Source organism: Malaclemys terrapin, chromosome 11 (genome assembly GCF_027887155.1).
Source record: "Malaclemys terrapin pileata isolate rMalTer1 chromosome 11, rMalTer1.hap1, whole genome shotgun sequence".
In the NCBI taxonomy this organism is placed as follows: Eukaryota; Metazoa; Chordata; order Testudines; family Emydidae; genus Malaclemys; species Malaclemys terrapin.
The window spans coordinates 11,008,158-11,150,567 of record NC_071515.1 but is presented as its reverse complement, the minus strand read 5'-3'; the positions used below and the strand labels follow the sequence as shown (position 1 = coordinate 11,150,567).

Here is a 142,410-nt window from a genome sequence, read left to right as displayed (position 1 = left end):
CAATTCCTTTTACAAATTTCCTTGCTAATTGCAGGAAAACCAGAAGAATTACCTTTAGGCTGTTCTTATTTTGTTTTATAGTCAGGCTAGTGAATTACCCCACTCACTGGTCATTTATGAAATTTATGAGGTGGCGTGCCTCAGTTTCCCCTCTTGTACAACAGACCAGGTTTGCAATAGTTTTTTTGCTGTACCAAGCTTTACGTTTATTTTCAGGTAATAGCTGAGAGACAGCTTTAGATTTTGGCTTTGTATCTCCCCCTTAACACTTCCCCCCTGTTAGGGTTATCCTGTCCCCCTTATTTTCAGGCTTGACTTGTTTTTTCACCTCCCTCTTCTGGAGGGCCATAATCTGAGTCTTCTAGTAGCTTGTTTGCTGACCAGATGGATTTATTATTTCCAGATTTTTTGTGCTGCTACTTATGGGTAGTTTTCTTCTTCCCCCATCAGTTAGGTAATTTGGATTTACACAGAGGCTTTCTTGGCTTGCCTCTGGATCCAAAGCAATCAGCAGCTCAGAGACTGTCTTAAAAGGGACACATTTCACTTCCACCAGAGTTCTCATTACTTTTCACTTTCATCTCCTGCTTTAAAACACACAGAGATTTGAAAAAGAAAGCACAATTTATTGTGGCTTCTTTTGGAGCCCTAATAGGATTTTAATTAAGTACCATGTTTTGTTTGCATTTCTTTTACCTCTTTTCCAATATACACTGCACATGTCCTGGGAAATAGTTTAATTTCCATAACATTATATTAGTCATATTAATTTTACACAAGGTGTAACTGCCTTCCCATGCCCACAGAGTTTTCATGCACCCCCACCAAAGCGACAGTCCAATCCCCCAGAGTCCCCCCAAGGCTCAGTGTTCCCATCATTGCTCCTCTTTTCCTTTTCCTATGCATGCACAAAACTATTTTTGCCTAACATTTTTTGCACTGTGATTACTTTTTTTTTTTTACACAACTGTACCCCAATTACACTCCCATCTTGTACAACCAGAGACAGCCAGGGGCAGTCAAGTTAAGTTCCAGTAGAAACCCCTGACATTCCTTTAGTGATTTTGATCACATTACCCAATAGTTAAATAATTTGATTAGATTATTTCTCCTCCTGCTGCCTGCAGCAGTCCCCTATAGACCATTTTTGTGGGAAAAGGGCCCATTTTTTCTCAGAATAGCTGTAAAGGCTTCTGGGGACAGAAGCATCGTGGTGGTAGTAGCCACTCTTCCTGACCCCCAGTATAATTTAATTACCAAGCTTCCATCCAATGTGATTGCACAGAGTTGCACATACAGTTACATTTATATAACTGGGTTTTATTATTAAACCAAAAACTTGCTTCTTGTAACACCACAACTGTTACCTGTACCATTTTCACAACTCCCAAATGTTTACTTTCCTCCAAACCCTGATTTATTAATTTTTGCAAAAGGTATTTGTAACTTTTTACTTACTTACTTACTCCTACATTTAGTTTTTGAAATAAAAGGAAGTTCTTCTTCACGCAGTGCACAGTCAACTTGTGGAACTCCTTTCCGGAGGAGGTTGTGAAGGCTAGGACTATAACAAAGTTTAAAAGAGAGCTGGATAAATTCATGATGGTTAAGTCCATTAATGGCTATTAGCCAGGATGGGTAAGGAATGGTGTCCCTAGCCTCTGTCTGTCAGAGGATGGAGATGGATGGCAGGAGAGAGATCACTTGATCATTGCCTGTTAGGTTCACTCCCTCTGGGGCACCTGGCATTGGCCACTGTCGGTAGAGAGGATACTGGGCTAGATGGACCTTTGGTCTGACCCGGTACGGCCTTTCTTATGTTCTTAAGTAGCCATACCAACTGTAAGAGGCCAATCAATTGAGATGAGCTATCATCAGCAGGAGGGGAAAAAAAACCTTTGAAGTGATAATCGAGATGACAATGTCCTGTTGGAAGAGTTTTCTACCACCAGAGAGGAATTTTGGTGGATTGGGGTATATATTTGAACAGTACAATTCTTACTCGTTTATTATCTTGAGCTGATGATGTTTATTGCTGGGTTGTAGCCATGTCTAAAGCAAAGAAGTAAAAACTGAAGAAAATGTCCTCATAAATAGGAAAGGTTTTCACATGCTACACCACGGTAAGCGCTGTGGCGCTTCGTGGTCTTGAGATGCCCTGTTTGTGAGTTAACTGAGTGCTAATTGTTTGCAACTAAATGCCTTGTTTCTTTCTTTAAGGGGGGGAGAAACGAACCAAGAAACTACTGTGAGAGGAAGCCGGGCCCTTGTGCCTTGCAGAGTCGGTGGGGTGGGGGTGTGTCACATCCTTCATGGTGGGAATGCTGCATGGAGGAGAGGGGGCTCCTGCCCTTCAATGTCATGGGGGGAGGGCATTGTGTGTGGGAGGGAGGGGGCTCATGTACCTTAGGGAGACAGTGCTGGGAGGGGGAGTGGACCAAGCCCTGCGATGTCCCTAGGGGGTTCATGCCCCTCAGGGGAATGTTGGGGCGGGCACCTATGCTCTGCAGTGTTGGGATGGTCCATGCCTCTGAGCAGGGCCGGCTCTAGGTTTTTTGCTGCCCCAAGCAAAAAAATTTTTGGCTACCCACCCCCCCCATCCCTGAGCTTTCCCCCCGCCCACCAGTGACCCCTCCCCACACCCTCTGCCACCCCAGCAGTGGACTCCCCCCCAATATGTGGGATCCGATACCAGCACATGGGGGCCAAGCCCTGGCCCAGCCGTGACTCTGTCCCCATGCGGGTGGAGCTGCTGGGTGGCGCGCAGTGGAGTACTTCCAGGTGGCGGTGCGGCGCGGAGAACACGGCCCCCTCCCTGGGCTTTGTGGTGCTGCTGGTGGCCAAGGTGGATCAGTTTGTGCTCACCGCCCTCACCCCTGACATGTTGGCAGCCGAGGACCTGGAGAGCCCCCCGGACCTGCTGCTCTTCAGCCTCACCGCGCCCTGGCCCAGCCCCGGCGGGCGGGAAGGCGAGGATCTCCGGCTGCGGGGCTACCTGCTCAGCACCGACGAGCCCAGCCGGACGCTCACCTCTTCACACATTCCGGGAGGCCCTCTCGCCGCCGCCGCAGCCCGGGCTTGGCTCCAGGGGACCCCACTTCCCTCCCTCCCCGGCTCCTCACACACTCTCAGCAGGGCTGCCCAGAGAATTCAGGGGGCCTGGGGCAAAGCAATTTCGGGGGCCCCTTCCATAAAAAAAAAGTTGCAATATTATAGTAACATGTATTTGGAAATGTAAAAAATAACTAGTGAAATACATTCAAAAATTAATTTGTAATAATTTGAAAATACACTAAATACATTATTTAAAAACATGAAATGCTTTAATGGTATGTATACATTTGCAGTTACATAATGGGCTGTTGCTGGGTGATGGTGACGGTTGGTGCTAATGGGCGGTCGCTGCCTGGGGGTAGCGCTGCTGTTGCCCTGGGCTGGGTGGGGAGCTGGGCTCTGGGTTGGGGGGTACCTGGCTCACAGGGGCTGGGCTCAGGGCTGTGGGGACATGGGGTCGAGGGCTGGGCTTATCGATAGGCGTCAGGGCAGTGGGGGGGGATGGGAACGGGGGGTGCCCGGATCAGAGGGGCTGGGCTCGGCGATGGGCGTCAGGGCTGTGGGGTAGATGAGGTCGGGGGGTGCCCGGCTCAGAGGGTCTAGGCTCGGAGCTGGGGGTCAGGGCTGTGGGGGATGGGGTCGGGGGATGCCCGGCTCAGAGGGGCTGGGCTTGGCGATGGGGGTCAGGGCTGTGGGGGATGGGCTCAGGGGGTGCCCGGCTTAGAGGGGCTAGGCTCCGAGCTGGGGGTCAGGGCTGAGGGGGATGGGGTCAGGGGGGTGCCAGTCTCAGAGGGGCTAGGCTCCGAGCTGGGGGTCAGGGCTGTGGGGGATGGGTCGGGGGGTGCCCAGCTCAGAGGGGCTGGGCTCGGAGCTGGGGGTCAGGGCTGTGGGGGGATGGGGTCTGGGGGTGCCCTGGTTACAGGGGCTGGGCTTGGCGATGGGGGTCAGGGATGTGGGGGATGGGGAATGGGGTGCCCGGATCAGAGGGGCTGGGCTTGGAGCTGGGGGTCTGGGCTGTGGGGGATGGGGTCGGGGGGTGCCCGGCTCAGAGGGGCTGGGCTCGGAGCTGGGGGTCTGGGCTGTGGGGCATGGGGTCGGGGGTGCCCGGCTCACAGGGGCTGGGCTCGGTGCTGGGGCTCAGGGCTGTGGGGAATGGGGTCGGGGGGTGCCCAGCTCAGAGGGGCTGGGCTCGGAGCTGGGGGTCTGGGCTGTGGGGCATGGGGTCGGGGGTGCCCGGCTCACAGGGGCTGGGCTCGGTGCTGGGGCTCAGGGCTGTGGGGAATGGGGTCGGGGGGTGCCCAGCTCAGAGGGGCTGGGCTCGGAGCTGGGGGTCAGGGCTGTGGGGGGATGGGGTCTGGGGGTGCCCTGGTTACAGGGGCTGGGCTTGGCGATGGGGGTCAGGGATATGGGGGATGGGGAATGGGGTGCCCGGATCAGAGGGGCTGGGCTTGGAGCTGGGGGTCTGGGCTGTGGGGGATGGGGTCGGGGGGTGCCCGGCTCAGAGGGGCTGGGCTCGGAGCTGGGGGTCTGGGCTGTGGGGCATGGGGTCGGGGGTGCCCGGCTCACAGGGGCTGGGCTCGGTGCTGGGGCTCAGGGCTGTGGGGAATGGGGTCGGGGGGTGCCCGGCTCAGAGGGGCTGGGCTCGGCGCTGGGGGTCAGGGCTGTGGGGGATGGGGTCGGGGTGCCCGGCTCAGAGGGGCTGGCTCGGCGCTGGGGGTCAGGGCTATGGGGGATGGGGTCGGGGGGGGTGCCCTGGTTACAGGGGCTGGGCTTGGCGATGGGGGTCAGGGGTGTGGGGGATGGGGGCTGGGGGTGCCCGGATCAGAGGGGCTGGGCTCGGAGCTGGGGGTCTGGGCTGTGGGGGATGGGGTCGGAGGGTGCCCGGCTCAGAGGGGCTGGGCTCGGAGCTGGGGGTCTGGGCTGTGGGGCATGGGGTCGGGGGGGGCCCGGCTCAGAGGGGCTGGGCTCGGAGCTGGAGTCAGGGCTGCGGGGGATGGGGTCGGAGGGTGCCCGGCTCAGAGGGGCTGGGCTCGGAGCTGGGGGTCAGGGCTGTGGGGGATGGGGTCGGGGGTGCCCGGCTCACAGGGGCTGGGCTCGGTGCCTGGGCTCAGGGCTGTGGGGGATGGGGTCGGGGGGTGCAGGGGGAGGGGGGAAGACGGATGCGGGGGAGCCTTGGACATACTCGTGGGGGCCCCTGTGGGACCCGGGGAAATCACCCCACTTGCCCCCCCCCAGGCGGCCCTGACTCCGGGAGCCCCTCTCGCCGCCGCCGCCGCCCAGGCTCGGCTCCGGGGGACTCCGCTTCTCCCCCCCTGCTCCTCACACACTCTGGGGCCCGGGCTGCGGCGAGCGTGAGAGGGGCTCCCGGGGGTGGGGGGCGGGAAGTGGCGCCTGGGCTCAGGGCCGGCTTTAGAAAGAGCGGGGCCCGGTTCCTGGGGGCGGGACTTGCCGCAAGCCCCGCCCCCAGGAACCGAGCCACACTCCGGCCGGGGTCGCCGGGCTCGGGGCCGGGCCGGAGCCGCGCTGCGGGGGCCGGGCCAGGGGGGCCGGGCCGGAGCCGCGCCGCAGGGGCCGCGCCGCGGGGGCTGGGATGGAGCCGCGCTGCGGGGACCAGGCCCGAGCTGAGCTGGACCTGAGCCCTGCGTTGGGCGGGGGCAATAAGCGGCCCCCCCACGCGGCATGCCCGGCAGCAACGCCCCGCCCCCTTGGGCGGAGCCCTGCACAGGCAGCGCTCGGGGTGGGGACGGGGCACCGCTCCGCTCTCTCCCGCCCTCAGCAGCTGGGAGGCGGAAGCCGGGCGCGCAGCTGGAAATGGAGCCGTGAGTGTGGCCGCACCGCTCCAGGCTCTGATTGGCCGCCCACTCCTCAGTGCCCCCCCTTTCCCCTTGCCCGGCGCGAACGTGCCGCGCGGCTGTTCTCGGGCCTGGGGGGGCGGGGCGAGGCGAGCGGCTTTCTCGCCATGTGGGGCTCTGCCTGTAGTCAGCCCTGCGGGGGAAGGGGCGCTTTGGGGGAGCAGCCCCAGCGCGGGGCTCAGCAGCGCCTGACTCTGGCTGGGTTTGGGGGATGGCGCCACTCGGGGAGTCGGGGTAGGGGAGCTGCCTGGAGCTGCCTTCCCCATAGGACGTGGGGGAGCAATAGCGCCATCTTCCCCCTAGGAACTGAGTGGGGGGAAGGGACTGGAGCTGCCTTCCCTATAGGAATGGGGCTGGGCTGGGGATGACTAAAGCTGTCTTCCCCATAGGAACTGGGGTGGAGGCAAGAGCTGTCCTCCCCATAGGAACTGGGGGGACTGGAGCCACCTTTCCTGTAGGAACTGGGGGCAGGGAGAACTGGTGCTGCCTTCCCTGTAGGAACTGGCGGGGGTGTTGTGTGGGAGCCACCTTCCCCATAGGAACTCAGCTGGGGGGACTGGAGCCACCTTCCCCGTAGGAACTCAGCTGGGGGGATTGGAGCCACCTTCCCCATAGGAACTCAGCTGGGGGGACTGGAGCCACCTTCCCCATAGGAACTCAGCTGGGGGGACTGGAGCCACCTTCCCCATAGGAACTGAGGTGAGGGATTGGGGACAACGGCTGGAGCTGCCTTTCCCATAGGAACTGGTTGGGGGAAGGGACTGGAACCGCCTTCCCCATAGGAATTGGGAGGTCTGGGAGCTACATACACCTCCAAATGGCCCTGTACCCACAGGCCATGGCATAGATGCTGAACTGCCCTGGAGGAGGAGAGGGTGACTGTCTGGTTGATATGCGCATACTGGGCTCCTTCCTTGTTGGAGGGAGAGATGTTAGGTAGAAACGCTCTGGCGCCCTTCCTCGCTCATCCTGTCCGCTGGCTTATAATGTGGGTATTTTGAAAAGTGTATGCTGACATCTAGAATTGACAGGGCAGGCAGTATTGAAATGTGTTAGCTGGTCAAGCTGAAACTTTGGCTCTCCTCCTAAGCACCTTGTCTTCGCTTGGACCTTAGCCACATTTTTTAAAAGCACTTTGGTCCCATTTTCAGAAGCGACGGAGGTGCTTAAGAGCTTGTTTCATTGAAAGTCAATGGGCCTTAGGCTCTTAAGAGCCTGTCACTTTTGAAAATGGGACGTGGGCACCTAAGTCACTTAGGAAAATACAACTTCCCTGACTACACTCGAATTTAAAAATGTATTAGTTAAAACAGGCCCAGAGTATTACCCTGACTGCAGTGGGACTACTTATGGTATAAGGTACTATTCAATGTGAATGAAGGTATTACATTGACCCCTAAGTTGTACATTCTTTAGGGCAGGGGTCTTCTTTTCATTATATGCATTTGCACAGTGTCTGATACGATGTGACCCTGATCCTGACTGGCCTCTACAGGCTATTGTAATAAAAGTAATCATAAAAAGGAGAAATTACCCGGAATGAGAAGTTCCTCCCTTCAGATGTGTGGGGCTTGGCGGGTCTGATGTTAGGATATCATTAGATGTTACATCCCAGTAATAAAAAGTCTTGGATTAGGAATCGTTGTTCACGTGACCTGCCCCTCTTCAAGCAACATATGTATGTGTGTGATTTATTATTTATTTTAGTTATTAACGGGAACAAGGATCTTAACTTATTCCCAGAGAAACCCATCCTCTTTTTCCTGCATCCAGATTGCTTCAGCCCCAATTTATCTCTGGTATTGAATAATCTCATGCACATACTGGGACAATTTAATCCCAGGAGTATTTATTATTATTTACTATTTTTATTACAGTGGTGGCTTGGGGCCCAGCACTCCCTGGTGCTAGATGCTGTATGTACACACAGTAAAACACAGCCTATGCCATGAAGATCTTACAATCTAAATAAACTAGACAAAGGATAGAAAAAGTGTTCTCAGCTTTGGACAGATGGGAAACTAAGGCAGAGATTAAGGCCTTGTCTGTACTAGAAAAATTGCATTGGTTTGACTAAATTAAACTGGTGAAAATCCCTAATATAGAAGCACTTAAACTGGTTTTTCGTTGATTCCAAGGCCAAAAGGGGCCACCATGATCATCTAGTTTGACACAGGCTACCGCTAGAAAACCTTCCCTAAATAATTCTTAGAGCAGATCTTTTAGAAAAACATCCAATCTTGATATAAAAATTGCTAGGATGGAGAATCCACCACAACTCTTGATGTAAATTGTTCCAGTGGTTAATTACCCTCACTGTTAAAAATTGATGCTTTATTTACAGTCTGAATTTGTTTAGCTTCAGCTTCCAGACATTGGATTGTGTTATACCTTTCTCTGCTAGATTGAAGAACCCATTATCAAATATTTGTTCCCCATGTAGGTACTTTTAAACTGTGATTAAGTCACCCCGTAATCTTTGGTTTGTTAAACTAAAGAGATTGAGCTCCTTTAGTCTATCACTCTAAGATATGTTTTTCTAATCCTTTAATCAGTCTCATGGCTCTTCTCTGAACACTCCCTAATTATAGATTCATAGATTCTAGGACTGGAAGGGACCTCGAGAGGTCATCGAGTCCAGTCCCCTGCCCACATGGCAGGACCAAATACTGTCTAGACCATCCCTGATAGACATTTATCTAACCTACTCTTAAATATCTCCAGAGATGGAGATTCCACAACCTCCCTAGGCAATTTATTCCAGTGTTTAACCACCCTGACAGTTAGGAACTTTTTCCTAATGTCCAACCTAGACCTCCCTTGCTGCAGTTTAAACCCATTGCTTCTTGTTCTATACTTAGAGGCTAAGGTGAACAAGTTTTCTCCCTCCTCCGTATGACACCCTTTTAAATACCTGAAAACTGCTATCATGTCCCCTCTCAGTCTTCTCTTTTCCAAACTAAACAAACCCAATTCTTTCAGCCATCCTTCATAGGTCATGTTCTCAAGACCTTTAATCATTCTTGTTGCTCTTCTCTGGACCCTCTCCAATTTCTCCACATCTTTTTTGAAATGCGGTGCCCAGAACTGGACACAATACTCCAGCTGAGGCCTAACCAGAGCAGAGTAGAGCGGAAGAATGACTTCTCGTGTCTTGCTCACAACACACCTGTTAATACATCCCAGAATCACGTTTGCTTTTTTTGCAACAGCATCACACTGTTGACTCATATTTAGCTTGTGGTCCACTATAACCCCTAGATCCCTTTCTGCTGTACTCCTTCCTAGACAGTCTCTTCCCATTCTGTATGTGTGAAACTGATTTTTTCTTCCTAAGTGGAGCACTTTGCATTTGTCTTTGTTAAACTTCATCCTGTTTAACTCAGACCATTTCTCCTCATTTATTCTCCTCATTCTCATTTATCAACATCCTGGAATTGTGGACATCAGAACTGGACACAATATTCCAGTAACTGTTGCACCGGTCTGAAGATAGAAGTAAAACAGCTTCTTTACTCCAACTCGAGTCCCTTGATTATGTATCCCAGGATGGCACTAGCCCTTTTGGCCACAGCGTTGCACTGGGAACCCATATTCGGCTGATTATCCACCACAACTCACAAATTTTTTTCAGAGTCACTGCTTCCCAGGATAGAGTCCTCCATTGTGACCTACATTCTTTGTTCCTAGATGTATACATTTACCCATATTAAAACACATTGTTTACTTGCACCCAGTTTACCAAGTGATCCAGATCATGCCGTATCAGTGACCTGTCCTCTTGCTGTTCACCTCTTCCCCAATTTTTGAGTTGTGTGCAAACTTTATCAGGTGATGATTTTGTTTTCTTCCGTTGATAAAAAAGTTAACTAGCATAAGGCCAAGAACTGACCCCACTAAAAACAATCCTGCTTATTTTGGTTCCCTGTTTACAGTTAAATTTTGGGACCTATCAGCCAGTTTTTAATCCATTTAATGTATGCCATATTAATTTTATATCATTCTAGTTTTTTAATAAAATGTTGAGCAGTATCAAGTCAATTTAAGCATATGTCTTAGAAGTCTACTTTTAACCCTTGATAAAGGGCTTTCACCCTGGATTTTTCTAAAACAAAGTCAGTGGATTTATACAGAGTTGAGAAACTTTGGCAGCTAGAAACTGAACCAAATTCCTCAGCACCTACACTGTTGCTTGCTGCAGGCAAGGATTCACTCTGAGCTAACTCAATCAACTCACTTCCATACCCTTCAGTTGCAGCAAACTGCTTGCAAAAGCTAGCATGAGGTTTTACTTCTTCAGGAGCACTTTTAGGCAACAATCCATTTCCCCCAGAAATTTTGTCCTTTCCCTTTTCAGCTAGAGGTTGCTCTACAGAAACATCTTCCTGAGCATCTTTCTGGGTTTCAGTTGAGTTCAGAATGACTTCTGAGACAACTGACATATCCTCAATCAGTATAAGCTGAGAGGCACATTCTGTCTGCTCCTCAGACAGAAGATTGGAGACAAACTCTCCCCCAACAGATAAACTGCCATTCTTAAAAAAACCAACAAGGAGTCTGGTGGCACCTTAAAGACTAACAGATTTATTTGGGCATAAGCTTTCGTGGGTAAAAACCTCACTTCTTCGGATGTTTTTGTCGATACAGACTAACATGGCTACCCCCGATACTTGATGCCATTCTTAATTTGATTAATGGCAGGAAAATGCCAAACAGTCTAAAACCAATAAAACTGATAAACCCTGGGATGAAATGTAGCAAAAGCCATTCCTATCCGCTCCAGGTTTCTGTCGGGATATTCAGAGGACCAGAAAATGTAAGTGGGTGATTTAAATTGTCTGCAGTTAATTTAACTCCATAGTTAATCCATGGACCACAAATCTTCAATTACAGGAACAAACTCTTCCACTCAAGGGAGAAAAGTGAATGACGCGGGTGGAACTGAGACTGGATTGATTATAGCCTGATCAGGCGTATGTGTGACTTGGGTTTGAGGGCAACAGTCCTGAGGTTCGTTCTCATCATAAAAAATACCAGGCAGTTCGGCAAGATGATCTGTCCCCTGTGCAGGTCTAGAGTCGCCAAGGGTGCTGCAGAGCCGAGCAGAGCTGGATGCAGCAGCAGAGCTCAGAGGAGAGGGGCAGAGCAGAGGGCAGTTGCATGTCAGGACTGAGAGTTGTGTGTTCAAGCCCATCACCCTCCAGGTACATTGTTTGGACTGGACTAGCAGGGGCGTGGCACACCACGGAGGATGGGTGATGCCTTGACACAGAACTGTGTTGATGGTGCCCACTGGATGCTAGGGAGATGGTGGAATTTGTGGGCCCCTTCTGTTAGTGGGCATGCTGGCAGGGTAGGATTCAGTAGTATGGAAAACAGAAGTAGTATAACGACCCTACTGTCAATCAAACCGTAACACCTCCCTTTGGCCCCTTAAACACCACCCCTTGACTCCTTAAGCCCCGACCACCTGTCACCTGAAGTCCCACCCATGGGACTTCAGGTGACAGGTACTTTTGGGTTCAAGGTGGACACATGACCAGAAGCAAAGTGTGTCATGTGACCCCTCTAAGAACTCCTCCCACTTCCCTCTACCAATCAGGAGGGGTTTCAGCCACATAGGACTGCGCCGAGAGCAGATTTGACCAATCGGGGGTGTCCCGAGGCGGGGTGACCCATCCGGAAGTGGATAATGTGACCTCTTTAAGACCTCCTTCCACCGCCCTCTACCAATCGTGGTGGGTTTCGGTCGCATAGGACCGCCCCGAGAGCAGATTTGACCAATCGGGGATGTTCCAGGGCGGGGTGACCCGCCCAGAAGAGGGTCGTGTGACCCCTTTAAAAACTCCTCCCAGCGCCCTCTTCCGATCAGAGTGCAGCACCATCACCCCATAAGTCCCAGCGCCGGGGCAGAAGAGGCCATCCTTTACCAAGAACGCGTGCTTTAGAAATCGTGGAAACATGGACTCCTCACTCACCACCCCCGTGAGAACTTCGGACTTTGTTTTAGCCCCGAGGGCCTTTGACCATCCGTGGAGAAAGCGCTACATCAGCAACAATTCCCAGGAGGAGGAGGGAGTGACCGAGGGGAGCCGTTTGGCCCAGCCGTTGATGAATACGCCAGAACCCGAAACCCAACTGCTTGTGAGACACCCCGCTGAGCGTGGTGGCCTCTTGTCGTCCACCCCCATGGAGGAGGAAGGCGAACACAGCTCAGGGGAGTCACCGGAGGACAAGGTGAATGGAAAAGACGTCGCTCAGGTAAATGAATGATTAAGAAGTGACAGTTGATGATGGGGTGTAATGGGGTTGTGTAAATCTAAAAACAAGCAGTGGAGTGCTTACTTTCTTTTCTGAAAATCTCTCAACAGCTCGACGATGTCTTTCTAGAAGCCTTTGAGAACTTACACATCAGTAGCCCCGTGGGAGTAAATAGACATAAGCAAAAACAGCTGATGCATGATATGAGACACAAATATCAAGACGAAAATCTGGAAAAGGACAAAATGGAAGAATGAACCAGCTCAGACTTCCTTATGGAGTCCATTTTTACAGGCGGCTGTAAAAGGTTGTGTTAAACCAAGCGATTAATAAAACGTATTTATTGAAATGTGTCAATATGAATGTGTCCCCTTTCATATTTGTGTTAGTAAAAGACGGTACCAGTAAAAGTCATGTCTAGGCAGCTCTGTTAAAGAAAATATATTACACCCCCAGGGAAGTTGGGAGCTTGAGCGCTATTTCTGAGATGGCCGCTACTAAATCGTCAGAGGCCGAACATAGTCTAGCCCTCCTTTGCTGCGGGGACGATTTGCTAAGTAATTTTAAAAGGACCAGGTTTCTCTTTACACAGCTAGACATGTTTTCGGTCGGCAACCCCAGCTGTTACAAGCAGTTCTTTATACAGAGGTTGCCAACAACTGTAACACCACACAATATTCTCAAGCATAACAGACAGTGTTTGTTTGGAATTATCCAACACATTTTTTATAAAGTAACTTTTCCCACAGTTGCTAGGCCCCGCGAGAATTGCAGAAAAGGGGTGTTTCCACCTCGTATCCATTTTTAAAAGCCGTAGGGCAGGGTTTTAAACCCTTCTTCTAGGACCCTCTTGTTGTAAACGACTTTCAAGTGAGTTTAGGACCCTGCAGTGGTGAGCAGCAGCTGGGCGGGGGGGTTGGGAATCCCAGTGGGGCCTGATTCTGGCAGTTAGGTGCCTAAAGCAGCAGTTAGGCACTTAAGCCCTTTGGTGAATCTGGCCCCAAGAGGTACCCTGAGTGATCAGTTCTAGGAACATCTTTTCCTTCAGTAACTGTCTAACGATGAAGTACACATCGTAACCTTTGGAATTGTGCGCTAGGAACGTGTAGTCCCAGAACTCTTTGCCAATAAAGGTCTCAACAAACATAGAAAGACACTCGTAGCCCTTAAATTCCCAGGATTTTTCCGACTTTAGGAATATAACAAAAATGTAATTGGGCATGTGCAACCCAGACTCCTGCGTGCATTCAAAATCATAAAAAAATATACTTTTCTGATGATTTAGGCTTTCTAAGGCTGTCCATAAAACACAGGTGACTGTCTACATCACCAGCGATCAAACCCTGACACTGCTTACAGCGCCTCCCTTTACACCTGTGCCGCTTGTCCACATAAGACTGACACTTATCACACAAAGTTTTAGACAGGCATTCGACTTGTTTTTTTGACGCACAGTCGACGTGTCCATCTAAACACTCTTTGGATCGACAATACAGTCTACAGCTAGGACACCTCAGCTGCACGCCCATGCTGTCCAAGCACGTTACGCTCAAACAGAGGCAGCAATGATACCTGCAAGAGTGGTCGTGACTGTACGCCATGTGGCAAAACTCACAATAATTTTTCACACCGAAGAACTTTTTCATATCCAGAACCCCATAGTAATGCTCATCGTGCAACAGGATGAAAAAAGTCTTGGGGTACACTGGGCCCCCCGTTTTAAAAAAGCCCCATCTGCCTTTTGCCGTACACAGCACCACCTGTATATTGTCTCCTAAATGCTGTTCAAACGTTGCTACGTCACTGAGCAGAACCTTTTTTTGATCTGACCACCCCAGTTTCTCCTGCAACTTTCTCGCCCCCACTAACAATTCCGCGTCTGTAGGTTTACGATCGGACATAACGGCGAAGAGCCCACCCGCAACACACAGATTGGTACCGGTGTAAATCAGGTCTACTAAGCATTGTCTCTTTTTATGGAGGATTTGACTACCGCGGATAGAATTTAAACCTCTACGAGCGCCCCCACCCCTGTTTTTTACAACTGTCACAACGAGGCGCAACGTCCCATCGAGATGCAGCTCTCTATTGCTCTGTAGCAACTTTGAGGCCTGAGTTAAGAAATCCTCAGCAGACAGCTCATCCCTAGTTCTTCTGACTGAAAACTATGGGTTAGTTACATTTCGGCTCTCTAAACGTAACTGAACATAATCATCATTAACGTCATCTAGAACTAACTGTATTACCCTGTGTATGGCTTCAACAACCTGCTGAGCTGAATTTATTCACTCAGGATTGACAAAACAAAATTCCTCACAATACACCGACCCCCCAAATCTAGGTAATTCACGTTGCCAACGTCTCACTCTCTCCATATACACCTCTGCATTTTCAGGGTTACTTGGGGGTTCCTCTATGGGATCGTCAGCGGCATCTTCTACATCAGATGCTATTTGAGAGTCAGACTCCGAGGGGCCTCCGTGAGGGTCATCAGGAGGAGACGGGGACCTTCTAGAGAGCCCTCTGGGGAATTTTCTAAACCAGACTCTGCGTGAGAGTCGGGGTCCACCTCCCCATTTTCAGACAAGCCAGTTGGAGAGCCTCCAGTAGGGGGCATCTCTTTTTGCTTTTTTCCTCATTACCTATTTAGCCTTTTTAAAAAATTTTACTGTGACCCTGGCCTGGAACTTTTTGGCCGCCATTTGTTTGTCCACCAAGAGCTGTCCCCCCTTTTGTTTACACCTGAGCTGATGTGTACCCTTGAGGGTGCCCTTTTTACCCAGGCCCCTTTCCATGGCTAGTCACGCCTGCTCAGAGCCCCCTTTTGGAAAAATTAAAATATTTTTCAAAAAGTCACCTGCCAGAGCTTTTGCATTTTTGACGTGGTTTCCAGCTCTCCTTTCTTTTAGACCCCTGAGGATATAGCAGCCACTAGTATTCTGAACAAAGCCTCCTATTTTCCCCAAATCTTCATCAGTTTTCTGAATGAAGCATCATACTTTTCCCAAATACTAGAATATGGGGGAGCTGTGACGAGCTTATGGTGTTTGGAGAATGGTCTGTCAGTCCTTGTTTTTTTATTCACAACCCCTAGAGCGCGTGCTCCAGGTTTGTGAATGTGGGTATTTTTGCTCACGTTCACAACCCCTAGAGCGCGTGCTCCGGGTTTGTGAATGTGAGCGTTTTTGCTCAGTTTTCTCAGGGCTTGGTGTGGTGGTGGCCGCTGAGGAACGGGAGTTGTGTTTGCGTGATTGGTCTTTACCAGAATCTTTTGTTTTGTCCTTGGGTTTGACGTATATGAGGTTTGGACTGCCCTGATGCTTCATCTGCACTCTCGTGCTCAGGGCCGGCGCAACCCATTAGGCGACCTAGGTGGTCGCCTAGGGTGCTACAATTTGGGGGGCGGCGACCGCGGAGGTATTTCAGCAGCGGGACCTTCCGCCGCCTCTGTGGGGGGGCGGCATTTCGGGGCGGGACCTTCCGCCGCCTAGGGCAGCAGAAAAGCTGGCGGCACTCCTGCTTGTGCTGTTTTGTGTTAGCGTTGTTAAAGGTCTCAAAGTAGATTCCTGGTTCTTTGGCGGTTCTGGTGGAGGTGTCCCTGTAGCTTCGACTACAGCATTGTCAGGAAAGCTGCCCGTGCCTATGAGGGGGGAGAAAAGACATTTTACAAAACTGAACTTTACCATCTTTCTCACCCACACCTATGGATTTACTTAAAATACAAAACCTCATGAAACAAATAAGCAAAATATATTTACTGGGCTTCATCCATCCATCAGTCATTGATGCTGGTGAATTTTCCTTTTCAGCTGTCTCTTTCCTTTTTCTTCTGAGCTTCTTTACCCTCTCGTGTTTTGACCGTACTGTGAAGCAAACAACATTATAAAACACATGAAACTGTCTTGTAAACTTAAAAAAATAAAATATTCGTTAGGGTGTTTTTCTATTTGAAAAGTCACAGCTTTAAAACAAAATCATCCATTTCAGGCTGTACAACAAACACAGGTTTTGAGTTTATTTCTACCGCTTAAAAAACAAACCCACAAACATTTTTTAAATACATCTCATTTTGCAAAATAAAAACCAAACTGCTTTTAAAATCCATTGAAAATACTTTTCAATAAACCCACGTGCATTTAAAAGGCACATGGTTGTTCTGTCCTCCACCACCCCGCCCCCACCCCTGCCATGTGTGTTTGGACCTTCAGGTTAAAGAACAAGCAAACATGTTAAGTTCGGATTACCCCCAAATCCCTATACAACCTGTGTAATACCTGAAGGTGTTTTTTTTTTTTTTTTTAATTTAACAGTATTAAGCACATCTATAGTTAAAATGGTTTTTACCTTGGCCTGGTGGTGAAATGCAGCTTCAAGTTCCTGGTTCCATGCTAAACTGATCACACTGCAATAAAGCCAGGCACCATTATTTACTAAGACGGCATGGCCAAAGAATGGCATTATAGAATATCTATTTTCAGAGTTCAAATCAGGGCGCATACCTCCTCTTGCAGTCCAGCAGCAATTCAAGAGCGTTTCTGTTGAAAGAGACAGGCTCCAAGCTCCCTGAGGTTTTTACACCATCCTAACTCTTTTTTACAAAATAGTCAGCAGGTTGATTGGCTCACCCCTCCCTAGCATTCCCTTTTGTGGTCTGGTCTGGGGGAATACGTTGTCTGCACAACTGAGCTGCTTTTCTTTTCTTTTTTTTTCTTTTACTTCAAATACATTTTTCTGTAGGGCCTCTTACAGTACCCGTTCCAAGTGGGGGCCCTTTGCAGATCTCAATGAATGTCTTGGGGCTTGTTTTTTATCAAGGCCCCCCTGGCGATAAATGTTCTTGGGTTAGGCACAGACATTGCATAGCATAACCAATGGCAATAACAGTGTTTAATATTATTTCCAAGCACAGCTCAGCACACAGGCCCCCGAGTTTGCAGTTTATATCCACTGAAGTCCAAGTCACACAGTCATGGTGCCGTTGGGCTGGCGCATCTATGACACAGCCCTCACAATCTTCAAAAAGCTTTTCCCTAAGGCAGTGATTAAGGACAGCATAAACAGCAACGCGTACAATAGTCGGCAGGACTTTTTTTACGCTCACGACATGGCACTGGCTCAGTTAGTTCGATGCCAAGACTCCTCCTAAACTCATAGCCGTCATCCTCGGAGTCCTCTTCAACGATGTGTATCGGCGTTGAGCAGAACCAAGGTGGGCCCAGTTCATCTTTGCTGCTTGATGCAACGCTGTCCAGGGCCTCCTGCTCCTCTAGAAAGGCATCGTCGAGCTGTCGAGAGATTTTCAGAAAAGAAACAGTGTAAATTCCCACTGTGTTTTTTTAAATTTACACAAACCCCCGCCCCCCGCTTCCTAACCCCATTACACCCCATCATCAACCATCACTTCTTAATAATTCATTTACCTGAGCGACGTCTTTTCCATTCACCTTGTCCTCCGATGACTCCCCCGAGCTGTGTTCGCCTTCCTCCTCCAGGGGGATGGACGACAAGAGGCCACCACGCTCATCGGGGTGTCTCACAAGCAGTTGGGTTTCGGGTAATGGCGTATTCATCAACGGCTGGGCCAAACGGCTCCCCTCGGTCACTCCCTCCTCCTCCTGGGAATTGTTGCTGATGTAATGGCGTATCCATCAACGGCTGGGCCAAAGGGCCCTCCTCGGTCGCTCCCTCCTCTTCCTCGGAACTGTCGCTGATGTAGCGCTTTCTCCGCGGATGGTCAACGGCCCTCGGGGCGAAAACAAAGTCCGAAGTTCTCATGGGGGTGGTGAAGGAGTCCATGTTTCCACGATTTCTAAAGCACGCGTTCCTGGTAAAAGATGGCCTCTTCTGCCCCAGCACTGGGACTTATGGGGTGATGGTGGTGCACTCTGATTGGCAGAGGGCGCTGGGAGGAGTTTTTAGAGGGGTCACATGACCCTCTTCTGGGCAGGTCACCCCACCCTAGAACACCCCCGATTGGTCAAATCTGCTCTCGGGGCGGTCCTATATGAGCGAAACCCATTGCGATTGGTAGAGGGCGGTGGGAGGAGTTCTTAGAGAGGTCACATTATCCATTTCCGGACGGGTCACCCCGCCTCGGGACACCCCCAATCGGTCAAATCTGCTCTCGGGGCAATCCTATGTGGCTGAAACCCCTCCTGATTGGTAGAGGGAGGTGGGAGGAGTTCTTAGAGGGGTCACATGACACGCTTTGCTTCCGGTAATGTGTCCGCCTTGACACTGGAAGTAATACCCCCCATGTGTGGGTCTTCCGGTGACAAGTGGTCGGGGCTTAAGGGGTCAAGGGGCGGGGTTGACGGTAGGGCTTTATACTACTACCAAACACCCTTGGAGGCCCTTGCCTTCCAAAAGGGTGGCTTTGTAAATTTAGTATCAGGTGTTCTTGAACGAGGGTCCTTGGACATTTGAGACTTCACTGTGTTTTGAAGTTTGGAGAAGGTTTGCCTGAGGCACATTAAGAGCCGTTTGAGAACTGGAACTTTGTTCCTTGAAGGGGATGGTGTCCTAGCTCTGGAGGCCTTTTCTGGCTTTGGAGGAGAACCGTCAGGACTCCCAGTTGCTTTCTCCCCGGCTTGTGAAAGCCCTGTTGTACTTGTAGCAATGGAAACCATCTTTGGTTGCTTGGTGGGGGCGGTTTTCCCCATTCCATCCTGCGTCTTGCTCCTGTCTGCTGGAAGGAGCCACACCACTGGCAGCTTGTTGTGGTTGGATGACGCTGAGGAGTCTCCTGGAGTCCATCGTTGTGGAATTCCATGGGATCTTCTGGGCAAGTCAGCACCTGCAGAGCCAGCAGGTCTCTTCCGTCGAACCTTATCGCACTTGCAGACTCTGATTGGTGGCTGGTCCCTGGAGAGCTTTGAATTCACAGTTCCATCGAACCCGTGTGGAGCTGTGATGTCTCGAAGACCATGCAGCTCTGCAGATACTTGTGTTTCGTCCTGAGTTTTCTGACCCTTCTCCTTTCCTGGATGTGCCTTGCGGCACAGCTGGCAGACTGAGACCTGGCCCGCCAAGGGGTGGGAGCTGCTCAACATTTCCATCAGGTGCTTGATCTGCAGGTCGTGCGCAGCCTGCCCAGCAACAAGAGAGTCAAGAATGGATCTTGTCAGCTGCCCAGAGCCTGGTGCCTCTGGGGCAACCTGGTGGCTTTGGGTCTTGGGACGATCTGCCCTGCTCTCACCTGCCTGTGCCCCTGGCCTCAGGCAAGAGCCTTCTCCCGAGATAACCTTCCTCTCCAGGTGCAGCTCCAGCGTCTCTTCTGTCCCTTTGGTGCTGCTCATACCGGTAAGGGGCTTTCTCAACTCACTCCCATAAATGTGGAGTTTCGCTGCGAGCGACTTCTCTGTTCCTGCGGTTTCTGGAGGTGGCAATGTCAGATCCACCCCTGCTGGCAGAGTGCAGCGATCTGGGTTAGCCTGGTTTCCTTCCGCACTCTCACTCCTGCCCATCTCCATGGTGGTATCTTCCACTGGCGTTGGAGGACGTGTGGAACAAGAGGAGCCTGTGCTTTGCTTCCCTGTCTGCGATACGCTGCCATGGTCTGGGGTTTCTTTCCCTGTCGAAGCTGCTGCCCCAGGATGCTTCCAGGAGTAAGACCTGGCCATTTGCTGCCTTCTGTTGGTGGGTAGGGCATGTACGTCCTCCAGCCACCTCTGACAGGGGGCCCTTAGAGGAAACTGAATAGACCGAGCCTTCTTGGAACGCACCTGAAACGGTGACTGGTACGGAGTCACGATGCCCCCGCAGGTAGGGTGAGAGAGCTGGCCTCTCTCCTCTGGGGAAGGAGACATGAACCTCCTCAGGGAATCCTGGATCCTAATGGGCAGTCCCCATCTTTGCTGCACTTGCATCTTTCTAATGTGGAACTCCAGCTGCTTTTGAACGTCCCTCCCAAGGAAGAGCAGCTCCCCAAGGATGGGAACCACCTCAACCTCGGGCTTTGCCTTCAGGGAGGACAGCTTGGGAACCGGGGGTAGGAAAGTCCGCAGGGATTTCCACTGGGCATCCGGCAAACCCCACTCCTTCTGCAGCTTCTTCCGCTGCATGTGCCAGTCCAACTTCTCCCTGACCTCATGAAGCAGGAAATCGGTCTCCATCTCACTGAACTCCTCCCCAGCTCCCCTGGCTGGGACGGTGTGAGGCACCTTTGCCAGGGGCTCTGGGTCCAGGGTGAGCAGCCCCCACTGCACGACGAGATGCTTACGCCTTATGTGGAGTTCGATGGGGTGGGCAGGCTGTTGTCCCATCGTTGGCAATGCCGCTGTCCGGGGCTTGCCTGGCTCCCTAGGGGGGCGGAGTGGCCCAGGCAGGGCAGTCTCTCTCACGAGGGGAGAATCTCTGTGCGACTCTCCCACCATCTTAGGAAACGCCTTCATTTGGATCTCCAGGCATTTCTGAGCCACGTGCTCCTGCAGCTTGACCACCACCGTGGGCACAAGCCTGGCCAGGATGGCATTAGGGGATGCCATGATCCTGTGGGCCTTTTGGGGCAGGGATCCCGAGAGGCACACACATGGTTCCTGGATCTCCTGGGCATGCTGAGGGCCGGCATCGGATCTCAGGGGTGTTGGGACCTTTGCTGGAAATCCACATTTGGGCCGATCTGTGTGGATTTCCCATTGCTGCTTGGTGTCCCGCTCCCCCAGCAATGGCTCCCCCAGGATGGGGGTTTGTGGAGCTGGAGGCAGAGGAGCTGTGTGGGGTTTCTGGGGGGTGAGGGGTAAGCCCTGCTCGTGCTGGAGTCTCTTTGAGTGCACGTGACAGTCCAGCTCCTCCCGGACTTCATCGCTTAGGAAAAGGCCCCTGCTCATGTTGAACTTCACCCTGGGGTCTCTGTCCGGTGGGCGCAGAGTGGGGGCGTTAGGGATCACCTTGGCCAGTGACTCAGTGGATAGGGTAGATGCCCCCAGTTTGCTCTGAAGATGCTTCTGTCGGATGTTGAAGTCTGAGCCATGGGCTGACGTCTGGTCCAGACCCGTGGTCTGCTCTCGCCGGTCTTGTCTGCTGTGGGCAGGAGGCCTGGGGAGAGGCTGGGCTTGGATGGGATGAGTGGATCCTTCCCAGCCTGTGACAGGCATGATCTCCCTTGTGTGGCAGAGGGGCTCTGACCGAGTCACGGAGGCTTCTGCCAGGGAAAAGGAGCTGTGACTCCAGAGGGAAGAGGGGATGGATTCCATAGAGGAATAGGAGAACTGGCTGGCCGCAGATGTCGTCACACTTGGCCTGTGGGAGAGAGCAGACAGGGACAGATGGGACATGGCCCTGCTGAGCTAAGCCTTCCAACTGTAGTGCAATGGGGCAGTGCCTAGGCATGCCTGGCACACCACACTCTGACACAAGGACATCAACTGGCTGACGAAGGACTGAGAGGGGGAGCTGGCACTCAATTGATCTATAACGATAACCCCTTCGTCACACGCACATGTGCAGCACCTAGCACAATGGGGCCTTGATCATGATTGGGGACCTAGTGCTATTTTAATAGAAAGATTAGCTAACAAAAATTGGTTTGGGTGAGGAAGATGTGAGCATGTGTGTGTAACCCTTGCCAGAGCATGTTGTGAAGGCCAAGACCATAAACAGGGGTCAAAAAAGAACTTTACACCGGATTCCAGGCCAGGGACCCTTAACCCAGCAGTTCTGGGCTTTCCTCTCCCAGCTTTCCCTGCTACTTCCCTGGACTGCTTCCTGCCACTCCTGGTTCCCCTCCTTGCTCTGGGTGCACCAGCTCCAAACACGTCCCCCTCTGCCCAGGGAGGGGCTGCCCTTTCCCAGCAGCAGCCCCTGTCTGTTGCCAGCTTCCTGGCTTTATGGGCCCCGCCTATTCCTGCCCAGCTGAGCCTGCTTGCCATCAATTCCCTGCTCCTTGGCTCTTCCTCCAGGGGCACCCTGTGGAGTTAATGGGTCTGCCTGGCCACCTTAGCCCCTTCCAGTCCTGTGTGGGGTGGACACCCCGTCCCAGGGGGTCATCTGATTGTTTTTCTTTCAAACACAGCAGGGAGCAGGGGCAGGTTCTAGACAGTCGCCTGCTGGGAGATATTGCCGGACAGAAGGATTTGATCCTATTCACAACCCAGCTTGTGGTCTCTGCATTTAATTTCTGATAATCCCTCACCTCACTGTCACTGGTATCTCACCTTGGAAGCTAAAGCCTCTTAGTGGCTTTTTCCCTGTTATTTTAGGATCCTGGAGTGTCTGGTTTTCTCTGCTCCCTCCTCTCTCCATTCACTATCCGCTCCCACCCAGCCCCCAGTCTGGTGCCCCCCGTGCAGTTGCCTTACGGTATCAGAACTTCATGCAGGTGTCTGGCCACATACTCTATCCTCCTCTCAGCGATCCTGAGGGTGTGAGCCAAGGGGAGCTTCTCCAGGTGCATGCGGCAGCTGTGGAACAGAGAGAGTAGGTAGCTGAGTGCCGGCCCTGCCCTCAGGCCCTCTTTTACCCAGAGGGGCGGCACTGAAAGGCTCCCTGTCCCATTCTCCACTGAGGCAGCCTCCTCCTCTGCAATACCCAGGCCTTGGATGTTCTGGTTTTGGGTTATCTGGATTGTTAGGTGACCTCTGTCTAGTGTGGAGAAGGGGAGAGTGTATCCTGCTGGCAGCGTGTGTGTCATGTCCCTTCCACAGAAGCTATCAACATATAGGATAACAGCCTACTACATCTACCAACTAATGCAGCTGCCTCTTTAGCTCTAAGGGGTGCTTTCTGCTGCAGAGCTGAAGGTCCAGGGTTCAAATCCTACTGGGAACCCATGCTCGGGGACTGGAGGTGCAAGAGGGGCCATTACAGAAGTGCTGCCAGATCCCTGTCACCCTAATCATCGTACCAGAAAGGCCAGCCTTCCTCCTGATCTCTCCACCTCACCTCCCTGGTGTGCACGGGGCTGCTCCCATCAAACATGTTTTCCCCCTCTTGGGAGGGGAGGATGGTCCACTCCAGTCGACACAATCTACCGCCGCCCCCCCGTCCCCCGCAGGTTAAATGAGCCGCATGATGCTAGAGTAAGGGAATGACCCACTGTATGATGCATGGGGGTGGATTAGAGATGGCAGCTTCTGCTGGGTGGGAAAGAATTGCATGATTCTAAGGAGAATAGTTGCTTGCCTGGTCTATAGGTCGGGGCAGGGGAGGGATTACTAGGGCTACTGCCCCGGGGGGGGGGGGGGGGGGGATGAATTGCATGACACGAGAGGAGGGGACTGACCCACTGCAGATTTATGGAGCCGGGCATTGCTTACCATGCCTCTAGACGTGCACAAGCCTCCTCCAAATCCTTCTCACAGCGTCCAAAACCTGCCAGAAGTGAGACATAAAGGAGACGTTGAGCTGCTTGGGCACCCTCTGCTTCCTAGTGCCCCAGAGCCCCAGATTTCAGGGGCCCCAGCCAGTGCCTCTGCACGACTGTGGGCATGACTGTGCCTTCGCAGGAAGAGGGGAGGCAGGTCGGGGAATAGACCCTATTTCTCTGCTTTGCGTGGGGCCCGAGTTTGCCACCGCAGCTGTGGGGTCAGGGGCTGCTTACCTTTCGGTTTCTTCCTTTTGTCCCTGCGCCTCATCTTCCTCGGAGAAGCCTGCCACACACAGAGAAAGCAGCAGGGTTATAAGAGAACTCCTCAATAAAACGGGGATAACAATGAGCCAGAGGTGATTGCCATGTGGGGCCAGAGGGAAGTTTTTCCTTGTGGGAGAGTATTGCACTAGGAGGCATCATGGGTAGGCATTGTGCTTTTCTATGATGCAGCCAATATACGGCACACAGCACAACCCATAACAGGGCTCACTGGAATAATCCAGGGGTTGGAGAAACAGGGATGGCTGGTACCAGGAGCCTGCAGAGTTTAGAAGCATTGCAGGAGAGAATAGAAGTGCTGTTGCTGGGTCTGGTTCTCTCCCCCCCTCCCCCGCCAGTTATGAATTGCAAAACTGGTTTTTAGAATAAACCAAAAGCAAGTTTATTAACTACAAAAGGTAAATTTCAAGAGATTATAAGGGATAGCACACAGATCAAAGCAGATTCCTGAGCAAATCAAACAAAACACGCAACGTAAGCTTAATACACTAAATTAACTGGTTAATAGTAGCACATTCTCACCCTAAATGTTGTTTTGTGCAGGTTGCAAAGTTTCTTGATGGTAAACTGCACTGATTGCAGCTTAAATATCCAGGTATTCCTTTCACAGGCTAGATCTTTCCCCACTGGGCTCAGCCCCCCCCCCCTTCCTCCCCCTCAGTTTAGTTCCTTTGTTTCTCCAGGTGTTTTCAGCAGTCTTCCATTTTGGGCAGGGAGGAGGTGGAGAAGAACCTAGATTAACTCACTTCCAAGCCTTCAATAGGATTTGGATATGACAGGAATCCTTTGTCTCCCAGTTTGACCCCCACCCCCAACTCCCTCCTAGTGGAAAAATACCACCAGTCCAAAATGATGTCCAGTACCAGGTGACATGATCACATGACCCTGCAGTGTCAAAGCAGCATCCCAGGAAACTTCTCAGGAAGGAGGAAGTTTAGTATCTTCAAAGTCCTAATGGCCCATCCAGGCTGATTGCCTACTGTTTGGTGGGCATTCCCCTGGTGCAAGCACTTTTGTAATTGATACAGAGCCCGTATTCCTAACTTCAGATACAGAAATGATACATCCATACAAATAGGATAATCACATTCAGTAAATCAGAACCTTTCCAATGATATCTCACATGACCCATCTTGCATAAAACATACCTTAGTTATGCCATATTCATAGAACAATATTTCTATGAAGAATATAGGGCATAATGTCACAGCGGTGAAGAAGCATGTGGACAAGGGCGATCCAGTGGATATCGTGTACCTGAACTTTCAGAAAGCCTTTAAGAAGATCCCTCCCCAAAAGTGCTTAAGCAAAGTAAGTTGTCAGGGGATAAGAGGGAATGTCTTCTCATGGACCAGTAACTGGTTTTAAAGATGGGAAACAAAAGGTAGGAATAAATGGTGAGTTTTTGGAAAAGAGATAAATAGCAACATCTCCCAAGGATCTGTACTGGGACCAGAGTTGTTCAACATATTCATAAATGATCTAGAAAAGGGGGGAAACAGTGAAGTGGCGGGATTTGCAGACGATATGAAACTAAAGATCGTTCAGTCCAAAGCTGAATATGCCCTCCTTGTTCCTAGATGTAGAACTCTGTGTTGGGCTGTATGAAATCACATTTTGTTTGAATGGGCCCCATTTGCCAAACAAACTCTCCAGAACTCTCTGTATGACTGCCCTGTCCTCATCGTTATTTCCCATTCTACCAATCTTTGTGTCATCAGCACATTTTTATCAGCAGCAATTTTATATTTACGTCCAGGCTACACCTGACGGCAGGTTGCTGCTCTGGCATCTGGCAGGCGCTGATGTCGTCTCTAGGTCAGAATGGGGCTGCCCTCCTGCAATCTCCCTCTAGCCTGTGAGCTGTCAATGCTGTGCTTACATCAGGAGATAGGATGTGGCAACCGCCCAAGGGGGCTGAGCTGCTGAGCTCAGAACTAGGCAGGAGAGAGGGCATCAGATTTCCCAGGAAAACCCTGGGTCTTTTCAAAGCTTTATGACTCTCAAGCCCCTGGGCAAGGGACGTTTTTTCCCTACTTGTGAAGCAGAATCTCCCAGCCTGAAGTGATAATCTAGTGTTACAAGTGCAGAAAAACGTTCATGGTATCGCCTGCCCAAGCATTCCAAAACCATGCGCTGGGCCCCACCAAACTCATGAGATTGACTTCAAAATAACGATATCTTAAAAAAAATTCATCTGGGGAACTCTTCGTTTGCCTTCTGGTGTCTGAGCCGCTAGGGTGCACTCAATTTCCATTTTCCAGCTTCTCTTTGCAACCAATGTGCTAACAAATAAAATGAAATCAAATCAAATCAAACAAAAAGCCGAGATTCTCAGATAAATCACTTGACTCCAGCAGTGGGAGCTTTAAGAAAAGCACCCTATATCATGAGATAATAAAGAGCCCTACCTCTTATCTAACACTTTCAGTCAGTGGATCTCAAAGCACTTTACAAAGGAGGTCTGTAGCATTAGCCCCCTTTTAGAGATGGGAAACTGAGGCACAGAGAAGAACAGTGACTTACCCAAGGTCACCCAGCAAGACAGTAGCAGAGACAGGACTAGCACTTAAGTCTCCTGAGTTCCGTCTAGTGCTCTATCCACTAGGCCACAGTGCATTTGAAGTAAGGGGTCATAGTCAGTACATTCCTGTGGTGTGTGGTGGTTATTTTGGCTCTCCCAATGCCATAGTTGTTGAAGTGACACATTTTGACCTGTGACCTGTGCTGGCCCAGGGGCATCATTGTTAAAACGAGTTTCTCACAGCAGCTTCTTGTTAGGCCTGAACACAAGTTAACTGGACCAGGTCTCCAATGTCCCATTGGGAAAGTTTAAAAGCCACTGAAGGCCTTGCAGTGCACTGACATACTGGGATTTTCAGAAAGCCTTTGACAAGGTCCCTCCCCAAAGGCTCTTAAGCAAAGTAAGCTGTCATGGGATAAGAGGGAGGGTCCTCTCATGGATCAGTAACTGGTTAAAAGATAGAAAACAAAGCGTAGGAATAAATAATCCATTTCTCCGAATGGAGAGAGGTAAATAGTGGTGTCCCCCAGTGGTCTGTACTGGGACCAGTCCTATTCAACATATTCATCAATGATCTGGAAAAAGGGGTAAACAGCGAGGTGGCAAAATTTGCAGGCAATACAAAACTATTCAGAATAGTTAAGTCCAAAGCAGACTGTGAAGAGTTACAAAAGGATCTCAGAAAACTGGGTGACTGGGCAACAAAATGACAGATGAAATTCAAGGTTGATCAATGCAAAGTAATGCACATTGGAAAACATAATCCCAACTCTACAGATAAACTCATGGGGGCTAAATTAGCTGTTACCACTCAACAAGAGCTCTTGGAGGCATTGTGGATAGTTCTCTGAAAACATCCACTCAATCAGCAGTGGCAGTCAAAAACGGAAACAGAAAGTTGGGAATCATTAGGAAAAGGATAGATAACAAGACAGAAAATATCATATTGTCGCTATATAAATCCAGGGTACACCCAGATCTTGAATACTGCCTGCAGATGTGGTCTCCCCATCTCAGAAAAAGGCCAATTAAGTAAGAGAAAAAAAACCTTTTGAAGTGATAATCAAGATAGCCCATTTTTTTCTCTTACTTAATTGGCCTCTCAGAGTTGGTAAGACAACTCCCACCTGTCTCTGTATGTGTATATATATATCTCCTCAATATTATGTTCCATTCTCTGCATCCGAAGAAGTGGGCTGTAGCCCACAAAAGCTTATGCTCAAATAAATTTGTTAGTCTCTATGGTGCCACAAGTACTCCTGGTTTTTCTATCCTACTTGTTGCTTGGAGGTAATGAATTATTCATTTGATCTTATAATAAATATTTGAACTTGTAATATATCTGTAAATGCCAATTAGAGGCTGCTCTGCATTTTAATCGGAGCAAAACAAGTCTGTATTTGCATGCTCTTTTCAGACATTTTGTTCTTTGTGATTTTGCTGAATTTAAAGTGTTCATGAAAACTGGAGGATTCAAGAAGAAGCCTCTTCTTACTGGATCACTATATATGGAGTGATCCCAGCAGGGACAAAATGCCACAGGTATGTCTTATATTAGGTAGCAGCAAATGTTCTATCATGGCTAGCTGGGGTGGTCGGGGCAGTAAGGAACAACCAATGAATGGAGCCACGAGCTCGGTCTGTGGCCCTGTCTCTCTCTGTGGATGTGTCCTGCCAGCCCAAAGGGGCCTGGTCAGAACAGGGGGCCTCTGGCCACCCTCCCTCCCTTCCTTCCATGGGGCTGTGTCCAGGCAAGCTCTGCTGAGAGTGTAGAATGGCTGCTGAGGGGTTGGGGCAGGGGGTGTCCTCCTACCATCCTGCTTCTCCTGGAGAAACTGTGCTGGGTCGCCATGGCCATCCAGATGACCAGGACCAGAAGGACGCAGGTGTACAGCCCCCAGGGGCTGTCCCAGCAGGCCCAGAACCAGCTCTGCGTGATCCCCATCCTCGTGCTGGGGAGGACGGTCTGGACACTGGGCTCCCTGCTGGTGTTGCCACTGGATCTCTCCCGAGAGGCTGTTTGTTCCAGTGACGCATCATAAAGGGCCAGGACCAGGCGGGTCCTGACATCACAAAGGGACTGCACGCATCAGAGGTGAGCAAGATCCTCAGCTCCCTACAGCCCCTCCCCAGTGGTAGGGGGCTTATGTTTTTACCCTTTTACTTTCCTGGTTCTTCTCGCATGAACAGAGCAACAATACCCCAAGTTCAAAGGCGCAAACAATTTGATGTTTATTGGGGTAAACTTTTCACAAGCATCATTTTAGTTGCCGTTCTATTTTCAGGTACCATGGTAGCTGTTCCACAGGTGCTGGCCTCCTCGTTGAGCATTTTGCATTTTCGTACACATTTTCCACCCTGTCAGCCTTTTGAAGCCATCCCCCACCCACGTCATGCTAGCCACAAGACAAACACCACAGACAAACAACGCAAAACATAGATTCATAGCATTCTGGGTTATTCTTTCACTGGCACCAGCATGCTTGTAGAGTGTCCGAAAAACAAAAGAAACAATTTTTACCCCCTTTGGTGGGGACAGATTATTGCTTAATAATAATACCAATTCCTTTTACAAATGTCCTTGCTAATTGCAGGAAAACCAGAAGAATTACCTTTAGGCTGTTCTTATTTTGTTTTATAGTCAGGCTAGTGAATTACCCCACTCACTGGTCATTTATGAAATTTATGAGGTGGCGTGCCTCAGTTTCCCCTCTTGTACAACAGACCAGGTTTGCAATAGTTTTTTTGCTGTACCAAGCTTTACGTTTATTTTCAGGTAATAGCTGAGAGACAGCTTTAGATTTTGGCTTTGTATCTCCCCCCTCCCACACACACACACCCAGTTAGGGTTAACCTGTCCCCCTTATTTTCAGGCTTGACTTGTTTTTTCACCTCCCTCTTCTGGAGGGCCATAATCTGAGTCTTCTAGTAGCTTGTTTGCTGACCAGATGGATTTATTATTTCCAGATTTTTTGTGCTGCTACTTATGGGTAGTTTTCTTCTTCCCCCATCAGTTAGGTAATTTGCATTTACACAGAGGCTTTCTTGGCTTGCCTCTTGATCCAAAGCAATCAGCAGCTCAGAGACTGTCTTAAAAGGGACACATTTCACTTCCACCAGAGTTCTCATTACTTTTCACTTTCATCTCCTGCTTTAAAACACACAGAGATTTGAAAAAGAAAGCACAATTTATTGTGGCTTCTTTTGGAGCCCTAATAGGATTTTAATTAAGTACCATGTTTTGTTTGCATTTCTTTTACCTCTTTTCCAATATACACTGCACATGTCCTGGGAAATAGTTTAATTTCCATAACATTATATTAGTCATATTAATTTTACACAAGGTGTAACTGCCTTCCCGTGCCCACAGAGTTTTCATGCACCCCCACCAAAGCGACAGTCCAATCCCCCAGAGCCCCCCCAAGGCTCAGTGTTCCCATCATTGCTCCTCTTTTCCTTTTCCTATGCATGCACAAAACTATTTTTGCCTAACATTTTTTGCACTGTGATTACTTTTTTTTTTTACACAACTATACCCCAATTACACTCCCATCTTGTACAACCAGAGACAGCCAGGGGCAGTCAAGTTAAGTTCCAGTAGAAACCCCTGACATTCCTTTAGTGATTTTGATCACATTACCCAATAGTTAAATAATTTAATTAGATTATTTCTCCTCCTGCTGCCTGCAGCAGTCCCCTATAGACCATTTTTGTGGGAAAAGGGCCCATTTTTTCTCAGAATAGCTGTAAAGGCTTCTGGGGACAGAAGCATCGTGGTGGTAGTAGCCACTCTTCCTGACCCCCGGTATAATTTAATTACCAAGCTTCCATCCAATGTGATTGCACAGAGTTGCACATACAGTTACATTTATAGAACTGGGTTTTATTATTAAACCAAAAACTTGCTTCTTGTAACACCACAACTGTTACCTGTACCATTTTCACAACTCCCAAATGTTTACTTTCCTCCAAACCCTGATTTATTAATTTTTGCAAAAAGTATTTGTAACTTTTTACTTACTTTTTAAAATTACTTACTCCTACATTTAGTTTTTTAAGGTAGCGCACTTTGTTTTTAACAACTCAGCCACCAAGTACAATTATTGCCACACAGCCGCCTTAACCTGTGCTGTCTTTACCTTGAGACTGTTCAAAAGGCAGTAAAACATTTGTCTCCATGGTTGCCCATGGATCTGTTACTCCAAAAATTCCAGTGGACTACAGCAGACCTCCGTCGTACTTTGTCCCAAACAAAACAAACCACCAAAAACATTTCACATAAGTATCCAAAGTCCCCTCCACTAAAACTTCAGAAAAACAAAAGTGTTGAACGGCCGGGGGAGTGGAGGGGGAAGAGGTGGAAAGAAACCAATGAAGCCTGTCAGGTCAGTTTAAAGTACAGGCTCCCAGCAGCAAATTAAGTAAACTGAGAGAAAGAAGAAGGAAAAGAAGAAAAGGATATACTTAGTGCTGAACCAAGAGTAGACTCCCCGGGTTGGAACAGTTGGGAACCCTTCCCCCCGGTTCTCTGCCTGGCTCTGGGAGAAGACTGGGGGTCATTACCTGCTCCTGCAAACCCGGCCATTTTTCAGGTTGAAACCTTTTCTTTTTTCCTCCACTTCCCCAGGACCAAGTCCCAGCTCCTGTCTCTAAAGGTGGTCTGTTAACTCTGCTTCTGACTCTAAACCCTGATGGGCCAAATCATCTTTAACCACCCAAACTACTCTGCACCCCTTCATCAGCCCTGGCTGAAACAGCACCAACCTTGAAAGTTTACTGGCAGCTTCCCATAATGCTGCCCTTACTTCAAACCTCTCACAAGTGGACTGAAGTGCCTCCTTTCTCTGGGGGGCATCCAGTCCCCATGGGCAGGGACCTTCTTCCACTACCCATATACCAAAGGAGGGGGGGCTCCACAGCCACCCCCATCCCTCTGGGTCCCCTAACACTGCATCCATTTCCTTTTTAATCTCATCCCAGGCTGACCGCTGCTCCTGGTATGGGCCCTGGTTCTTCCTTATCCATTTATCCAAAAAATCCTTTTCCCTGGCTTGCCAAAACCCGCAACTACCATCACGAGAGTTCGCTATATCCCCTCCAAGCAGAGCTGCGTGGACTGTTGGGGGGGGCGGGGGGGATTTACAGGCTGCCACTCACCTATCCGATGCGATGCATCTGAGTCACGGCACCAAGATGTTAGGGGGCTTATTCCTTCACCCTCTCACTTCCCTGGTCCTTCTCGCATGAAGAGAGAGCAACAATACCCAAAATCCAAAGGTGCAAACAATTCGATGTTTATTGGGGTGAACTTCCAGCAAGCTCAAATCCAAGTTTCCTTCCTCAGTGTCCCCCTTCCCAGCTCTGACACCACAGAGCCATCCCTGTTCCCATTCACTGTTCCTATTCCCCCCTTAGTAAAACATGATTCCAATTCCCCCACCCTCATTCCCTGTTCCCATTCAACCCCCCTCACTTCCTGATTGACTGCAGACTATATAGTAAAACTTGAGTTGTGCTTAGCTATACCTTAACCAATCATGTTACTGAAATTTAACTAACCAATTCTAACATACTGTAACATGGTTTTTTAACCAATTATATCCCACCACCTTAACAAACCCAACAAAATTAATTATACAGCAGACAGAACCAATTACAGAACCAAACAGACCATGCAAATAAACATACAAAACAATACAGAAGCAAGAATTTTACACCCCAGCTATTGATAAGTGAGTTCTTGCCAGACAGGATGCTATTAAACTAAGTTTCCTTTTACATCTTCTAGGCTCTTCCCTTTCTCTGGAGGTGACAGGAATATCAGGACAGGTTTGGATTCCTAACAGCCAATAGCACCTTATTTCCATGGGACTAGTCTGGGATGTGAGGATGTGACCGTTCACTTCTCAGCTTAGGGCTGCCTCTGCTGCTTAGCCGAAGGCCTTACTTAGCCTAAGACCAGAGCCTCAGACTGTCCCTTACACCTAAAAAAAAGGAATTAAAATCACTTTTTTTCTACCTCGATAACTAGGTAAGTGATAAGAAAACACCTAAATTCTTAAAGTATAGGCCTTTGTAGACAGGCCTCAATATCTCTATCCTAACACCCAGCACCCCATGTAGGTACTTAGAGACTGTGACCAAGTCACCCCGTAACCTTCTCTTCATTAAGCGAAAGAGATTGAGCTCGGTGAGTCTCTCACTAAGAGGCAGGGTTTCTAACCTTTGAATCATTCTTGAGGCTTTTTTCTGACATCTCTTTCATTGAGAACATCCTTCTGGAATAACAAGGAGTCTGGTGGCACCTTAAAGACTAACAGATTTATTTGGGCATAAGCTTTCGTGGGTAAAAACCTCACTTCTTCGGATGCATAGAGTGAAAGTCACAGCTGCAGGCATTATATACTGACACATGGAGAGCAGGGAGTTACTTCGCAAGTGGAGAACCAGTGTTGACAGGGCCAATTCAATCAGGATGGATGTAGTCCACTCCCAATAATAGATGAGGAGGTGTCAATTCCAGGAGAGGAAAAGCTACTTTTGTAATGAGCCAGCCACTCCCAGTCCCTATTCAAGCCCAGATTAATGGTGTTAAATTTGCAAATGAATTTTAGTTCTGCTGTTTCTCTTTGAAGTCTGTTTCTCGTCCTCTAGTGCCCCTCCTCTACTTGCGCTACATTGATGACATCTTCATCATATGGACCCACGGAAAGGAGTTCCTTGAAGAATTCCACCTGGACTTCAACAATTTCCACCCCACCATCAACCTCAGCCTGGACCAGTCCACACAAGAAATCCACTTCCTGGACACTACAGTGCAAATAAGTGACTGTCACATAAACACCACCCTAAACCGGAAACCTACTGACCGCTATACGTACCTACATGCCTCCAGCTTCCATCCAAGACACACAACACGATCCATTGTCTACAGCCAAGCCCTAAGATATAACCGAATTTGCTCCAACCCCTCAGACAGAGACAAACACCTACAAGATCTTTATCAAGCATTCGTAAAACTACAATACCCACCTGGGGAAGTGAGGAAACAGATTGACAGAGCAAGACAGGTCCCCAGAAATCACCTACTACAGGACAGGCCCAACAAGGACAATAACAGAACACCACTGGCCATCACATACAGCCCCCAGCTAAAACCTCTCCCGCGCATTATCCACGATCTACAATCTATCCTGGAAAATGATCCCTCACTCTCACAGACCTTGGGAGGCAGGCCAGTCCTCGCTTACAGACAACCCCCGAACCTGAAGCAAATACTCACCAGCAACTACACACCACACCACAGAAACACCAACCCAGGAACCAATCCCTATAGCAAACCTCTTTGCCTACTCTGTCCCCATATCTACTCTGGCGACACCATCAGAGGGCCCAACCACATCAGCCACACCATCAAGGGCTCATTCACCTGCACATCCACTAATATTATATATGCCATCATGTGCCAGCAATGTCCCTCTGCCATTGGCCAAACCGGACAGTCCCTCCGCAAAAGAATAAATGGACACAAATCGGACATCAGGAATGGTAACATACATAAGCCAGTAAGTGAACACTTCAATCTCCCTGGTCATTCTATTACGGATTTAAAAGTCACTATCATTGAACAAAAAAACTTCAGAAACAGACTTCAAAGAGAAACAGCAGAACTAAAATTCATTTGCAAATTTAACACTTGTAGTGCCCATCTTTAAAAAAGAGAAGGAGGAGGATCCGGGGAACTACAGGTCAGTCAGCCTCACCTCAGTCCCTGGAAAAATCATGGAGCAGGTCCTCAAGGAATCAATTATGAAACACTTAGAGGAGAGGAAAGTGATCAGGAACAGTCAGCATGGATTCACCAAGGTCACCAAGTCATGCCTGACTAACCTAATTGCCTTCTATGAGGAGATAACTGGCTCTGTGGATTAGGGGAAAGCAGTGGATGTATTATTCCTTGACAGCAAGTTAAAGAAGTATGGTCTGGATGAATGGACTATAAGGTGGGTAGAAAGGTGGCTAGATCATCGGGCTCAACAGGTAGCAATCAATGGCTCCATATCTAGTTGGCAGCTGGTATCAAGCGGAGTGCCCCAAGGGTCGATCCTGGGGCCGGTTTTGTTCAATATCTTCATTAATGATCTGGAGGATGGCGTGGACTGCACTCTCAGCAATTTTGCAGATGACACTAAACTGGGAGGCGTGGTAGATGCGCTGGAGGGTAAGGATAGGGATACAGAGGGACTAGACAAATTAGAGGATTGGGCCAAAAGAAATCTGATGAGATTCAACAAGGACAAGTGCAGAGTCCTGCACTTAGGAAGGAAGAATCCCATGCACTGCTACAGACTAGGGACCGAGTGGCTAAGCAGCAGTTCTGCAAAAAAGGACCTGGGGGTTACAGTGGATGAGAAGCTGGATATGAGTCAACAGTGTGCCCTTGTTGCTAAGAAGGCTAGCGGCATTTTGGGCTGTATAAGTAGGAGCATTGCCAGCAGATTGAGAGACATGATCATTCCCCTCTATTCGGCATTGGTGAGGCCTCATCTGGAGTACTGTGTCCAGTTTTGGGCCCCACACTACAAGAAGGATTTGGAAAAATTGGAAAGAGTCCAGCGGAGGGAAACAAAAATGATTCGGGGGCTGGAGCACAAGATTTATGAGGAGAGTCTGAGGGAACTAGGATTATTTAGTCTGCAGAAGAGAAGAATGAGGGGAGATTTGATAGCTGCTTTCAACGACCTGAAAGGGGGTTCCAAAGAGGATGGATCTAGACTGTTCTCAGTGGTACCAGATAACAGAACAAGGAGTAATGGTCTCAAGTTGCAGTGGGGAAGGTTTAGGTTGGATATTAGGGAAAACTTTATCACTAGGAGGGTGGTGAAGCCCTGGAATGGGTTACCTAGGGAGGTGGTGGAATCTCCTTCCTTAGAGGTTTTTAAGGTCAGGCTTGACAAAGCCCTGGTTGGGATGATTTAGTCGGGGATTGGTCCTACTTTGAGCAGGGGGTTGGACTAGATGACCTCCTGAGGTCCCTTCCAACCCTGATATTCTATGATTCTATGATAGTTTGTTAAGATAGACACTAGAAAGCATTTTTCTCTTTATTTTCTCATAACCATTTCTGACTTTTATACCTCATTGCTTGTACTCACTTAATAGCTCTCTCTTTGTAGTTAATAATCTTGTTTTATTGTTTTATCTACACCAGTATGTTTAAGTTAAAGTGCCTGGGTAACTCTATTTAAGATCATAAGCTGGTGTCTATCATTCCCTTTAAGCAATAACAGACTTAATATATTTGGACTGTCTAGGAGAGGGTGGGCTGTACAGGACATACATTTCTGGGGGGAAATATGGGACTGGGAATGTGTTGGGGTCACCCTGAAATATAACCCAGGCTGGTGAGAGCCGGGGTGTGACTGGCAGTACGCAGTTACATACAGGCACATCTGGGAGTGACCTACATGCTGGCAAGCTGTTTTTGAGCAGCCCAGGTTGGGCATTACAACAGTCAGGCATTGCAAGGCACCCCAGGTTTCAGGGCAAGGGTGACACAGCCCCCCACTAGTCTAAACTGCACCCAGATATGTCACAGTGGGGATGGGTGGGAAATCCCTTCCTGACCCCTATTGGTGGCCAGCATAAACCCTGAAGCATGAGGTTTTAGGAACATAAGACAAAAACCAGAAGTGAGCCCCACGGTTGCTGAGCCCTGCCCCCCACCATGACAAACAATCTTGTCATACAATCACATTCTTAAATTTGTCCAGCTTGCTCTTAAAACTAAGTTATTTGCCCTGACAACGCCAATTGAGAGGCTGTTCTAGAACTTCACCTCTCTGATGGTTATGTCTATTTGTTCTTGTGCCAACATTGTCCTTTAGCTTAAATAACTCACTTTTCTCCCGAAAGTATTTATAGAGAGCAATGATATCCTCTCTCAGCCTTCTGTTCCCTAGACTAAGCAAGCCAAGCTCCTTCAGTCTCATAAGACAGGCCCTCCGTTCCCCTGCTGATCCTAGTAGCTCTTCTCTGCTGTCACTATCGCATCATCACTGCCACATTGTACAGTCCTTTCTTAATTGTCACACAGACATCCCATCACCCAAACAGAAGACTTTGAAGATGCTGAAATGTCAGACACACAGGATCCATCCAACATGTGACTTCACAAACAGAATCATCTGCTGTCAACTGACTACACAGACTGATAAAACTATTCACCCATGCAATATCATTGCCATGGAAAAACAGCATCAGCAGGTCACTCATTTCTGTTTTATAAGAGGTATGCAATGCTTTGGGGTTTTTTTTTTTTTTTTTTTACAATTGATCTTAAGTCCCATAGGGTCAGCAAATATTCTATATTGGATGACCAGCTGTCTACTGTGGAAGAAGAGTGGACTTTATTTTAGGATTCTATCACAGAGTTTGCTGGACAAAAACTGGGATTTAAGAGAATAAAAAAACAATGTTGGATTACAGATGATACCGTCAAATTACGGGAAAGAAAGAAAGAGGCCTGTTGGAATGATCATAAGCAATGGTGGAATAGTATGACTCAGTGCTTTGAGGAAGCCTCTGAAAGACATGACCAGAAATGTAAATTTGAGATTTTGAACATCCTAACTGGTGTCCATTCTCGCAGCTTCTGCCAGTGAAGGACAAAAATTTAGCTAAGGTGTAACAAGAGCCAATGGCTGGAAGTTGAGGCTAGATAAATTCAGAGAGGAAATAAAGGGTAAATTTCAAAGCGTGAGGGTAATTAACCATTGGCACAATTTATCAAGGGTTATGCTGGATTGTCCATCCCTGTCAAATTTTAAATCAGGATTAAGTGTTTTTCTACAAGCTCTGCTCTAGGAATGATTGTGGGGCAGGTCTCTGGCCTGTGCTGTGCAGAAGGTCCCTTTGGGCTTTGGAGACCGTGACTTATCATCCCCATGTAGAGGTGGAGATCCGAAATACAGAAAGAGTGACTTGCTCAGCATCATACATGGACTTGGGCTAATCAAAGCCTTGAACCCCCGTCTTAGGAAGCTAAGGCTAATGTTTGACCCACCAACCCATCCTCCCTTCCTGCTAAACAGTACCCTGAGATATGACTCATGCCTTTCTCTCAGGGTATGTCTACACTACAAAATTAGGTCGAATTTATAGAAGCCGGTTTTATAGAAATTGGTTGTATACAGCCGATTGTGTGTCCCCACATAAAATGCTCTAAGTGCATGAAGTCGGTGGACCGCGTCCACAGTACCAAGGCTAGCGTCGAGTTCCAGAGCGTTGCACTATGGGTAGCTATCCCACAGTTCCCACAGTCTCCGCCGCCCATTGGAATTCTGTGTTGAGATCCCAATGACTGAATGATGGAAAACAGTGTCGCGGGGGGTTCTGGGTACATGTCGTCAGGCACCTCCCTCTCCGTCAGAGCAACGGCAGACAATCGATTCGCGCCTTTTTACCTGGGTTACCTGTGCAGACAACATACCACGCCAAGCATGGAGCCCGCTCAGCTCAGCTCACCATCACCATATGTCCTCTGGGTGCCGGCAGACGTGGTACTTCATTGCTACACAGCAGCAGCTAATTGCCTTTTGGCAGTAGATGGTGCAGTATGACTGGTAGCCTTCATCGGCAATCTGGGTGCTGGCAGACGTGGGGCTGGCAGACGTTGTGCTGCATTGCACACAGCAGCAGCCCCTTGACTTTTGGTAGAAGATGGTATATTACGATTGATATCCGTCGTCGTGGTACTGCAGTGGCTGTCAATCATGGGCACCTGGGCAGTCTCGACGATGATGGCTATCAGTGGTAGTATGCTATTTTCTGCCAAGCGCCCAGTATTTTCTGCCAAGCACCCAGAAGATGACGAGGGCTATCAGTCATGCTGCACCGTCGTCTGCCAGCTTAAGATGTAAAAAATAGATTTGTTCTGTATTCATTTGCTTCCCCCTCCCCCCGTGAAATCAACGGCCTGCTAAACCCAGGGTTTTGAGTTCAATCTTGGGGGGGGGGCATTCTGTGTGACAATTGTTTGTGTTTCTCCCTGATGCACAGCCACCTTTATTGATTTTAATACAATCAATGTACACCACGTCGTCACTCGCCCCTCCCTCCCTCCTTCAGTCAGATACTAGTTTCGCGCCTTTTTTCAGACCAGACGCCATAGCACTGGGATCATGGAGCCCGCTCAGATCACCGCGGCAATTATGAGCACTATGAACACGACGCGCATTGTCCTGGAGTATACGCAGAGCCAGGACATGCCAAAGCAAAACCAGGACCAGCTGAGGAGGCGACTGCAGCGCAGCGACGAGAGTGATGACGAAATTGACATGGACATAGACCTCCCACAAAGTACAGGCCCCAGCAATGTGCAAATCATGGTGTTACTGGGGCAGGTTCATGCCGATTCTGGGCCCGGGAAACAAGCACAGACTGGTGGGACCGCATCGTGCTGCAGGTGTGGGATGATTCCCAGTGGCTGCGAAACTTTCGCATGCGTAAGGGCACTTTCATGGAACTTTGTGACTTGCTTTCCCCTGCCCTGAAGCGCCAGAATACCAGGATGAGAGCAGCCCTCACAGTTGAGAAGCGAGTGGCGATAGCCCTGTGGAAGCTTGCAACGCCAGACAGCTACCGGTCAGTCGGGAATCAATTTGGAGTGGGCAAATCTACTGTGGGGGCTGCTGTGATCCAAGTTGCCAGGGCAATGAAAGACCAGGTGAAATCAAGGGTAGTGACTCTGGGAAACGTGCAGGTGGATGGTTTTGCTGAAATGGGATTCCCAAACTGTGGTGGGGCGATAGACGGAACCCATATCCCTATCTTGGCACCGGAGCACCAAGCCACCGACTACATAAACCGCAAGGGGTACTTTTCAATGCTGCTGCAAGCCCCGGTGGATCACAAGGGACATTTCACCAACATCAACGTGGGATGGCCGGGAAAGGTACATGATGCTCGCGTCTTCAGGAACTCTGGTCTGTTTCGAAAGCTGGAGGAAGGGACTTTCTTCCCAGACCAGAAAATAACCGTTGGGGATGTTGAAATGCCTATGGTTATCCTTGGGGACCCAGCCTACCCCTTAATGCCAATGCCGGTTTGATGTGAGAGATCACTCACGCAGTGCCAGGCAACAGATTTCAGCTTGCAGGCAGCCATGGTAAGCCACAGTCTTTTGGCTTTTTTCACCTTCTTAACATGCGGGAATGGTTTCAAACTGTAGCGCCCTCATTTCCCATACCAAGCACCCGTTGGGTTGGCCATTTAAGATGGGTTTGCCATGTAAAAGGAGGGGCTGCGGTTCCCGGGTTAACATGCAGCACAAACCCAACTAACCCCCCTCCCCCCCAACACCCAATTCTCTGGGATGATCACTTCACCCCTCCCCCCACCGCGTGGCTAACAGCAGGGAACATTTCTGTTCAGCAGAGCAGGAATGGGCACCTCTGAATGTCCCCTTAATAAAATCACCCCATTTCAACCAGGTGACCGTGAATGATATCACTCTCCTGAGGATAACAAAGAGCGATAAGGAATGGATGTTGTCTGCATGCCAGCAAACACCGGGACCATACGCTGCCATGCTTTGTTATGCAATGATTCCAGACTACGTGCTACTGGCCTGGCATGGTAAAGTGTCCTACCATGGTGGACGGGATAAGGCAGCCCTCCCCAGAAACCTTTTGCAAAGGCTTTGGGAGTTCATGAAGGAGAGCTTTCTGGAGATGTCCCTGGAGGATTTCTGCTCCATCCCCATACACGTTAACAGACTTTTCCAGTAGCTGTACTGGCCGCGATTGCCAGGGCAAATTAATCATTAATCATTAAACACGCTTGCTTTTAAACCATGTGTAATATTTACAAAGGTACACTCACCAGAGGTCCCCGGTGTGCCCTCAGGGTCTGGGAGCACGCCTTGGGTGAGTTCGGGGGTTACTGGCTCCAGGTCCAGCGTGATAAATATATCCTGGCTGTTGGGGAAACTGGTTTCTCCGCTACCTTGCTGCTGTGAGCTATCCACATTATCTTCATCCTCCTCTTCCTCGTACCCAGAACACTCTTCCCTGTATGTTTCTCCAGTGAGGGAGTCATAGCACACGGTTGGGGTAGTGGTGGCTGCACCCCCTAGAATGGCATGCAGCTCCGCGTAGAAGCGGCATGTTTGCGGCTGTGCCACGGACCTTCCGTTTGCCTCTCTGGCTTTGTGGTAGGCTTGCCTTAGCTCCTTAATTTTCACGCGGCACTGCTGTGCGTCCCTGTTATGGCCTCTGTCCTTCATGGCCTTGGAAACCTTTTCTAATATTTTGCCATTTCTTTTACTGCTACGGAGTTCAGCTAGCACTGATTCATCTCCCCATATGGCGAGCAGATCCCGTACCTCCCGTTCGGTCCATGCTGGAGCTCTTTTGCGATCCTGGGACTCCATCACGGTTACCTGTGCTGATGAGCTCTGCGTGGTCACCTGTGCTCTCCACGCTGGGCAAACAGGAAGTAAAATTCAAACGTTCACGGGGCTTTTCCTGTCTACCTGGTCAGTGCATCTGAGTTGAGAGTGCTGTCCAGAGCGGTCACAATGAAGCACTGTGGGATAGCTCCCGGAGGCCAATAACGTCGAATTCCGTCCACACTACCCCAATTCTGACCCGCTAAGGCCGATTTTATCACTAATCCCCTCGTCGGAGGTGGAGTAAAGAAACCGGTTTAAAGGGCCCCTTAAGTCGAAAGAAAGGGCTTCGTCGTGTGAACGTGTCCAGACTTAATTCGATTTAACGCTGCTAAAGTCGACCTAAACTCGTAGTGTAGACCAGGCCTCAGAAAGTGCTCTGTCTCAGAAGAGAGGCAATCCACATGGAGATTATGACTGACTCACTTTAAGGCATAGGAAATTACTAATGTAAACTGTGCTTAAAGAAACCTGTCACCACCCATTTTGCATCTATCCCTATGGTTTAGTTTGTATTGCACAGCAGCGTGGATGTTCATTATAGTACGCCTAGGATTTGCTTCTTTGCCGATGCCACTCGCTATTATTTTGGCCGGCTTTGAGAAACGTGTGTGTCTTTGTGCCGAGGAGACGCTCATTTGGGGCAAAAGCTCACACTCTCATATTGGTCCAAAGCACACCCATGGGGCTTCCCAATGTTTAATTTGACATTAAAATGTTACTGGCCATATAGCCCTCTCCATTATTTGCTTCTTCGCTAGATGGATGAATTTCTCCATCGCAGCTTCCTGTGGAGAGAACCATTGCTGAGATAATGCCATGGGAAGTTTAATTATTATCTTTGTAGAGACCACAAAACCACACTATTTTCGATGGGGTTTTGTGTTGGCATAGCTGAAACCATAAAGAAATGTTCAGTCAAAAGCCACAGCTGTTCCCATTCTGTAGATTATAGGTGTTGGCATGTAACTGTAGGACCCTCAGCTAGAGTCAGCCAACTGTACAAACAAGATAGTACAGTTACAGGAAAATCTGGAAACACAAGAGGAATTCTACTGACTGGTGGAGAAGATGATGATTTGTTTCGTTCTGCGACTCCAGAGGTAATGTGTGTCCCCGGCCCTGCATTGAACAAGTGGAAGCCAGGAAATAACACTGCTTCTTCCACCTACAAGTTAGTCACTCTGAACTCTTCATAAGCCTTGGCTGTTTCTTTCACCAAGAAAAGAAGTGTGATTCACTGGGGGGGAGGGATAGCTCAGTGGTTTGATCATTGGCCTGCTAAACCCAGGGTGGTGAGTTCAATCCTTGAGGGGGCCACTTAGGGATCTGGGGCAAAATCAGTACTTGGTCCTCCTAGGTCCCTTCCAGTTCTAGGAGATGGGATATCTCCATTATTTATTTATTCAGACAGGTTAGGGTAACAGACACAGATTTCTGTTTTGTATGGTGGAGACCAGGGAAATTCAGGTACCTGAGAAATTCTGGTGTCTCCAAGGAAAGTACACACACGGCAGTCAGCACTGACTTCAGAAATGCAGCAGTGGAAATCTGGGCAGCTCCAGTGAAAGGAACAGGCCAGACTGAGTCACTTTGACTCACACTTGCTTTCAGTGAGGCTCATCAGGGGTAAGATGGTCTTTTCTGGGGTCTGGCTTGGGGAGTAAGGAAGTGACCCTTTTGGGAGCATATATCTAAAGCTAGCTTGTGGCTTGGGCACAGCCCCGAACAAGGGGTGGTGTATTCGCTGCACTGGCCCAGAAGCAGCCCCAGGAGGTGCTGCCACTCAGACACCCTGCCACAGGATACACTCACTGCTGGGGCACCTCCTTGTGGCCGCGTCTGGGGATTAGCTGCACTTAGGTCCGACGCCCCTTTCCTCACCTCGTGGTCTCTCTCTCTCTCTCTGGGACTCAGGGTACTCCTTCTTTGTGACTCAGCCCTCCAGCCAGGTCACTATGGTCATGCCCTTCTGGGGTAGCAAAGTCCCACTGGACGACTGTCCTAGGAAGTCTTCTGCCCCACTGACCAGACTGGGCCACTTCCCTCAGTGGCTGGTAGGGGAACCCAAGCCTTCCCCTCCACTCTGGGGGTCCAGCCCAGGGAACCTACAACCGGTAGCTGAGGTCTGCACAATCCCAAACCTTGCTACTGTTTCCCTGGGCTGCTCCTACTTCACCTCTGCCAGGCTCTTTCTTCACCCTCGTCTGGGTACACCCTTCCCTCAGGACTGGGACTCCAGAGCTGCTGGTCTCCCCCTGGTTTCCTCCTTTCCCTCGCCAAGGCTGGAGAGTAACGGCAGAGCTCCACACTGCAGCCTCTGTCTGCTGCAACCTGCCTGGCTTTAGCATACCCCACCCGTTCCTTCTCAGCTGGGCTCTACTCCCAGTCAGGGGTTGCTTATCCAGCCCAGTTCCCCTCAGGTGTAGCCTATCAAGTTAATTGGCCCCCTTTTCAGCCTCATTAACCCTTTCAAGGCTGGTCAGGGTTGAGCACCCTGTCACACACCCCTCCGAGTCACAATCCCTCCCTGCTTCCTCCTTATGCTGTTGTGGGATGGTACGTGGCTACTGGCCTACACCAGAATAAATTACACCTCCTGGGCACTCTCCTGCATTTCCTGCATTTCTGAATAAGCCCTTCAACATTATTATTATAATTAATTACTTGTATTACTGTAGGCGCCCTCGTAATAGACCGGGACAGCATTATGCTGGGTGCTATACAAACCCAGAACTAGAAGATGGCTCTTGCCGCAAGGAGCTTACAGTCTGGGGATATAGCTACACTTAAAATGCTGTTGCAGCTGCACCACTGTAATGCTTCAGTGTAGACACTACCTACACCGACTGCAGGGCTTCTCCATCAGCATAGGTAATCCACCTCCCCAAGAGGTGGTAGCTAGGTCTAGCTAGACCTAGCACAGTCTACACCGGCGGTTAGGTTGGCATTGTGACAGTACCACCAATAAGGCTTTATGGAAATATGCATATGAATGTATATATATAACATAACTAGAATGTGTTTTTTACTACATATGCCATGTAACATATCTCTGTAAAGGTTATGATCTACTGAATCTATTAATCCTATTTGTATGCATGTATCGTTGTTGTATTCAAAGTTATGAATATTGGCTGCATACTTGTTTGATTCTAAGTAGGCTGTAGTGAAGCATTTGGTCAGCTTCCTGAGAAAAGACTATTCTCAGTAAGTGCCCAATCAGAAAACACTTAAGCCAACAATGAACTTGGAGACACCAATACACATCTGGGCTTTCCCAGGAATGTGGCCGGGCTGGTAAGGAACTCAGTCGTGCATGGACATGTGACTTGCCCAGGTGACTCCAAAACTCCATCTTGGAGCTGGACTTTACATAGGAGAGGGGAGGGGGTCTCCACCCACAAGAGAAAGTCTATTTAAGCCCGTGGGAGACCCCTCCATTTTGTCTTCAGCTGGCTAAAGAGAGAGCCTCTCCACCCCCAAGGATACCTGAAAGAAACTGGAACAAAGAACAGTGACTGCAAGGGGTGTGAGTGATTGCTGGACCCAGACTAAAAGGAGGTTAGTCTGTAAAAGGGAGCATTCTGGAACTGGTGAGATTATCTGTATTCAGTTTGATTAGACATAGATTTGCATGTTTTATTTTATTTTGCTTGGTGACTTACTGTTACTACTTGGAACCACTTAAATCCTACTTTCTGTATTTAATAAAATCACTTTTTACTTATTAATTAACTCAGAGTATCTGTTAATACCTGGCTGGGGGGCGGGGGAACAGCTGTGCATATCTCTCTATCAGTGTTGTAGAGGGCGAATAAACTTATACAGGGTAAAACGGATTTATTTGGGTTAGACCCCACTGGGAGTTGGGCATCAGAGTGTTAAAGACAAGAACATTTCTGTTAGCTGCTTTCAGGTAAGCCTACAGCTGTTAGGGGACATGATTCAGACCTGGGTCTGGGTTTGCAGCAGGCTAGCAAGTCTGGCTCAAACCAGGCAGGGCACTGAAATCCTAAGCTGATGGGGCAGGAAGGCAGGGGCAGAAGTAGTCTTGGCACATCAGGTGGCAGCTTCCAAGGGGGGTTCTGTGATCCAACCCGTCACAGGCATAGCTATGTCTCTTGGGGTGTGGATGTAGCTGTACTGATGTAAGTTTCTTGTGTAGATCAGGCCTAGGTGTAGGATAAGAAACAACAGCTGGATAGAGAGAGATGGGGGAGTACAGGGTAACAATGAGACACCACTAGTTAGCATCACACCGTCCACGGGCTGTGCCTCGATCAGAAGGACTTGGGCCCCCGAACCTCTTAACGGTTTCACGCCCTCTTGAACTCTCTCTTCAAAGTTCTTTTCAACTTTCCCTTACGGTACTTGTTGACTATCGGTCTCGTGCCGGTATTTAGCCTTAGATGGAGTTTACCACCAGCTTTGGGCTGCATTCCCAAGCAACCCGACTCCAAGAAGACCCGGTCCCGGCACGCCGGGGGCCGCTACCGGCCTCACACCGTCCACGGGCTGTGCCTCGATCCGAAGGACTTGGGCCCCCGAACCTCTTAACGGTTTCACACCCTCTTGAACTCTAGTTAGCATGACAGGCAGTGGTCTCAGCCTAACTGTTGTCAAGTGTTTAATAGACATAATGGAAAAGGAGAATTTTAAGAAGGGCTGTGGAGTAGGACAAGAAGTTAATTTTGCACATGTTTAGAGGGAGAACCTCCCAAGCTTAAGGGCACTATGGGAGAAAGCACAAAGGGGCTTGTTTAAAAACTTAACAAGTGGGCAATTGTGACAGTCTGTACCCTTAAGTTTTACCAGCCTATTGTAAACTTTGTACAAAGTATGCCTTCTGAGGTATCATTTGAAAGCTCATAATTTGCTGAACATTATTGTCCTGGTAAATATGTATGGCAACATTGTATGTAAAGTTATAAAGATTCTACTATATGACTTTACTGAGACATGCTCCAAGTTTAGAAAAGCAGGCACAAACCAGTTCCTCAGAGACAAAAGGCAAACTGATGCCTCAGCCAGTTATCAGCATAATCAAATGGACTATCGCCTGGGTAAGTGTCCATTTTGTGGCAGGAAGAAGGGTGTGAGCAAGAAATGTACATCTCGGCAGTGGAACAGCTGGAGATTCCCATGCAAACAGGCTGGCTGCCACCAGAACCCCAACTGGAGATGATTCTCAGAGGAGGAAGAGGCATAAAAATGAGGAACAGAGGCCCCAAATCGCCTCCCTTTCTCTCTACCCATGACACCCATGACTAATGAACAAGAAAAGGAATGGAACATTGGATTGGGGGAGGGGTCCAACAATGCCAAAGAACTTGTGGTGAGAGACTTTTGTTTTGAATTCACTTTGCTTGTTAAGTTAGGTATTTGTTCGTGTTTTATCTTTTATTTATTTGTAACCAATTCTGATTTTTTATGTCTCATTACTTGTAATCACTTAAAATCTTTCTTTCTGTAGTTATTAACATTATTTTATCTAAACATGTGTGTGTTTCAAGTATGTGGGAAGCTCCATTTGAGATACCAAGGTATGTGCATATTGTTTTCTATTAATGAAATGATGGACTTTCTATGAGCTTGTTCAGGAAGCTACTGGGCAGTACAAGCAGCACATTTCTGAGGACAAATTTAGGACTGGGAATTTTCTGGTGTCACTCTGAAATATAATTCAGGAGTGGCTGGTTAAAAGCACTCCTATAACTCAGCTAGAATAATTTACATGCTAGAGGCTGGGTGTGAGAAGGCCAGGAGTGGTTGTTCTCACAGCAAAGCAGTATAAATGGCACCCCAGGTTGTAGAATTGAGGGGATATCGCTGTCCATCAGTCCAGATTGTACCCTGGGGAATGTCACAGCGATGAATATCATAGGATGAATGAAGGTAGGAGTTGACATTTGTGATGAATGAGAAATGATAGATAGGGTGAGGATAGTCCTTGAAAGTGAAGACAAGTAGCTTATGTTTGATAGGCAAGGAGGAGCTTGTTGAGGGGGACGGGGCACTTCCTTAAGAGTCTTCTACAGACAATCCCAAAGAAAACTATAGCAGCCTTAACCTGCATGCACTAGTTTCACACTAAAAATACATATGCTGTTAAAGATGACTGCAAAGGAGGTGGGAGGGGACCATGTTTTTTTTTTTTTAATGCAGTTGGGGGGTGAGGGGCTGCTTTTTTCTTGTTACTTTAGGAATATCAAATCATGACTTGCACATGCCCTTGCAGGGCCATAAGAACTGGGGTGTCAGCTCTTGCAGCCACTAATCGATTTACGTGGGTGTTGAATCAAGATCTTTCCTTCCAGCTGTGTTAGGTTGAGTTAAACAGTCTGAATAACAATCATTCCCCAACTTCGTTAACCAGGTTTCATTTGTATGGCAGCCGATACCTATCTAGGCACTTAGTCAGCCCTTATCACCGTAGTACCCGAGTCTAGAGCCCTGCAAGTCTGCCGATATCTGCATACCGTGTTTGCAGATTGTGGATTGGATGTGGATACAAATTTTGTATCCATGCAGGGCTCTACCTGAGCACTTCACAGTCATCAATAGATTTTATCCTCACAACACCCCTGTGAGGTAGGAAAGTATTATCCTCATTGCACAGATGGGGGAACTGAGAATGGAGAGGCTAAGGGGGGATACTTGCAAAGGCCTGAATCAGTTATGTATCCAACTCCCAGTAACTTTCAATGGGCATTCAGTGCCTAACTGTCCTCTGTGTCTTTGGAAATCTCTTCCAAGTAAGCACAAAGAAAGTATGTGGCTGACCCAAACACACATCTCCTGAGTCGCAGTCCTGTGCCGAGTCCACTAGACAACACTTCCTCCCATTTTTTGATTTCAGGATTTTGATAATCTTGTCACTTTCCCAGTTGTCCAAGTCTTCCGGGCCGGGAGAAACCTAAGGTCCCCATCCTCCAAGGGTTCACTACATGGACAGAGCAGTGTGATTGCATGGAGACCCAGTAGAGCCATGGGAGTTCTGCACTGCGGTCCACCTGAGCAGAGGTTATTGCAAGATGAGGCCCCAGGCATTGTAAATGCCAGAAGGGAATTCACTAAAAGAAATAGTTTAATGAGGTTATTAATAAATAACTACCTGGTTCAATTCCATTACACGCTCCTGGTATCCTCCTTCTTGGGGAAGAAGACAACCTGGGGAACTATAGACCAGTCAGCCTAATTTCAATACCTGGAAAGATACTTGAACCATCAATATTAAATGGTCAATTTGTAAGCACCTAAATGATCAGGGGGTGGGGGGAGGGATAGCTCAAGAGGTTTGAGCATTGGCCTGCTAAACCCAGGGTTCTGAGTTCAATCCTTGAGGGGGCCACTTAAGAATCTGGGGCAAAATCAGTACTTGGTCCTGCTAGTGAAGGCAGGGGCTGGACTCAATGACCTTTCAAGGTCCCTTCCAGTTCTAGGAGATGGGATATCTCCATTAATTTATTTAAATTTTTTTTTTAATCATAGGGTTCTAAGGAATAGCCAGCATGGATTTTTCAAGAACAAACCATGCCAACCAACCTAATTTCCTTCTTTGACAGGGTTACAAGCCTAGCAGATAGGAAGGAAGCAGTAGATTTGATATATGGTTATTTTAGTAAGGCTTCTGAGACAGTCCCATGTGACATTCTCATAAGCAAACTAGGGAAATGTGGTGTAGATGAAATAATATAACATGGGTGCACAGCTGATTGAAAGACTGAACTCAGAGAGTAGTTCTTAAGGGTTCACTGTGAAACCAGAGCATAGCTAGTGGGATCCCACAGGGGTCACTCCTGGGTCCAGTATTAGTCAATATTTTCATTACTGACTTGGATAATGGAGTGGAAAGCATGCTTATAAAATCTGAGAATGACACCAAGCTGAGAGGGACAGAAGCACTTTGGAGGACAGGATTAGAATTCAAAATGACCCTGACAAATTAAAGAATTAGTCTGACCAGTCAGACCAATCAGCTTAATTTTGTTACCGGGAAAGATAATGGAGCAAATAATCAAAAAATCAATTTGTAAGCACCTAGAAGATAGGTGATAAATAACAGTCAACATGGATTAGTCAAAGAACAAATCATGTTAAACCAACTTAATATCCTTCTTTGACAGGATAACAAGCCTTGTAATATAACTCGACTTTAGCCTAAGGCTTTTGATACCATCTCACATGACTTGCTCATAAACAAACTAGGGAACTATCGCTTAGATGAACCTACTATAAGGTGGGTGCATAACTGGTTGGAAAATCATACTCAAAGAGCCATTATCAACGCTTCACAGTCAAGCTGGAAGGGGATATTAAGTGGGGTCCCACAGGAATCTGTCCAGGGTCCAGGTCTACTCAATATCTTCATAAATGATTTGTATAATGGCATGGAGAATACACTTATAAATCTGCAGATGATACCACGCTGGGAGGGGTTGCAAGCACTTTAGAAGACAGGATTAGAATTCAAAATGATCTTGACAAACTGGTAAAATGGTCTGAAATAAATGCAATGAAATTCAGTAAGGACAAATGCAAAGTACTACACTTAGGAAGGAATAATCAGTTGCACAAATGCATAGTGGGAAATAACCGCCTAGGCAGGAGTACTGCAGAAATGGATCTGGCTGTTAGCATGAATCACAAACTAGACATGAGTCACACGGCCCTTCCTGTTTTAATTTCAAACTTACTTCTCCGGGGAAGCTCAGCTCAGATGCAGCATCTAGTTTGTCAATGAAATTCCTGGGCTTTATCCCCATTTATGCTATGACCCCTTCACACTGCTCTGGCAGTATATTGGGGACTTTAAGTGGGAGTAAATTACACCTGCACCCACTTCAAAGCATTGTACCACCACCAAAATGGTGTAAAGGGGGTTTAGTGTAAAGGAAAATTAAACCTCTTTTGTTTTTTTTGTCCTGTTTTGTATGTCATTTGGTCATTAAGACAAAGAGATCGAGGTGGCCAAGATCAGTGTCAGAATGCAATGTATACTTAAAGACACATTTCAGAGTGGTAGCCGTGTTAGTCTGTATCAGCAAAAACAACGAGGAGTCCTTGTGGCACCTTAGAGACTAAATTTATTTGGGCATAAGCTTTTGTGGTCTAAAACCCACTTCATCAGATGCATGGAGTGGAAAATACATTAGGCAAGTATATATACACAGTACATGAAAAGATGGGAGTTGCCTTACCAAGTTGGGGGTCAGTGCTAACGAGACAATTCAATTAAAGTGGTATGCCAACATTTTTATGGCTGACTTAGAACAATGCTTCCTCAGTTCTCGTCCCCTAACGCCCCTACTCTACTTGCACTACATTGATGACATCTTCATCATCTGGACCCATGGAAAAGAAGCCCTTGAGGAATTCCACCAGGATTTCAACAATTTCCACCACACCATCAACCTCAGCCTGCACCAGTCCACACAAGAGATCCACTTCCTGGACACTACAGTGCAAATAAGCGATGGTCACATAAACACCACCCAATACCGGAAACCTACTGACCGCTATACTTACCTACATGCCTCCAGCTTTCATCCAGACCACATTACATGATCCGTTGTCTACAGCCAAGCTCTAAGATACAACTGCATTTGCGCCAATCCCTCAGACAGAGACAAACACCTACAGAAACTCTATCAAGCATTCTTAAAACTACAATACCTACCTGCTGAAGTGAAGAAACAGATTGACAGAGCCAGAAGGGTACCCAGAAGTCACCTACTACAGGACAGGCCCAACAAAGAAAGTAACAGAACGTCACTAGCCGTCACCTTCAGCCCCCAACTAAAACCTCTCCAGCGCATCAACAAGGATCTGCAACCTATCCTGAAGGATGATCCCTCACTCTCACAGACCTTGGGAGACAGTCCAGTCCTCGCTTACAGACAGCCCCCCAACTTGAAGCAAATACTCACCAGCAACTACACACCACACAACAAAAAACACGAACCCAGGAACATATCACTGCAACAAACCCTGTTGCCAACTTTGTCCGCATATCTATTCAAGGGACACCATCATAGGACCTAACCACATCAGCCACACCATCAGGGGCTCGTTCACCTGCACATCTACCAATGTGATATATGCCATCATGTGCCAGCAATGCCCCTCTGCCATGTACATTGGCCAAACCGCAGAGTCTCTACACAAAAGAATAAATGGACACAAATCAGATGTCAAGAATTATAACATTCAAAAACCAGTAGGAGAGCAAGTCAATCTCCCTGGACACTCAATAACAGACTTAAAAGTGGCAATTCTTCAACAAAAAAACTTAAAAAAACAGACTCCAATGAAAAACTGCAGAACTGGAATTAATTTGCAAACTGGACACTATCAAATTAGGCCTGAATAAAGACTGGGAGTGGATGGGTCACTACAAAAACCAATTTCCCCCTACTGTTACTCACACCTTCTTGTCAACTGTTTGAAAAGGGCCATCCTGATTACATTGTCCTCGTTACCACTATAAAAGTGATTTTTCCTCCCTTGGTATCCTAACTGTTGAGAATAGCCCACTTCCACTTTAATTGAATTGTCTTGTTAGCACTGACCCCCCCACTTGGTCAGGCAGCTCCCATCTTTTCATGTACTGTGTATATATTCTGCCTACTGTATTTTCCACTCCATGCATCTGATGAAGTGGGTTTTAGCCCATGAAAGCTTATGCCCAAATAAATTTTTTAGTCTCTAAGGTGCCACAAGTACTCCTCGTTGTTTTTTTTAAAGACCCATGTATACTTAAAGACACAGCAGCTCATTTCTACAAAAGCAAGAAATATGTTTCAAATGCGAGGAGTACAGTTTGTTACACGTATTTAATTGCTGATAGGAAGATGGAACAAGCAAGCTGGATTTCTAGTAACACCATGAAAGCACCAAAGAAATATTCACATTTCCACAGGTAAGTGAGGCACTCGGAGCCCTTTATCCAATAGATTCCTCATGGGAAGTTAGGGTGCACTGAAACACTTCTTCAAAAGCATCCAGAAAAGGCTCAGTGATTTCATCAACTGTGACATGTCTCTGGAGTTCTTCGCTCAGGGAGGTGACACCCATCCCTTCGAGTCCACAAGGAACAATGTGATCAAACCACGTAAGATCTGTGCAGCAGTTCAGCGCCAGCCCATGAGAGGTTATATGCCTTCCACAATGGACACCTGAAAAGCAAAACATACATGTCACCTCGTTCAGTGCTATGTACCACACACCACCCCTCCCCCAAAGTCATCTTAAATGTCAGATTCCAAGGCCAGAAGGGACCATCGTGATCATCTAGCCGATCTGTATAACACAAGCTACAGAACTTCCCCCAAATAACCCCTAGATCAGATCTTTCAGAAAAACATCCAATCCTGATTTAAAAATTACCAGTGATGGGCAATCCGCTATAGCCCTTGGCAAGTTGTTCCAATGGTTAAATATCCCCTTCACACTAAGACTCCTATCCACCTTACCACATAAGTTGCCCAGCTGATGAGGCACCAATGCTGTAGTGCTTATCAGCAGCGAGGGCGCTGAGACCATAGCCTATCACGTTCACCAATACGGTCTCAATGTTTCCTTGTACTCCCCCACCATCTGTTATCTCATCTTACACTTCAACTGTAAGTTCTTTGGGGGCAGAGACCTGCCTGTCTGCACTGTATTTGTGACTGGGGTTCCCAGGCTCTATTAGAATGCAAATCTAGCCCAGGGCACTGGGTTCATTGTTATTGAAGAGGCATGCAGGCATGGTGTGCAGTCCCTCATGAAGAAGTGAAATTCTTGTAAATATCTGCTTGTTAACCGGGCAAATCCTGCCTATTAGCAGGATTGGCTCTGGTAGCGAATGAGGACAAAGGACAGCATGATGTGCATGTTCACAGTCATACATAGTAGATCCCTGATTTTCCCGCTTTGCACTGCACAACAGGAGAGCTGGGATTCTACACTACTGTACTGTGACCATTGTTTTTAGAGAATCATAGAGCTTTTCAGTAGCAGAAAATTTCCAGGAATTATTAAGGCCCACATCCTGAAAGATTTACACATGTGCACAATTTTAGTCAGAGGAGTAATCCAATGAGATTACACACATGAGTAATGGTACACACGTGCAGAAATCTTTCCAGGACTGAGGCATAAAAATGTAGTTCCTAGTGATTTATAAGTAAGCCCTAAGATTATTAGAATTGAGATTAGCGTGCGGGGGGGATCTCTATTATTTCAGTATGTGGACTGCTTTTAGCCACACTCCATGTATAATCAGGTCACACTCTACCTGCTATTTTCCATGGATCTTTCACACAGCAGCACATGAAAGGAGAAGCAGTTTAATAAAGGCTACGCTACGGCCTTGTCTCTGCTAGAAAAGGATCTGCCAGTGTAACTATACCAGCAAACCATCTTAGTGGAGGTGCTGTTTGTACCAGGAAGAGTGCATTTGCTGGTATAACTTATATCAGTTCCCTAAATGAAATAAACGATATCAGCAAAAGCATGGTTTTGCTTGTATAACTGCATCTACACTTGTGCTTTTGCCAACACCATCAGGTCAGTTATGGGGTGTGATTTTTTCCACGCTTGATAACATAGCTACACTGGCAAAAATTTTAAGGGTAGACCGGGTCTACGCTAGGAGCTATACTGTCAAAAACCTCTAGTGTGGACATATTTATATTGGTATAGAAGTGCTTATTGGATTTCCCTGACCGGGATGAACGATACCAGTATAAACACCATTATAACTGTGTCCATACTACCGCTTTACTGGCATATCTACGTTAGTAAAAATCACACCCCAACCAACACAACAATGCCAGTAAGACTCATTAGAGCAGACCAGGCGAAGCAGAAAAGCATGGCCTTGATCCTGCACTGAAAACCCCATGGGTGGATCCCTACATCCGTGCTGAGCCCCACTGGAGTCTGTGCGGTTCATTGCAGCATCAGGGCTTGTGATCATAAAACCACAAACACTGGTGGGGCACTTGGGCAGGTGGAAAACCTGAAACTACTCTTAACTCACTCAAAGCCGCTCAGCCCCATCTCCTGCCAACTTCCCAGGAGCTCCCCAAGTCTCCACTTGTCTAGAGTTACCATATTTTGAGCCTCCAAAAGGAGGACACTCCACCGGTCCCCGGCCCCGCCCACGCCCCAACTCCGCCCCTTCCCCAAAGTCCCCGCCCCAACTCCGTCCCTGCTCTGGCTCTCAGAGCTCCCTCCTGCGCTCGAAGGGCTAGTGAGCGTTTGCCCGGTGCCATCGCCCTGGCACCTGGGCCAGCTGGGCTGTGACAAGTGCGAACCCAGCCAGGGACTGGCGTGAAGCCCCGTGTTTCGAGCCAGGGGAAGGGGGGACCATGGCAGTGGGAGTTCCTGCATTGTGAGGCCAGCAGGGCCCCCGCCATCACAACCTGCAGCCGCTCCTCCCCTCTAGGCAAAAGACAACACAAAGGAAAGGCAACCACTCCCCCCCGCTAGACTTCAGGCTGGGGAGGAGGGTGCCAATGGAGAGGGCACACAGGAGCGAAAAGAGAGGGGTGGGGCACAAGTGCCAAAAAAGGAAAGCCGGCTCCCCCAGCTACACTAGGGCGGGGGGGGACTACAACAACAGTAAAAGGGGGGGTGAACAGTGCAAAAGGGGGGGGGAACAAAACGGGGGCACAAGCGCGCGCGGGGGGGCGAAGGGGGGGGTGCACCGGAGCAGCGGCTCGGAAACAGAATGGAATGTCCAGCCAGCTGCAGCCCAAGGACAAGGAGGGGTAGGAGGAAAAACTCCAGCCAGCCGCAGCCCAAGGACAGGGCCGGGAACACAGCCAGCAGGCTAGGAACCGAGGGGGGGGGGAATGGGCACCAAACAAAATAAACCGAAGGGGCTCAAAAGGAGGGGGGTAGGGTAGGGCCAACTAATACAAAGGGGGCTACAGGGAGGGGACCCCACCAGCGAAACGTAGTTGGGGGGCAGGAGAAGTCCAGGGCGAAGGAAAAGGTGCACCCACAGCGTTCGCGAAGCGCAGGCTCCGCCGTTCACTGCTGCAAGTAAACAGTCCCGGACGATGGAAATGGCGGGGGGAGCAAACAGCCCTGCCGAGGGGCGAAAAGCAGGTCCAGGTGGCACGCGGGGCGGTGGAGGGGTTGTCGGCAGCTGTCGGCGGTGGGGGTGGTGGTAGAGGGGGAGTAGATGAACGAAGGGGGGGGCACCGCACCCCCCCCCGCACCCCCTTCAACAGTCCGCTACGGGGGACGGGACAGCAGGATCCCAAGTCGACCTCGGAGCTTCCTGGCAAGCGACGGCTTCCAGTCCGAGGAATTACAAACGAGAGGCTCAGTACCGTCCACACTCCTAACGCGACTGGGGGCACCACCACCCCAGGAGCAAAGATGGCAAAGTCACTCAAAACACAGTCCTCAAACAACCCCCTCCACAATCTCTCGAACCACGGACGCAGTCTCTTCGCACTCCGCGACGGAGGCAGCGGCTCCCACACAGGAACATCAGCAGCAGCGAGCGGCAGTCAGCCGGCCGGGCAACCGGCCAGGCAGGCAAGCAAGCAGGCAGGTGGGCCCCCAGATGGTATCGGTGTTGGCGTTGGGGGGCCGATGCTTCTCCCTCCGGAGGCGAGGGCGAGGGGGGGGGCAGGCCGGCAAGGCCCCCCCCTCCACACTCCTCACTCACGCACGCAGCAGCAGCAGCGGCAGCAAAAGCAGCAACAGCAGCAGCAGGAAGGGGCCAGGGAGAACGGAGGGAGAAGGGAGCACAGAAAACTCCAGCCGGCTCCCGACGGCCCCTGAGGGAGAGGAGCCTGAATTGGCACCCAAGTGGGCGGAGCCACCGCCACCTGTTCCCGCCCCCCGGAAGTCAAGGGGCGGGACAGGAAGTATAAGAGCCAGGCCCCAGCCCTCAGTTAGAGCCCAGCAGCCGGAGAGGCCAGACGTGCCGGTGCGAGCTCCGGCTAGACCAAGGCTTCCCAGAGCCAGGTACCCGGACACGGACGGACCGAGCTGCCCCAGAGCCAGATACCCGGACACCGACCGACCGGACCTCCCCAGAGCCAGGTACCCCGACGCGGATTGGCCAAGCCTTCCCCAAGCAAGGTACCCCGAGGTAGACTGGCCACCCTTGCCCCGAGCACGGTACCCCGAGGAGGGGCCTGAGCGCCCCCCTGACCGGAGACCGGAGGAGCAACCCGACCCGGACGACCCTCTGCGAAGTGAGGAACCCATGGTGTGGGACCCCGCTGCCGAGCCCAGCGGGGAGCAGGTACAAATGGAGGAGGAAATGGAAATCAGCCCGGGGGTAGCTGACCCCAGTCTAGCTACAACAGAGAGCGAACCCATGTTGGTGTGTTGCGGTCAGGACCCCACCAACACAGCGGCAGACTGACTGCCGCTCTTAGGGCCCCGGGCTGGGACACAGTGGAGTGGGTGGGCCTGTGTCCCCCCTGCCACCCCACTTAACGGGTGGCAGTCTCCCCCTCCAGCCAGCGCTCTGGCACCGCCACTGAGCTATTGCTTGCTGCCCTGAACGAGTGCTTGTTGCCCCACCCTGACTGAGGGTCTGGGGCGTCCCGAGTTTGTCCGTGCTCAGCTCCTGATACCCAGACCTGAACCCGAACCCCTGAACTATTGTTTGTTGCCCCGCCCTGACTGAGGGCCTGGGGCTACTAACCCTGCCTGGGCTCAGCCTGAAGGAAGGTCCTGAGCCCCTGGACTATTGTGTGCTGCCCCGCCCTGACTGAGGGCCGGGCCTGAACCCCTGACTTTACGGCTCAGCCTGAAGGAAGGTCCGGAGCCCCCTGGACTATTGTTTGTTGCCCCGCCCTGATTGAGGGCCGGGCCTGAACCCCTGACTTTACTGCTCAGCCTGAAGGAAGGTTCTGAGCGCCCTGGACTATTGGGGGTTGCCCTCCCCTGAATAAGGGCCTGGGACGTCGTGAGTTTGTCAGGGCTCAGCTCCGGATCCACGGAGCTGAGCGCCCGAACTATTGTTTATTGCCCCGCCCTGAGCTAGCGCGGGGGCTTGACTGACTTTGTAATCCCCAGCTCCGGCAGTGAGGACCGGAGCCCGGGCCTGAGTTACTGCCGGACCCTGACGGAGAGCAGGAGCTCATTGCAGAGGCCGTGTACCTTTGGCCTAGTCCCTGCCAGAGGGGCGGAACCCTGAGACCGATCCAGGCCGTGTAGTGAGGCGGCCTGGCCCCCGACGGCCCCTGAGAGGGCCCGACCCCCGCACCGGACGTTTACAGAGCCTAAATACCTTTGAGAATCTCTCATTTTATGTCTCTCTCGCTCTGGCATGAAAAGTGCCATCCTAACAGAATCCAGGAGGGAATCCAGCTGTCTGATCAGGGGTTACTTGTGCCCTACCTCTCTCTTACACTCAATTCTTTAGTTCAGCTGTAAAAATTGTGGCAGATAGGGAATAACTCCAGAGTTGATAAGGCTGCATGGTAAGGTTATATTTCATTAACCCAGCAGGGACTTCCGGAGATCACTGAGATCCCTAGAAAGACTTGCCCCCTCTGGGAGTCTCTTCCGCTGATCCCTCTCTGGGACCCTGTTCTAGGATCTCACACAGGGCCCTTGTCCCTGAAGTGGAGAATGAAAGGAAGTGGGTTCTGTTCCAGGCCTCCATTCATCTGTAGACGAGCTCCATACGCACAGACCCCAGAGGACACAATCAGGGGAGTCGCCCACTAACTTCAGTGAGCTTGGATCAGGCCCAGATATAGGCCCTGTCATAACTATAAAGGGAAGGGTAATAGCTGTCCTGTGTACAGTACTATAAATCCCTCCTGGCCAGAGACTCCAAAATCCTTTTCCCTGTAAAGGGTTAAGAAGCTCAGGTAACCTGGCTGGCATCTGACCTAAAGGACCAATAAGGGGACAAGATACTTTCAAATCTTGGGGGGGGGAAGGCTTTTGTTTGTGTTCTTTGTTTGGGAGTGTGTTCGTTCTCGGGGACTGAGAGGGACCAGACATCAATCCAGGTTCTCCACATCTTTCTAAGCAAGTCTCTCCTATTTCAAACTTGTAAGTAAATAGCCAGGCAAGGCGTGTTAGTTTTCCTTTGTTTTCTCAACTTGTAAATGTACCTTTTACTAGAGTGTTTCTCTTTGTTTGCTGTACTTTGAACCTGAGACTAGAGGGGAGTCCTCTGAGCTCTTTAAGTTTGATTACCCTGTAAGGTTGATTTCCATACTGATTTTACAGAGATGATTTTTACCTTTTTCTTTAATTAAAAACCTTCTTTTTAAGAACCTGATTGATTTTTTCCTTGTTTTAGATCCAAAGGGGTTTTGGATCTTGATTCACCAGGAGTTGGTGGGAGGAAGGAGGGGAATGGTTAATTTCCCCTTGTTTTAAATCCAAGGGGTTGGATTTGTTTTCACCAGGGATTTGGTGAAGGTTTTTCAAGGTTTCCCAGGGAGGGAATCCATTGAAAATGGTGGCAGCCGAACCAGAGCTAAGCTGGTAATTAAGCTTAGAAGTTTTTATGCAGGCCCCTACATTTGTACCCTAAAGTTCAAAGTGGGGATCTCAGTCCTGACATGGTGGCAGCGGTGGGATCATTTTAAACCCAAAAGCCAGTGAGATTTTTTTTTCCTTCTAGCTGCTTGGAAAGCCGAGCTGGAAGTAGATAGATGCATATCTTATCTCTCCTTGCCTGAAGGCAGAGGTGTTAAGTTTTTTTTTACAGGTCCTTTGTTAAGAGAAGGGTTCAATTAGCAAATGACTGGTAAAAGGTATTTACAAGCTGAATTGTTTTTTTTTTCTTTTTACATCCTCGGGAGTAGCTAGTTAGAAAGTTACTGTTAACTCTGCAGCAGCCAGAGCTGAGAGCTTCCCAGTTTGTCAACTGCAAAGGGGGTTACCCAGCACAAGAAAACAGGAAAATGACTACCAAAGAAGTAGCTAACAAAATAGAACTGGCCAAACTAGAAGCAGAAGAAAATGAAAGAAAACATCAGAGACTGCTTCAATTAACAAAACTCGAGACAGAGCAGAGAGAAAGAGAAGAAAAAGCCAAAGAGGAGGCCCACAAGAGAGAGATGGAGCTGAAAGAAAAAGAGATGGAGGAGAGAGAAAAAGAAAGGAAGCATGAACTGGAAGTAGCAAAGGCTAAGCAGGATGCACCAGCCAATGCTAACAACCCCCCTCCAGGTACCACTTCCCATCCCAGAAGATTCCCCACCTACAAGGCAGGCGATGATACTGAGGCCTTCTTAGAAAATTTTGAAAGGGCCTGCCTTGGATACAGCATCGCTATAGACCAGTACATGGTAGAGCTGAGGCCGCAGCTCAGTGGACCCTTAGCAGAGGTGGCGGCTGAAATGCCTAAGGAACACATGAACAGTTATGAACTTTTTAAAAACAAGGCCAGACTCAGAATGGGGCTAACACCCGAGCATGCCCGTCGGCGGTTCAGAGCCCTAAAGTGGAAACCGGATGTGTCATTTACCCGTCATGCCTACCACATTGACAAAAATTGTGATGCCTGGGTATCAGGAGCAAATGTTAAATCTCTGGAAGATCTGCTTTCCCTAGTAAAAATGGAGCAGTTTTTAGAGGGTGTTCCTGAGGAAATAGAAAGGTACATCCTAGATAGGAAGCCCAAAACTGTAACTGAGGCGGGGGAGATTGGAGCCCAATGGGTGGAGGTGGCAGAAAAGAAAAAAACTAGTAGCAGTTGGAGCGAATATCAGAAGGGGCAAGCCGAAACAAAACCTTACCACCGGGGACAACCCAAGGCCCCACCCACATCTCAAGGGAAACCCCAGACGCCTTCTCACCCCACCACACCAGTCTCCACCAACCAACATCGCCCCGGTGATACCTTAGCAGGGCGATGTTTTAAATGTAATGAACTGGGACATATAAAGGCTCACTGCCCCAAGAACCCTAACCGATTACAGTTCATTACACCCCAATCACACCAAAGATCCCCAAACCCAGATGCCTCTCTCATACCCTCGGAGCGAAGGGAAACCTTGAGAGTGGGCGGAAAGAAGGTTACCGCCTGGAGGGACACTGGGGCTCAAGTGTCAACTATCCACCAATCCCTAGTGGACCCCAAACTCATCAACCCAGAGGCTACAGTGACAATTCAACCCTTCGTGTCACAATCTGTAACCTTGCCTACAGCCACGTTGCATGTCCAGTACAAGGGCTGGTCAGGAATGTGGACTTTTGCAGTCTATGACAATTATCCCATTCCCATGCTGCTGGGGGAAGATTTGGCCAACCATGTGAAGGTAGCCAAGAGGGTGGGAATAGTCACCCGCAGCCAGGCTAAGCAAGCTTTCACCCCCATCCCTGTTCCTGAGCCGTCCACCAGGGCCCCGTCTGTGTTACCGGAGACCCAGACAAAGGTGGTGGAACTGGATCCTCTGCCAACGACTGCAACAGCCGTAGTGGATCCAATCCCAGAGACCCAGCCAAAGCCAGTCCCAGAACCGGAACTGGCAACGCAACCAGCACCAGAACCATTGCCAGCCCTGAGTCCAGCCCTTGCAAACCCGTCTACAACTCCAACGCCAGAGGGCACCAGCGAGCCTGAACTGGCAGAAGCAGCAGATAACCCTACCCAAGAGGCTCAGCCAGAGCCTGAGTTACCACATAGTGCACCAGCGGACAGCGGTTCACAGTCAATGGAAACAGCCCCAGCACCTGCATCGCTTCCAGAGGGACCAAGCCCCAGTCCACAGTCCAAGGAGGAACTGATGTCTCCAGCATCAAGGGAACAGTTCCAGGCCGAGCAGGAAGCAGATGACAGCCTTCAGAAAGCTTGGGCGGCGGCGCGGAGCACCCCACCGCCTCTCAGCTCTTCTAACCGATCCCGGTTTGTTGTAGAACAAGGACTTTTATACAAGGAGACTCTTTCTGGTGGGCACCAGGAAGACTGGCATCCTCAAAGACAGTTGGTAGTTCCCACTAAGTATCGGGTAAAGCTCTTGAGCTTAGCCCATGATCATCCCAGTGGCCATTCTGGGGTGAACAGAACCAAGGACCGGTTGGGGAAGTCCTTCCACTGGGAGGGAATGGGCAAGGACGTTGCTAATTATGTCCGGTCTTGTGAGGTGTGCCAACGAGTGGGAAAGCCCCAAGACCAGGTTAAAGCCCCTCTCCAGCCACTACCCATAATTGAGGTCCCATTTCAGCGCGTAGCTGTGGATATTCTGGGTCCTTTCCCAAAGAAGACACCCAGAGGAAAGCAGTACGTACTGACTTTCATGGATTTTGCTACCCGATGGCCGGAAGCAGTACCCTTAAGCAACACCAGGGCTAAAAGTGTGTGCCAGGCATTAACAGACATTTTTGCCAGGGTAGGTTGGCCCTCTGACATCCTTACAGATTCGGGAACTAACTTCCTGGCAGGAACCATGGAAAACCTGTGGGAAGCTCATGGGGTGAATCACTTGGTTGCCACCCCTTACCACCATGAAACCAATGGCCTGGTGGAGAGGTTTAATGGAACTTTGGGGGCCATGATACGTAAATTTGTAAATGAACACTCCAATGATTGGGACCTCGTGTTGCAGCAGTTGCTTTTTGCCTACAGGGCTGTACCACATCCCAGTTTAGGGTTTTCACCATTTGAACTTGTGTATGGCCGTGAGGTTAAGGGGCCATTACAGTTGGTGAAGCAGCAATGGGAGGGGTTTACGCCTTCTCCAGGAACAAACATTCTAGACTTTGTAAGCAACCTACAAAACACCCTCCGACATTCTTTGGCCCTTGCTAAAGAAAACCTAAAGGATGCTCAGGAAGAGCAAAAGGCCTGGTATGATAAACATTCCAGAGAACGGTCCTTCAAAGAAGGAGACCAAGTCATGGTCTTAAAGGCGCTCCAGGCCCATAAAATGGAAGCGTCGTGGGAAGGACCATTCACGGTCCAGGAGCGCCTAGGAGCTGTTAACTATCTCATAGCCTCCCCCACCTCCAACATAAAGCCTAAAGTATACCATGTTAATTCTCTTAAGCCCTTTTATTCCAGAGAATTAAACGTTTGCCAGTTTACAGCCCAGGAAACAGATGACGCGGAGTGGCCTGAAGGTGTCTACTACGAAGGAAAAAAGGATGGTGGCGTGGAAGAGGTGAACCTCTCCATGACCCTTGGACGTCTGCAGCGACAGCAGATCAAGGAGCTGTGCACAAGCTTTGCACCAATTTTCTCAGCCACTCCAGGATGGACCGAACGGGCATACCACTCCATTGACACAGGTAATGCTCACCCTATTAGAACCCCACCCTACCGGGAGTCACCTCATGCCAAAGCTGCTATACAAAGGGAGATCCAGGACATGCTACAGATGGGTATAATCCGCCCCTCTAAGAGTGCATGGGCATCTCCAGTGGTTCTAGTTCCCAAACCAGATGGGGAAATACGCTTTTGCGTGGACTACCGTAAGCTAAATGCTGTAACTCGTCCTGACAACTATCCAATGCCACGCACAGATGAGCTTTTGGAGAAATTGGGACATGCCCAATTCATCTCTACTTTGGACTTAACCAAGGGGTACTGGCAAGTACCACTAGATGAACCCGCTAAGGAAAGGTCAGCCTTCGTCACCCAGGCAGGGATGTATGAATTCAATGTACTCCCTTTCGGGTTGCGAAATGCACCCGCCACCTTCCAAAGACTTGTAGATGGTCTCCTAGCAGGATTGGGAGAATCTGCAGTTGCCTACCTCGACGATGTGGCCATTTTTTCTGATTCATGGGCAGAGCACATGGAGCACCTGGAAAAAGTTTTCGAGCGCATCCAGCAGGCAGGGCTAACTGTTAAGGCTAAAAAGTGTCAAATAGGCCAAAACAGAGTGACTTACCTGGGGCACCAGGTGGGTCAAGGAACTATAAATCCCATACAGGCCAAAGTGGATGCTATCCAAAAGTGGCCGGTTCCAAAGTCTAAGAAACAGGTCCAATCCTTCTTAGGCTTGGCTGGATATTATAGGCGATTTGTACCCCACTACAGCCAAATCGCCGCCCCGCTGACAGACCTAACCAGAAAGAACCAGCCAAATGCAGTTCAGTGGACTGATGAGTGTCAAAAGGCCTTTAACCAGCTTAAGGCAACACTCATGTCTGACCCTGTGCTAAGGGCCCCAGACTTTGACAAACTGTTCCTAGTAACCACAGATGCGTCCGAGCGAGGCGTGGGAGCAGTTTTAATGCAGGAAGGACCGGATCAAGAATTCCATCCTGTCGTCTTTCTCAGTAAAAAACTGTCTGAGAGGGAAAGCCATTGGTCAATCAGCGAAAAGGAATGCTACGCCATTGTGTACGCGCTGGAAAAGCTACGCCCATATGTTTGGGGACGGCGTTTCCAACTACAAACAGACCATGCTGCGCTACAGTGGCTTCATACCGCCAAGGGAAATAACAAAAAACTTCTTCGGTGGAGTTTAGCTCTCCAAGATTTTGATTTTGAAATACAACACATTTCGGGAGCTTCTAACAAAGTGGCTGATGCACTCTCCCGGGAAAGTTTCCCAGAGTTAACTGGTTAACAATTGTTTTTGGAATGAAACATATTGTTAGTTTTTATATAATCAGTCGTATGTCTAAAGGTACATGTGTCTTATTAACTCTGTTTTCTCCTAAAACTCCAGGAAGAAATCACAGCCAGTGTGGAACCGAACATCCAACACTATCTGTGATTTGGGGGGCGTGTCATAACTATAAAGGGAAGGGTAATAGCTGTCCTGTGTACAGTACTATAAATCCCTCCTGGCCAGAGACTCCAAAATCCTTTTCCCTGTAAAGGGTTAAGAAGCTCAGGTAACCTGGCTGGCATCTGACCTAAAGGACCAATAAGGGGACAAGATACTTTCAAATCTTGGGGGGGGAAGGCTTTTGTTTGTGTTCTTTGTTTGGGAGTGTGTTCGTTCTCGGGGACTGAGAGGGACCAGACATCAATCCAGGTTCTCCACATCTTTCTAAGCAAGTCTCTCCTATTTCAAACTTGTAAGTAAATAGCCAGGCAAGGCGTGTTAGTTTTCCTTTGTTTTCTCAACTTGTAAATGTACCTTTTACTAGAGTGTTTCTCTTTGTTTGCTGTACTTTGAACCTGAGACTAGAGGGGAGTCCTCTGAGCTCTTTAAGTTTGATTACCCTGTAAGGTTGATTTCCATACTGATTTTACAGAGATGATTTTTACCTTTTTCTTTAATTAAAAACCTTCTTTTTAAGAACCTGATTGATTTTTTCCTTGTTTTAGATCCAAAGGGGTTTTGGATCTTGATTCACCAGGAGTTGGTGGGAGGAAGGAGGGGAATGGTTAATTTCCCCTTGTTTTAAATCCAAGGGGTTGGATTTGTTTTCACCAGGGATTTGGTGAAGGTTTTTCAAGGTTTCCCAGGGAGGGAATCCATTGAAAATGGTGGCAGCCGAACCAGAGCTAAGCTGGTAATTAAGCTTAGAAGTTTTTATGCAGGCCCCTACATTTGTACCCTAAAGTTCAAAGTGGGGATCTCAGTCCTGACAGGAGTCGCCCACTAACTTCAGTGAGCTTGGATCAGGCCCAGATATAGGCCCAATAAAAAGATGGCTCCTGCTGTCCCTGCAGCAGAGTGTGGAAAGGAGAGGCTCTTTGCTGTGGCATTATTTTCTCCAGGTGCAGAATGGACAGTAGGGGATTTCCACTTCAGTTCCTGGAGATTTAGGGAAGCTGATCCCCATTCTGTGGCCTCACCCTCACAGCTGGCATGAGAGGCAGCAATTGGGCTCGAGACATGGCCCTTAAAATCTGCCTTCAAGTTGATTCTCCATAATTCTCCATCTTGGATGAAAAATAACATTTCCTTTCCCCACTATGGCAGATCATTTTGGTTTTGCGCTGCCCATTTCAATGTTTAAAATTTTCCAGGATTAGGAAGGAATGAGGAGATACATATACATGCTCTTTACTTCTTTTGGGGGTGTGTCAAGGCTGCTTCCCCACTTTGAACTTTAGGGTACAAATGTGGGGGCCTGCATGAAGACTTCTAAGCTTAACTACCAGCTTAGATCTAGTCTGCTGCCACTATTCCCAAATGGATTCCCTTCCCTGGGAAGCCTTGAGAAACTCTTCACCAATTCCCTGGTGAATACAGATCCAAACCCCTTGGATCTTAAGGCAGGGAGAAATGAACCATTCCCCCTCCTTCTCCCACCAACTCCTTGTGAATACAGTTCCAACCCCCCTAGGATCTTAAAACAAGGAGAAATTAACCATCCCCCCTACTTCCTTTCACCAACTCCTGGTAAATACAGATCCAACCCCCTTGGATCTAAAAACAAGGAGAAATCAATCAGGTTCTTAAAAAGAAGGCTTTTAATTAAAGAAAAAGGTAAAAATCATCTCTGTAAAATCAGTATGGAAAATAACTTTACAGGGTAATCAAACTTAAAGAGCTCAGAGGACCTCCCTCTAGCCTCAGGTTCAAAGTATAGCAAACAAAGATAAACACTCTAGTAAAAGGTACATTTACAAGTTGAGAAAACAAAGGAAAACTAACACGCCTTGCCTGGCTATTTACTTACAAGTTTGAAATAGGAGAGACTTGTTTAGAAAGATGTGGAGAACCTGGATTGATGTCTGGTCCCTCTCAGTCCCAAGAGCGAACAACTTCCCAAACAAAGAGCTCAAACAAAAGCCTCCCACCCCCCAAGATTTGAAAGTATCTTGTCCCCTTCTTGGTCCTTTGGGTCAGATGCCAGCCAGGTTACCTGAGCTTCTTAACCCTTTACAGGGAAAAGGATTTTGGAGTCTCTGGCCAGGAGGGATTTTATAGTACTGTACACAGGACAGCTGTTACCCTTCCCTTTATAGTTATGACAGGGTGCAATTCTCCCCTGGGCTGAGGGTCAGCAAAAAATCATGTACCTCTTACATCCCACTAAAATCCAGAGCCTTGGAGAGTGCAATGAAATTTTGCAATGAATGTGAAGAGCTGTAATTTTTCCTGCTGTCTCCAGTGGAGCACAAGCAGCGGCGGCTCCAGGCACCACCGCTCCAAGCGCGTACCTGGAGCGGCAAGCCGCGGGGGGTGCCCTGCCGGTCGCTGCGAGGGTGGCAGTCAGGCTGCCTTCAGCGGCGCGCCTGTGGGAGGTCCGCCGGCCCGTGGATTTGGCGATAATTCGGCGGCAGGTACGCCGAATCTGCAGGACCGGCGGACCTCCCGCAGGCGCACCGCCGAAGGCAGCCTGCCTGCCGTGCTTTGGGCGGCAAAAAAGCTAGAGCCTCCCCTGAGCGCAAGCATGTAGATTAAAATTTAAATCTTTGACAGAGGATTTAAGTAATATTGGAGCACAATGTGATATTTTGAATACAGCTAAACTTTGTGTTGCCCACTAGACTAAGAAGTATATTGTGATATTGATTGATGACCATCAAGCCTGTAATCTTAGCTTTGTGAACTTCTTTCTCCATCTTTGTTCATAGCTCAAGTATTGGAGGAAACCAATGATTGTGAAATTAGTTAAGAGTCCCAACTTCTAAAGCAAGTAAACTTCGGGCTTAAAGTATGTTGGGTTTTATGGGCCAGATCTTCAGCTGCTATAAATCGACAGCTCCATTGACTTGAATGAAGTATTCTGATTTCCAGCAGCTGCGGATCTGACTCAACAAATGTATTATTCAAATGAAACGCATATGCGATGGATAGTGTTCAATGTGGGTTTTTTAGAAGCACCATAACTGAATTTTGGGTTGGCAAATATTGTGATACATATATATTTGTTTGGATTTTTAGGTGCTTTATAATTCCACTCTTGGTGTCGTCATTGTGTCAGATTAGTTTTGTCGCCTCTTTTCTCTTTACAAACATTAACTAAGTAACCTTCCTCATCCCTGGGAGGTACAGAAGGGTCAGTATCATCTCTTTTTGGTACATGGGGAAACTGAGGCACGGGGCGGGGACGTGAGTTGCCCAGCATCACACAGTGAGTGACTGGCAAAGCCAGGATGAGAAATCTATTTCTGGTTTCTAGTCCCATACTCAAACCATTAGACCACACTGCTTATCCTTTGCATAGTTTTGAGTATATTTATTGACTTTATTAAAACAACAAAGTTCCAAAAGGAACCCCCAAACCTTTGCTAATCTACAATTTGAGTTGAGGATTTATTTCTGTATTTAAAAGAACTAGATTCATTACAGCTGAGCATTTACATGCTAAAACGGAAGGCAATTCTCAACGGAGGTTCTGGCACCAACCTTTCATCTGGCCCCAGCTACTTCTCATTTTGTAGAATCGCAGAACTGTGGGGCTGGACGGCTCCTCAAGAAATCATCAAGTCCAGCCCCCTATGCTGAGGCAGGACCAAGCAGGGTGCGATTCCCTGCTTGAGGAGACATCCCTGTGCTAGCTGTCATCAAGCTAGCGTGTTAAATAGCAGCGTGGCTGCGACAGTTCAGGCAGTGGCTTGGGCTAGCCGCCGGAGTAGGTACTCATAGGGTCTGGGTGGGGTTGTACTCGGGGTGGCTAGCCCCTCTCATCGCTGTCCATGCTATCCTTGCTACAGTGCTATTTTAGCAAGCCAGTGCGAATATGTGTATGCGAGCTGGGTATCAGACCCCCAGCTGCAAGTGTAGAGATACACTTGGTGGGGGGATTGGCAGGGGGTGCAGGGTCCCAGACCCTCTCAGAGGTATTTAAGCTCCTAACTGCCATTGATTTCCATGGAAGTTAGGAAACTCCATACCTTTGAGGATCTGGGCCCCAGTTCTCGGGCTCTGCTGTCTGTGGCTCACACTTTTAGCTGGAGGATGACGCACACATTCTCACTAGCTTCAGGCTAGAAATTGTCCCGCAGACAATAAGATCGACTGAAACAAAACTGGCCACCCTTCCTGACTTGTTGCAGAATGGACGAGCACAGCTTGCCAAGGGAGGAGAAGGAGGAGGACGCGGCTGCTGAGGGGAAGAGAGGAACATTCCAGTGGGAGTCAGCGTGAGCCGGAGCTGGCTCGAGAAGATACTCAAGATAGCCCAGCCAAGGTGGTTCCTAAGCAGAGTGGGCCCATCCTAAGGTGTCTAAAGCGAATCTGCCAAAAAGTGAAGAGAGGCAAGACGCGATATCCCCGAACTGTCACTACAGGTAAAAGGAAAGGCTAAGGATGCGCTAAGGGGTGGGAATGAAGGGAGGCAAACTCAGTCTCAACCCCCATGTGTTCAAAGATTTGCAGTGATCCCAAAGGCTCTTGGGTTTGTGTTCCACTTAGGGAAAACTGAAGACAAGGCACAGAGAGTGGGGGGGGGGGGGGAACATGGAAAAAGTGGAGGAGGGGAGAACAAATAGATGTGGCCGCATGGCTTTGCTAGTGGGTGGACGGCGCTCTTCCATGGCTGAGTCTGCATGCAGCTCGAGGGCAGCCCTCTGTTCTGCACGGGGGGCAGAGATCACTGCTGGAGCTTGACAAATAAATAATGAGCTAACAGTAGTCAGTCCCAGTACTAATCATCCCGGAATCTCCCAGAGACTGGAATGACAGGAGACAGTGTTCCTGAATCAGGACCAGTTTGGTAAATGCTGGATCTCCGTGAGGTCCTTCCATCCCCAGTGTGAACACAATACTTACAAGCCCTGATACAAACACTAGACCCGGGTGACGGTCAGACCCCTGTATTTCTAAGGCTCTCCAGCACTGGTGGAGGTGATGATGCCCCCAGAGCCTGTATTTCTCTGGGAACCTCTGGCTGCTGGAAGAGGAAGGGCAGTTTCTATTTCTCTCCACCACACACTGCTCTCCCTTCTCTTTCTTACCCTTGTAGTGAAGTCATTCCTTGGAGCAGGCAGAACAATACAACACTAGGGATGACTGACTAGCCCAATACCTGGGTTGGAATGGGAGTCCTATTTCTGGATCCTAGAGCCTGGTTCTCATTACACTAAGGCCTCTTTCCACTGCTCTGGCAGGTACATCTCTCTCAGGAACCATTAGGAGGAATGGGGAGGGAGTAAAATGAGGCCTAGGTGTGGCCACGCCTATGCACCCAGAAGTGTGCAAAGGAGACACCCCCACACACACTCTGGGCCCAGCTGGTGCCTCTCCACAATAGGGCCCTGCTCTTGGAGAGCCCGTAGGCATTACTGTACTAAAAATCTTAAATAACAGCTAGAGACTTACATTGTTTCTAAATGAAAGCTTAGATGCTGCAGAACAAAAAGGCATTAGAAAAAAGAAGCCAATATGCCAGGCCACCGCGGCCCATCCCACGCTGAGCCCTGGTTTAGTCCAGTCTAGTTTTAAATGTCTTTAGCCAACGTGTCTCAAACAGTGGGTCTTGACCCCAGATGATTACACAGAGCAATCAAGGGAGTCAGGAGGCATTGAAAATTGTATTATAACCTAAAGCAAAAATCATCTTGCTCCCCCACTCCCTGCACACCTTTACCCTTCAAGGTCAAATATTCTTGGCCAACCTCTCACAACACACGTGCAGGTGAATTCTGTAGAGCTAATGTTGTTAGCAATGACACATTTTTAACTCTTATAGTGAGTGTAAAGGTGAAATTCTTTGACTTTGAATAAGTGGCCAACCTGAAAACCACAGACTTAAGCAATGGGGCTTCCACCACTTCCCTTGGGAGGATGTTATCCTGGCTGTTCCACCCATCACGAGCTCCTAGCTGCTTTCCCATGCTGCTGATGGCGGCAAAGCAGGATATGTGAACTGAATCCTAATTGCAAGAGCATCAGCCAGTCCTATTCAGCCATATTTGGCTGGCTAATGTTCATGCTGTCGGACAAATCTATTATTTGGTTGGCCCTATACAGTACAGCGAGTCCTGGTATTTCTGTGGGTCTGTGCTCATTCATGTCCAATCAGAGAGCACAAGATATTTATTGTGTAATGAATCAATAACATTTATCCAAGAAATAAAGGGGGTAGAGGATGTGACTGGAGTCAGGAGAACTATCTTCTATTCCCAGCATTGCCAGTGACCTGCTGTTTGACTGAGCCAGTCACTTCACCTCCCTGTGCCATGGTTTCTCCGGCCATAAAAATGGTGGTAATAATACCGGCCCACCTTTAAAAGTCATTTGGAGATCCTCCACTGAAAAACTCCATAGAAGTGCAAAGGAGTCTCATTCTGGGTCTCTCTTATTTTGTTTTTGTTTTTTAAGGAATCCCCAATTTGATTCTGATTTTGATCACACCAATCTCTCTTGCTTTGAGAGTCAGTGGCTTATTTCACCAGCATCACAGTTTCCTTCACTTCTCCCCTGCTCAAGCAGGATATAGATGTCTAGCCCTATTCAAAACAAACGGTAGGAATCAAACCAACAAACAAAAGATAACCCTACCCAGAGCAGAGATATCTTACCCCAAAAAGGGAGATGTGCCAGTGACGCCAAGCTTTCCACTAGGAACTTCGCTATTGCTCATTGATTTTAGCTGGAAGGAGCCCAGATACCACGGTGATGGGCAGCAGTATACAACCCCAAGACAGACAGACCGTGTCCTTTCTTTGGTTTAAATGAACTGTCTTTTGGGCACCAATCAGTCCATGAATGACACCTCAGGGCGCGTTCGTTCCCCTTTAACCAGCAATGGCAGTAATTTCTTTCTTTCTGTCATTCCTTCTTTCTTATTAGTCCCAGATATCTCGTGCATGGAGACTATTTGGGAAGCGGATGAAAGTGGACGTGAGCAGCATGGCTGTGCTATGGAGGGAGCCATGCTCCTGCTGGAATCATGGAGAAACACTGTTGACTACTTCAATAGTAACGAAGAGGTATAAACCTTCTCCATCTAATCTGTAAACTAGTGTCCCCTCACGCTGTCCGTCCCACCTGACCCAGCCTGGGACATCCCAGAAGGTTTATCACATAGAGTCTGACTTCTCTTCAAACCCTTTGCCTACAGCACTCAACCTTTCTTCTTTCACTTACTCCAGACAATCCAGCCTCTGGATGCTTTTCTCCTATTATACATATTAGGGGCCTTCTCCAGATACATCCCACAAACTCTTTGGTGATCTCATGCCCCGTTTGTCGGTGGTATCCTTGATTTGCAGGGATTTCCCACCACTCTGTGCTAGTGTCAGTAGATTCTTGCCCGGCTACTCCCCTGCCTCACACTATCCGTTGAACTCAAGGGCGAGACATTTCCACCCAAGGTCTCCCCTGGCAACTGCTCCTCTCTCAGGGCTGGTCTACGCTGGGGGGGGGATCAATCTAAGATACGCAACTTCAGCTATGAGAATAGAGTAGCTGAAGTCGACATATCTTAGATCGATTTACCTCGGGTCCTCACAGCGCGGGATCGACGGCCGCGGCTCCCCCGTCGACTCCGCTTCCGCCTCTCGCTCTGGTGGAGTTCCGGAGTCGACAGGGAGCGCGTTCGGTAATCGATTTATTGCATCTAGACGAGACACGATAAATCGATCCTCGATAGATCGATTACTACCCGCCGATCCAGCAGGTAGTGAAGACATACCCTTAGACCTTCACTGACAAAACAAATGGGTCCAGCTTTGTCGCTTATACACATGGTGTCAAGGCTGAATCCCTACTCTGGCACTTCGAGTGCAGAAGGTGGAGGCTGGCAAGGATTTAAAAAATCAATACTTGCCACTCCAGGCTTGTATTACACTCCCAAGGTTACAGCTTTTCTCTGACCTTGTCTTGGTAAACGCTGCCACCACCCAAATGCAAAAAAAACCCTTGGACCCAGGAAGGAGCACTTCGGAATTCTTCCCTGTGGGGTATCCTCAAGCCCTTTCAAATCCTCCCCCCCCACCCCCCGGGGAAGAGCTGAGAAAGAAAACAAAGGAAATCTGCTGTTGCCACCTGCTAATTAAACAACATGCACAAACCTCTTAGGACACCAAAAAGCCAATTCTGTTCTTCAAAAAGGTAAATTTTGTTAAAAACAAAAAGGAAGAAAGTACATCTGGAACTTAGGCTTTTTGCTAGATCTTAAAAGAAAACAATTACAAAAATTAAGCATCAAGATAGCTCTCTTGAGGTTCAGCTTCAAGGTTACAAGCAAAACAAAAGTATCTGGGGTTAGCACAGAGGAGATCCACAGGCCAAAATAAAGAAATAAACCTGATCGCGTCTAGTTAAACATTCCCTGTCCAGTGATTTTTCTCGGTATGGAAGATGAATTTTCATACCTGGTTCCAGCCTTACACAGAATTGCTGCTCCGTGTCCCGTCTCCAGAGAACAGACACAGACAAAGAGAAGTTTTTTCCCCATTTTAAAAAGTTTTAGCCCTCCCCTTGGATCTTTTGGTCAGGTGCCCACTCCTTTTCCTTTAGCTGGGGAACTTTGTTAACCCTTTACAGGTAAAGCAAGCAGAGAACAGCCACCAAGAGGGACTTTATAACTAACTGGCTGGCTGGGTGCTCATAAAAGGGAGCCCCCCCCTTCATTTATTCCACATGGTCACGCTACATCTGGCTACTTGTCCTACAGAAAACAGGCCCTGTGTGGAGTCCTCCACATGGAGTCCCATTGATGTTCTGCTTGTTCTCCTTGATCCAACCCTTCTCCGAACAGGTAGCTCACACAGTCAGGTCCTACACAATCCAACATTCTGCTGGAAGCCATCAGAACCCTTCTTAGACTGTCAATTCTTGGGACCTGGGCCTGTGTCTTCCTTTGTTTGCAGACAAAGCCCAGTATATTGTAGGTGCTGCCCGGATACATCATCATCCTCAACTCACCACAATTTCTGATCCTGATTATTCATTGCTCTGCAACATTGTTAATTTATCTACCAGGTGTTCCGTGTGGAGGGGTTTTGAATGAAGGTAGAATATTCTACCCGATGATGTTCTCTATCTAAATCCCTTTCACCCTGATATATATTTTTTCTCATTTTGGTTTAGGATTTCATTATGAAAAAAAGTTTCTTAAGACTCTTGTTTGTTCTCAGCAAGAGCATCGACTGGCATAACATGCCTGACTTTTTTATTCACAACTTTGCATCAGACACTGCAGGAGCCATAGTGGTGAGTAAATAATATACACAGGGTCCGTGTTGTTGGTTGGAAAAGGTTGATGAACTGTGGAGAATACTTAGCGGCTAAACCCACGCTAGGGTCCATGGAATCTGGAGAGTTGTAAAGAACTTTGTTGTATACACTGAAGCAATTATTTCAGTGTGTAAAATTGAGGTCATTGCTGATTGACTGGAAATATTAGTGTGAATGGACAGAGAGAGGATGCTAGTTGGTGGGAAGTAGGAGATGAGTGAACAGAGATGGATGAGGAAAGGAGGGAGTGAATTTGTGGCTGGGTAGAAACAGATGAGATCCCTTTGGACAACACCACTGGCTGAGCAGCTTCATGATCTGGGAGCTCTTCCATCAGAAAGGAAGATCCTGGGTTTTGGCTGGGCTCCTTGTTACTTTTGGAATATCTGATGTTCTTTTAGCTGGGGATTTATTGGAGACTCCGGAGAAGCCTGTGGCTAATTTAGCCTTTTTTGAGGCCTCCAGAGTTAGCTGTGATGCCAGGGCTTTGTATAACCTCCTCAATGAATGTGTGAGGGAGTAGGACTGATGCTGGGAGCACTTGTGTCTCATTTACTATGTTTGCCCCTTTGTGACTTACAGGAGATGATTAAGAAAGAACCCCGGGACTCTCTCTCCAGCACCATACGGCTCCAGGCCATGGCCATCATTATCGAGCTGAGGTAACGTGACTTCTCATTTAACTGCCCAGCCTTCACACCTGACTTCTCACTCCATGCTCGGTGGGACCAGAGTTGCCAATAGCAGTCCCTCACTTCGTGACTTTTTCTCTTTAGATGCTGAGGACTCTTTGGGGAGGAGCTGGGGGACTATTGCATGGCTGACTGATGATTTTCTACCCAGTAACTTTGTAATCCTCTTTACTCCACATGTGATTCAAAGCCAAGAGTCTCTGCAGACATTTTGAGATGATTTTCTTTCTGGAGGTGTCAGCTGAGTCATTTCCTTCACTCTCTTCTGTAGCGTTTCTGAGCCGGATTTACTATTCGGGTTACCAGTCCCTGCCCTCCCGTGCTTTTCCTGTATTCTGTTAATCTTTGCCAGTGTCTTACTCTTCTACATTGTTACTGTTCACATGATCTTGTTCTCTTGTATAGTCCAGATGTCTCTTAGTCTCACGCTCCTTCAGCATAACCCTCAGTTCATGTCCTCACCATCTGATGCCTCCGTTAGGCTTCAGCACCTCAAAGTCCAATCCAGGCTTCTTCCTTTTACCAGCAAAAAGCATGTGGTGAAGGCCATGGGCTCCCACCAGAGATGGGTCCTGCTGAGAACATTCCTCAAGAGCGTGTTTTCCCTGCCACTTCTAATGACATTGCAGGTGCAAGGAGTAATCAGGGGTATAAGCGGCCAGTACACAAAGGTAACTCAAGAATGGTTTCCTGTTACTTACTTTGGGCCCATATTGGTGATATGTGACTACACTGTCAGCGAAATTTCTCATGGAACACCACTGTGGAGTATCAGTTGGGGACTTTAGCCCCGGTGACGTGGCCCTGATCATTCGTCCCATGCATACAGCAAGTAGCTGCCACATTCCCAATTATGAAAATGATCCATCAGTTTTCAATTTACTAGGGAACTACTGGGGATCCCAATCTGGGTGGTGAAGCTAGAATGAGGCATGTGGAATGAGGAAAACGTACTTAGTGCTTGCCCCAGAAATGGGGTTGGCTATTGTTTGATCACTGACCGGGTATTTCTGGTGTGTGGCACCTCCCACAGCTAGGTCCTCTTGCATGAAGGGGCTGAATAAAGTTGGGGTCCTGCGGCACTCGATACAGCCACATTTTCAGCCTGAACTTTACTTTAGTCCCTACTTTTGACCTGCAATTATTTGCAGTTACACCTTAGCTCACATGGGCACCTGAAATACCTGATTTCACACCTAAATCCAGTACTTTGGCATCGAAGTGATCAACTTGACGGGTGAAAAGACGAGTAGGAGCAAAGCTGTGCCTGCAAATTGTGGGTGTAAATATGGTGGCAAATCTTTAAACATCTGACCCGTACTGTCAGAGTTGCTAAAACTTTAGTGCCTGCACTTTTTTAATTCTGAAAAGCCATTTATGGCCCTAAAGTTGAGGGGAGAGAAATTACAGACACTGGACCAAATTCACTACCAAAGTCAATAGAATTTAGAACACTTAATTTGCCTCACATCCCGCATGCTCACATATGCTCTCTCTAACCAAATCATTGGAGTGAATAGTATCTAAGACCCAGAGGAGTAAAGGGCAAAGACACAGGGCCGGCGCAACCCATTAGGCGGTCGCCTAGGGCACTACAATTTGGGGGGTGGTGGCCTCTCTGGGGGGCGGCATTTCGGGGCGGGATCTTCCGCCGCCTAGGGCAGCAGAAAAGCTGGCGGCACTCCTGCAAAGACAAGGTGATATATTTATTAAAGTGATATTTATTTCTAATGTTAAAAAATCTCATTTCAATGTAGGACTTTCTTTTGCTATAACATTTTCCTTACTCTCTGATAAGGGCTTTGCTGCATGTTATCTTCCCAAGGGAGGCATTGATGAATTCATTACATCAGGTTTGGGGGATGATTTGGAAGATCAATTATAAGAAAAGGGTCATTTATACTGCAGATGTCTTTCTGTTATCAGTTTCCTTTGGTTTATAATGGAAAGGAGGCAGGGATATAACGATGCATCTGGCTTTCTGGGTGATTGTCAAGAGCACAGCTTTGAATCACGGCAGGCCAATATCAGTTGAAACATGAGGCTAGTTTTCTCGAGATTCCTGAAGGATTCACTGCCCAGAACAAATCTAAATACGGTTTCTCTTGTGCTCAGGGCACCCACATTATTGAATAAGTGAAGTAGCTAATTATTTAGCAACTATTGTGTACAAGAAGTATGGGCCAGACCCTTCGCTGGTATGAATCCGTGTAGCTTCACGCCCGCTGAGGGAGCTATGTCAATATGCACTCATTGAGGATCTGGCCTTATTTTTATAGACCTTGTCTTAGGACAAGGTCTGAACTATAAATTCTATTGGTTTATGACTTGGAAGCCAGAAAGGACCATTAGATCATCTAACCCAGGGGTGGCCAACCTGAGCCTGAGAAGGAGCCAGAATTTACCAATGGACATTGCTGAAGATCCACAGTAATATGTCAGCAGCCCCCCATCAGCTCCCCCACCCCACTCCCAGCGCCTCCTGCCCTCTGGCAGCCCCGCTGATCAGCGCCTCCCCCTCCCTCTCCGCACGTCCCCATCAGCTGTTTGGTGGCGTGCAGGAGGCTCCGGAGGGGAGGAGCGATGGCACGGCAGGCTCAGGGGATGAGGCAGGAAGGGGTGGAGTGGGGGCAGAGCCTGTGGCAGAGCCAGGGGTTGAGCAGTATGCACCAGTAGTGTCCCGCCGCCGAGGTGCCGCCGAAGACCCGCAGAGCGAGTGAAGGTCGTGCCGCCGAAGACCCGCAGAGCGAGTGTAGATCCCGCCGCCGAGGTGCCGCCGAAGACCCGCAGAGCGAGTGAAGGTCCCGCCGCCGAGGTGCCGCCGAAGACCCGCAGAGCGAGTGAAGGTCCCGCCGCCGAGGTGCCGCCGAAGACCCGCAGAGCGAGTGAAGGACCCGCCGCCGAGGTGCCGCCGAAGACCCGCAGAGCGAGTGAAGGACCCGCCGCCGAGGTGCCGCCGAAGACCCGCAGAGCGAGTGAAGGACCCGCCGCCGAGGTGCCGCCGAAGACCCGCAGACCGAGTGAAGGACCCGCCGCCGAGGTGCCGCCGAAGACCCGCAGAGCGAGTGAAGGTCCCGCCGCCGAGGTGCCGCCGAAGACCCGCAGAGCGAGTGAAGGTCCCGCCGCCGAGGTGCCGCCGAAGACCCGCAGAGCGAGTGAAGGACCCGCCGCCGAGGTGCCGCCGAAGACCCGGAGCGCCGCCCTGTCAGTAAAAGCGCCGCAGCGGGTGGCGCCTTTTTTTTTCCCACTGCCCCTGTTCCCTCCACCTGGCTACGCCCCTGATGAGCACCCCCGGGCACATTGGAACGTTGGCGCCTGTAGCTCCAGTCCCGGAGTCGGTGCCTATACAAGGAGCCGCATATTAACTTCTGAAGAGCCGCATATGGCAACGGAGCCACAGGTTGGCCACCCCTGATCTAGCCTGATTTCTTGTATAATACAGGCCAAAAATTTCACCCTGTGATTCTTGCCTCAAGCCCATAAGATAAATTATTTGTATAATCCACAGCTCTGTGGCGCTGAGCATAACGGTTCCCCCTCCTTTCAGGTTCTCTTCATTGAAACATTGCAGACCCTCAACGAGATGCTCCAGAGTCTGATTTTAGAAAATCCAGTTCCGGCAGAGCTAGAGAGGATCTTGCAGGTAAACAGGATCTGGAGATGCCGGTTGGAGGATGGTAAGGTAGGGAAGAGGAACAGGAAAATCTTGTTAAGAGCTTGTGAGGGAAAGGAGAGTTAAGGAAAGAACGGAGTGCCCCATCTCCACAGGGTTCTCCTATTAGGGCATATGTGACAAGGTTCATGTAGCACGGGGGAGTCTTCTATTTCCATCTGTGAGGTCTGACAATCTCCTCCATTGTTACCCTCAGTTTCTTTCCTGTCTCCAGGTGGCCCTTACATCACAGTGTCCTTTCCAAATGAGGACGTTATTCCCTTTACTGCCCATCATTGCCACTCCTGATGCAATTGGAGGGGTCGCTGCCAGGACTCTAGTCCCCTGTGAGGGCTGGCACCCGGCCTCCACAGAACTCCCAGCTCCAGCTGTCCCACAGTGAGACCCAATGGGTGCAATGGGAACCAAGACTGCCACTAACTACAGAGCATGAGGGCTGGCCCAAAGTCTGCAATCATGAAAGAATAGAAGTTTTCTTCCAGCTGCTCTTATTTTGCTGAATGAAATGCTGGATTGTGTGGCTTGTCCAGAGAAGACTTGGCCCTTCCCTTCCTTACATAGGACCCAATCCTGCATCCATTAAAGGCTCGATCCAATGCTCATTGAAATCAAATGGGGACCTTTCCGTTGACTTCAATGGGCATTGGATCGGTCCTTAGATCAATGTCAAAACTTTCATTGACTTCAGCGGGTGTGTGACTGGGCCCTCAGAGAGAAATGCACTTTGCTTTCGTTCGAAGAGAAGAATTCCATGTGTATTTTGAGTCTGCACAAAGCAGACGCAGCCTGTATCTGTAAGAGTGAGATGATTCAGCCAGAATAAAGATTATCCTTTGGGGATCACTTGTATACACCCTTTCCCCCTGTTATTTTTAACCTCTCTTGTTTTTCCTGCAGCTCATGGACTCCTGGATGCAGTCCCGGGAAGCTTGCCGGCGGGAGAGGGCTGTATGGAGCAGCATACTGCTCCTAAACTTCGTGGGCACAGAAGTCAAACTGGATGTGAGTAACTCTTGACTTCTAGTGACCTGATTGCAAACTAGACCTACAGGGCACTCTCCCACACCAGAGAAACTTCCTGCTTAGAAGTATGTTGATGGGCCCCACAGTGCAATGCTCCCTAATAGGCGGAGGAAAAACTGATCTTGTTGCTCGTCCATCATCCTGACTGAGATGGGTTGGCGTCTGATACACTTGGAAAATAAATCCAGTGCCCTGGAGGAATAGGCCACCTCTTTCCAATGCAGGAAAGGCAGCTAACAAGGGGCACAGGAAGAACGGGTTTTTCTATGGTTGGATCTAATGAATTTCAGAGAAAATAGATTTCAAAATCCTAGAGACTGAAGACATTTCATCCCCAGCTGGTTCCCTGTTTGCATTCCTCATCCTTGTACCATGGGATACTTTCCTCTTGTGGAGCTGCAGGAAGAGGCCTCTCCATTCCAGCCCACCTCAGCCGTTACAGATCATTATGATCCTGATCTTGCTCCCACTGACGTCTGTGGCAAAACTCCAGTGGACGTCTGTGGTGCGGGATCGAGCCCTATATTCTTCTTCTGGCTCCCAAGCCTCTTCTGAAGAGGGAGAGCTGAGGATCACGCCCCATTATAGAAAGGGACTGTGTGGATATAGACTCCTTGCCTAGGAGACACAGCCCGCTTTACCTGCAGTGGTAATGGATTCCTCCTCTCCTCTTTTGTACAATTAGGAAGCGTCTCCATTCACCAGGCTCGGACACCTGGTTGCAGTGCTGGGGATCCGCTGTGGGGATTCTGTCAAGGCGATCAGCTCAAATGCAACAGGGGCTGTTCATTACCTCGTCTCTATTGCGTGGCGCCAAAAGAGTAAGAGAAGCACTGATGAGCATCTGAATCCCCCTCCTGGGAGCTAAATGCTAGAGATTTCCTCAGGCAAAGCTCCCGTTCAGGATAGTGCCTGAGGAAGAAGTAGAGCATCTGGCTTGGTATTTGTTCCTTTGAACAGAGTGCTGGTTTTTTTGTGGATCTAGAAACAAGCGTCTGATAGTCATCCCGTAATTCTAGCCCTGACTTTCAAAGAAAGGAAAGGGGAGGGGGGGAATACAGAGAAAGGCAACACACGTTACCGCAAACTGAGACTGGTAGAGCTCATTCCGTCAGTGGGAATGGGAAGGGTCAGTGGGACACGATGATAGGGGATTCAACGCCATCAGACCAATTAGTTCAGTTCGAGATGCCTGTACCCCAAACGCCCCAGAACTTTGATGGCTGTTGGAAATCTGGATCCAAATCTGGGGCTCGATTCATGACTGTGTTAATCCACTTCTATGCCACTGAAGTGTTTTGGCTAGATTCCAGTCACCACTTGATAGAGCCATTTTACTCTGGGGGTCAAGGCCCTGATCCAGCACAACATTTACGCACATCTGTAACTTTCATCAGGCGAGTAGTCCCACGGAAGCCCCTGGGATTATTCATCTGCTTAGAATAATGTACGTGCTTAAATGCTTTCCTGGATCAGGGCCAAACAAAGGGCTTTGTCCAGTAAAGAGGGATGAGAGCAGAAGCCAGGAAGCAGAATGGAAAGTTAAGAGTGTTATTAACATGTTAACATATTAACATGGCTACCCCTCTGATACTTATTAACATGTATTTCAGTTGCACAGTTGGACAGAAAGAATGTGGAATGGACTGAACAGAGGAGCAAGGAATTTCTGGCTGCTTGGAGCCCCACCGTGGTTTGCAACAGCCCCTCCAGGATCGCAGAGGTAATCACATCCTGGCACTAATGACCATTCTACATTGGTGTCAGTACAATACGGTATCGCACAGCTCCAAACTACTTCCTGTCCCTGGATCGCCCATCTCTATTGTGTATGGCTTACCCAAGAATTACAGCTCCCGCCCTTACTCATGGCTAGAAATGACACGCTCAGAAAGAAACAAGATGGGTGAGGTCCAATTTTTTTATTGGATCAACTTCTGTGGGTGAAAGAGACAAACTTTTGAGCCATACAGAGCTCTTCTTCAGACAGAGACAGAAGAGCTCTGTGTAGCTCAAAAGCTGGTCTCTCTCACTACCAGAAGTTGGTTCAACAAAAGATAGAACCTCACCCACCTTGTGTCTCTAATATCCTGGGACCGACACGGCTACAACAGTGAAGACAACAAGTGCTCATAAAGAGTGATCTACTCTGCAGCAAGTGGTTCTCAACCTTTCCAGACTATTGTATCTGATTTCAATCCCAGGGGGCGGGGTTCGGGCTTCAGCTTGAGCCCCGGGCGGTGGTAAGGTGGCCGGGTGCCCGGTTTTCGACCAGAAAATCTGGTGGAAAAGGGGATCTGGTAGTGTCCGGTCAGATCTACTGACTGGACACCCAAAGTCCAGTTACTGCGGGTGAGGGAGGTGGGGAGGTGCCAGGTCATCACCCGCACCAGCCCCTACTCAACCGGGGCCGCCACCTACCCACATCATGTGGCTGCAGCTCCCAGCAGGCAAATTGCTCCTGACCTGGGCGGGGAAGAGGGGAAGAGCAGTGAGCAACAGTGGAAGAGGAGAAGAGGACCAAATGGGGGGCAGGGCCTCGGGGGGAAGAGGCAGGGCAGAAGAGGTCCAGCACTCCTGCATGAGTGTCCGGTTTTTAAATATTACAAAGTTGACAAACCTAGGCAGTGGGCTTGGCTTGGGCTTCAGCTTCTGCATGTATCTTAGATTTGCGGGGGCCCTGCTTGCCACCCCCAATGGCGACCCTAAACTTGTGACCCCACTAAACCCATCCCATGAACCCCCTGGGGGTGGCAACCCCCAGATTGAGAAACACTGATATAGTAGATAGTATAAACAAGTCATTGTCTGTATGAAATGTTAGTTTGGACTGACTTTGCTAGTGCTTTTTATGTAGTCTGTTGTAAAACTAAGCAAATATCTAGATGAGTTGATGTACCCCCTGTACCCCCAGGGACGGCAAGTTATATGGGCCCATGGTGCCCGGGCTTGAGAAAATTCAGGGCCCAGGGGATCCGGCTCCACCAATGTTCGGGGCCGGGTCTCTCTCCCAGCCCCGCCTGCCGCCCCCATGCACCTCTTCTGGCCCCGGCTGCCACCCCCGCGCGCCTCCCCCAAGCGCCCCTGCCTTCCCTGGGCAGCGGGCGGCTGCCCCCTGCAGCTCTGCACTGTGCTCCCTCGCCAGCCGCTGCCGCAGCCGGCTACAAGGAAGCGGCGCCGGGGGCAGGCCGAGGCGGCTGCTGCGCCTGCGGAGGGAGGAGGGGACGAGCGCATGGCAGCCCTCCCCCCCGCCCCCCGGCAGGAGACTCCGAGTCGACTCGGGGGAGGGGAGGGGGAGGCTTATCCTGGCCGGACCTCCTGAGCAGCAGCCTGGGGGGGCTTGGATGAGTGTCGTGTTGGGGGTCGGTGAGGAGGCCCCCCCTTCCTCTCCCCCAGAGCTCGCTGCCGCCAGCAGGGAGAGGGCTGGGGGGAGTCCTTCCCTCTGGCCCCCTGCCCCAGCCCAGGGTCAGCCTGCCTGCTGCACCCCAAACTCCTCATCCTTGGACCAGCCGCACGCCCCCTCCCACACCCAAACTCTCTATCCCAGCCCAGAGCCTGCACCCAGCACCCAAACTTCCTCCCAGAGCCTGCACCCCAAACCTCCTCCCGCACCCAGACTCCCTCCAGAGCCCGCACTCAAACTTCCTCCCAGAGCCTGCACCCCAAACCCCCTCCCGCACCCAGATTTCCTCCCAGAGCCTGCACCCCAAATCCCCTCCCGCACCCATACTCCCTCCCAGAGCCTTAGGCAGGTGTAGGGGGAGGCGGGACTTGGACCCATTCTGAGCAATGCCAAAAATTATACAAACCTGGCGCTCCTGTGTGTATCCCCAGGGGTATGCGTATCCCTGATTGAGAACCACTGCTCTAGCAGATGGGTTCCCAACCTGGGGGGCACAGCCACCCTGCCCTTTCCTTATTGCCAAATGGGACAGGGTCTTGGCTAGTTTGGAAGGGGACTCTGGGAGGGTCCTAGTATAGCAAAGGGAGTGTCCATATGGGGAAGGTTGAACGCCTGCTGCTCTAGTACTTTGGGTTGTTAGAAGCTGTCACAACGAGGTCTATACTATATAGGCTTGATCCAAAACCTATTGAAGCCAATGGAAGTCTTTCCATTGATTTCAATGGTCTTTGGGTCAGGCTGCAAGCCAGAAAGTATGGTGATGGTGTCGTAATCAGGACTTGGGTGCTGTATTTATGCTGGGATGTGTTGTAGGAGGGTATCACATACAGTCACAGTCAAAGACCGAGTACTGTAACAGTCATTACTAATATTACTACATGGATCCCGCCACTGCTGATCTTTTAATGGTGACCCTTGCACCTCGGATGCCTGAGAAGTAGGTGTCTGACACCACTAAATGCACATCCTGACGTGCACGGCAGCACTCCTAGGTTGGCCACTGTAATGGTTTAACTAGTCCTTTTGCCTCACTGTGAGTGATATGGTTTCGCAGCAGAAGCCTCATCAGCCACTGGGGCCCTGTAATAGAAAGGAGTAAAACAGAGCCCCTGAGAAGCTGGAGAGGACCTGCAACCCCCAGACAGGGCTTTCTCTGGGCTCCAGTAGTTATCAGCCCCCCGTGGAATCAGGACGAGGCCTTTTGTAAATTACACTTTTCCCTGTATGCTTCAGCTCTTTGGAGTCTATTTCAACCCAAGAGAGAGGACAGATTTCATTCTGACTGTTATGGATGGCCTGACGAATCACTGCAACAATAACTGCCAGCCAACTGCAGAGGGATTGCTGTCTGCCATGGTGAACAGCGGTGGGACTAAGGTGGAGAAGGTATGGGGCGCTGCTGCTGAGATGGACGGAAACTAGAATTCCCAGTGCTGGGAACAGTCATACGTTCAGAGAGTTTAAGGCCAGAAGGAACCATCAGATCTTCTAGTCTGATTCCTGTATATTGGAAAACATAATCCCAACTATACATCCAAACGGAGGGGGTCTAAATCAGCTGTTCATTTCTTCTGAAGCATCTGGCACCAGCAGAAGACAGGATACTGGGCTAGATGGACAATTGGTCTGACCCAGTATGGCCATTCTTATGTTACCTCTGTATTGTGCCTAGATAGGACTCATCTCCTTTGAGCCATTGATATGTGGTCTTTGCGACAATGCACCTTGTAAGGCTCTGAAATGAGCCCTGCCAATAATATAGGAAATTGTGACTTTTAGGCAAAACCTAGAGGCTAACTCTGATTCTCCAGGGATGCTGAGGTTCCCTCTTGCCCCAGTTGCAGGATGGGATGAGAGTCTTGTCCCATCTCATCTGGTTCCCTCTCTCTCAGGCAGCAGACCTTGTGGCTGGGGTTTGCAGCCGGTTGGATTCAGTCCAGCAGCCCAGCTCCAGGACCCTGATGAAGAAGTTAGTGGCCCTGCTGGCTGGCGAGGCGGAGCATCTGGACACAGTGATCTCATGCCTTCTGGACTACTCCTTCCCTACAGACAGGTATGAAATGCCTCTACTCTTCAGGCCTCGCGTGATCCTTTGAGGCCCTATATGAGAACCTCACCAATGAGCACATTGTTTGGTCTTACTAAGGCAAAGTATAAAGCACTGACTGTTGAGGACTGAATCTCCCCCCTCTACATGGGACAAATTACCTGCCCTCTCCTCCTGATGGCTCTTCTCTTTTCAGCCACAAACCACAGCGAGCGAAATCCACCTGTCAGAGATTCCTCTCCCCCATTCCCTGAATGTGTCTCCCCATGTGCAAGGCAGGAGCTCTCATTCCCAGTCCCCCTCTCCCAGCCCCTGGGACTTGTTAGAGATCTGCCTGTGGGAGAGGTTCTCAAAAGCACAGTCCCCCACACCTACGGTCAGTGCTCATGGGTCCTGGAGCAGGGGGTGGATTTAAGTCTGTGTTCTTGAGTTCACTATCCCTTTGCTACTCCGGCTGGCAAGCGCAGAGCTCATTCCTCCGTTCTCCTTCATCTGAACGTACAGATAGTGAGCCTAGGTGGAACGTTTGCTGTCTGAAGCACATTTGTGTTTGGGCAGGAAAAGTTGAGCAACAGTGATTACGCAAAGCGTGGTTTTATGATGGATGATCCCAAGCGGTGAGTTCCAAAAACAATCCATATCAGCAGGGCCGGCTCCAGGCACCAACAAAACAAGCAGGTGCTTGGGGCGGCACATTTCTAGGGGCGGCATTCTGGAACCGGCCATCATAGGTGCTGACTCCGGGGCATGGGGAAAAAGTGCCCCCACCACCCCAGCTCGCCGCCCCAGTTCACCTCTGCTCCGCCTCCACCTGCTTCCCTGAGCGCACGGCCGCCGCTCCGCTTCTCCCCCCTCCCTCCCAGGCTTGCTGCGCGCAAAACAGCTGTTTCGTGCAGCAAGTCTGGGAGGGAGGAGAAGCCGAGCAGCAGCGCGTTCGGGGGAGGCGGCGGTGGTGGAGCGGAGGTGAGCTGGAGTGGGGAGCGGTTCCTCTACCCCCCATTACTTCCTGCACCCCCCCCCACCCTAGCTCACCTCCGCTCCGCCTGCTCCCCTGAACGCGCCGCCGCTCCGCTTCTCCCCCCTCCCTCCCAGGCTTGCCACGCGTGAAACAGCTGTTTTGTGCAGCAAGGCTGGGAGGGAGGAAGGAGAAGCTGAGCGGGGGGCGCTCAGGGGAGGCGGAGGTGAGCTGGAGTGGGGAGTGGTTCCTCTACCCCCCCATTACTTCCTGCGCCCCCCGACCCTAGCTCACCTCCGCTCTGCCTACTCCCCTGAACGCGCCGCTGCTCCGCTTCTCCCCCTCCTTCGCCTGAGCGGGAGGGGGGAGAAGCAGAGCGGCAGTGCACCCGGGGGAGCAGGCGGAGCGGAGGTGAGCTAGGGTGGGAGGTCGCGGGGGCCCCCAGGAAGCAATGGGGGGGGGAAATGTGGCACGCCCGGGGGAGGAGGCGGGGCTGGGGATTTGGGGAAGGGGTTTGGAAGGGGTGGAGTTGGGGCGGGGCTGGGGGAGGGGGGTACGAAAAAAAAAGTGGGGGCAGCCAACATTTTTTTTGCTCGAGGCGGCAAAAATCCTAGAGCCAGCCCTGCATATCAGAGGACTCCACTGAAACCCTCCCTCACACAGTTGTTGGCTGAGCGCTGCGGAGATCTGAGCCATGCTGCTGCATGCCCGCTCCCTTTTTTTTTAAAGGGAATTTAATGCTGGTGAAAGGTGCCCCATTGACACCCTTGGATAATGAAGACCTCAGCTGCAGCCCAGGAAGTGACGATGAAGCTTCCTCCACACTGCCCCTAACAACACTCTGAGCTCATAGCTGGAGGGGCTGCCGACTAGGCAAGAAAGGCTCATTCAGCCTCCATGTCCCGTTCAATCCCTGAACCTACCAACAAGGGCCAAGTATGGTGGTTGACTCTGTAATGTGGACAGCGTGCACTGGGCACTGGTCCAAGACCCTTAGTTCATTTCATATAGGACATCTGCTGCCAGAGAAGCTGTATTAGCCATTAGCCATCAGCCTCTCGGTATTAGCCATCAGCCAGTAACAGGTCGTGACCAATTGAGGCCAGATTCACACTGGCAGCCTTGAGCTGAAATGCTCCAAATCCTGTGCCAGTGATTCTCAATCTGAGGTCCATGGAGTCCTTGTTCATGCTCCACATTGAATTGCACAAGCTCTGGGGACTGGACTGCTGGGCAGGGCGTTGGCTCCACAGGAGGATTTCTCTTACAAAGAGATTACATTGGTAAAGAGGTTTAATAGCTTTTCTCCTAAGCCATCCAGTCCCTCACGTTGCCGTATTTCTGAATTTCTAGCAATGCGGCCGAGCTATGGCAGTTCCTATCTGCTGACCCGGCCCTCGGAGGACAGGTGATGGAGAACCTGGTTGTGAAGCTGCAGTCACCACAGCTCTGAGCACCAAGCCTCTCACACGTCTGCTGCCGTAAGTCACTGTTCGAACATCCATAGCCCCATACAGTAAAATCTATCCTATGTCTCTGTCACACGGCACACTCACCGCCAACGCGCCTCCTCATGCCAGGACATGATGTTGCAGGGCTTATTCCACACTGGTGTCCCCTTGTCCAGCCTCCTGGTTCTGCAACACTCCACAGGTTCCATGGTCTGGCCCTCTGGCCACGTCACCTCTTCCAGGGTTAACAGAAAAGTCCAATATGGGAAAACCCAACATGTAGTGGCCTCTGTGCCAGACCCTCAGTCCCCATCTGAGCCTCATCATTCTTGGTTTCTTAGTCCTGAGGTCGGTACTTTGCCTCTTGCTGGGGAACCCAGACCTGACCTCTGCTCTGGGTTCCAGCCCACGGACCCCATGATAGGCTGCTAAGGATTGTTCCTTCAATCCCTCACCACTTCCCTGAGCTGCTCCTCCCTTTTTCCTGCTTGTTAGCAACTCCCAGGGGTCTGCAGCTTCTGCTTTTCCCGCCCTGGATTTGTGGCTCCTTGTGACTTCTTCCCACCCAACTTCTGAGGCGCTTCCTCAAAGCTGTTCCCAGCCTCCCTGGCAGCAGCTGGGCTGTGTTTCAAACAGTCCTTCTGGTTTCCCTCCATAAGATAGGAGTCCCTGCCCCCTAGCCTTCCTCCTGGAGGTGGCATTTACTTCAGGCAGTCCCTCCACCTCTCCTGCAGGCAGGACTCCCCCAGTCTCCTCCTTTATGCTGGGTTGTAAGTTAGCCAACTGTGGGGCCTTAGCCAGATTCTCCTGGTGGCCCTTTTTCCCCAGTCAGTCCTCAGGCTCAGAGGGTTCAGGCATAGGTGCTGGAACTGGGGGAACGGGGGTGCTGTAGCACCCCCTGGCTTGAAGCAGTTTCCATCATATACAGGGTTTACAGTTTGGTTCAATGGCTCTCAGCACCCCCACTACACAACGTGTTCCAGCACCCCTGGGTTCAGCCTTCTCCTGCTGGTGTTTTCTCTGCTAGGAGGGAGGAGGCAGCATGTATGCTGATCCCCTTCCTAAAGCTCATCCCAATTCACTGGGAGAGAGGGGAGTCCTGGCCCTCCCATTTTGCAAGGCTCCTGGTCCCAGGTCCTTACAGAAACATAACAGGAGTTCCTCCTGAACACGACTTATTCCTTGGACCACTTCTTCCCTACCAGTATTTCCCAGCTCCTTACGTATATCAGACATCTCAAAATCTGACAGGGCCACGCCACGTGACAAGGGTGGGCTGACCCCTAGCACCGCTACCTTTACAGGGACAGACTATCCCCTCCGTTTTGGGGCTACTCCATAATGTCCTGACAAACCTTTGGGGGAGGGTTCCATTCATCGCATCCGTGTTGGAGCTCTGAGAAACCCCTGTGACGCTGTCTGCCCTGGTGCCAGCTCAGGATAGGGTTGCAGGCTAATTCACTCAGATGCTAACAGAAATCAAAGAAGTCAAAAGCTATTGTAGTGTAATCAGGCAGTTCACTTGTGTGTTTGTTTAGTTCAAAGGAAAAGTTAAAGGAAACACTTATCTTTATAACCTGTTGATTGCTATTGTATTGTGTATATCCCTGTAATTAGTTAACCCTAGATCAAAAGTGTGTGTTGGTGTTAAAAGATGAGAATGAACTTGATGTGTAAAGTTTATGAAAACTAATGAAGGATTCTTGTTTGCTCTTACATGACATTGGCATCGTGTATATCCCTGTAATTAAATTACCCATCAAACACAATTGGAGCCTTGGAAATGTAAATGAAGAAGACTGCTAACTTCAAAGCAAGGGCTACTGTGTTTGACAACGGGAATTCACAGACTAAGTCTGAATTTCCTACTCATCAAAACCCACTTGGGTAAAGACACTGTTCAGATTGGTTTCTGGAAAAGCTATAAAATAGATGTCAAGGAATGATCCTGTATCTCTGACTGTTTGGACTCTTACAGAGAAGATGCCAAATGCAAAATCGAGATCCCCAGAAACATCTGGGTTCCTGAAAAGACTTTTAGGAAACCAAGAGATTACTACATCTCCGCTATCATTTGGGATTTACAAACTTTGACTCACCTGTTAATGTATTTTACCTGCTTTAACCTCTCAATAACTCTCATTTATTTTTCCTAGCTAATAAATCTTTAGTTAGTTTACTAGAGAATTGGCTGCCAGTGTTGTTTTTGGTGTGAGATCCAGAGTACCAATTGACCTAGAGTAAGTGACTGACCCTTTGGGGTTGGGAGTAACCTGATGTGGTGTGATTTTTGGTTTTAATAACCTTTAATCACAAAGTTCAGTTTGTCTGGGTGGCAAGATAGGCTGGAATGTCTAAGGGGACTGTCTGTGGTAAGACTGTCCTTGGTAAAACTGGTACTGTAATCCAGGAATGCACAATTCTTACTGGCTTTGTGAAATCCAGTTATAGAATATACTACTAGTTTGGGGTGCCTGCCCTGTTTTATGACAGTCTGATCTAAGATTGGCACTCACAGTTGTGAACCACTCCAGAGAGCGTGACAATTGGCGTAGTCAGCACAGGAGTCACATGCCACAGGTCAATTGAGCTTAAAGATCATAACCCAACACTATTTAAAGTTTAAATTGGATATGGAGAGTTTTAAGGGTTAAAGATGAGTTACAATGGGTGAATCACAATCCTATGAGAGTCTTGACTCAAAAGAACTTGAAAAAGTATGTAAAGAAAGGGGGCTATCTGTTAAGAAGAAAGCCGCGAACACGAACTGAGAGATTTGCTCATGGACTTTGACCAAAAAGCAGGGTCTCAGCCCCCCTAGACCCCAGATGCAGAAGAAAAGGCCCCTCTGAGGCAGTTGGAAGCCAAGGAACAATGCAAGCATGAAAGAATGACAGTGGAAGTCCAAATGAGGGAGAAGAAAGATGCCGAGGAAGCTGATGAAAGAGCCACTCTTCTCTTCATTAATTTATTCTCTCCCATTCTTAGTCCCATGAGGCATTACCCCCAACCCAAGCATGCTGTCTCTGCAGCCCCTGCAGGTCAGGAAGCTCTGCGAGATCCGAAATCAAAGCTAGGTCCCCTGTGTGGCAATGCAGCCTAGTGTCACCAGACTCCACAAGGCAAAGCCTTCAACCTGCCAGTGCCCGGCTTCCCCCGCCCTGCTGCTCAGGGCAGTTTAACTCGGTTTGTTTCTCCATGAATCAGGGGAGTTTCATAGCACAGAAGCAGGAAGTCCTGAGAACTGACGCAGGAGGGAGTAGGATTTCCAAGTAAGTTTGTGTCTGTCTTGTTCCCTCTTCAGGCCACATGCGCCCTCTATGAGATGATCTCGGTGAGCAAGTCCAGAGATGCCACAACCCGCCTCTATCCTCAGCTGCTAATGGCTTTTCTTGTCGAAATCCATTTCAGCCTGGGACAGAGCATACCAGGGGATAAAGTCTCTGGAAGGGAAAGCAGCCGGCAGAGCCTCCACACCAGGTACTGCGCCTACTGGAAAGTCAACGGTCTAATTACATGGACAGTCATAGAGAAGTCATAGTTCTCTTCTCCAGCTCTCATGTGGCCCCTGCAGGTTTTCCATAACTCTCTAATTCTGAGGGAGTTAGCAGGCAGGGCTTAGGTTGCAAGGGTGTCTCTCAGTGGTAAATGACATACCGACCAATGCACTGCAGAGGAAGTAGAAAGACTATCCCAGCAGCTATGGGGAGAAATTAGTGGGAGCCAATTTGCCAGTGTCAAAGGAATGTGGGTCCGACACCAAAAGGCTGAAGTTCTCCTGTTCTGTGACATTGACATGCCCTAGTGCTGATGTGCAATTGTCTGTAGGATTTGCTCAGAACTCTTTCTCTTTCTTCATATTACTAAATTGTATTACTATAGTGCCTAGGAACCCCAGTCACGAACCTGTGCCTTCCTAAGCTCTATTTAAACCATTGGTGTGTCTTTCCACACACAAGTGAATCCGTCACTCCCTGACAGACCTACCATGAGGGGGCTCCTGGCACTCAGTCACGCTGGTGTGGTGTTTGAATCTAGCTCTGCAGTGGAGGCTATAAAGATGCTGCTTCTCTGTGTTGGCTGCCGTTCCGAGCTGACTGTTATGGAGAAGGAGCAAGGCTGGATCCTCCTACAAAGCCCCCAAGATCACCTCCATGGGGTGAGCCTGCTGGCCAGGTAATACACAAGCGTTTTCCATGCAGTCAGTCCTGCTAGTGGGGGCCAATTCCAGAATGAAACATTCCTCACTTCTGGGCTGCCATGTGGCCCCAAGCTGACCCCTCACCCCCTTGTTGCAGAACGTGCTTCTTCCCTTACTAACAAAGGTATTTCTGCTTTGTGTCACAGAGCCATGGTGCACTATGCTTGCCCTGAGACCACAAGGATGCTGCTGGACCTAGTGATCCCGCTCCTCGACAGAGGTGATAAGAAACACAGGCTGACCATGATGGCCTTCTTTGTAGAAGTAAGTTTCATTAGCTGATGAGAGCAATTGGGTCTTGTGTCCTAGATTAGTGAGCAACTCCTCAAATCAAGCCTTTGAGACTCATTATTGCGCTACATAAACGATGAGCTTTATTGGTCATGTCCACATTGCCAGGTGTCCATGCAGCACTGACTAGGCTCCCCCAGTCCTGTCCCAGCACGCTCAGTGTAAAATCTGAGATGGATCCTTTAGGGGATCATTGGTTGCTCCAAAGTTGTAATCAGGAGCCTGATAGGAATATCCAAGAAACTAAGGTTCTGTAGAACAGCATCAGCCTGGACTCTCCCGAAGGGCAGCTGGGTCTCCTGTCGGCATCAGCCTTTCTGCAGGTCCATGAAAGGTTCCTCCCTGCGAAGTCACTAAGGAAAAGCAAAGAGGGGCATTGAGAGTGGGTATGGAGGAGAGAGGATCATGGTAAAAGCTCCCCCAGATGCAGGATCATTAGCTCTGAATGTGGTGACCAATCTTTAACCTTCTCTATTGGATGGGTTAGTTAGAGGCACATCACCAGGAATGAGGTGGCTCTATAGTCCATCACTAGGTTGTTCTCCCCATTTCCACGGGTTCTGTCTGGCTAGTTCCTATTGACAGTTTTCAGGGATTGTCTCCTCATCTAACTCATTAAGGGATGGGGTTTAATTCTGTCCTCACCAGGAGTCCAATCCTGGGCCCATTGAGATCAATGGCAAAACTTCCACTGACTTCAGTGGGGTCAGGATTTCAACACAGGGGTTTGATTTCTCAGTCCCAGCTTTCGCTTTATCCCAGAGCGGCTTGTTCTGCTTCACAGGGTCACCACGAGGGGTTCGGCTGCTCTTGGCAAACCCCCAGATGCACAAGAGTCCGCCATACAAATGGTCACTGAACATTTTGTTGCCCTACATGTTCTCCTGGAGGGTAGAGCAGCTCTGCTAATGCCTCTGGCTGAGTCTAGTGCTAACAGCCAGGAAGTCAGTGGGAGGACTGGATGTCACACACAAAGTGGGGCTGATGTATAGCAATGGACGGTACAACATGGAGGTTATGATGCCTCTCCACAGAACCGACACACAAAGTTTTCCGGTAAGCACCTGCTGCTGATTCGCTCTGTGTTGTTTTCAGCTTCTGCGTTACGAAGAGGCCAAGAAGCTCCCACATCCAGACACTTTGGACCGTCTCGAGGAGTGGACAAAACACCCCAGCCCAGTTTTCCGTTCACTTGGTCTAAGAGGACTCAGCATCCTGGCAACCCAACCAGGGAAGGTGAGAGCCCAGGCTTGGTTAACTGGAAAACGACGAGGTGGCTTGACCCAGTGGACTGAGTTCTGGGCAGGCAGTGAGGCACAGTGTTCTGAGCCCACCTCTGCTGCTGGCTTGCTGACCCTCTCGGAGCCTCCATTTCCCCAGCAGGAACGGGGATCACAACGGCCCCTCAATGCAGATCTTTCCTCGGAGAGTATTTTAGATGGGATTTTACTGCTTGGATTTCAGGTGGATGTTATCATTCTCCTAGGGCTACCACACGTCCGGGTTTCCCCGGACATGTCCGGCTTTTCGCTCTTTAAATAGCCGTCCGGGGGGGATTTCTAAAAATCTAAAAATGTCCAGGATTTCCCCCCAGTGGGCTATTTATCGACCAAAAAGCGGCTGACAGGGCGGCCGAGCGCTGCTCGCATTGGGGCCTCGGCAGCCAAAGCCCCTTCCCAGCTCCCCCCATCCCCTGCAGCCGTAGCACGACGCCCGGCAGCGCTGAGGGGCGGGGCTGTGCACCTATGAGGGAACGCGGCGGCGGTGCTGGCAGCGGCGGCCAGAGCCCCTCCCCCGCTTCTCCCCCCCCCCCCCCCCCACAGCCACAGCACACCGCCTGGCAGCGCTCGGGCGGAGCGCTCCTTGGGGCGTGGAGCCAGACACCTGCTCTAAGCAGAGTGGCACGGTAAGGGGGCCGGGGAGTTGGAGAAGGGGGGCAGTCAGGGGACAGGGAGCGGGGGGGTGGGGGATTTGGATGGGTCGGGAGTTTGGGGGGGCTGTCAGGGGGGCAGGGTTGTGGAGAGGGGTTGGGACAGTCAGGGACAGGGAGCGGGGGGGTTAGATGGGTCGGGGGTTCTGGGGGGCTGTCAGGAGGTGGGAAGTGGGAGGGAGTGGCTAGGGGGCAGGGCTACCCCCCCAATGGAGTGTCCTCTCTTTGAAAGTTCAGATATGGTAACCCTAATTCTCCCCCATGCAAATTACCCCAGCAGCATTCCTGTTCCTTCTTGGAGAGACCATTCCTGGTGCTGTCACAAAGGAAGACCTTGATTGGTCTAAAGACATTAGCGAGCACACAGGGCCCTGTCTCATCGCCCCCTCTAGTGGCAAGACCCAACATTGCAGCACTGCCTCAGTTTTCCCCTCCTCGGCTTGACTTCACAAATACCTCGTTCAATAACACCCTTATTCAGGCTCATTTATTAAGACAAACAAGCCTTTGAAGGCCAAAGATAAAACCCTCAGAATCAAACCTGACAGTGTCCAACGGACTAAAAATCAGAAACAGGATCTTCTGCCATTACCACATCTCCTCTTCTGAGCTCACTCAACAAAGGTTCCACCCTGTCCTTAGTAAACATAAGAAAACTTAACTTTGGCCCCCTTCCTGGGCACCCCTTCTGCAAGCTTTTTGCCCCTAGGCTCTGCGGAGTTCTTTGTTCTCTTGGGGGAGGACTGCTTCCCAAGGCTTCCTCCCTGGAGGCCCTTTTCCCCCATCAGATTCCCCCTGCCTTCCCTCCCAGGGTACTCTAGAAGCCACTCCCCCCTGCTCCTGCTTCCCCTTCCTTCCTGACAGCCCAAAATAGTTCTCTCCTCCTCCGCTGCATCTGATTAATGCATGGAGCTGGCTGGCCCCAAAGTCTCTGGCCCTGAGAGAGGCAGAGCACTCTCTTAAAGAGTGTTTGTGGCCCTGCCCCCAAATGATATTTCAATGCCTTGCCTATCAGGTCCAAGTTTCTCAAACTTTGCAGAGGGTTCAGCTCTCACCTAGGACTCCCCATGGGCCAGGTTTGATTTTTTCCCCAAGTTTCACCCTTTGGGGGATTGTCTGCATGGGAAAAGAAGGTGGCTAGAAGTTTTCATTTGTTTGTTTGTAAGTGGAAAAACTGCCCTACAGCTCAGAGACTCAATCACCCCAGGAAAAAATCACAATTGACTGGGGAGACAGCATGGAACATTTCCATCCAAAAAAAAAAATGTTTTTAGGAGCGTATCAAAAGGAGCAACTAGAATGGAAACTGTGTACCAGCCTTAACTATGGAGATTGCTGCCAGCATCTGCTATAATAATAACTAATAGCACCTAGAAAAGAGAGAAAAGCCCCAAAGCAAACCACAGCTTTGCCCACCCTACACCAGAACGACCCGGGACGGGGTTAGGATTCACTGATTGCCTCGTCAGGCATCTCCATCAATTCTAAAGCACCACGCCTCCGACTGTGGAGACGGAGCTTCTCTCTGACTTGGTGCCACGGGGTAGAATAAACACAGCCCTGGCACTGTGGCGTGTACTCACTGGAGGGCTGGGAGATCTGATGAGCCCCCCCCATGTGTGTGTGTAGGTGGAACAAGTCAAGGCCCTGCTGCCTGCCATCCTTTGGGGTTCGGATGAGATGGATGATGGGAGTATTCTGGAGGCCATCTCAGCTGTTCAGAACCTTCTGCAGAGCCTGGATGGGAGTGAGCTCACCAGCGTGGCCAGGAAGCTAATCCCCTTATTCGATGCTGTAAGTCAGGGTCTCTTGACCTGCCCATCCCCAGCCAGGCAGTGTTGTGACTCTGGAGTCGTAGTGGTGGCATATCTGACCTGATCAGTTCCGAGCCATTGCCTGGGCCTCAGGCATTGGTGACACCTTGGTCTCTCGTGTTCTCTGTGTGTGGCATGCAACCGTTTGGTCTCCTGAGGACTGATCTGCTTTAATCTAACTCAAGTTAACATGCTCAGTGTAGTGGTCATGGGGTGAAATGTAATGTCCTGTGCTTTGGAGTCTAGATGAATGAATGACCCTTAAATGCTATGAAACGATGAAAGTGTTGAACCCATTAAAGAAACCCTCCAAAGAGCCCTTCACTGTGGATGGAGTCAGCACTTACAGGAGGCCTCCAGGGAAATTTAGGAACCACTGTCCTAACCTGTGTTGTCTGCCCCTCCACCCAAACCTTTCTGCAAATGGGTGCCCTCTTGGTGGGCAGACCATGGAGTTATTAGTCAGACTGGCCCCTATCTGTGGTTTGCATTGTGCCGAGCTCACCCTGTAAGGAGAGTGTGAAGCTCCCTCGGTGAGATCCCCTCATGGTTGTGTGTCCATCACAGGTGAGACCCCAGGTGCGCTCTGCTGCCATCATGCTCTTTACAGAGTTGCTGAACACGGTGAAGAGGAGGCAGAAGCCCCTGCTGCAGGAGGAAGTGACCCACAGCCTGGTCCCACTGCTCCTTCACTTACAGGACGAGGACCCTGACGTGGGCAAGGTGAGTCCCGCTGCCATGTGCTCCCTGGTGCAGCAGGCCCTGACTGCTCCAGCTCTCCTGCTAGATCTGTCTCCAGAGCCGCCTCCCAAAAGTGAAAAATCTCAGCCCTACCTGCTTACCCAAGCAAGTTCCCTGGCCTTCAATGGACACACAAGTGGAGATGTTTTATGGCTCCCAGCAGCCACTTCCTAAGTCACTGAACTGCAGCCACCATGAAGATCAAACTCCAGGAGCCTCCACTAATAGGAACAAAGAGACACCAAGGGTCAGCAGGATACCATGTGACCCCCACATTCCTTTCCCTCATTGATCATTTCAGCTGGCTTTTCACTGCAGAGTGACCACAGATTCCAGCTCTTCTCATGATGCAAACTCTCCTTGTCCCATTTTGTGTTGCAGAGGTGTCAGAAAGCCTTGGCTGGGTGTTTTCAGCTCCTGGGATGGTCTTGTCCTAAGCAGATTAACAGCAAGAAGGCTTGGCACACCCATCCCCGGGTGGTGGACAAGATCTGCCAGCACTCTGTAAGTGAACAATCGGCTTCTCGTGAGTGCTGCTTCTAGATGTGGGACCGGAAACGTGTTCCCTCACTCACTGCTCTGATTGCATGTCTAGTACTAGCATACTGCACTCTGGCTTCCTCTTAGAAGCACCCAGCTCCCCCACTCCTCCCAGTGCCTGTCAGATCTGAACAGCCAGACTTGGCCAGGAGTTCAGTACGGAGGTGAAACCTCACAACATAAAGAATCAGTTGATGGCAAAAATGCCTTCCGAATCCTGCAGGAAACTGGATGTCCCCATTTTTCACCTTACCCCAGCCCATTGGCCACTTCTGCACCGTATTTCCTATGCTCTGCACCCTCTCTAATGTCCTCCCCAGATGAAGCCCATACAACCAGGCTTCAGTGTTCTCTAGTGCCAGGCTCCAGCCCTGCAGTGCCAGCAGCTCAGACACCAGCAATGTGTCTGGTGACACTTTGAAATGGTCATTTAATGACTCCCTGGCATGTAGATGGTCGCCCCCAGGATACATGGAGATGAGAGCTGCATTCTTCCCACCCCTCCAAGCCAAGCAGCTACCTGGAGATAAAATCTCTCTTCTCCTCACCCTGCGGCCCCAGCAACAAGAAGCTCCTTTGGTTTCTATTCCTAGGTGCTGAAGCTCAAGAGCGTATCTGACATCTTGCTCCAATGTCTGGATCACCTCCAAAGCCCCCAGGCTCCAATACGACGGGCAGCAGCCATCTTTATCGGTAACCACGACTTTTCTTAAGCAACTTCTATCTGAGAGGTTGTCCCGTGTTCTGCTTGGAGGGCACTAGCAGCAAGAATTAACCCCCTGGGATCCTAATGTCTAGATTTCCTGCTCTTGAGGCAGTTGGGCTGGGGATTATATCAAAAGGCCTGGAGCAAATTACAACCCTACCCTCCAGCTCCACCGACTGGAATCCCTGTGGGACTGCAGCAATACCATAGCCATTGGCAATCAGGCTCTCTGTATCTTCCAAGACATGAGCTTCTTTGTCTTGGAGCTTGTGGACTTGTCTGATTATCCCAGGGACCACTTGAAAGCTGTTTTGCTTGTTGGAAAGACTGACATTTTTTAAAAGGTAGCCCCAGGGTAGGTGAAAACTCCTGCAAGATTCATTTCCATTGTACATTCCAGGTTGCACTGTTCAAAGCTCAGAGCCCGCCATGGCCAGGCAAGAGAAGGAGCTGATACTTCAGTGTAAGTAGTTGCCACATGGCTGTGTTTGCATGTGGAAGGAGAGCTCATGCTCCTTGTAGGATATCAGGGTTGGAAGGGACCTCAGGAGATCACCTAATCCAACCCCCTGCTCAAAGCAGGACCAATCCCCAGATAGTGTGTGTTTGTTTTTTAAACCCCAGTTCCGTAAATGGCCCCCTCAAGGATTGAACTCACAACCCTGGGTTTAGCAGGCCAATGCTCGAACCACTGAGCTATCCCTCCCACTTGTAAACCAGTCTAGGAAAAAGTGCAACTCCCCCGCCATGCTGCTGCATTGAGTTCAATTTAGACGTGGCCAGAGGTAGCTGTTGAGAGAGCCTGGACATCAGTCCCAGCTTTGTTTTCTCTGATGTCAGGCGTCACTTCCATCTCCAGGTGCCAGAAGGTTTTACCAGGAGAAAGTAAATGCCAGGCAGGGTGAGAGGCCCTGGCATGTGTCAGGGAGATGGTGCGAAGGAGGTGGATGCCCCAGAATGCAGTGGAAGATGGGCTGCCAAGGGCAGAGGACTTAAGCGGTTATCATCTGGCGATGACACTGATAGCCCTGGTGGGTCCAGAGCATCTGGGAGGAGTTAGTTGCTGTGGAAGATCAGGGGCGGCTCCAGGCACCAGCGCAGCAAGTGCGTACCTGTGACGGCAAGCCTCGGGGGGGCGGCGTGCCGGTCCCTGTGAGGGCGGCAGTCAGGCAGACTTTGGCGGCATGCCTGCGGGAGGACCGCCGGTCCCGCAGCTTCGGCGGCAATTCGGCAGCAGGTATGCTGAAGGCGCGGGACCGGCAGATCACCGACAGAAACGCCGCTGAATCCGCGTGACCAGCGGACCGCCCGCAGGCATGCCACCAAAGGCCGCCTGACTGCCGTGCTTGGGGTGGCAAAAAACATAGAGCCACCCCTGTGGAAGATACAGAGGCCCATGGTGCAGGTGCTAGGGCATGCTAATACAATATGTGTTTTGACCTGAGCTTCCTCTCTCTGTCTCAGCTCTCAGTGGCCTGCAGCAAGATCTGGATTCCTCTGTCCGTGTCAGTGTCTCACGGGCCATTCAGCAAGTTCGGGATGGTGGCAGAAACCAGTCACCTCAGACCCTAGGAGCTAGATTCAGGAACCTGTTCTGCTGCTTGACTGGCCAGGAGGAGAGGGAAAATGCTCCTGACAGAGATCTCTTGGGTGGCCCGGACCTTTCCCAAAGCCACCGATGGGACTCAGGAGGGCCCTGAGTTCCCACAGAGAAGTTGGTGACTGGAGGAGGTCAGCTGAGCCACCACCCCAGCCCCGAAGCCAGTGCCTGCATGATCCTCTGGTAATTACCTGCATTTTTCCCCATGAGATGTAGGCAGCTGGGGATGAGTTTAAGTGACCCCAGTACTCAGCAGAATGATGGCTACTGGCTCCAGCTAAACAAAAAGGTGACAAGACTGTTAGTGTAAAACCAAGGGCATTTGCTCTCACGTCTCTGTCTTCCTTCCTTAATGGAACGAGTTGCAAGATAGCTGGTTCATTACATCAGCCACGGCATTAATGACCTTTTCCCTTTCTTCTGATTAGCCTCCGATCCGAAGATGGAATGCTGGGCTAGATGGACCACTGGTCTGATCGAATATGGCTGTTCGTATGATCCAGGCCTCTAGTTCCCCTTGGACAGTTAAATAAAACCCTTCATCTCTCCATCCATTGACATTATATAATCTCACTTTTCTTTAGACACTTGGGCCAGCACTTTCAAACATGGATGTCAATAGTTAGATACCTAAATCCATACTTCTTCTTCAACGCTTAGCCGAACGGTCGGCCGTACCAATTGTTCACCATTGATCCGTTCCTGTGCTTGACGGGCCGAGAGCCCAACGTCGGAATAGACTTGAGGCACCCATGTAATAGGGGGCCTGCCTTTGGGCTGCCTGCACCCCTTGATTGGTGGAATTGTCTCTCGGATGTTACGAGCCACTCAGAGAACGGCATTCGCCGGAACATCTTGTGGCATACTCGTGACATGTCTGAAAAGCATAAGACGCTGTCTGCGGACAATGGCCCCAGTAGTCTGTAGACCGGAGCGACCATAAACATCTGCTTTACAAATGAAGTCCTTCCACTCTATGCCCAATATACAACGTTGGCATTTTATGTGGAAAGCCTCCAGCTTTGCCCACTCTGAGTGGCGCAGTCCCAATGTTTCGCAACCGTACAGCAGTACAGAGAGGATTCAGCTCGATTAGATCCTGAACTTGGTTGTCGTGCCGAGATGATGTTGATTCCGTATTCATTGTAAACGACCCATGGCAGCGGCTGCAATGCCACACTCAGGCACCTAAATAAATGGCCTGACCTTTCTCAAATGCTGAATACCAAGAACTTCTCACTCGAATCTGCCGAAGCCGTGGCTGTTCAGCTCCTCTGAAAATCAATTCACTCGTTTAGATGCCTGAATATAAATGTTAGTGCCAGACTTTGGACAGTGACATAGGAAGACATTGGCCTGAGCCTATGCATGGACTCTCATCCTACAATCCAACCCCTCAACAGATACATCCCAGCTTCTGACTGTGAGCCATTCAGCTACAATGGGGAGGCCTAGATGCTGTAAGTGAATTAACATGTAATGATAGATAGACAGATAGTATAAGCTATTTTTTCTACTATCTATCTATCTGCCGTACGGATTTGCTCTGTAGAGCTTGCTGTCCCTGTTACTCATGGGTATTTATGTTGCAGAGCCCCACATGAGAGAGGGAAGGATTTCAGGCCCAAGGCCCAAGTGGGGCAGGAAGAAGCACACGCTCACCTCAGTTGCCATCTTTGCTGAGGTAAGTTTTGTTGACTTGTTGAACTGAGATTGCAAAGCGTTGCTCAGTCCCATATTCTCACAACTGGCAGTGCCCCATATATATGTCTGGGGCACCTTGCAATCTCATTTTTCTCACTTCTCTGTCTTCCTTCCATTACAGGATAAGTTGCAAGACAGCTGGTTCATTACATCAGCCATGGCATTATCGACCTTTTCCCTTTCTTCTGATTAGCCTCCGATCTCTGATACATTCTTTGTGACCTTGTAGGAAGAGATGGAATCTGTGCATTAGCCCTCTCATGCTATGGAGCCACGAGAAGGTTTGACAGCAGAAGTAGATGCAGTGTGGACGAATCTACGAGGGACTAACAGGTTCATGCCATATAGCAGGCCTGCACAACATACGGCCCGCGGTGGCGTGCCTGCCCGTCAACAGGAGCCAGCAATGCGGGCGGCTGAGTCCAGCCCAATCAGAGCTGCGGTGGCGGGGCTTTCAGGTGCCCCCCCCCCGACCCGATGCCGGAGCAAGGATATTTTTGCGCCCTCGCACACCACCGGCCCCCCTGCCCCAAGCAGGACACGGGCACGGAGACCTCGCGCGCTGCCGGCCCCACCCCCGCCCCAAGCGGGACACGGGGATGGAGCCCTCACGTGCCGCCACGCCTCAACTCTCCCCCCCCCTCCGCGCCCCAAGCGGGACACGGGGATGGAGCCCTCGTGCACCGCCGCGCCTCCACCCGCCCCAAGCCCCAAGCGGGACACGGGGATGGAGCCCTCGCGTGCCGCCACGCCTCAACCCCCCGCACCCCAAGCGGGACACGGGATGGAGCCCTCGCGTGCCGCCGCACCTCCACACGCCCCCGCCCTAAGCGGGACATGGGGATGGAGCCCTTGTGCACCGCCGCGCCTCCACCCGCCCCAAGCCCCAAGTGGGACACGGGAATGGAGCCCTCGCGCACTGCCACGCCTCCACGCCCCCCGCGCCCCAAGCGGGAAACGGGGATGGAGCCCTCGCGCGCCGCCGCGCCTCCACCTGCCCCTGCCCCTGCCCCAAGCGGGACACGGGGATGGAGCCCTCGCGCACCGCCGCACCTCCACCCGCCCCAAGCGGGACACGGGGATGGAGCCCTCGCGCGCTGCCACGCCTCCACGCCCCCCGCACCCCAAGCGGGACACGGGGATGGAGCCCTCGCGCGCCGCTGCACCTCCACCCGCCCCTGCCCCAAGCGGGATACGGGGATGGAGCCCTCGCACGCTGCCACGCCTCCACCCCCCTCAGCCCCAAGCGGGATACGGGGATGGAGCCCTCGCGTGCCACCACGCCTCCACCCCCCCCGCACCCTAAGTGGGACACGGGGATGGAGCACTCGCATGCCGCCGCACCTCCACCCGCCCCAAGCGGGACACTGGGACGGAGCCCTCACGCGCCGCCACGCCTCCACCACCCCCCGCGCCGCAAGCGGGACACAGGGATGGAGCCCTCGCACGCCGCTGCGCCTCCACCCGCCCCCGCCCTAAGCGGGACACGGGGATGGAGCCCTCGCGCGCTGCCACGCCTCTATCCCCGCCCCCGCGCCCGAAGCGGGACACGGGGATGGAGCCCTCGCGCACCGCCGCGCCTCTACCTGCCCCTGCCCCAAGCAGGATACGGGGATGGAGCCCTCGCGCGCTGCCACGCCTCCACCCCCCCCGCCCCAAGCGGGACACGGGGATGGAGCCCTCGCGCGCTGCCATGCCTCCACCCCCCCCGCCCCAAGCGGGACACGGGGATGGAGCCCTCGCGCGCCGCTGCACCTCCACCCGCCCCTGCCCCAAGCGGGATACGGGGATGGAGCCCTCGCACGCTGCCACGCCTCCACCCCCCTCAGCCCCAAGCGGGACACGGGGATGGAGCCCTCGCGTGCCACCACGCCTCCACCCCCCCCCGCACCCTAAGTGGGACACGGGGATGGAGCACTCGCATGCCGCCGCACCTCCACCCGCCCCAAGCGGGACACTGGGACGGAGCCCTCACGCGCCGCCACGCCTCCACCACCCCCTGCGCCGCAAGCGGGACACAGGGATGGAGCCCTCGCACGCCGCTGCGCCTCCACCCGCCCCCGCCCTAAGCGGGACACGGGGATGGAGCCCTCGCGCGCTGCCACGCCTCTATCCCCGCCCCCGCGCCCGAAGCGGGACACGGGGATGGAGCCCTCGCGCACCGCCGCGCCTCCACCTGCCCCTGCCCCAAGCAGGATACGGGGATGGAGCCCTCGTGCGCTGCCACGCCTCCACCCCCCCCGCCCCAAGCGGGACATGGGGATGGAGCCCTCGCGCGCTGCCATGCCTCCACCCCCCCCGCCCCAAGCGGGACACGGGGATGGAGCACTCGCGTGCCGGCACGCCTCCACCCCCCCCGTGCCCCAAGTGGGACACGGGGATGCAGCCCTTGCGCGCCGCCGCACCTCCACCCGCCCCCGCACCAAACGGGACACGGGGATGGAGCCCTCGCGCGCTGCCACGCCTCCACCCCCCCCGCCCCAAGCGGGACACGGGGATGGAGCCCTTGCACGCCGCCATGCCTCCACCCCCCCCCCCCGGCCTCAAGCGGGACACGGAGCCCGCGCGTGCCGCTGCCCCTCCCCACTGCCCCAAGCGGGACACGGGCACGGAGCCCTCACCCCCCCACAGCGGGACACAGGGCTCAGCCACCGCCCCCATCCTGAGCGCTTTTTGGCCCACCCCCCCCGGGACTCCTGCCCCATCCAACCCCCCGCATTCCTTGATGCCCCCCCGGGACCCCTGCTCCATCCACCCCCTTCCCTGTCCCCTGACTGCCCTCCACCGCCCCATCCAACTCCTCTCCTGATTCCCCATCCAAACACCCCTTCTCCCTGTCCCCTGACCACTCTTGGAACCCCTGCCCCTGACTGCCTCCCACCACCCAATCCAACCCCTGCTCCTTCCTGACTGCCCCCCGGGACCCTTGCCCCCATTCAATCCCCCTGTTCCCTGCCATCTGACCGCCCCGACGCCTATCCACCCCTCCACCACCTCCCTGAACTCCCCTGCCCTCTATCCAACATCCCCTCCCTGCTCCCTTACCGCGCTGCCTGGAGGTGGCTGGCGGCGCTACAGCCGCGCCGCTGGGCTGGAGCCGGGCCACGCTGCCACCGCGCAGTGCCTGGAGCATCGGGTCAGTCGGAGTTTGCAGCCCCCCCGCTTCCCGCGAATCAGCTGTTCGTGCAGGAAGCCTGGGAGGGCTGAGAAGCAAGCGGTGGCTTCACGCTCAGGCCCAGGGAGGCGGAGCAGAGGTGAGCTGGGGCGGGGAGCGGTTCCCCTGCGCGCCCCTCCCCCCGGGTTACCTGCTGTGGTGCGGACGGCTCCCCCCACCCCAGCTCACCTCCGCTCCGTCTCCGCCTCCCTGGGCTTGAGCGCGAAGCCGCTGCTTGCTTCTCTGCCCTCCCAGGCTTCCCGCGCGAACAGCTGATTCGCGGGAAGCGGGGGGGGGGGGGGAGAGAAGTGGGGCAGAGTGTTCAGAGGCAGAGCGGAGGTGAGCTGGGGCCAGGGAGCGGGGCGGAGAGCTGGAGCACCCATGGGCCGGCTCCTAAGGCGCCACTTTTGGATAATGTGCTCAGGGGGAGCAGCCGCTCCCTCTGCTCCCCCCCAGCTACGGTCCTGATCACTTCAACTTACCGGTTGTTAAATTTAGAAGCCCTTTTAGAACCGGTCCCGCGCAGGACAACTGGTTCTAAAAGGGCTTCTAAATTTAACAACCGGTTCCCGCGAACCAGCTCCCGCTCACTACTGGAGACTCCCCTTGCCGCTCTCACCCTAGGAGCCAGAGACCTCCCAGCAGGGCTGGTGAGTGCGGCCAGGGAAGGGGGAAGGGTGTGGTGGAGTGAGTGTCTGGGAGGTGTGCGGGGAGTGTTGGGCTGTGAGGGTGTGGAGGGTGCTGGGCAGTTGGGGAGGTTTGTGTGTTTTGGGGTGCTAGGCAGTGGGGGCCTGTTGGGGGGTGCTGGGCAGTGACAGAGATCTCTGTGTGTCAGGGCACTGGGGGTCTGTGTGGGGCATTGTTTAGTTGTGGTGGTGGGGCTGTGCGGAAGGGCACTGGGAGGGAGAGAGGAGAAATCTGTGTGTATTGAGAAACTAGCGAGTGGGGGGTTCTATGTGGGGTGCTGATGTGTATTAAGAGTTACCAGCTGGATTGAGGACTGATAGATTTGGACAGAGTTTATATTGAATGGGCAAATGAAAAAGATCGCAGGGAAAAACAGTAAGGTTAGTTTAGCAGTCTTTGACATTTCGACCAATAAAGAAATTAAAATGCATTTGTAATTACATATCTTATTCTTGGCTGATAATCATTTATTGATATTTTTTAGGAAAATTTTCAATTTAAAACACAAACTTTTGTTTTTCTTTTTTTTACTTATGATGTCTCTATCTGAAAACCCATATAAATTGACACAAATTGCAAATTAAAACTTTTTAAATGTATAAGCATTTTACTCACTTGGGCGCATTTGCCTCATGGCACACAAATTTGAACTCTGCTTCAAAAATTTGCACAGAAGAAATTTTTCTTTTACCTTAATTATACTATCTTAGGAGCCCGCTATAACATAGTACCAAGGTTCAGTACAAAGTCATATAAAAGTTATACAAAAATGCATAATGCAGAGAGTTATCTACAACTGCATTGATTGACTGGACCTACAGACTTCCACACGCCGTCAGTGCCTTGCTAGTGTGCCATGCGCCATGAGATATCTCTTCTCTTTGTGTGTGACTGTGAGTGTTTCCCTTGTGTGTGAATTTATTCAACAAAATCTTGAGCTTCATAATGGATACCATGAGTGAAAAGAAAAAGAGAATCAGAGCACAGAGTTTTCAACACTGAATGGACGAATAAATACTTATGTACTATTTCCAAAGACAAAATATTGTGCTTCGTGTGTCGCAAAACGTTAGCCGTTCTGAAAGAATACAACCTTCGGTGGCACTTTGAAACTAAACATCCCAGTCTCGCCAAATTGAGCCCAAATGAAAAAATAATTAAAGCAGCCAGTTTAGCGAAAAACCTTAGTAGAGAACAGCAAATTTTCAAGAAAGTGAGCACTGAGAACGATACAGTTACTAAAGTAAGCTTTAAAACAGGCCTGCACAACCCGTAAAACGGCGAGGGCCATATTACTCCAAAGAAAACAGCTGAGGGCCGAAACCCCACGACCCTGCGGAAACACCCCCCCCCAGCGCCACCGAGCCCCGTGGAAACAAACCCTCCTTCCCCAGCACCGCGCCGCCGAAACAGCTAAGGTTTGGGGGGGAGGGGGTGTGATACTTTATTAAGAATTTTTCAATTAAATCAAACAATTTTTTTAAATTATTTTAATTTTTTTTATTAATCATGGAAAAATGAAAAACATCTGTTCCGTTGAAAGAAAACATTTGTACTTTTCATAATTACCTTGCATATGTAATGAGAAATATTACATCTCTTTTCGGCAACAAGCTTGTCGCATTCGGGGGTCATATTTGAAGTGGATATTTTCATAATGTCTTCCAAATGGTCGTCAGTCAGAGAAGAACGTTGCTTGTTTTTATTCATGTTCATGATGGAAAAAGTTTGTTCACATATGTAAGTGCGTCCAAAAATGCTGAACGTTTTCAGTGCAACTTCATTGTCCAGACTTTTGTAGAAGTGCCGCAAGCTGCTTTCTCTGTGCTTATTTCGGTAAACTGCCGAACACTGACGTTCAATAACCTCCAACTGCAAATCTAGTGGCACTTCCTCTGGAGCCACAGAAAAGGGATCTTCAATCAGCTTCAACTGGACGTCTTCTTCTTTAGACAAAGTAAGTCTTCTGTCAAATTCTTCAATCAAAAGAATGATGTGCTTTGCGTATTTTTCTCCTAACTCGGCGTGTTTGTGCTGAGGGATACGCTGTGCACAAGTGGGAAAGTGACACATTTCACCTTTTGACAGCTGACTTCTGAAAAGTTTCAATTTCATTTTGAAAGCTTTCACTGCTGCACACATTTGAAAGATAAGTTGATTTTTTCCCTGAAGTTGAATGTTGAGATCATTCAGGTGTGCTGTAATATCACAAAAGAAAAAGAGATCTTGATTCCAGGACTCATTTTCAAGCTCTGGGAATTTTATTGGCCCATTTTCTAGGAATTTTGCTACCTCCTCTTTCAAAGCAACGAAACGCTGGAGCACTCTTCCTCGACTCAATCACCTCATTTCTGTATGGTAGATTAAGTCATTGCACTCCGTGTCTACCCCTTCAAGAAAGGCTCGAAATGTCCTATGTTTTAGTCCTCTAGAACGGATGTAGTTTACAATGGAAACTACCACTGACATTACATGCTCAAATTTTAAGACTTTGCTACAAAAAACCTGCTGATGTATAATGCAGTGATGTTTGGTTATTTCTCTCCCGATAAATTCTTCAAGAAGAGTAACTGCTCCAACATTTTTTTGGCACATAGCTGGAGCACCATCAGTACAAATGGCCACCAAGTTTGTGAAATCTAATCCCGACTTATCATTCATGCACTTTATCACTTCACTGGAGATTTCTTTTCCGGTTGTGCGACCCGTCATGGAGCACATGCCAGCAAGTTCTTCAGTAATTTCAAAGTTTTTATCAATACCTCAATAAAAATAAGAAGTTGGGCGGTGTCTTTTAAATCAGTGCTTTCATCCATAGCTAGGGAGTAAAAGCAGAATTCACTGACTCTCTGCTTTAACTGATCACTTAAATTGGTAGAAATGTCAGCTATTCTTCTCCATACAGTCATGCGTGATAAACTGACATTCTCAAATATTCCCCTCTTTTCTGGACATAACTCAGATATAGCAATCAACATACACTTTTTTAATAACTCGCCTTCTGTGAAGCATTTCCCAGCAGCAGCAATTTCCTTAGAAATTTTAAAGCTTACTTTAGTAACTGTATCGTTCTCAGTGCTCACTTTCTTGAAAATTTGCTGTTCTCTACTAAGGTTTTTCGCTAAACTGGCTACTTTAATTATTTTTTCATTTGGGCTCAATTTGGTGAGATTGGGATGCTTAGTTTCAAAGTGCCACCGAACATTGTATTCTTTCGGAACGACTACCGTTTTGCGACACACGAGGCACAGTATTTTGTCTTTGGAAATAGTACATAAGTATTTATTCGTCCATTCAGTGTTGAAAACTCTGTGCTCTGATTCTATTTTTCTCTTTTTCTTTTCACTCATGGTATCCATTATGAAGCTCAAGATTTTGTTGAATAAATTCACACACAAGGGGAACACTCACAGTCACACACAAAGAGAAGAGATATCTCACGGCGCATGGCACACTAGCAAGGCACTGACGGTGTGTGGAAGCCTGTAGGTCCAGGGGTCACTATATTACTGCACACAGCAGTCAATCAATGCAGTTGTAGATAACTCTCTGCATTATGCATTTTTGTATAACTTTTATATGACTTTGTATTGAACCTTGGTACTATGTTATAGCGGGCTCCTAAGATAGTATAATTAAGGTAAAAGAAAAATTTCTTCTGTGCAAATTTTTGAAGCAGAGTTCAAATTTGTGTGCCATCAGGCAAATGCGCCCAAGTGAGTAAAATGCTTATATATTTAAAAAGTTTTAATTTGCAATTTGTGTCAATTTATATGGGTTTTCAGATAGAGACATCATAAGTAAAAAAAAGAAAAACAAAAGTTTGTGTTTTAAATTGAAAATTTTCCTAAAAAATATCAATAAATGATTATCAGCCAAGAATAAGATATGTAATTACAAATGCATTTTAATTTCTTTATTGGTCGAAATGTCAAAGACTGCTAAACTAACCTTACTGTTTTTCCCTGCGATCTTTTTCATTTGCCCATTCAATATAAACTCTGTCCAAATCTATCAGTCCTCAATCCAGCTGGTAACTCTTAATACACATCAGCACCCCACATAGAACCCCCCACTCGCTAGTTTCCCAATACACACAGATTTCTCCTCCCTCCCTCCCAGTGCCCTTCCCCACAGCCCCACCACCACAACTAAACAATGCCCCACACAGACCCCCAGTGCCCTGACACACACAGATCTTTGAGTGGGAGTTCCATTGGAGGAGAAGGTACCTGTATTTGCATCTGTCTTTGTATTGTTTGTATGTGTAGAGGCCTGTAGGGGCAGCGTGCTGGGCGGGCAGCTGAGCCCTGATTGGGGGCGGAGCTTGGCTGAGGAGAAGGCCTATAAAAGCGGCCACCCAGCCAGGCAGTGGCAACAGCTGCGAGCAGCGGCACAGGAGGCAGCGAACAGGGCTGCTAACAGGAGTTTGAGTGGGAGTTCCATTGGAGGAGGTGGAAGGGGAGGTAGGAGGACATGGTGCCCTGTGTGCTGTGTTTCCCCAGGTGCAGAGGGCACAGCTGAGCAGGCGGGCCCAGGCAACAACAGCCATGAGCCAAGCCGCAGGTGACACAATGCAGATGATTGCATGCGGCAGCTGCGGTATGTACATGGTCCTAGCAGCGGTACCTGAACAGAGGTATGTGTGCATGAAATGCCACCTAATAGAACTGCTGGAAGAAAAGATCCGAGGCTTGGAGATGCAGGTAGATACCCTGATAGAGTTGAGAAGGGGGTTCGAGCACCTGATGGAGCAAAGGCAAGTGGGGGCTGAAGGGGAATGCTCAGGGGCACAGGTGGTAGCAGGGGCTAAGAGCTGTGAGGGGGGAATGCCGGGGGGAGAACAAGGGCAGTGGAAGCATGTGACTGTGAGAAGCAGGCAAAGGAAAAGGAGGGCCAGTGAAGGAGAAATAGAGCTCAGGAACAGGTTTGGGTGTTTGGAGAACGAGGAAGGGGTGCAGCAGGTGGTAACTGAAGGGGGCAGGGTGAGGAAAAAGAGCCGAGCAGCTAGTCCCACAGAAAGAGGGGAGGAGTTGATGGAGACAGCACCAATTTTGGGCCCCAGGAGGATACAGGATGACGTAAGGGGGACTATAAGGGAAAATAGGAATGGACAGGGGTTGCAACTCGAGGGAACAGGGGATAGATTAGTAGATTGCACTGCCACCAGGCAAAGGCAAGTGTATGTGATTGGGGACTCCTTACTGAGGAGGTTGGACAGGCCTGTAACCAGGGCGGACCCAGAGAACAGAAGGGTGTGCTGTCTCCCGGGCGCTAAGATACGGGATGTGGACTTGTGGCTGAAAAGGATCCTAAAAGGAGCAGGTAAGAACCCCTTGATCATCCTTCACGTAGGAACAAATGATACGGCTAGGTTCTTGCTAGAGAGAATCAAGGGAGATTATGCCAGGCTGGGGAAGACGCTTAAGGAATTCGAGGCTCAGATCATCTTCAGTGGGATTCTGCCTGTTCCTAGAGAAGGGCAGTAAAAGGGTGAAAGGATTGTGATGATAAATAGTTGGCTAAGGGAGTGGTGCTATAAAGAGGGCTTTGGGATGTATGGCCACTGGGAGGCTTTTGGGGACAGAAAACTGTTCTCACGGGACAGACTTCACCTGAGTAGGGAAGGAAATAGACTTTTGGGAGGGAGGCTGGCTCATCTCATCAAAAGAGCTTTAAACTACGAATTTGGGGGAGACGGTTGGGAGATGTCCAGTTAATCTCCACACCAGATTATAACATTGAGAGGGAGGACAATGAGATAAGAACAGATACAGCCAGGGGGAAGAGATTGGACATAAGGGGGGGGGTGGATACCAGACTAATGGGTCATACTAGCAGTACGGTGTCCATATCAAATGGGAGAACGAATGTGAGAGAGGCCAAAAGGCATAAATTAAGATGTTTATACACCAATGCGAGAAGCCTAGGTAACAAAATGGAGGAATTGGAGCTCCTGGTCCGAGAAATGAAACCGGATATCGTAGGAATAACTGAAACGTGGTGGAACAGTAGTCATGACTGGAGTACAGGTATGGAAGGGTATGTGCTGTTTAGGAAAGACCGGATCAAAGGTAAAGGTGGGGGAGTAGCATTGTATGTCAATAATGAGGTAAACTGTAAAGAAATAATAAGCGATGGAATGGATAAGACGGAGTCTGTCTGGGCGTTACTCACATTGGGTAAAAGAACTACTAGAGCCTCCCCTGGGATAGTGCTTGGGGTGTGCTATAGACCGCCGGGATCTAGCCTGGATACGGACAGAGAACTCATTAACGTTTTTAGGGAAGTAAATACTAATAGGAACTGTGTAATCATGGGAGACTTTAACTTCCCAGATATAGATTGGGGAACAAATGCTAGTAACAATAATAGGGCTCAGATTTTCCTAGACGTAATAGCTGATGAATTCCTTCATCAAGTAGTTGCTGAACCGAAAAGGGGGGATGCCATTTTAGATTTGGTGCTGGTGAGTAGTGAGGACCTCGTTGTGGAAATGGTTGTAGGGGACAACCTTGGCTCAAGTGATCATGAGCTAATTCAGTTTGAACTAAATGGAAAGATTAACAGAATTAAATCGGAGACTAAGGTTTACGATTTCAAAAGGGCTAACTTTAATAAATTAAGGAGACTGGTTAGGGAAGTGGATTGGACTAACATATTTAGGGATCTAAAGGTGGAAGGCGCCGGGATTATTTCAAGTTGAAGTTGCAGGAGCTGTCAGAGGCGTGTATCCCAAGAAAGGGAAAACGGTTCATAGGCAGGAGATTTAGACCGAGCTGGATGAGCAAACATCTCAGAGGGGTCATTAAGAAAAAACAGGAAGCATACAGGGAGTGGAAGAGGGGGGGGATCAGCAAAGAAACCTACCTTATTGAGGTCAGAGCATGTAGAGATGGAGTGAGAAAAGCAAAAAGCCGAGTAGAGTTGGACCTTGCGAGGGGAATTAAAACCAATAGTACGAGCTTTTATAGCCATACAAATAGGAAGAAAACAAAGAAAGAAGAAGTGGAACCGCTGAAGACTGTAGCTGGAGTGGAGATTAAGGATAATCTAGGCATGGCACAATATCTAAATGAATATTTTGCATCGGTATTTAATGAGGCTAATGAAAGGCTGAGGAATAGTAGAAGCGAGATGGATGGGAATAAAGGAGTGGGGATTGACATTACTGTATCCGAGGTAGAAGCCAAACTCGAACAGTTTAACGGGACTAAATCGGGCGGACCGGATGATCTTCATCCGAGAATATTAAAAGAATTGGCGCGGGAAATTGCAAGCCCGTTAGCGATAATTTTTAATGAATCCATAAACTCGGGGGTGGTACCGTTTGACTGGAGAATAGCTAATGTGGTTCCTATTTTCAAGAAGGGGAAAAAAGTGACCCGGGTAACTACAGGCCTGTTAGTCTAACATCTGTAATATGCAAGGTCTTGGAAAAAATTTTGAAGGAGAAAGTAGTTAAGGACCTTGAGGTCAATGCCAATTGGGACAAATTACAACACGGTTTTACGAAAGGTAGATCGTGCCAAACCAACCTGATCTCCTTCTTTGAGAAAGTAACAGATTTTTTAGTGGTGGATCTAATATACCTCGATTTCAGTAAAGCGTTTGATACGGTACCGCAGGAGGAATTATTGGTTAAATTGGAAAAGATGGGGATCGATATGAAAATCCAGAGGTGGATAAGGAACTGGTTAAAGGGGAGACTGCAGCGGGTCATACTAAAAGGTGAACTGTCAGGTTGGAGGGAGGTTATCAGTGGAGTTCCTCAAGGTTCGGTTTTGGGTCCAATTTTATTTAATCTATTCATTACTGACCTCGGAACCAAATGTAGGAGTGGGCTGAAAAAGTTTGCGGATGACACAAAGTTGGGAGGTATTGCCAATTCGGAGAAGGATCGGAATATCCTGCAGGGAGATTTGGATGACCTTGTAAACTGGAGTAATAGTAATAAGATGAAATTTAATAGTGAGAAGTGTAAGGTTATGCATTTAGGGATAACTAACAAGAATTTTAGTTATAAGCTGGGGACGCATCAGTTGGATGTAACGGAAGAGGAGAAGGACCTCGGAGTCCTGGTTGATCGCAGGATGACTATGAGTCGGCAATGTGACGTGGCCATGAAAAAAGCTAATGCTGTCTTGGGATGCATTAGGTGAGGTATTTCTAGTAGGGATAAGGAGGTGCTGGTTTCGTTATACAAGGCACTGGTGAGACCTCATTTGGAGTACTGTGTGCAGTTCTGGTCTCCCATGTTTAAAAAGGACGAAATCAAACTGGAACGGGTACAAAGAAGGGCCACTAGGATGATCCGAGGAATGGAAAATCTGTCGTATGAAAGGAGACTCGAGGAGCTCGGTTTGTTTACCTTAACCAAAAGAAGGCTGAGGGAGGATATGATTGCTCTCTTTAAAAAAATCAGAGGGATAAATACCAGGGAGGGAGAGGAATTATTTCAGCTTAGTACTAATGTGGACACTAGAACCAATGGATATAAACTGGCCGTCGGGAAGTTTAGGCTTGAAATTAGACGACGGTTTCTAACCATCAGAGGGGTGAAGTTTTGGAACAGCCTTCCAAGGGAAACAGTGGGGGCGAAAGACCTCTCTGGCTTTAAGATTAAGCTTGATAAGTTTATGGAGGGGATGGTTTGATGGGATACAGTGATTTTAGTCAATAGGTCAATAACAATGGTCAATGATGGGATATTAAAAGTTACTACAGAGAACTTTTCCAGGAGGTCTGGCTAGAGAATCTTGCCCGCATACTCGGGGTTCAGCTGATCGCCATATTTGGGGTCAGGAAGGAATTTTCCTCCAGGGTAGATTGGCAGAGGCCCTGGAGGTTTTTCGCCTTCCTCCGCAGCATGGGGCAGGGGTCGCTTGCTGGAGGATTCTCAGCGACTTGAAGTCTTTAAATAATGATTTGGGGAGTTCAACAGCTAAGTCAAGGGAGAGAATTCTTCCAGGAGTGGGGGGGTCAGGTTTTGCGGCCCGCATCATGCGGGAGGTCAGACTAGATGATCATAATGGTCCCTTCTGACCTTAGAGTCTGAGTCTATGAGATCTCCCTCACTGCCCAGCACCCCCCAACAGGCCCCCACTGCCTAGCACCCCAAAACACACAAACCTCCCCCACTGCCCAGCGCCCTCCACACCCTCACAGCCCAGCACCCCCCGCACACCTCCCAGACACTCACTCCACCACACCCTTCCCCCTTCCCTGGCCGCACTCACCAGCCCTGCTGGGAGGTCTCTGGCTCCTAGGGTGAGAGCGGCAAGGGGAGTCTCCAGTGGTGAGCGGGAGCCGGTTCGCGGGAACCGGTTGTTAAATTTAGAAGCCCTTTTAGAACCAGTTGTCCTGCGCGGGACCGGTTCTAAAAGGGCTTCTAAATTTAACAACTGGTAAGTTGAAGTGACCAGGACCGTAGCTGGGGGGGAGCAGAGGGAGCGGCTGCTCCCCCTGAGCACATTATCCAAAAGTGGCGCCTTAGGAGCCGACCCAATGGGTGCTCCAGCTCTCCGCCCCGGTCCCCAGCCCCAGCTCACCTCCGCTCCGCCTCCGCCTCTGAACACTCCGCCCCGCTTCTCCCCCTCCCGCCCCGCTTCCCACGAATCAGCTGTTCACGCGGGAAGCCTGGGAGGGCAGAGAAGCAAGCGGCAGCTTCGTGCTCAAGCCCAGGGAGGCGGAGACGGAGCGGAGGTGAGCTGGGGTGGGGGGAGCCGTCCACGCCACAGCAGGTAACCCGGGGGGAGGGGCGCGCACGGGAACCCCTCCCCGCCCCAGCTCACCTCCGCTCCGCCTCCCTGGGCCTGAGCGCGAAGCCGCCGCTTGCTTCTCAGCCCTCCCAGGCTTCCTGCGCGAACAGCTGATTCGCGGGAAGCGGGGGGGCTGCAAGCTCAGACTGACCCGGTGCTCCAGGCACTGCGCGGTGGCAGCGTGGCCCGGCTCCAGCTGAGCGGCGCGGCTGTAGCGCCGCCAGCCACCTCCAGGCAGCGCGGTAAGGGAGCAGGGAGGGGATGTTGGATAGAGGGCAGGGGAGTTCAGGGGGGTGGTGGAGGGGTGGATAGGGGTCGGGGCGGTCAGATGGCAGGGAACAGGGGGATTGAATGGGGGCAAGGGTCCCGGGGGGCAGTCAGGAAGGAGCAGGGGTTGGATGGGGTGATGGGAGGCAGTCAGGGGCAGGGGTTCCAAGGGTGGTCAGGGGACAGGGAGAAGGGGTGTTTGGATGGGGAATCAGGAGAGGAGTTGGATGGGGCAGCGGAGGGCAGTCAGGGGACAGGGAAGGGGGTGGATGGGACAGGGGTCCCGGGGGGGCATCAAGGAACGCGGGGGGTTGGATGGGGCAGGAGTCCCGCGGGGGGTGGGCCAAAAAGCGCTCAGGACGGGGCGGTGGCTGAGCCCTGTGTCCCGCTGGGGTGGGGGGGAGGCGAGCGCTCCGTGCCCGTGTCCCGCTTGGGGCAGTGGGGAGGAGCAGCAACACGCGTGGGCTCCGTGTCCCGCTTGGGGCCGGGGCCGGGGGTGGGGGCAGGTGGAGGCGCGCGGCAGCTCGTGAGGGCTCTGTGCCTGTGTCCCGCATTGCTGGCTCCTGTCGGCGGGCAGGCACGCCACCAGGAGCTGCCCCAGGAAGCTCCGCCACGCCAGCCTCGGGACTTTGTGTGCGGGGGTTTAGAATCCCCCCGCGGGCCGCACAGTGAGCCCCCACGGGCTGCATGCGGCCCGCGGGCTGTATGTTGTGCAGGCCTGGTCTTGTGGCATACTCGCAACATGTCTGAAAAGCATAAGACGCCATCTGCGGATAATGGCCCCAGTAGTCTGTAGACCGGAGCGACCATAAACATCTGCTTTACAAATGAAGTCATTCCACTCTATGCCCAATATACAACGTTATAGTGGCCAAGTCCCAATGTTTCGCAACCGTACAGCAGTACAGAGAGGATACAGCTCGATTAGATCCTGAACTTGGTTGTCGTGCCGAGATGATGTTGATTCCGTATTCATTGTAAACGACCCATGGCAGAGGCTGCAATGCCACACTCAGGCACCTAAATAAATGGCCTGACCTTTCTCAAATGCTGAATACCAAGAACTTCTCACTCGAATCTGCCGAAGCCGTGGCTGTTCAGCTCCTCTGAAAATCAATTCACTCGTCTAGATGCCTGAATATGAATGTTAGTGCCAGACTTTGGACAGTGACATAGGAAGACATTGGCCTGAGCCTATTCATGGACTCTCATCCTACAATCCAGCCCCTCAACAGATACATCCCAGCTTCTGACAGTGAGCCATTCAGCTACAATGGGGAGGCCTAGATGCTGTAAGTGAATTAACATGTAATGATGGATAGACAGATAGATAGTATAAGCTATTCTTTCTACCATCTGCCGTACGGATTTGCTCTGTAGAGCTTGCTGTCCCTGTTACTCATGGGTATTTATGTTGCAGAGCCCCACATGAGAGAGGGAAGGATTTCAGGCCCAAGGACCAAGTGGGGCAGGAAGAAGCACATGCTCACCTCAGTTGCCTTCTTTGCTGAGGTAAGTTTTGTTGACTTGTTGAACTGAGATTGCAGAGCGTTGCTCAGTCCCATATTCTCACAACTGGCAGTGCCCCATATGTATGTCTGGGGCACCTTGCATCCTCATTTCTTGACCTGTAAGTGGGGTGGCCTGGGGTTTATGTAAAAGGCAGGGATTGTGTTGAAACCATAATCATCCAGATACTTCTGAGGAAATCCCTCTGGAACAGTGGAAATAGCACAGCATTCGGCCATCAGTCCCTCGGTAATTTCCCAGATTGTGACTGCGTTTGATTTCCCGTGAGACGTCTTGAAAACTGCTCTCTTTGTTGAGAGGCTGAACCTCTGAAAGTTCGCCCTGGAGAATGTAAGCATTGACAGGAGAGCCGTTGTGTTGATTCCCTAGGGCGCACTGTCCAGCACGCCGGCAGACAGACCCAGATCAGAAGGCCTGGACTTGGTACGTGAACGTAAGTAATATCCTTAGGTTAGTGCAGTGAGGAAGCAGAGGTCCCAGGGTGTGGGTCAAGGAGATGGCAATGGGGACGCAGAGGCCCTGTCATGGCACCAATGGGGTCTAATTTGTACTGTGCGCTTTGGTCATCCACTGTGTGATCATCCTCTTGTGTAATGGGCACCATCGGCCTGTTGTAATGGCTCCAACACCACCCTCCTCCCAGCCTCAGGAGAGGGAGGTGTTCCCAAGGGAGAGGGGGCATGGCTGCGGCATCCCCGAGGCTTCTCTGCTTTATGCTGAGGGCTGGCCCAGTGGCCAGATGGCCTCCAAGTTGGTGGGGGTGGTGCACAAAAGCAGCTTTCAGGCACATTCCCACGCAGCTGCCAGGATCTGCACTGAGCCTAGGATCTGCAGAACCATATCACAGGCTGGGCCTCAAGGCTGGCAGGTTGGCAGATGCTGCACTGAGCAGCAGAGTTACTCTGTATCCTGAGTCAGGAAGCTTTTCTGCTGCTTTGCTGATCAGAGGAGCCTGGTAGTTAAATGAGGCAGGAAGATACACCTGGTTAATGCAAAGACACAGATGGAGCCCTGGAAGCCCGTATTTCCTGGTGTTTAGTCAAAGAAGATCAGGCCAGGGCAATATGACTTGACAGTCCTCAGCAAGGACTCATCAGAGAGACCCTCAGCTGTTGCTAAACTTCTTTTTTCCTTGTTGATCCCCCAACACACGAACTGCTGGGCACCGCCAAAGTCCACAAAGAGGAGAAAAGAGGGAGGAGCAGCATCCGCCTGCTAAAATTCATGGCTGAGGATGGACCAAGTAACCTTTGACCCTGACTAGCTCATTATGCGTTCCACAGGGGACCCTTATTACATAACAGTACAGTGATTGGCCAGCCCCAGGCTGGCAGGATAAACCCAGAGCACAGCAACCTCTGTCCTCATGACTGAAATGGGCTAGTGCCACTAGATGGGCCATGCCTCCTTCACCTCTATTACGCAGCAGTAAGGGTGTGAATCACAGCAAGGAGATCAAAGCTCTGTAGAGCTAGAGACAAGCTCTCTCCTCGCCACCTTTCATATGGCAATTCTCATCCCTCCCCCACTCCCACCCTCCCCCCTACCCCCACCCTCCCCCCACACACACACATTTACAGAGGAGACTCTAGACAAAATACAGCAAAGTGCAAAACTGGTCCCTGGACTGTGGGAGGAGAGTTATGGGCAGGGAGTGAGGGAGCGGATGGCAAGGAGAAGGCTCCGGGCGAGTGTGGTCACGGTGATCAGCGAGCCTATGGGAGTTATTCACATTCTCAGGAGGCCAGGACAATTGCTTAAAAGTAAGACAGGAAAGCTGGAGGCAAGACCACGCTAACCATGAAAGCAGGGGACAGTCCAGCTCGCAGCGTAGTTCTCCTACAGTCGCTCTGGACTGACTCTGGCTCTTGTCCCCACTGAGTCTCCCACCCCAGCCACCATGCGCACATGAGCCCAGGGCGATTCTGAGGAGACCCCTATTTTCTGAACAACGGCTTCAGGAAGGACCTGGCTGGCTGGGAAAGCGCAGAGCACTACAGAGCCGGCTGGGCCCTTCATGTTTTTCAGCCTGTCAGCATATTGGATTCAGACTAATTCTCAGGCTGAACTCTATTTAGAACAGGTACCTTTGTTCCTTCCTGTGCTAACGTCACTCCGCTTTGGGGGAGAATAAGGACAGAGGCCTATTAGAGATCTGTAGAAAGCCCATCTGGGAGACAGATTCTTCCACAGCTGCTACTGTGAGATTCTGACAGTTTCCTCTGAACCATCGGGTGCTGGCTGCTGTCAGCGATGGGGTCCTGGACTGGATGGAACTCAAGTTTTGATTCAGTCTGCTAATGCCTATAGCTAGTCCTTCACTAGTCAGTACCAGGCTCCAAGAACCAGCTCCTCGGATGGTGCAAATTGGCTTAGCGCTATGGACGGCAATGGAGCTCTGCAAATTCCCACCAGCTGAGGATCTCTAGCCCTGCAGCATCAGTGACTCAGGACACTGGAGTGTGTTGGCCGAGGCTTTGAAATGATCATGGCAGTGAGAGATGGGCTCAGACTGGAAACCCCAAACCCAGCACTGGTGGACTTGGGGACGCTGAGATCTGGATCCGCAGCCAGAGCTGAATGATGTGGCTTGGGGCAGTCGCTGATTACAATAACCCCTGGTGTGTAGCTAGGCTGTGTGCACTGCACACTGGGTTCCCAACTGCAGGATTTGACTAGAAGCCTTTAAAAAAAAAAGTTTTGAGGTGCAGAAGGACACGGAAAAATGTGACACCCTGTCCCAGACCCTGAGCTATTTCTGTGGTACAGGGGTCCCTTTACGAACAGAGCAGCCATCTCCATACAGCAGCTAACAAAACAAAAAGCTTCCATGATCCTTAAATCCTGACCCTGTCCCTCTTCCATCCTGCGCTGTCCTTTAATACACAAAGGCCTTGTCTACACTTACGTCCGCATGTAGGGTGCGTGTAGCTACACGTGAAAGGCTGTGGTAGGGAGGGCAGCCAGGCTCAGCTCGGGGAGCTGCCGGTGCCATTCCACACTGCCTCCCCCCACCAGAGCCTTTCCCCACTGGAATCTTTCACTGCCGTGGGGAGAGGCTCTGGCAGCGGGGAAGGGGCAGGACTCTACCCTACTAAATATAGCAGCGTAGACACGGGAGGCCCTGCATGGGCAGGTAGGGTGCATAGCCATAGGGTTCAAGCGTCCCTTTACTTGCCTTAGCCAGGCCTCACCATCTACACTGCTGTTACACCCGTGCTAGCAGGGTCGAAATAGCCCCAAGTGTAGACCTACCCAAAGCAACCACCTCTGTTCCTGGAGTCCTAATTGACTGCTCTTGAAGAGGCTTGGGGATTGCAAAGGAAGGCAGGGTCCAAGTTAACACCCTAGCCCAGCAGCAGCCCCTCTGGTGGGAATTCGTCCTGGGCTCACTGCAAGGAAACAGTTCCCCCTTAGTTAGGACTTTTTGTATTGTTCTTCCAAAAAAGTAAGGCAGAAACTAGTCATGTAAGCCACTCACCACAGGGTGGCGCTGATGCTCTGCCTCCCCTACCTTTTTCTCCTCTTAGGTCCCTTTGCAGCGAATCAGATTATGGCTGGTCTCTGTGCCCATTGATGCAGTCTAAGTAGCAGAAGCCCTTCAGCCCCACGGTGACATGGGCTGTTATGTGTTTGAATGATTAATCCTTAATCCTTCCTCTTCCTATTCTAGGCCAGAAGGGCTGAGGTGCTGTTTCCTGAGGAGCTGTTCCAGGACTAGCGAGGTAAGCACAGACACGGGCTGTGCACTACAGAGCTAGGTACACCCAAGAGCACCGCCAGCGTTTTTGCCGCCCTAGGTGGCGGAAGGTCCCTCCCCCAAAATCCCGCCCCCGACAGGCGGCAGAAGGTCCCGCTCCCAAAATACCGATGACAACGGGGGCAGCCGAAGATCCGGCCGCCGCGGTCGCCGCCCCCCAAATGTTAGCGCCCAAGGCAACTGCCTAGGTTGCCTAATGGGTTGTGCTGGCCCTGGGTACACCCCTGTAACCCTAGAGGGGCAGGAAACGTGGTCCTTTCAGGTGGAAACGATGGTCGTTTTAATATGAGAGTCGAGTGTTTAGATGCAAGCTGGATGGCTAGAAACAGAGTTTGGAAGATCAATATATAGCTGAAGATCATTGCTTTTATTGTGTTTTTTTCCCCCTCTCATAGGAGCCTTTCCAAGCGTCACAGAAGGACGGGCCAGCGTTAACACGGCATCGAGTTGTTTGTTGCATAATAAAGCTGCTGCTGATTTCCAAGTGTGTGCGGCCAACTTTCCTCACTGCGCACTAGGCTGCGTGTAGCCATGTGACTGAGATGTCGGCCTTCTCTTTTCTGGGCACTGCACCTTTAATAGTAGAGGAATCTTGCTGGCTGCCAGCATCCTGGCTAGGGTTCCCAGGTGTCCGGTTTTCGACCAGAACACCCGCTCGAAAAGGGACCCTGGCGGCTCCGGTCAGCACTGCTGACTGGGCTGTAAAAAGTCCAGTTGGCGTGGGGCTGGCAGGCTCCCTACCTGGCTCCGCGCGTCTCCCCGCAAGCAGCGACATGTCCCTCGGCTCCCAGATGGAGGGACGGCCGCAGCCCCATGCACAGCCCCCACCCCGAGCGCTGGTTCCGCATCTCCCATTGCCTGGGTGGAGACAGCGTGCAGAGCTGCCTGACTGCGCCTCCGCCTAGGAGCCAAGGGACATGTCGCCCTTTCCCTGGAACCGGCTGAGGTAAACACCACCCGGACCCCGCACTCCAAAACCCCTCCTGCACCCCAACTCCCTGACCCAGCTCTGAGCCCCCTCCTGCACCCAAGCTTGGGGATTGGTCCTGCTTTGAGTAGGAGGTTGGACTAGATACCTCCTGAGGTCTCTTCCAACCCTGATATTCTATGACTCTATGATTCCCTCCCAGAGTCTGCACCCCCCCCAACACCCCAATACCCTACCCTGCACCCCAAGCCCCTCATCCCCAGCCCCACCCCAGAGCCCGCACCCCTAGCCGGAGCCCTCACCTCCCCCCCCCGCATTCCAACTGCCTGCCCCAGCACTGAACCCCTTCCCCCACCCGTCATCCCCAGCCCCACCCCAGAGCCCACACCCCCAGCTAGAGCCCTAACCTCCTCCCGCACCCCAACCCCCTGCACCGCCCTGAACCCCATCCCGCACCCAAACTCTTTCCTGAAACCCACGCCCCACCCCCTGCCACAACTTGGACCCCCCTCCTGCACTCCAAACTCCTCGTCACCAGCCCGGAGCCCACACCCCCAGCTGGAGCCCGCACCCTCACACCCCAACCTCCTGCCCCAGCCTGGATCCACCTCCCACACCCTGAACCCCTCATTTCTGGCCTCAGTCCAGAACCTGCACCCCCACCCCAAAGCCCATGTCCACTCCCACACCCCAACCCCCTGCCTCAGCCCAGACCACTCCCACACTCCGAACCTCTCATCCCTGGCCCCACCCCAGAGCCCACACCCCCAGCCGAAGCCCTCACCCCCTCCCACTCCCCAACCACCTGCCCCAGCCCGGTGAAAATGAAGGAGTGGAGTGAGGGTGGAGGAGAGCGAGCGACAGAGGGCGGGGGGAATGGAGTGAGCGGGGGCGGGGCCTCGGGGGCGGGGCCTCGGGGGCGGGGCAGGGCCTCGGTGATGGGGTGGCAATGGAAGGGGCCTTGGAGAAGGGTTAGGGCAGGGGTGTTCGGTTTTGTGTGATTAGAAAGTCAGCAGCCCTAACGCTGACTTTCGGGGGCAGGGGGCAAAGCCGGGGGGCCTGCTGTAGTCTAATCAATGGCTGGAGTTCCAAGTGGTGCCTGTTGGCTCACAGTGGAGCAAGTTCAGCCTTTCCTTTCGAAAACTCAGCTGGGCATTTTGAAGGAGAATCTCAGCTTTCTTCTTCCTTTCTTTCAAGTGAGTCACTCTAGATTTTATGGCTGTGGGTAAATACTTGAAAATGTGAACTCCAAAGGCTCAAAAACCAGAGAGCAAATCATTTATTGATTTATTAACCTCATGATTTGGGGGGACATGACATGATTTTTGAACATGGGGTGTTGGCCCTCCTGCCTCTGCGTCTAACCCTTGGCAGGGGGAAAGGTACTTCCTCCTCGTGGGTTGCTAATTTAGGTTGGACGTATTCCTGAAGGTTTCATAACATGACATAATCCTTAATTAAAGATTAATCTTGAATTCATGGAGACACGAAGCCAATCCTGGAGGCTTGGCAACCCTACCTGCAGCACAAGCCGCCTTCTCTCAAGAAGAAACACCTACAAGTGACGTCCCCCAGCTCTGCCCACTCTCTGTTTTCTTGCTCCATTTTATCATTCTGTCTTCATCACAAATCACCCTTTCCCCTGCCCTGTGGGTCATTCTATCTGTTCCTCTTCCTTGTGTGTCTCTCTCCCTCCATCTTTGTTCCTCGTTCTCTGGTCCCACCTGTTTCCTCCCTCCCTTGTTCTCTACCTCATCTTCTGCTTTGCCCACCCTTGATTCATCTCCTACCTAGAAAGTTAGCCAGGAGAGTGGGGGTAACCCCCCAATTCTGGCAAAAAGTGGTGTGGGATCTTCAGCAACGACCCCTGATTGGGATCTCAGTTTTACGGCTCCTCCGCAGGTGGTCCAGCAGCAGAGCGCCCCCTAGCCCCACTGGCTCAGTATTGACACAAAGGACCTCCAGCTCCTGCATTCCAAGCAGTGCAGGCTGGAAGATTCATAGTTGGCCAGGGGGAAATCAGACCAAATCTGAGTGACATTTGATGAAGGAGGTAAACAATCATGAGTTAAAAGGTCTTGCAAAAACAAATCCTCAGGTGCCCGCAGATGCTCCTACACATTGGCATTCTCTGACATCATGGCCTGCTCCTGTTCCTCCTCCTGGTCATGTGTAGATAAAAGCCTGAAACACTTGGAGAGCTTTAATTTTCTCTGCCCCATGCAGAGGTAACAGGATAAATGATCCACACCTCTGCTTACTCCTCTGTGGGGAAAACACACCTGTCCTGCACTGCTCGAGCCACAGGATGACTTATGGGAATGCAAACGTTCTCACTGACCTCCCGAGAGCCACATCAAACACGGAGCCATGGCAGGAAACAAACCTACCAGACTGTAGGTCACGGCAAGTTCGGCTCTGGACTGTATTTCACCTGCAAACTGTTAACAATACAGGCAGCTCCAGAGGGAGTGCCACCAAAACACCCCCGGTTCAGCTTTGTGTTGACAAGAGCAGCTAAGGACACGGACAATAACAGACCCAGAGCTAGGTTCTTGACACCACTGATTCCCTAGGGCATAGGTTTCTGGCCCTATGCCCAGTGCAATTCAAATCTGTTGTTGTTATTATTTATTTGGATTTCAGTAGGACCTAACGGCCCCAGTCCATTGTGCCAGGTGCTGTGTATATGTGTTTGTTATTTATATTACCATACGATTTAGGCGCCCCAGACATGGACTAGCCCCCGTTGTGCCAGGTGCTGCACAAACACAACACAAAAGACAATCCCTGCCATGAAGAGCTGACAATCTATCAATGGGATCAGTCTTCACACTGTGCATAGTCTCTTCACAAGCGCACAGTCAACCTGTGGAACTCCTTGCCAGAGGATGTTGTGAAGGCCAAAACTATAACAGGGTTCAAAAAAGAACTAGATAAATTCATGGAGGATTAGGGTTGCCACCCGGCCAGTCCGCGTTCCGGCTTGTGTGTCCAGGTGCCATTTGACAAGACCTGATATCTGGGTTTTTTGGATCTGGAGTGGAAGAGGTGGATCAGAGGGTGTGGTCTGGGAGAGAGGTTTATCTCACGGTGACACTAACACTTTTGACTGGCTGGCCAGGAAGTACCACCCCCTCATACCTGAGGACTTCCTGAAACAATCAGAAACACAGATGGACTGGGGCTGCAATTGATCTCCAACAGTCCCACCTCTGGGACCCACTTCTGGGATTCACAGCATGGCAGTCAGCACGTCCCACAGCGCATGTGGGTGTCCAGCACCATGGGGCTGGAATTCCACTCTTGCCCATCATAAATGCCAGCTGCCACACTGCCGCTGGAGGGATTAGGAGCATTAGATCCCAGGCTGTGATTAGGTCGCTGACGTTCCTTTGTACAGACTAACACCTTTCACCTGGGATTCGGGGCAGTACGGCTAAGGGCGCAGCCGCAGAATGCGCCTGGTCCAGTGAAGCTGCATGCAGAAAAGAGCATCTGAGTGGCAAGGAATGGCTTAACTGGGCAGGGTAAGGACACGACAGGTGAAGCCTCTGGTATGGCTCTCGAGGTGAATATGTTCTGTATGCGGCTCCTCCAATACATTACGTAAAGAAGAACCCCACGGACTAGACAATGCCATATAGGCACAACCCTGCGCAGGGCAAATCCACTGCCCATAGGAGTATGAGGCCCAAAGCTTGCAGAGCTCCCCAGCCTGGGCCCACGGCTGTGCCCCACAGGAGGGTGCAGGGTGCCCTCCCCTCTGCTGCTCACCAGCTTTGTCTCTCCACTCCAGTCCTTTCACCACGGTGGCCAGTGTCCACAAGGTACTAGCCGGGAGCAGACCCTGCACCCTCCAGCAGGCCTGTTTCAGGATGGCATCAATGTGCATTAGGTACCTTTAGTTCCTACCAGCGGGGTCTACACGGGCTGGCTAGAGTGCGACGTGCGAGTGCTGCACAACTCATACCCCCATAGAGCGGACTGCGGCGCCGTGTAGAGTCTCACCGGGTGGGGGTGGGCATAGGAGTCAGGGGACGGGAAACAGGGGGGGTTGGATAGGTGTGGGGTCCCAGGGGGCCTGTCAGGGGGTGGGAGTGTGGATAGGGGGCGGGGCAGTCAGGGGACTGGAAGCAGGGGGGTTGGATGGGGGCAGGGGTCCCGGGAGGGGGCGGTCAGGTGACAAAGAGCAGGGGGGGTTGGATGGGTGGAGAGTTCTGAGGGGGGCAGTCAGGGCGTGGGAAGTGGGAGGGGGTGGATAGGGGGCGGGGCCAGGCTGTTTGGAGAGGCACAGCCTTCCCTACCCAGTCCTCCATATCATTTTGTAACCCCGATGTGGCCCTCGGACCAAAAAGTTTGCCCTCCCCTGGTGTAGCAGAACATCGTGGTGTGGTTATTAGTCAGCACATGGCAACGCCCTCTCTCCTTCCCTCGCATCACTGGTACCCCATGTCCCAGCACTCAGGGGTCACAAGAGCCGAGGGACGACCGACAGAGGGGGCTCAGCGCCTGCATTCGATCAGTGACCGGACAAAGGAAGGAACTGCCGAGCCCAGGCAGAGGTGGGACGCAGACAGTAGAGAAAGGGGAGGATGTCATGCAGCCAGGGCTCCTGAGGACTTGTTCCCTCTGCTTCCCCTACCCCAGAGCTCAGCACCATCTGCACCATGCGTCCAACGTGCATCCACCAGCATCAATGGGAATCTGTCCTTCTCCCAAGCTGGCTAACATTTCAGCTCCTCCCTTACACGCAGACCAGAGACAATAAACACAGCTTGGGCTAACCATGCTCTGGCCTTGCAACAGCTGGTCAGCTCCCACTTAAAGGCTGGCTAAAGACATACTCTTGCCAAATAATCCATTTCACTGGATCCCATAAGTATTTAATGATGGTATTTTATTACAGATCACCTGGCGGGGCTGGCCCAAGGAGGCACTACAGGAATTCACAGGGCCTCATAATGCATTAACCAATGAGACGAATTACAGCATATTAAAGTCCATTTTCAAATACAGCAGCAATGTCTATTATTAACTTAACAAGCCCCTAATAAGCAGCGACAGGTCAGTCCTGTTAGAAACAGTGGCAGGCAAACCCTGGATCTGGATTTTGCATTTGGCCGGGAGGTTCCAGCTGCAAACAGCAGCCCCATCGCTGGAGCAGGAGATTAGGCCTCAATTTGCCCCTAACTCTGGTCCCATTGCCAAGGAAGGGAACCGAGCTGGCCCATAAGTTGTAAGCATGTGCAGGGCCCCCAAGCCGCCCTTTTGCTTAAGGTCCTCTCTGATCAATGCACTCACAGGGAGACAGACCCATCCACAGCAAGTGTCACTAATTATATTAGCGAATGCCCCTGCTCCGCCTGTTTGCTGAGGTGACACATCACATTTCTTTTACAAAGCGAGACCCAGGCACAAAGAGGCACTTGCCGCAGGTCAGAGACAGGGCATGGCCATGGCACCCAGGAGCACTGTGGTAGCAACAGACCTTCTCCACATCGCCGTCACCAGGGTCAACGTCCTTTGTTTGTCTCGACTCAGCTGCCTTTAGAAGCATGTGTCCCACCCTGCCAAGGAACTGCCCCGCAGCAGCACTGGTCAGAAGGGCTCAGCTGAGCCCCCTTGGTGGTCTACGGCACTCAAGAGATGAAGGAGCGAAGCAGGAGGGGAGCAGTAGGGGGTTGCCAGGGGAGATGATCCACTCCAGAAAGTTTCACACCATCGGCATAATGAAGAGGCTGGAGAAGCCCGGGCCCAGGGGCTCCTATTCTAGTTTGGTAGCAATATTATTGCTTCCTGCGGGCTGCTGGTTTGCACCGACCCTGCAGGGAGGGAGCATTTGCCACAGTACCAGCTAACTCCTAATCTCTTTTGAAAAGCTCCATGTAAAAGGTCACTTCTCCCTGGCCAGCCTTCAGAGATGGGCAGAAGAGACCTTGGTTTAACATCTCATCGGAAGCATGCCGTCTCTAAGGGCTTGTCTACACAGGGAAACTTACTGGTATAATCATACCTCTACAGTTATACCTGTGAGCCATTTTTAAACGACTCGTGCTGGTGAAAGGGGTCATACGGCCCCTTCTGTAGATGGACGTTTGCTGCCCACAATAGAGGTAGCAGTAGACCAACAATCCTTACACCATCCACCTGTAACCCCAGAACCAACTCGGCCCCGGACCTGCCGTGGCTGGGAGAGGGGCAGCCCAAACCCAGTCCGGGCTCAGACCTGCCGTGGCCAGGGGGGGCACCTATCCCACGGCCCCAGCCCCGGAGCTGTGGCGGGGAGAGGCGCCTCTCCCCACAGCCCAGGTGCTGCAGTGGGGAGAGAGAGCTGGGGAGAGTTCTCTCTCCGCGCCGTAGCCCCGGAGCACCCTTCTGCACCCAAAACCCCTCATCCCCGGTCCCACCCCAGAGTCCATACCCCCAGATGGAGCCTCCATCTCCTGCACCCAACCCTCTGCCCTAGCCCTGAGCCCCTCATCCCTGGCCCCACCTCAGAGCCCGCACCCCCAACCCACAGCCCTCACGCCCCAGCATCCCAACCCTCTGCCCCAGCCCGTAGCCCCCTCCTACACTCCAAACCCCTCGGCCCCACCCCCACCAGATGAATTTTGTTATGTGCACCTATATGAAGATGATGTGTCACACATCACCTCCATATTGGTGCACGTAACAAAATTCATTCCGCACATGGGTGGGAAAAATTAGAGGGAACGCTGGCCCTGTGTATAGAACCAATGTGGAGTTTATGCCTGGCTCATAACAGACTGAGGTTGGTACACGAGCTCTTAAGACACCGCAGGACAGCTTGACACAGAGGCCACAGGCTCAAGCCCTGCTGCTGCTCACATGCTCGGGGTATCACGTGATAAGTGGTGGCCCTTACAGGAAGCTCAGCTGGGCAGAGCTCTCAGCTCAGGATGAGCATCCCCAGAGGGGGAGGTCTCTTAGCTCAAAGCCAGAGGCAATGTCAGAATTCTCTGTGATCCAGCCGCTAGAGGGAGAGAGCCACACTCAGTGGTTTGAGCATTACCCCCCTAAACCCAGGGTTGTGAGTTCAATCCTTGAGGGGGGGCCACTTAGGGATCGGGGGCAAAAATCAGTACTTGGTCCTGCTAGTGAAGGCAGGGGGCTGGACTCGATGACCTTTCTAGGTCCCTTCCAGCTCTGTGAGATAGGTATATCTCCATATATTATTATATTACTAAGCAAGCATGAACTGATGACATACTCATGTGCCCCAGCCACACCCTAGAGGAACCACCAATCTCCCCACTGGGGGAAAGAGGACCAAGTTAGCCCCTGACTTCTTGGGGTGGTTGTTGTGGCCTAGACCAAGGCCAAGTTTATTTCATAGCTGGCTGAGTAAGGCATCAGATGGTAACAACCATCAGCCAACTCCCAACACAGGCTGGGTTTGAACTGCTGCCCTAGAGCTGGGAGGAGCTGCAATTCACGTCCAATCCCACAAGCTAACGAGTTCCCAGCTACACCTCTCTGAAAGGACAACAAGGCTCTGTAGTGACAACAGGGCTGGTCCACCTGAGCTTCCTGCCTGGGCCAGACACTGGCTTCTGCAGCTCTCCCAACAAAGGAAAGGATAATTGTCCCTATTATTCAGGGTCCTGCCTGGGGGCGGAGTTGAATACCTGCCCATGTCTCTCATGAATGCAGCAATTGTTCTGTCAGAGGGTAAACTGATATCTTGGGATGTCAACGGCTTAGTCACCTGCTAAGGAGCTTTATCTATACACTTGTCAGGCCTATTGTTGCAATCCCCTTTCTAATGCCTCAGTCAAAGTGAGGCCTGGTCTACACTACAGGGGTAGGTCACCGTAAGCTGCCTTGCGTCCACCGAGCTGTGGAAGTGTCTTCACTTAAATTCGGCTCCCGTTGATGTAAAGTGCCTCCCTACACCGATTTAGTAATGTCACCTCCCCGAGTGGTGTAGAGTCATGGTCAATGTCATTAGGTCGACACAGTGTCAGCGTAGAGCTGCCTAGGAAGGAGTACTGCGGAAAGGGATCTGGGCGTCATAGTGGATCACAAGCTGAATCAACAGTGTAACACTGTTGCAAAAAAAGCAAACATCATTCTGGGATGTATTAGCAGAAGTGTTGTAAGCAAGACACGAGAAGTAATTATTCCGCTCTGATTAGGCCTCAACTGGAGTATTGTGTCCAGTTCTGAGCACCACATTTCAGGAAGGATGTGGACAAATTGGAAAGAGTCCAGAGAAGAGGAACAAAAACTATTAAAGGTCTAGAAAACATGACCTATGACGGAAGATTGGAAAAATTGGGTTTGTTTAATCTGGAAAAGAGAAGACTGAAGCAATGGGCTTAAATTGCAGAAACGGCAGTTTAGGTTGGATATTAGGAAAAACTTCCTAACTGTCAGGGTGGTTAAGCAAATTGCCTAGTGAGGCTGTGGAATCTCCATCATTGGAGATTTTTAAGAGCAGGTTACACAAACACCTGTCAGGAATGAGGATGGAGCTCGGCTGTTCTCAGTGGTGGCAGATGACAGAACAAGGAGCAATGGTCTCAAGCTGCAGTGGGGGAGGTCCAGGTTGGATATCAGGAAAAACTATTTCACTAGGAGGGTGGTGAAACACTGGAATGCGTTACCTAGGGAGGTGGTGGAGTCTCCTTCCTTGGAGGTTTTTAAGGCCCGGCTTGACAAAGCCCTGGCTGGGATGATTTAGCTGGGAATTGGTCCTGCTTTGAGCAGGGGGTTGGACTAGATGACCTCTTGAGGTCCCTTCCAACTCTGATATTCTATGATTCTATGAATGGTCTAGATAATTAGTCCTGCCACGAGTGCAGGGGATGGACTAGATGACCTCTCGAGGTCCCTTCCAGTTCTGTGATTCTTCAGGTCTTGGAAAAGTTTACAGGGAGAAATCATTAGCTGGCTGCGGGGTACAGGATAAAAACCCGATCGGATGTCCTGCTCTTCTTTGCATGGCACCATTTCAACTAAATGTTTGCTCGCTTCATCTTGAAAGCCCTTATTTCAGTGGACCTTGAATCTCCTACTTCATATGAACAGCCATAGTGGGCCAGACCAATGGTCTATCTAGCCCAGTGTCTTGCCTCTGACAGTGGCCAGTGCCAGGAATGAACAGAACAGGGCAATTATTGAGTGATCCATTCCCTGATGTCCAGTCTCAGCTTCTGGCACTTGGACGTTTAGGGACATCCAGAACATGGGGTTGCATCCCTGATCATCTTGGCTAATAGCCATTGATGGGCCTATCCTCCAGGAACTTCTTTAATTCTTTTTTTAACCCAATTATACTTTTGGCCTTTACAATGTGCCCTGGAGGGAAGGAAAGGGGCTTTCAGAGGATGGATCTACGAGAGAGTTGTGGGTCCCACTTGACATAAGTAATAAAACATGGGGGAAGCCTTATTTCTTGGGAGACAGGATTAGGGAGGTAAATGAATCAGCAGGCTGGAAACAGAACATCTGGACTAGCTAAGATAAGGGGGACACCCAGGAAACCATTTATAATGGGCAAGATAATGGATAAGCTAAGCCTGGAACATAAGATGGGGTACAGAGTAAGTTGCGCATGGACAGTGCACACTGTACAGGGATTGGTTTCTGGAAAGTGACCGTGCCAATCCCAAAATGTGTGATTCAACATACAGTAAATGCCATATAACGTGTAATTATATATAAAGGAAGAGATTTGCTATGTAACTTTGGATGTGTGGTACGCCCTATGCACAGTCTTGGGAGCCCATCCGCAGGCCCCTGGAGCTGCACGCACGTTCCCATCCCCACATCATATTTACCCTTATGCCCAGCTTAGGGGGCCAGAGCAGAAAGGAGAGCCTGCCCCTAAGGTCCAGGCCTATGCCCATGGCAGTCACGGGGGTTGGCTCTGATGGCAGTGGGGACGCGGGAAAGTCCCATGCCCAAGAGCAATCGGAATAAGTAGGACTCATGTCCCTCAGCTGATCACTTATCACTGCTGAGCTGTGAGAGGAAGTGACCACCCCGCCCCTCCAGCCTTGGCACCTACCTAGAGCCCTGCGCGGGACTAGTATAGAGCACTGCAGCGGGATTAATCAAAGTCCCACGCAGGGCTCTGCGCCAGCCCTTCTCAGCCCAGTGCGACCTTCGCGCTTCACCTGGGAGTGGAGTATTGACTTCATGTTCGTACACAGCACCAGGGCCTGGCAACAAGGGAGGCAAGAGGTGAGAAGCCAGTTACGCAGCTTTATTGTACTCAGCCCTGCCCACAGCATCTCCGGTGCTCTGCGCGCCCCACCTGCTCACTGGCTCAGCCGACGATGGGCGGGGGGGGGGGGAGCGTATTTAAGGGACTCGTGGTCTGTTCTGTCAGCACATTTGAGCCGGACCGGCGAGAGCAGTCACAGGGAGCGGCGTCTGTGTAACCGTCTCGTGCTGGTATCGTAGGCAGTTTTGTTTCATAGCTGTAGTCTGCTTGCTAGGTTTGAAATAGTATTGCTCCTTGCAACACTTTCCCCAGCCATGGTGTGAATGTGTGTGTCTCAGTGTGGGAGTCTGTGAGTGTGGGTGTGGGTGTGTGGGGGGGTATGTGTGAGGGTGCATGCACCTGATACAATTATCAGAGGGGTAGCCGTGTTAGTCTGAATCTGTAAAAAGCAACAGAGGGTCCTGTGGCACCTTTGAGACTAACAGAAGTACTGGGAGCATAAGCTTTCGTGGGTAAGAACCTCACTTCTTCAGATGCAAGTAATGGAAATCTCCAGAGGCAGGTATATATCAGTGTGGAGATAACGAGGTTAGTTCAATCAGGGAGGGTGAGGTGCTCTGCTAGCAGTTGAGGTGTGAACACCAAGGGAGGAGAAACTGTTTCTGTAGTTGGATAGCCATTCACAGTCTTTGTTTAATCCTGATCTGATGGTGTCAAATTTGCAAATGAACTGGAACTCAGCAGTTTCTCTTTGGAGTCTGGTCCTGAAGTTTTTTTGCTGTAAGATGGCTACCTTTACATCTGCTATTGTGTGGCCAGGGAGGTTGAGGTGTTCTCCTACAGGTTTTTGTATATTGCCATTCCTGATATCTGACTTGTGTCCATTTATCCTCTTGCGTAGTGAATAAGATAAATGGACACAAGTCAGATATCAGGAATGGCAATATACAAAAACCTGTAGGAGAACACTTCAACCTCCCTGGCCACACAATAGCAGATGTAAAGGTAGCCATCTTACAGCAAAAAAACTTCAGGACCAGACTCCAAAGAGAAACTGCTGAGCTCCAGTTCATTTGCAAATTTGACACCATCAGATCAGGATTAAACAAAGACTGTGAATGGCTATCCAACTACAGAAACAGTTTCTCCTCCCTTGGTGTTCACACCTCAACTGTTAGCAGAGCACCTCACCCTCCCTGATTGAACTAACCTCGTTATCTCCACACTGATATATACCTGCCTCTGGAGATTTCCATTACTTGCATCTGAAGAAGTGAGGTTCTTACCCACGCAAGCTTATGCTCCCAGTACTTCTGTTAGTCTCAAAGGTGCCACAGGACCCTCTGTTGATACAATTATATCATTTAAAGATTCAAACGAAGGCGGTACAAGTGCTAATTGTATTGGAAGTTTGGAAGTTGCTGTTTTTAGCAAAGGGCGGGGGTGGGGGGAATTTTTTTTTTTAATTTTGAGGCAAATAAAATAGTTTTGTTTGATTTTGGGGTGTTTTTTAATATGTAACCCTTCTGCCCATCTAAGTTGGCAGCAACAAGGGCCGGGTTCTATATCTAGGGGTTCCGCTTCAATAACGCAATGCAAAACCGGCTCGAGCCCCCACCCAGTGACCTGGGACAATTACATACCACCCCCTGGGTGCCTCTAAGAGGCAATACTTCCCCTCTCGCAAGCACGGAGTCTGAGTGTAACAAAAAATGTTTAATAACATGAGGTAAACGACATCAGCATTAAATTGGAAAAAACACCACAAACAGGATTCATAACACAAACCATGAGCAAAAAAAACCCACCCCAGCAAGTTGGGCTGTGTCCTTTCCCTTGGGTTCTTGAAACCAGCAACCCAAGGATCACCAAAGTCCCAAAAGTCCAACAACCCCCCAAAGTCTCTGTCCCTGGTCAATGCAGCCCCAGAGTTCGGGGGGGGGGTGCACACAGGGCGTTAAGGGACACCTTACATGATCTGAGGCCGACGGGGTTCCGCCGCAGCCTTCACCACGAGCCGCTCCACTCCACCAGCTGTCCCGTGAGCTGCTCCCGCCGTCCCACGAACTGCTCTGGCAGCTGCTCCACTCTGCTCACCGACCTGTGAGCCGCTCAGCTCTGCTCCACTTCAGCTGTTCCTTGGGGCGCTCCCACAAGGCTCCACTCTGCTCACTGCTCCTCCAGCCACTCCGCTCCACTCACCGACCTGTGAGTTGCTCAGCTCCACTCCAACCATCCCGCAAGGCTCCACTCTGCTAGGTGCTCTGCCAGCCACTTAGCATTATAGCTTCAGGCTCCCCCACTAGGTAACACAGCCTCAGTGATTTCAGCTCTTAGCAATTTCAGCTCATAGTAGGGGAGCCCCACTGCTAGTGCACCATTGACCCAAAGTGACTTCAGTTCAGCAGTCTGTAACTAGACTTCTAATAGAACCAAAGTTAGCTCTGATATTCAACAGTGGAGAGAGAAGGTGGTGCAATTGGTGTTTCAACCCCTCAGAGACAGCCCATGCCATCAGGTACAAATACCCATCCCCATCCTCTCTCTATTCACTGGGTTTTGTAACCCATGCCCCTTGTCAAGCAAGTGCTACTTAGGTAATGGTGAAGGACTCACTCAGTCCTTCTGTCATACAACAGGTTCACTGCCCTTGATTCACAGAATCAGGGTAACAAAACTTTATTCTTCCTGCCCCAATAACAAAGAAACTGGGGATCCCACACCAGCCAAAGTAACCACTTTGAGTTGCTGTTGTCTCATGCCAGGCGAGTGGGTGTGCCTATGCAAACAAGATCAGCCCCTGGAGTTCTTTTCCACACTCGCCATAATTCACCACCAGATGTCAGGGTAGAGCTCATCCTGACTCTGCTTACAAATAAAAGCAAAGGAAATTGGGAAATGGAGGGCACCTAGATGCCATTCATGCATCCGAGGAGTTGGCGTGTTGCCCCCTTTGTGTCCCTAGCCCAGTGGTTAGGGTACCCACCTGGGAGACTTGCATTTGTTGTGGGTTTGCACCGGGTCTCTCCCGTCCCAGGTAGGGGCCGTAACCCAAAGACTACTGGGCATGAGGGGACACCAGCCTGCCTCACTTTTGTGAAAGGCACCTCGGTCGCCTTGTCAACGGAGATCAAAAAATCAAATGCTTTTGTTTTGTATATGTCCAAATGAACTGTATGGATATTTCCAAGATGTTTTTTTCATCTGGAACAATTAGTCAGAATCAACAAATTCACTAATGTTCCCATCAACTGGAATCTGCATTTTTCAATGGAAAAACAGTTTCTGCTGAAACATTTTGCCTGAGATCCGTACATGCCACAGCTACTGAAATCAAAGGCAGCTGCGTGCACAGAGGGGCTTAAACGAAACAAAAAATGGTGGAACTTTGCCACTTTCCCTTTATTCCCACAGCTCATATGTTCGATCCCTTTCTCCCAGCCTTTGTCTGTCTAGTCTGTTTAGACCCTAAACTCTTTGGGGCATGGTCTCTTAGACTGGGACTGTGCAGTGCCTGGCACGGGCGGGGCACTCTTGGCTGGTGCCTGGGCACTGCTGAAATGCCAAATGACAATCATATCTCACCTATTCCATGTCTACAGCAGCAGAACCATTTCTGCCAGAGCCAGCCATGCAGTCAGATTTCTGAGATTAGATCAGAGGGGTGTTGGCATGACAGTGGCCCTGGGGCAGTGCCATGTATGTACCAACCAGTGCCCACGGCTGTGCACAAACCACAATCTAGCCCAGAGCTGCTGGCTGTGGCGAGGCCGGTCTGGAGACAGCAGGGCTGCTAGCTGCTGCGCTGCAAGGAGCCTGGGGCACATGCTGCAAACGGGCAATAGGAATGCCAGGCTGGCAGAGTGTGGTGGGCATTGCGTGGCAGCAGTGCCAGGCTGCACGGGATTGGCAGCAGGGACATTAACTGCATGACGCCAAGAGGGCTGGACACACGGTGCTGCTCAGGTGCTCCAGGCTGGTAGCTCAGAGCCAATGCCCCGTTCCAAAAGGCAGAGAAGTACACGGCCCTGCTCCTGGGCGTTCCCGCAGTCGCTGTGTGAGTGGGCACGGGACAGGGCAGCATGGGGCCCCACCCCATTACAGACAGGCCCGTGCTGCCCGAGCTGCCCCAGGCCCTTTGAAGCCAATGGCAGTTTTGCTGCGGGGCTGTGGGCGCAGCTGGCTTTGCGGGTTTGCTGCTCCTGTTCCTTGCGCTGTGTATTCCAGCAGCCCCACGAGGCCCCAGCTGAGCTGAGTCCCTGGTGCTGGGCGCTGTACATGCACTGGGACAGGCCCTGCTCTGAAGAGCTGCTGCCCAAGGCAGACCAAGGTGGCAGGGGAAGTGCCCAAGGTCACCCAGCAGCTTGTGGCAGAGACAGGACGGGCGCCCAGGCTGCTGGCGCAGGGCACGTGGGTGCGGTGCCATCTCACGCTGGCCACACCTCCCCTCGTTGTGCAGGTGGGGGTAGGGTGACTACCCATCCTGAACTGGGCGGGACAGTCCCGAAATGCAGAGGTCTAGTCCCGGTCCCGGGCTGAATGACTCCAGGACTGCATTTGTCCCGGATTCCCTGCAGCGCCGCTCCGTAGCTGCCTGAGGCTCAGGGGTGGTGCCAGCCTCTACCTGTGGGGAGAGAAGAAGGGGCTGAGGTGGGCGTTTGCCCCCCTCGCCATGAGGCCCTGCCCCTGCTCCTCCCCTTCCCCGGAAGCCCTGCCCCCTGCCCAGGAGCCGAGGAGCTGCCACCTGTCCTGGGCAGCATGCCCCCAGGGGCGGGCACACGGGCCGGGGGCTGCTCTTGTGCCCCTCGCCCAGGGCAGGTGGAGGGTCCAGGGCTCCTCACAGTGGCCCAGGCTTCCAAGGTGGCTCTTCCCACTGCCCACCTCTGGCTTCTGGCCTGAGCAGGGGGCAGGGCTTTGGGGACGAGGAGGAGCAGGGGCGGGGCCACAGAGGGGGCGGGGCTTCTGTATGTGTCCCACTTTTGCCTTTTGAAAAGGTGATCACCCTAGGTGCAGGCTGCGGGCGGGGACCGTTCTGCCCCCCTGCTGCGGGTGCTTTTCCGTGGTTTGCTGCGCTGGTGCAGAGAGCGGCTCCAGGGGCGGGAGGTAGGTGACTGGAGGGCGGGCGGGAGAAACCTTCTGACCAGGACTCTCCTTCCCTTGGAGGTGCTGACGGACCCGGCATGTGGAATGCGAACGCAGGTGAGATCCTGGCTCAGCACAGACTGGCCTGCCGGGGGAGCCGGGACGGGCTGTTTCCGGCTGCTTTGCTTAAAGCTGAGGAACTCGAGGGCCGTTTCCTGGGCCGAAGGCTAAGGCCAGTTCCTCTGTTCTACGGGGACACAGACGGGTTTCAGGACTCTCTGTGTGGGGCCATGGCTAAAGCGGGGATCGGCTGGGAGCCAGACAGCGTGGCTGTCTCTGGGAGATTTGCCTGTGTAAGGACTGCAGCACCCAGCCCTCCAGTAGCGTGACGTGTGTACATATACGTGTGTAGTATTCATGGCCCGGTTTGAAAGTTACTCCACATGCTGGCCCCATTCTGCCTCCTCGCTTCCCCCAGCCTAGGGTTACCATACGTCGGGATTTTCCTGGACATGTCCGGCTTTTTGGTCCTCAAATCCCCAGCCAGGGGGAATTGCCAAAAAGCCGAACATGTCCAGGAAAATACCAGTCCCCTGCTTACCTTAGAGCGGCTCCGGCAGGCTGCGAGCTGAAGGTGGATTCCCCCGCGGCGGCGGCTGCTGCTGCTCCCCCCAGACACCTCAGCTCTGTGCAGCTGAAGAGCCGAGCTGCCCGAGCGCTACCAGCTTCACGGTTTGCTGGGGAGCCCCCAGACCTCCAGACCCTGCGCCCCTGGTTGGGCGCTACCCCAGCGCAGCCGGAGCCTGGGAGGGGAAGTGCCCAGCCAGGGGCGCAGGGTCTGGAGGTCTGGGGGCTGCCTGGCAAACCGTGAAGCCGGTAGCGCTCGGGCAGCTGTTTCGCGTGGCTGGGAGGGAGGAGGGGGAATGCGGGGCACTCAGGGGAGTGGGCGGAGTTGGGGTGGGGAAGAGGCGGAGTTGGGGCGGGGCGGGGGCGGGGAAGGGGTGGGGCCAGGGCCCCATGGAGTGTCCTCTTTTTTTAATTTTTAAATATGGTAACCCTACCCCAGCCCCCTTACTCCGGAGCTGGCAGGCCACTGAAATCAGGCAATGCCCTACTCAGCGGGAGTCGTCTGGCCGAAGTGACCGCACCATGGACTAGGTCATTGTTCCCTGCCTTCCTGGGGGCATTTCCCTTCGAATACACAGTGCCAGGGGGTATCACCTGGGGTTCCCCGCTGCTAACAATGCGGATCCCTCCGGGTGGCAATACAGTGAGCCAAGGGAAGCCAGGGGAGACCAGTTTCTGCAGGCAGCGTCCAAGCGGCAGTGCAGACTGGGAGGATGGAGGCCGTGCGAGAGGAGTCTGGGAGCCTCCAGCACAGGGAAACCATGCTTGGGGCCAGTGGTGTGTCAGCATTGCCCGCACTGCAGGGAAACCCGGGGAGGAGGATGGGTGAAGGGGCCTTGCCATGGGCTCTAACACGTCACCTCTGCTTTCCCTTTGTCTGGCAGGACCCCCTGGTGGGAGACCACCACCAAACACGCCACATTGCCACCCTCACCCGAGTCCTTGCTCCCCTGTTGTCTGTCCTCCTCCCCCTCCTCTATGCCCTGGGCCTGGTGGGTCTCATCCCCATGGACACCACCCGCATGGACACCACCCGCATGGACCTGGATGCCCTCCCCATCCTGGGTGTCATCCCCCAGGTGGACCTCATGGGCAACATCACAAACATTAGAAACATGGCCATGGTCGCCATGGACACAAGGTACGGAGCCCTGGTCACTGGGCTGTGGGGGCCACGTTGCAGAAGAAGATGCACCATTAGCATCAGCTCTGTGCTGGGACAGGGCCCACAGCCCAAGGCTTAGCTGGGCTAGGGACTGCTCTGTTCCCAACCCGTACACGGGGCTCTGGGGACATGAGAACCCACCCTCTCTGCTCCCTGCAGCCAGGGGACATTACACCAGTCCCTGGAAACATTTTCTTTTCCCCTTAAGAGTCGGCTGTTTTCACCAGGTCCCTGGATTCCGGATTAGGGTTTGTACTGGCCAGGGCATCACTGGTTAATGTATTCAAACCTCAAACCAAACTCGCCTGCACCTACAGGCTGCTGCATCGCACCTTGTGCAGCCAAACCGGTGCAGGACCGGCCCAGCTCTGCTGGGAACCCAGGTGTTCCTAGAGTCAGTGTCAGGAAATGAAACAGAGGGAGCAGGACTAGCACGCAGCCACAGCTCAGGGCACTCGGGTGGGACGGAGAACTCAGCTCAGCACAGAATGTCAGAGCCATGACGTGGCACCTTGACACACCTCACAAAGGCAGGCTGGGTTCCCAGGGACCTCTCCAGCACGTTGGCCAGTGCTGCGCCCACCTGCATTCTGTGGCCAGCCTCACTCATGTACAGGGACACGTGGCTGCAACAAACCAACCCAGCTTACTGGGTGTGACGCCTTTGTACAAAGCCATCATCCAGCCAGAATGTCCCTCTGCCACAGAGCCCGGCGCTGGAAGCCCTTGCAGGGACTGACTCCCTGCCTGAGGCCCCGAGTCTGCACAGCGTGTGCACATGCTCAGCGTTAGCTCGTAAGCAGCACCTGGAAATCAGTGCTGCTAAGTCTGAGGTACCGTCAGGCACGTGTACACGTCTTCGCCGGACGGGGCCTTAGCGTCCTGCTGGGGACGTAGTACCGCACGTGCTGCCGCAGCCCCTGGGGTTGCTGTGGTGCAGTTAGTGGCAATTCTACTTGGCTGGGCTCAGGAGCAGGGACCTGCCCCTGGAATCACCTGGCGGGTGTCGAGAAGCCCAGCAGCATTGGTGGGTGCAGAGGTTCGGGGCTGAGAACTGGACTCAAAGCCCGGCCTCCCCCCGCAGTGCCAGGGGTTGCAGGTCGGGCCGTTTCAGTGTCTTCCTGCGCAGCCCATCTCTGCCGGGCGATTCCTTTCCAAGGTGAAGCAGCGTCCTGGTTGGCAACCAATATTGTGCAGTGAGCTCGTTGTTTAGCATGGTGAGGTGCCCGTCCTGCTGGGCCTGGCCACTGCTTTCACTGTGCCCAGGGCCTTCTCATCACACTGGGCATGCTCGGGGGCCAGGGCTGCAGCCCTCCCGCCTCCTTCCTGCTGGCTCAGCCTGGCCGGGAGTCCCCAAGCCTGCCAGGGCTGTTCCTGAAGGGTAGCTCGTGGGCTTGCGCTTCCCTCGAAGGTCGAATTTTCCATCTCCACTCCCCTGCCCATTCCTCAATGCCTGAGCAGTCCTGGCTCCCCCCATGCCTGCTGCAGGCCTGGCTAGGAGAGCTGCCATCATCACCCCTATCTCTGTGCTACGGGCGAGCAGAGAAACCAGTTACTAGCCCCGGCCGTCCCTCCCAGGAGCCACCGGAAAATGACACCAATGTCTGGGTCAGGAAGTGAAGGGCACCACGTACAGCTGACACGGGAGCAGCCAGAATGTAACTGGCCAGGCACCAGGGCCAGCTCCCGTCTTGTGACACAGGCTGCGGGACGGTAACTGCTGTGAATGCAGACAGCCGTGGGAGAGGGCTATTCTCACGGTATCTAATACACGTCAATCCTTGTCCCTTTCAGCATGGAAGTGGGTCGAGCAGCAGTTCTGACTCGGATTAAGAAAGCGCCTCCCACCGGCCTGGCACATCGGTGGCACAGCAGCAGCAGCAGCCAAATACAATTTAAGAACATCTGTTAGTTTCCTCCACTTCGCTCTTCCGCTGCCCTTTGCTCCCTCTTCTAAACGAATGTCGTGTAACCTTGTGGCTAGTGATTCTCTTTTATTTGGTTGGTTCAATTTCTGTCTGGAAGCATTTTAAGCTCATAACGTGGCTCGTTTCCCCTCTGTCACTGAAGAGATTTCCCCCTCTTATGTAGCCCCTCTACCGGGTGGTATTGGCTGCAACCAGGGCCATGGTCAATACCTGGGGGTTCCTCTTCACAATGCACACCAGAACCGGCGCAAGCCCCAAGCCAGAAATCTAGGTAAACTAGACATCACCAGTTCTCTGGCTCTCAATCAGCACCTAGGTCAGGTATAGTGAGAAGTTATTTAAAAATTCTGCTCACTATACAAAATGTTCTCCTGACTCCAAAGGGTCAGCCATTTTACCAAGTCAAAATACCATGCTGCCAGATAGTCCGTTAGCATCTAAAAATAAAGGTTTATTATAAAGACAAAAGCCAGAACAAGAAAAGAATTGTTAAATGGTAAAACAGTCACATACATACAAAGACTTCAAAGTCCATATATCAGGTTCTTAGCAGTATTGGTGAGTTTGCTGGCTTGAAAGTCCCTCTGGAACACATCCACAGCTTGGATGGGTCATGCAATCCTTTGTTCGGAGCTTCAGTTTGTAGAAGAATCACTCCAGAGGTAAGAAGCAGAAATGAAGACAAAATGAAGAAGATGCAGCTGCCTTTTATATCCTTTGCCATGTGGCTTGTACTTCCTTTATCCCAAACACAAGCTGCCCTGCACATGGCATGGAAAAGCCTTAGAATTGTCTGTCCACAGGCATACCACATGCCTTGCTGACTCATAAGGTATCTTCCCTGGTTCCTTTCAATGGATTCTTTGTACAGCTGATGACCCCTGATGGGCCATCGAACAGGCTAGGCAATGCTGATGCCAATCTGTCTGGGGGTCACCCAGAAACACAGCACTAGTTTGGAAATACAGATATACCCCACATATCTATGGCCTGCTCCACACTAACCCCCCACTTTAAACTAAGATACGCAACTTCAGCTACGTGAATAACGTAGCTGAAGTTGAAGTACCTTAGTTCGAACTTACCGCGGGTCCAAACGTGGCAGGCAGGCTCCCCCGTCGATGCCGCGTACTCCTCTTGCCGAGCTGGAGTACCGGCGTCGACTGCGAGCACTTCCGGGATCGATCCCAGAAGATCGATTGCTTACCGCCGGACCAGGAAGTAAGTATAGACCTACCCTTAAACTCATAATACAAAGGTGATACGAACATATAAATAAGAATAAAAAAAGAACAAGTTAAAAATCACTTAGAAAAGTTGGATGCCTGCAAGTCACCAGGGCCTGATGAAATGCATCCTAGAATACTCAAGGAGCTAATAGAGGAGGTATCTGAGCCTCTAGCTATTATCTTTGGAAAATCATGGGAGACGGGAGAGATTCCAGAAGACTGGAAAAGGGCAAATATAGTGCCCATCTATAAAAAGGGAAATAAAAACAACCCATGAAACTACAGACCAGTTAGTTTAATTTCTGTGCCAGGGAAGATAATAGAGCAAGTGGTTAAGGAAATCATCTGCAAACACTTGGAAGGTGGAAAGGTGATAGGGAACAGCAAGCATGGATTTGTAAAGAACAAATCATGTCAAACCAATCTGTATAGGCCACAGCATCCCTTCGTGCAGCCCTTTCGTCCGAAACAGCAAGACTATCCCAGGAAAAGGAAACACTCAAGTTTGGGGCTCGGCCAATCCCCTCGCCCTCCTCTGGTGCCTGCTAAGATCCCATTTTGACTCCTTGGTCCAGAGCACCATTCCAGTTGCTGTTCTTCTGCCCTTGTTGTACTTCCATTCCTTTGGGGACAGGCAGGTTCATTTTTACAATGCCTGGGTCTCGATCATCTGCAACAGGTGGGTCCTAGACACTCTTAGATCAGGCTACTCCATCCAGTTTCTTTCCACGTCTCCTCCGCATCCAATCTCCCCATCCCTCTTCAGGGACCCTCTCACGAGACACTGCTCATTGAGCAGGTCAGCTCTCTCTTGACATTGGCAGTGGTGGAGGAAGTCTTGCCAGGGTCACAGCTTTTACTCCCGGTAGTTCCTGATACCAAAATCCTAGGGCAGGATGAGACCCATCCTCAACCTTCACGGCCTCAACAAATTCATCAAGTACATGAGGTTCCATATGATCACTCTATCGGCTGTCCTCCCTGCACTGTCTCAGAACGACTGGTTTGCTGCTCTGGACCTTCAGGACGCTTATTTCCATGTGGCGATTCTACTGAGTCCCGGGAAGTTTCTTCGTTTCCTGGTAGGAGAATGCCATTTTCAATGCACAGTTCTCCCTTTTGACCTTTCTTCTGCCCCCAGAGTTTTCACCAAATGCATGGCAGTGGTCATATCTCAGGAGGAAAGGAATCCACATCTTCCCGTACCTCAATATCTGGTTGCTGAAGGGTGGCTCCAGAGAGGAGGTTCTTGCACAAGTCAACACTATATTGCATTTGCTCAACCATCTTGGAATCATTTTAAACACCAAAAAGTCAACCTTGGTTCCCGCTCAAAAAAATCGAGTTCATTGCAGCACTGTAAGATTCCATGAGGTTGAGAGCATCCCTACCGACTGACTGCTTCAAGGCAATTCGACAGCTTTTCCTCAGTCTGCAATTTCAGCCCTCCAAAACTGTCTGAGTGTGCCTGAGCCTGTCCGCTTGTACACGGGGGGTCCAGGTCACCAGTCTGCACCTTTGCCCCCTTCACATGTAGCTTGGGATGGTTATGGCCCTGCCCTGTACTTCCTGGACAGATTGGTGAACCTCCCACCATTAGTCCTGGACTCCTGGTGCTGGTGGACATCTCTGCGCAATGCGTGTCAAGGAGACTTGTTCATTCAGCTCTCTCCAACCAAGACAGTGTTCATCGACACCTGCCTTCTGGTTTGGGGGGCGCGTCTGGACTCACTGAAGTGCAGGGCCTGTGGACAGAACAGGAAGCCTCACTCCATATCAATGTGCTGGAACTTCGGGCCATGCACAATGCATGTCGTGCCTTCTGGGACTGTATCAGGCATTCAGCAGTTCACATACTCACCAACAATACCACCGCGATGTACTATGTGAACAAACAAGGGGGAGGCCACTCCAGATTACTCTGCCTAGAGGTGATCCACCTGTGGCAGTTCTGTATTGAAGAGGACATCACCCTGGTAGCTGCCCACTTACCAGGCGTGCAGAATCGTCTTGCCGACCATCTCAGCAGGACCGTCTCCCTGAGTCACGAGTTGTCACTGAAGGCAAGTGCCCTTTGGATCATCTTTGCAACATTTGGCATCCCCACGATCGACCCATTTGCGATGAGGGAAAGCAGGAAGTATCGTCTATTCTGCTCTCGGGGGACTCAGCCCGAGCTCCCTCTCTGCTGTCTTCCTCTGCAGCTGGCATTCGACCCTGCTGTGTGCCTTTCCTCCTATCCCAATCATTCCTCAGGTCATCACCAAACACGAGGCGGATCGAGCCAGGCTCATCCTGATCACTCCTGTGTTGCCAAGACAGTGCTTGTCCTCGGAACTCCTTGCTCTGTCAGTTCAGCCTCCCATACCACTTCCTCTCCATCCCGACCTCCTCGCTCAGGACCATGGCCTCATGCTGCATCGGTCATCAGCTCCCTGCACCTTATGGCATGGCTGCTGCATGGCTGAATGAAGAAGAAGAGTGTTGCTTGGAGACTGTCCAACAGGTCCTACTTAACAATAGGAAGTTGTCCACTAGGACGACGAACTTAGCAAAGTGGAAGAAGTTTTTGGTGTGGTCCTTGGCCTGTGGGACCCATCCGGCGGAAGCT

At 50.8% G+C, this 142,410-nt stretch overlaps 3 protein-coding genes and 2 long non-coding RNA genes across 5 annotated transcripts; 4 read left to right on the top strand and 1 right to left on the bottom strand.

Moving 5' to 3' along the window:
- Positions 1-51,549: 51,549 nt before the first annotated feature.
- LOC128845568 (uncharacterized) lies at positions 51,550-54,811 on the bottom strand. Its single transcript, XR_008446676.1, has 2 exons — positions 54,731-54,811; positions 51,550-51,910 (listed from the first exon to the last, which is right to left on the bottom strand). It is a non-coding gene; the product is annotated as an uncharacterized LOC128845568 (long non-coding RNA).
- A 101-nt stretch (positions 54,812-54,912) lies between these two features.
- LOC128845567 (translation initiation factor IF-2-like) lies at positions 54,913-56,957 on the top strand. The gene is made up of 2 exons (XM_054044382.1): positions 54,913-55,992; positions 56,775-56,957. Exons 1-2 carry the CDS (start codon positions 54,913-54,915, stop codon positions 56,784-56,786), a joined length of 1,092 nt encoding a protein of 363 aa, XP_053900357.1. The 3' UTR covers positions 56,787-56,957.
- Positions 56,958-72,603: 15,646 nt separating this feature from the next.
- LOC128845218 (maestro heat-like repeat family member 5) lies at positions 72,604-78,968 on the top strand. The gene is made up of 6 exons (XM_054043609.1): positions 72,604-72,688; positions 73,295-73,374; positions 73,931-74,075; positions 76,952-77,047; positions 77,975-78,079; positions 78,786-78,968. The coding sequence occupies exons 1-6, from the start codon at positions 72,635-72,637 to the stop codon at positions 78,966-78,968; spliced, it is 663 nt and encodes a 220-aa protein (XP_053899584.1). The 5' UTR covers positions 72,604-72,634.
- Positions 78,969-79,799: 831 nt separating this feature from the next.
- LOC128845217 (maestro heat-like repeat-containing protein family member 7) lies at positions 79,800-95,281 on the top strand. Its single transcript, XM_054043608.1, has 11 exons — positions 79,800-79,823; positions 82,737-82,889; positions 83,396-83,556; positions 85,859-85,931; positions 89,261-89,436; positions 89,995-90,132; positions 90,304-90,421; positions 91,544-91,684; positions 94,008-94,172; positions 94,760-94,915; positions 95,252-95,281. The coding sequence occupies exons 2-11, from the start codon at positions 82,791-82,793 to the stop codon at positions 95,279-95,281; spliced, it is 1,257 nt and encodes a 418-aa protein (XP_053899583.1). The 5' UTR covers positions 79,800-79,823; positions 82,737-82,790.
- Positions 95,282-115,251: 19,970 nt separating this feature from the next.
- Positions 115,252-119,089, top strand: LOC128845572 (uncharacterized). The gene is made up of 3 exons (XR_008446680.1): positions 115,252-115,315; positions 118,556-118,607; positions 119,038-119,089. It is a non-coding gene; the product is annotated as an uncharacterized LOC128845572 (long non-coding RNA).
- The last annotated feature ends 23,321 nt before the right edge of the window (positions 119,090-142,410 follow it).

Bases quoted from the DNA above. Each gene is read 5' to 3' on its own strand.
- LOC128845217 (XM_054043608.1), top strand. From the start codon at position 82,791: ATGGATGGCCTGACGAATCACTGCAACAATAACTGCCAGCCAACTGCA. The intron at 83,557-85,858 runs GTATGAAATGCC...CTGAATTTCTAG, and splicing joins TACTCCTTCCCTACAGACAG to CAATGCGGCCGAGCTATGGC. The intron at 89,437-89,994 runs GTACTGCGCCTA...GTTTGAATCTAG, and splicing joins CGGCAGAGCCTCCACACCAG to CTCTGCAGTGGAGGCTATAA.
- LOC128845218 (XM_054043609.1), top strand. From the start codon at position 72,635: ATGCCTGACTTTTTTATTCACAACTTTGCATCAGACACTGCAGGAGCC. The intron at 73,375-73,930 runs GTAACGTGACTT...TCCTTTTACCAG, and splicing joins GCCATCATTATCGAGCTGAG to CAAAAAGCATGTGGTGAAGG. The intron at 74,076-76,951 runs GTAACTCAAGAA...CCCTCCTTTCAG, and splicing joins TAAGCGGCCAGTACACAAAG to GTTCTCTTCATTGAAACATT.
- LOC128845567 (XM_054044382.1), top strand. From the start codon at position 54,913: ATGAACGAAGGGGGGGGCACCGCACCCCCCCCCGCACCCCCTTCAACA.